We start from the raw sequence: 144,179 nt of genomic DNA, 5'->3' as shown, positions 1-144,179 counted from the left end.
TTGAAACGATCGCTATGTCCACTACGTGTCCAATAAAATGATTACACAGAGCGTCATTTATTGCATGTAATAATAGTGTATCACAGATCAATAGTCAGCACCAAAATGAGTATAAATCACACAAGAATATGAAAAAAATATGTATAAAACACCACTAAGCACTTCCAACTTTGAAAATTATGGGATGTAGTTAGTTCGTCATTTTTTCAGTTTTTTCTTGGGAGTTTCATTCCTTTGCTCCACAGCACTCTCTGATACCGCAGATGGTTGATGTTCGTATTCTGGCAATTTTTGTCCCAGTATCTGGAGAGAGCTTACATGTAATTTATACGTGCTGGTTATAATCTCAGAAGTACCTTCTTCTGGCTGAAACCAACCAAGTATACGGAAACCTCTATGCTGTTGCAGCGAATCTTTCAAGAAACGCGTCATCGAGAAATATTTAAGGTTTTTGGAAAGATACACTGAGGGTAGTTTTTTTTTGAACACATTTAGAGTCAATTCTCTGCTGCTGTACGGTTGCCATTCAGCTTTGATGTTTGGAATGAATAATCTAATTTGGGCCACAAGCATTCGTTCGGCGTCGTAAGACCGTGAGCAATCCATCCCATATCGGCCATCGCAAAATGTGTGGTCACAACTTTCGATAAAAGTAGCACTGAGTACTCGAATATGATCAACTTCGAAACAAAATGATGACATATTGGTTGGCAATTGATCGACTGGCAGATTGTGAAAAACAAGAGGGACTGGGGGTTGTGATGCAGGCAAAACGGGATGTATTGTTTTGAGAACCGGCAAACCTTGCCAATTGTAGTTGTATGAAGGGTCTATCACGACTACGTTTTGGCCTATTTCTAGCATGTCTTCCAATCGGAGTACAATAGGGATCATGTCAGTTTTGACCATAACAACCGCCATCGTCAGGCCAAATCTCAAGTACATCATGCGGGCACAATCGACCAGTATATGGGTACGACCAGTGTTCACGTTTTTAAGCTGAATAGTTGTTGACGATGTCTTATTGGGTTTCTTGAAATGCAGCAGTTGTCCTGTCACTTTGAAGCCTTCCTCCATCGGCTCATCGCTCATCAAAATTTCGTCAATCGATTTTTCGGCATATTCATTTCGAACAAGATTGTCCAAGTGCGTAAAATTATTCTGGTTCAACTCCAATATTAAAACTGACATAGCTAGAGGAGTATTTTAAAAATTTCAAGTTAAATTTCTAAATAGAATTTTTTACAATAAAAATATTAGAAAAAAGTTAAGATGAGTGCGGTGACATATAATAATTGCGTTAAATTATACAGTTATGGACATTGGTTTATACGTATTAATTTATAGATATTTCTGTTTAAAAAATGCAACAAAGTTTTGAGATCTGAATATTCAGCTCGCCTTTTTCAGTAGACGAAAACTGATCATTAAATATTTTCTAGAAACATTGTTTAACCTCATCCTCCTACTAATACCGGTATAAGTAATTATAGCCTCATTTATTCCTCGAATTTGAAAAGCTACCACACAGTAGCATGCGCGCAGGAATTGCTGTTATTGGCGACTTGTACAGTAAAGAGCTTTGAAAAGATCGTTGAAACAAAGCATTACTTTGACATGCCAGAACTCTTCATAGGATATTCCTTAATCTCGCCTCAGCGTAAACATCAGGTATATGTCTTATTTAACGTTAATTAGACCTTTACGCTGCAACTGCCATCGTCATATTGCAGATATCCTTCATTTAATTTATTCGGACCAAAACCGGAAGCCGTCAATTTCCTTTATATTGCAATTAACTCATCTTATGATTATTTTAGCATATGACTATTTAGGCTGGCGTTTAACAGAGGTACTCCCGGTTCTATTCGATTCAAGAGTATTGCTGCACACTAACACTAATGTATCTCTGTAACGTTCTGTTTCATCTGACCCGTGCCAGATTTCTTCAGACCAACATATTTCAAGTACAGTTTGAGAAGATAAGCGATAGCATGCACATATATAAGGGTTATCCATTGTTAAGTTTGTTCCCGATAGAGAGAAAGAGTATTATGGATACTCCAATACAAATAGAGAAGTAAAGTTAATGAATATCCCGCAGTTCAGTGAGGAACAATTAAGAAGTAAATTAACGAAAAGAGGGTTTGATTGAGTTCACATTTGCTGTCATTCATGCCCTATTTGTTGTCATAGTTCAGTAGAAAAACCGGGATGTAATAGTTTAATTTCCTTTTTAATTATTCCCCACTGAACTGCGGGATATTCATTGATTTACATTTTAACTTGACTTCCCTATTGTTCTGTGAGTGTTGACCTCGTTTTAGCTTTCGTTCTTACAATGAATTGGTTTGAATCGTAAAAAAGAATGAATTAAGAAGAATAGGTAATTGGGCTAAGTAGGCAACCGAGCAAACCATCGTAAAATCAACTCGTCTGGGCAAATGTGAAAATGTTTTTAAAAGAATTAGCGTCACGACATATATATATTACGATAGATCAACTGGCAATGAATAACACAATTAAATGAAATAATCAAAATATAGACTGATTTGTTGCAATGTACTTTTATATAGAAAATGCAACCATATCTACGATAGGATATTAACGTAATTTATTATGATCTGCTATAATTGTTGTTGGTAAGATTGTCTAAGTGCGTAAAATTACTCTGGTTCAACTCCAATATTAAAACTGACATTGTTAACAGAGTATTTTAAAAATTTCAAGTGAATTTCTAAAATTATTTATAATGAAAATATAAATAAAAAAAGGTAAGATGAGTGCGGTGACATATACTGTAAAAAAATGCAACAAAGTTTTGAGATCTGAATATTCAGCTTGCCTTTCTCAGTAAACGAAAACTGATCATTAAATATTTCCTAGAAACATTGTTCAACATCCTCCTCCTACTAATACCGGTATAAGTAATTACAGCTTAATTCATTCTTCGAATTTGAAAAGTGACCACACAGGAGCATGCTCGCAAGAATTACTGTTATTGACAATTTGTACAGTAAAGAGCTTTGAAAAGATCGTTGAAACAAAGCATTACTTCGAAATGCCAGGACTCTTCATATAGTGACATGATATTCCTCAATCTCGCCTCAGCGTAAACACCAGGAAATGTCTTATTTAACGTGCTTTTTAGACCTTTACGCTGCAACTGCCATTGTCATTTTGCAGACATCCTTCATTTAATTTATTCGAAACAAAACTTAATTTTTTTTATATTGCATGTAACACATCTTATGATTATTTTAGCGCATATGTCTATTTAGGCTGGCGCTTAAAAGAGGTACTCCCAGTTCTATTCGATTCAAGAGTATTGCTGCACACTAACACTAATGTATCTCTGAAACGTCTGTACTTCTGTTTCATCTGACCGGTGCCAGATTTCTTCAGACCTACATAATCCAAGTACAGTATGACAAGATAAGCGATACAATGCACATATATATATAATGATTATACATTGGTAAATGTTCCCGATAGAGAGAAAGAGTATTATGGACACTCCAATACAAATAGAGAAGTAAAGTCAATTAAATATCCCGCAGTTTAGTGAAGAACAATTGAGAAGTACATTAAACAATTATTAGTCATTTAACAGAACGACAAGGGGTTTGATTGAGTTGACATTTGCTGTCATTCGTGCGCTATTTGTTGTGATAGTTCAGCAGAAAAACCGGGATGAAATTGTTTAATTTCCTTTTTTATTACTCCCAACTGAACTGCGGGATATTCATTGATTTACATTTTAACTCGACTTCCCTATTGTTCTGGGAGCGTTGACCTCATTTTAGGTTTCATCCTTACAATGAATCGGTTTGGATCGTAAAAAAGGATGAATTGAGAAGAAGAAGTTATTGGGCTAAGTAGGCAACCGAGCAAACCATCGTAAAATTGACTCGTGTACGCAAATGTGAGAATGTTGATTGAAACTTTTTAAAAGCATTAGCGTCACGACATATATATATATATCGTCACGCTAATAACCGAATTGCGTAAGTCATTTTCAGCAGTTTTGAGAAAAACGTAAAAAACTTCCTAATGATATTGTTATGCCATTGAGAGTCAATAATTTGCCATGGTTCAATTTTTTGGTCGTAGCCGGATTTAAGTTAATTTGTATGACACAGTTAAGTGACGTCATAATGGCGCACTGTGACTTAGGCAGAAATGTGTCTATGACTTGGGGACATACGCAATTTTGCAACTTTACTATATGCACCAGTCCTGAAAACTAAACATTCCAAAAACGAATGTAATTCTCATTATCTACAATGTCTAATCCCCAAAATAGCTAATCAGTTTCAATTACATTATTTTTTATGTTTAAAAATATATATTTCATCAATATAACACGTTCTGCACACCCATCGAAATAAGACTAAGATTAAATATAAAGAATTAAACAGCAATGCACCCAATATAAAATGCAACCAAGATGAATTGGACTCGGGCAGTGAATATCGCAAGTGCACGCCTTCCTATACTGTAGTATAAATTCAAATTAATACGCGCTAAGCTAGAATCCGAGATGCAAAAATTCGAAAATACTTCGCCGGGGTTATTTTGCCTTTGTGACGTCACAATAGTCCTGCGGTAACAATAATAATTCATTATGACGAAACAATCTCACAAATGTTCATGTCATACTAAATCTCCATTTTTATGGGTTTCGGAATTCTTAAAATAAAATCTGAGTTAACAGACAGGTGCGCAGCATTACATAAATACCTATTTTATAAGAAAATTCGGTTATTAGCGTGACGATATTACGATGGATCGACATGGCAATGAATAACACAATTAAATGAATAAACGAAAATATAAACTGATTTGTTGCAATGTACTTTTATATAGAAAATGCAACCATATCTACTATGGGATATTAATTAACGTCATTTATTATGATCTGCTATAATTGTTGTTGGTACCGCCGGAATGAGCTAATCGAACTCCGTGATGCCTTGTGCTGGCCCTATCTCCCAATTCTCAATCTACACATACAAACACTAAATTATGGCCACGAAAAGAGCTACACTGCACTGCATCTCATGTATAATATCACAACGAACCATGAATTGACATCTGTAATCCAAAATTGTCATTCAGAGTGGAGGTGGGGCGCTACTAATATTGATATACGTACTTGATGTCGCGATTTTATTAAAATGTTTCCTAATTTGTCACAGCTTGCCATTAAAAATTTCCTGCCAGTTCCAGTTACCTGAACGCCCTCGATTCCAAGCCATACTGCTAAAGATTGAGGTCTAGCCTAACAGGCAAACAGATAGAAACCCTTGTGTTTTTGAAGGAAATGGTGACTTAACTATTATGGAAGCGTGTAAAATCTGTATTCGTATTATTCGAGCTTAATTTGGTCACTGTTTTGTCATCAAGCACTAACCTTTGTGTAAAGCTTAACTCGCATCACGAGTATTATACACTGAATTCGACATGTGGTAACGTTGCCATGTTTTAATTTCATTTAGACTTCGAAACACCAATGTTTCGAAAAATCCAGGCCCTACTACTTGTATATATATCACTGACCCTTTCCTTGGCAAATCATTGAACTATTGTAACAAGAAAAATTCTGACACTTATCGCTGGTGAAGCAAGATAGTACTCGAAGGTTCAATAGGTATATATTTTCATTTCGGAGAAAATGATAAATTGATGCAAAACGTGTTCAAAGATACTCAACACAAATTATTAAAAAACAAAGCTAAGCGTTTTCGGCATGATCATCGGAAATGAGCGGTTCTTCATCGCGGGATAACGTAGACCTACGTCGCACGTACAACTTAGCCAATGTTGCTCCCAGAATGACAAGTCCAATAAATATTATTATGTAACCCAGGTAGCAAGCAAAATCGACAACTTTCATAGCATGTAGCAGATTCAGGGCGATGTCATCATTGACCAATTCTTCTGCGGAAATCCAAAAATATGGAAAAAACACAGGTTGAACTTGTCTCAGTTGTTCAAAATAATCCGACTTCGTAACGTGAGCATTGATTTGCAACCTCTCCTGCGAACGCATTACGGCTCCAGTGAGCGGTTCGGTGTGAAAGAAGGAGTCGTGCAATGTCTTGTTTGGTGATAGCCCTACGACTCCATTTTGTAAGTTTTCCGACCCCAAATAAAAATGAGGAAGAGACAGAAATATTGGCGCATCGCCTCTTCCAACGTTCAAAACGCCGGAATCAAAACAATTGCCCTCTGGGACGCAAAATCCAGCGTTGTCTGGCTGTTCGGTAATGTTACCCAATAAGTCGTTCGCAAAATGATATCTATAAGTTCGAACACTTTTGACAGTTGTGTCCTGTTCATATTCCAACTTTGCGGCTCGTTGCATTTGCGGTAAGTATGTATATCTGGTCTGGTTCCGTTTAACATTTGGTCGTAAAAATGAACCGTCTGTTCCATTTATCATGTTTGCATATTTGGTCGTCCAATACGAAAGCAATTTTTTCCCGTTCCATCGGTCAATCACGTTGAAAGTGGAGAAGTTTTTTCTACCTGTACCCACTAAAAATAGTCCGTCGTCAGTGTTGTTAAATTCATGAAAAGGACCGAAAGTAGGGTCGAGATCTTTACCGAACCAGGCTAATATATTACTGGCCAATTTCATCATTGGCTCGTCGTAACCAAAGATGATCTCCTTCACCGTGTGTGCTACTATGAGGTCTTCTTTTCCTACGAGCTTTACGAGTTTGTCAGGAACTTTGAATTGCCTCAAAAGCGGAGATATGGATGATGACTGTACCGACTCGCTTACTTTCACTATTGGAAGATTAATATGGAATAGTACGTCATCTTCGGAGCCATTCGACATGCCGGGTTCAAAATATAACGTATGGTTACTTCGAAAAGACACTGTATCATTCACATAAAATTTTATATCAAAACGAGGCGATACCATGCGGTAGGTGTAAGGGCCATGTTCTTCCAAAATAGGTTTTTCACCGTTCATGAATTCTTTTCCGTTGGTAACATTATAGACGTAGAATTTCATGTAACACGGTACTTCAGGATTCTCCCAGGCATTTACTATTGACGAATTCGGAGAAATGATGAGCTGATCTTGAATCTGCCATCCTGCAAACTTCTGTGGGAAACGAGAAACCAGCAAAGCTATTCCTCCGATAATGAGAATTCCGCTCAGGATAAAGGAAAGAACTGAAACAAATAATACAAGAATTTATATTGTCATGTACCAGCTGTCAAAGGCGCGTGAATTTTCACAGGCCATGTTTCGAAGTCTTGTCCAATTAATGGTATTCTCGTTATGATTAGGATTTACATATTTATCCTGGGGGAGAGGAAAGCCGATATGACGGATTAACCATATGGTGAACCATAGCCTCTCGTCCGGTTACCATTCCATGTCGGGTATGGGATTAACTAGTTATTTGTTTTCGGAAGCATGGACTTGATAAAAAGTATTTGAGCTGGAATAAGTAAAAGAACGATTTCTTTCGGGACATTCATGGATATTATCCCAACCTTGTTACATTTATTATTATTATTAATTGATCTCAATCCACGTGCGATACATAATTTTAATGATCTTGCAATTAGAAAAACAATCCGTATCACTGCTCTTATTCCTAGGTGGATTGCTAGCAAGCCGAAGGTTCTCGAAATATTGTTAATACAAAATACCGTATGTAAAAATGCAGTGTCACAGCACGCTAATGACGTATGCAAACCAAAAACATAACCGTTTAAAAGTTTATTATAAAACTAAATCACGTCTGATTGATCAATTCTGCTTTAGCATGATAATTCGGTTATCAAAGATCATTAATATGTGAGCTTTGCTAATAAGCTTACTATGTTGTTACGCGGCCTATTCTAACAAATGTATGCTTAACATAGCAATTTTTGAATCCTGATGCAATGATTTTGTTGCACCAATTAATGTTGGAAATGATTTTGTTGCGACAGTAATTTTGGACGATATTTCAACAACGTGCGACGCTTACTTTTGTAATAATTATAACGCTTACCTTCGCATTTAGTGACACCTTCTTTTGCCATCTTCACATAAATGAAAATTCAATAGAGAAAAAACCTAAACCAAGTACATAACTAATGAAAACTGAAAAACAAACATCAGTTCAAATTCAGCATACATTTTAGATTCCTTCAACTCCACAAGTAGGCTAAACTAAGCATGCAGGATAGAAAAATCACCTTCAACAGAAGGATAAAAACGCTGTTTTGTTTTGTGAATTCATCAATGACTATAATGGTTGATTAATGGCAACTGAGTATTCCAGATATCAAATTCACATTGAAGCAATATTGCCTACCGGAATCACCTTAAAGATGATGCTTCCATATTCCCCGACGGAAATAAACTGAACATTGACCGCCACATGCTAAAATACATTTGCTCTGTCGTGACAAGCGAGACAACCTGTACAAAAGATCTATCAAATCTTCTATCTTAAGTTCAGGATTGCCTGTTCAAAATTCCACACGTTCTATGGGTGACAGCCCTCATTTTCCTACACCTTTAAAAGGTTTCACGGAAACTCTTGCTTCAGTTTCAGTTCTGATGGCCTACAAAGTGCCACCAATACTAGACTGCTGTTTAGATAAAAACAAATACGTGATTAGTAATGATTGCGATGATTAGTGGAATGCGTCTGAATTTAACATGTAAACCGCACGCATTAGCACAAGCTTCAGTAGGATTTCATGATATTGTGGGATAGACCTCGCGTTACAGTACGGCAGTAGTACCAGTTTCACATTGTCATTGCGCGAAATAAGCGTTGGACCTAACGCTTGTCTTGCTGCTAACACTGATTAGGTTCGATAGACGTTAGACAACTGGACTTCCGATCAAAATACATTTTACTTTCCTACGCGCATTTAATTAATTTTACAAACTCGCGACAAAGATAACGAAAATCTATCACTTGACTCTTTTATGTAGATTGCAGTTCATATTCTCGTTGCTTAATACTTACCACTGCACAAGATATTTATCTGATCGGCTAGTAGTCGTGAGGCAGTCAACCCGGAAGTGATGTAGAAATGTTCATGATATTTTTCAATCTGATTACTCATGTCACGCATCATGTCTTTCTTATTGTTCGGACTTCGAATTCTTTTCACTGCCTGATACCTTCCTCCACAGTTTTAACACCGATGAGATTGACAGTGTTACTTGTTGGCGTGGTTTATCAAAGATTTTAGTAGGATTACTCAATTTGATGTAATATTTGTCATATTCTTTTTTGGAAATAGTAGTCAGCCAAGATGAAAACTTGATTAAAAATGTTTATTTTACATTTTCTAGAATCAAGTGTTTCGATATTTGTTTTCAATTTCTAATGTACTTATGTATTTATTTAATGTATGCAATGGTGCTGTTTTGAACAGCTAAATTAGTTTAAATTGTATTTGATATTTCAGGAATTTGCATGTGAAACCCTTATATATCAGCGCTACGGCCTACACGCCAAATACTCGAATCGAAGATTTTCTATTAGCAGCAGATGAAATTTATAATTGAAAATGATTTTGGCTATAATTTCAATGCCCAGTATTTATTTCCAAGAACTTAGCTAACTTATGTGTAATTTATTATCTCATAGCTGTTGTCGTCATCGTATTGGGTCTCGCGTCAATCTGTATTTACTAACGAGCAATTCTGCCCTGTGATTCATTGTAGTCTGAGCAGCTGTTGACATTTTAGCAGTCGTCCGTAACTTTGCTCTGAGATCAGTCCCAGGCAGAATCATGAGATCAAACATAGAGGCAGAATAATATTTACAAAGCTTTGAAATGCATGCCATTATTGTGAGCGCAAATTAGTTGATGCACTTGGCATCACTCTACATGGAATTCTTTCAAAATTAAGTGTGGCGGTGTTCGTCTATCTATATAACCGTATATGCCGTATGAAGTTACTCATTATTCAAATACAGTTACACGCGTTATCAAGCATGGACGCTACATTAAAGTTGGTATAGGCTTCCGGAAGAATATTTAAAATTGAACCACCTACACGTTGGCGCTGTAATCTGTATCTAGCTGTATATATCCACAAGAGTAAGCTATCCATTGAAGTCTCCATTGTAAAATATATATATTTGACCATTCATTTTTGGTAACGTTTCGTTGCAATCGAATCACGAAGAGCCCGTGATGGGTCAAGATACACCCAGGTGAAATATTTTGTTGTGCGTAGTGACAAATGAATAATGAGTTATCAGTAAAATATTTTTATACCAAAGCATACAATAACAAAATATGATTGCCACCGCTTGGAGTTATAGGCTGAAAAACATTAATCCTTGTTGGTAGGTTTTTATTTTCCTTTTTAGATGTTTGTCTCTATACCCACGCAATGCTAAACAATTTCCATTTCCATTTAATGACTTTGATTCAACGAATAAAAAGTGAATATATATAACAAAATTGACGACAATGTAAATTTATTACATCGAGTTCATGCTAATTATGGGAAAGCATTTATGAAAATAATATTAGTTTTAATTGCATGCTAAAATTTCTAATATTATATGCGCCCATCCTTGCGGACACCCTATTGATTATTCTTATATACTATTATTTACATATAAAATGATGATCAATGTACAATTATTATTTGAATAAAAAACCAGTCACTGGTTTTTCCTGCAAATAATTTTGTTAACTTCATTACTAAGACATTTGTCTTACGAAAAAAGTAAGAACGAGCCCAAAAGACGTAGTAGAAAGTATAAAATACATTGTTTGTTCGTTTTCGGATTCATTTTCGATCTCTCTCAAAGTAGTAAACAAAACATCAAGCGAACCATTGTTTGGTGCAGGTTCCAAACCAAGAAGATGGCACATGAGAGGATATATGTTGACTGATTCAAATCCTTCGACCGTTATTCCTTTCTGTTTAATAAATGTATGGTAAGATTATAATAATGTCAACGGATTTATAAAAACATGTTTTTGCTTGGGTACGTGAAACGAAACAGCTTACAATGAAATGAGATGCTTTACAGTGATTACTTAAGATTGGGCGTTCTGAGTTTTGATTGAGATCAAATCATTTTTTTTGCCAGAAAAATCTTTAATCTTCATCATTTATCCCGGCGGAGTAATGTGCTCCAGTGGTAAATTAAGACTTGTCTTTTGGCTACCTGTTTAGATTGGGTATAATAACAATTGAGCATTTTAATAATACCAGAAGTTTAAAATGGTGGAAGCGGGGAACAAGTGAACCACCATGTGGTGGCAAGCAGTCTGATAATTTTCTGGTACTCCCGAAGTATGTGAACCAAGATGGCGGGCACCGGAACGTAGTCTGTGTACCAGGTTAGGGTAAGGCCTTTATCTTCTTAAAATTTACCTTATCTTAGCTCTATCGCGAGTTCGGGGACTAGCCAAGTGACTCCCGTAGAATTTGTACCTGAAATTATTGCCTAACCCTAACCTGGTATACATACTACGTTCCAGTGTCCGCCATCGTGGTTCACATATTTCGGGAGTACCAATTTTCTCATATGATAATAGTATCCTGTGGAATATGAAGATTCCGAAGATTATTTCTGATTTACTGGTGAGGTAGCAATGTTTAGTGGGAAATACTTGGAATAACATGTACATTCTTTCGTTGCTATCTCGCTACACTCGATTGGAAGGTAATAAATGTTCCAACCAAATGATATCAAAATTGATATTTCTAAACTTTGTAAATGCTACTTCATTTAGGATCATCACTCTGCTTATAGAAAACATATTGCTGCTTACTTTGAACGACGGTCCTATGCTATAGTAGGATGCTCTCATCTTCTCCAGGTCATTATCGTAGCCATGATCTCCTTTATAGGCGTGAGACTCTGGAAATTTCTGGAAAATAGATCATTTTAAGGCCGCCCAGGATATTATTGAGATTTCATTAGTTTGCAACAAATACTTACATCATAAACACGGTGTCCTGGATGGGCTAAAATAAAGATAGAAGGTACACGAGGATTGTTTTTGTAATGAAATCTCTCTGGAATATCTTCTTTATAATAAACGTCCATGTGAGTGTTGGCAGCTGAGAAAAACAAACAGAATTTAGCGTTCTAGTTCTATCACGTAAACCACAGACATGTTGTTATCAGTTTATGTAATCACATTTATAGTGGTCCGAATATTTTCAGCAAAACCAGTAACATATTGATAAACACTTCACCTTTGCTCGTTTTAGTCGAATATTTTCGACTCTAAGTCCTGTTTTTTAGAGATATCTGAATTTCGTTTGACACCGAAGTACAAAAACGTTCGACTTAACAATAAAAAAAATCGAACTTAATATGACCGATAGTTGAAATATTGGCAATACGCGTAAAGATCTCACAATAGTTCCGGTATATCAATAATTAAGATCCGAATCACATGTCATTAATTAATTTCAACGTATAGTCCGGGTTAAATATATGAAGATTGTCTTTCCATACCCTTCAATGCTTCATAAACATTCGTTTTATGTTCTGTTACCGGCTCAACAAGTCCCAAAGGTCCGTAACCAAATTGAAATGTTACCCAACTTGGTTCAATATATTTTGAAATAACAATAACTTCATCATCCGGTATGTCCAGCTTAATATTTGTCATTCCATGATCACTGCAAATGAATTAATTGAATAATGTCTAGCTAGCGCGAATCTAGTTCATTATTTGTCGTTCGACACAAATACCTTGCAATGATCATGTTCAAATTTTCTGTGAGGCCGTAGTTCTGGACTTGCTTGAAAAGATGCTGTAACGTTCTGTCAATAGCAGGTAAGATCATCTTCAGAACTTCATCTGAGTCAGGACCGAATTTGTGACCGAATGCATCAGGCTAAAATAAAGGATAATAAAAATTGACCTTGGTGCTGGAAACCCTTATTTTCATAGTAGGGTATTAGGAATTTTATAACCTGTTCAAAGTATAAAGCGACAAAATCGAAGTCATCTTCAGTGAACCATTTCATGACGTCATCTATCCGTTTTTGCCATATCTTTTCGTCAAATTTCGTAGTCTTTTTCTGAAGAATGGATCTTGTGGCACTTCTCCCGCCAATTGTTGCATTGCTTCCCGGGTACAGGTAACCGCCACTTTTCAATCCCTTGTGGAATAATGAACAAGTAAATATAATATTTATACCCAATCTTTTATTATCTATCTAAGAAATAAAATATGATAAAAACTTCCGTGGTACATATTTTAATTCTAACCTAAAGCCAAAAATTTACAATTTAAAAATGTCACTCCAGTACCAGTACCAACAAAGAATGTAACTTAGTTGAATAAGCTATAAGAAATTTCAAATGTAAGCTCATTTACTTGAGATGAAGCTGTAATCCAAATTGGTTCTTGTCCGTTGTCCCACCAATCGTTAATTGCAAGTCCTCCATGAAAATCAGTTTGGCCAGTTGTATTTTTTTCCAGATCATAGAAACAGTTATGAACGATGCCATGACTTTCGGAGTAGAGTCCTTAGTTGAATATTTAAGTGTTATATGATTTTAAATATTTAAACATGGCATCGTTTGATTCTAATGATTGCGACACCAGTTCATCTTGAATCCATACTCGGGTACACCTGTCAATCCAGGCTAAGTATGCATTAACAAACGAATGTTTATAATGGTGAATTAGATGGTTATCTGACATACACTACGTGCTGTAACCATAAGACCAATTGTTTGGTCTTAGAATGATCCGCTTATATCTAACCTGTAGCCATTGTTGTATGTGTCGGAGATGTATGGGATGGAAACGCTGGCTTCACATACTCTGCTCTTATCCCATTTTCGCGAAGATATTTGAAGCCTGGCATGTCTTTAATGTGGTCGAAATAATCCCACCTATAACACATATATTCTATAATATAATCAAATTCGTTTATACACAGTCGGTATGAAACTGAATAACTTTATTAAAATATATATTTACAACTTGAAATACCGGTATATATTTCACAAAACGGTTCAGCTGTATTGTTAAAATAACACACACATTTGTATTGATGAAAACTTTGGATAACGTGACCTTAGAATATTTTTTAAAAACACTGAAGAATGTAATTGTGGGAAATTATGTTTTAAGTTTTTGTCAATATTGAACTTGAATTTGACAGTTTCTACTTACCAAATTTACTGTATTGCTTGCTAAATTTATCTATACCTTAAAGCGTCGATTGAAAGCAGTAGAAGTTTATGATGATTCTCAACAGTTGGCTCAGCATTCCCAAGTGCTGACAGCGAGATTGTGATGAAAAAAACACACGGCAGTCTTCCCTCCCCAATCATTATCACAATGTATTATAGTATATACCAGTGCTCTGTAAAAAAATTTCTTACGTGTTATTTGATTTATTCGGTCATGGCATTTATAAGTCAATAATGGCCGAACTGTTTACTATTTTTTTCATCCATGGTCGACTTTTAAATGTTTCGTAAGTGGATATAACCCTTCTTCTACTCCATGACCTTGACTACGAGACTAAGAAAATATTTACTCAAATTAGCACATGATTTTTTTGCCTACTTTTTAAAACCTTACTGCATGTTCTCATGTTGTAGCTTTGTCAACACTTTCTGGCGTTTAAGCTAGCAACACCATCCACTATTCATTATTTTTACCCATTGTCCCCAAAGACTATCAGATTGCAGATACTTCAGCCTAATTTATCCTATTGTAAGGTTATTCATTCCGAGAATATATATATCATCTTGCAAGCAGCATACAGGCATTACTTTCTCTGTTATCGAACGAATACCTTTATGCAACGGCCCGCTAGCAGAATATACCAGCATACGTATATCGCCGTACTGTGGGATGTTACAAAAACCTATTGAACCAACCCAAGCCAGCTAGATGTGGATTTTGGTTGCTAATTGTAATATAATAACGTCGTTCCCGCACACCTGATATGACAAGTCACCAGCGTTTCTGAGCGACTCATATTTACAAATGGCTCACTTATTTGCCCATCAAACAAAAATCGTTTAGTATATACGCCTCCGTCCGCTCTTGTCTCTGCAGTATTGTACTCAAATTGCACCGCTCGCGATTAGATACCTCATTCGGACTTCATTGCAATAGATAAGTACTCGAGCAGGTCAACATAAAACCACGATTTAAAACTAGTCAAAAATATAGTTACAACGAAGCATTTTAGTTCCTCAGTATTGAATGATAATTATCAACTTCACACGTGAAGATAGTGGAACGTAACGCTTTATGGTATCTTTCTTATCTGCTCAAAACGGATATGCGACGGATGCTGTCAGTGTTATATATACATAAGATCAATGAAAAATTAGGGTTTGACTGCGTTTCAACTGAGAGAATATGCTAATACCAGTAGCAAATCCATGAGGACCACTTATTTTCTAGACTATACCTCGCCCCTGTAACTATGAACATTCAAATCAGTTGTGATTTTGGAATCAAAAATCATAATGACCCATTCATGGTATGAAAACGCATACTACCAAGTTCTGACGTGACATAAAATGTGAGATCTGATGGATTCTCGTGTTTCTCCAACTGGTACACAAAGAATAGGGGCGACACAAGTTTTCATCCTGTAACCTTATATTATTCATTATACACAGTGTTAAACAGAAATATATATGTCAATCAGTGAGTCCCTCGTGAACAATCTTTCCGTTGCAAACAACATACATAAGAATATGTCCTACTTCTCCAAATTGATAAATTAAATGCTCCCATCTAGAAAAAGTATCAAAAAGAGGTTACGTGAAAGAAAAAAAGCAAATGTATGTTGCAACTTACCTCGGAGCTTTCAAAACAAGCAGGTCCCCTCTTTTACCTACTTCTAATGACCCATGAGAGGACGATTTTCCGAGAGAGGCGGCAGCATTTATGGTTGCAGCATGAAGAGCTTCCGTCATAGACATGCGGAAGTTAACACAGGCTAGGTGCATAACCAGAGGCTGTAAATCGAATATCTGTAAATGTCACTTCAGCCTCACAAATAGGCTGCATAAGCATATAATAATTACAACAAATACCATGTTCATGCAAAAAGCATTTGGATTGAAATCCGATCCAAGAGCGACAGGCACTCCACGATCAATCATCTTTCGTGCCGGTGGCTGAGGGAGTCTGTTGAACATAAAATATAAAAATTTCTCATTTCTGGAGCATACTTGCGTAAGTATATTTGTTGATTTGAATAAAGGTTACTTTACCGTAATATATAAGCAGTAGTTGGTAGCAGAACAGCTACTGACTTTACTAGTGCCATTGCTCGTATTCCTTCGTCTGAAATTTCTTCCAAATGACTAATTGCATGCGCTCCCAGCTCCGCTCCCATCTGATATATGAATTTGAAACGCTTTAATATTGAAACATGTCATCACAAAGCTATTGCTGCAAAGAATTTCGTTCCAATAAGCATGGGTGTTTAATGATACCGCGGCTGCCTATAATCAACCATTGAATGTAAAATTATTCGTAAGCCTCATCGCAGTTACTGTGTATTAGGGATATCGTTCCAGCGGCGAGATTTCCTGCGGCGAATTTTCCCATAACCGATATGAACAACTAGTAAAAAATTAATCATTAAAAATCTCACCTCAGCTGCTTTCACCGGATTGAGTTCATCACCATGGAAATTCACGAGCAATCCTGCTCCGATTCCAGCTTTTAAAATTCGTCGAGATTGGTCGACATCAAAGACTCCTTTCTCACAGAAAACATCAATATTATCAACAGTCAAGTTTCCTTCCAACATTTCTTTCTTTATGGCAGGGATCTGAACGTTTATGACATCGTGTACCGCTTGTTCTGCCGTTGAACCACTTTATAATTTTAAAATATTTTAAATAAAATCTTGACAGAAGCAATATAAACATATATATTTTGAAAGCGCACATTCCTAATATTTCACTAATTAATACGATAGTTCCTGCAATGTCCGTCAATAGCGTTCCACAAACGTAGTTGTGAACTTTGTGCACCAAATTGCTTCAAGGCAGCAAGTCTAAGTGTCCACAAGTTAGACTTGTGAATTGCGATCATTCAATTAAAGCTCTGGGCATTTCAATGATTTCCCCGAGTAAACGGATTCACAATTTTAGAACGGGTTCTCTTATGTATCAAACTCAAAAACAATAGGTAGTAGGTAGTTTGCCCATAATATCGGGTCGCTGATTATCACGATAATTCAAAAATGAATCCCCTGAATCACACCGTTGGACTTTTCCTCATCAACATGGGCGCCTTCGTCATCTATTACTTCGAGAAAAATAATGTATAAAATTCTTGTACATGACAGGATCACAATATTAAAATTTTAAATTAGTTGCTGTTATACCAAATAGGCTCTACCTTGGAATAGAGTGAGCTCCACAATATGTACTTGAAATCTGGATAGGAATATCAGGATCCCTTTGCGCTCTGTCAATAACTCTTAACATTTTCATTTCTGTTTGTAAATTCAAACCATATCCACTCTTGCATTCCACCAATGTAGTTCCAGATTGCAACATTCTGCAAATCAGCAAATAAATATTGTGGCGTTTTTGCGTAGAAGGAACTGAAACCTAGTTTCTCTTAACCATTTCTGGGTATGACCAGCGAATGAATCATATCTCATCTAATTTCGAGATAAATGTTATCATTTAAGTCAACTTATGATTGAGGTTTCGTGCAATTATTACGGGATCAGCTTTATAGATGAACATTTATGAAGTATTTTATCACATTTGTATGGTTTCCCCATGGATAAACCACGCGCCAATAACAATAATCGACTTGAAATTTGTTCATACCGGCAATTTAATAAAGACATCAATCGAATTGATGAGCCAATAACATCGATTCCACAAAATGAAATCCTGATTTTGGGTATGCCAACAACTGACTAACGGAACGAATAAGATTGAAAGTATAAAATGTTTGAAATTAGTTCTTACCTACGCAAACGTTCTTTGAACGAATTGTAAAGTCCGTCTTCTGTCGCATCGCAAGTATGTCGAACTGTAAAATTGATACCTCCGCCAGCCTGTCAAAGATTTACATATTGTATGTGTTTTCTACGCTGCCACGATCGAAATCAGTATTGGGTAAAAGTACTTAAAACCAGTCATTCAGTTGAACGGTTAATCGAATACGCGTCCGAGTCATTTTTATTAGATCCTATGATAAAAGTTGATTCATGCCTCCCAACATTGAACAATGGTGTGTTTTGATCACGTGTTTATTCACGGGATTTGATTTCAGCATTTTAACTTATATTGAAACAATACTCTTGAGAATGAAGTAGTACATATATACCCACCTTATGTACGTCCATATACGTTGCGCCGTCTAATTTCATTGCAAATTCATGAACACGATCCCCGGCCCAAACTGGATGTGTATGACCATCTACTAAACCTGGCAACACACAACAGTCTCTGGCGTCAATTATCTGATCAAAAACATCTTCAGCTCTTGGACCTAATTTATGGCCGAATCCGTACTTCAGTTGAATAGCGGAATCATTGTCGATGTCACTTATAACTCCTTCCCTAAAGACAATGTAAGGTCTCCAAGTTTTCGAGAGGTTAAATCGGCTATAGTCTCATTGTTTAAATATCCATAGGTACATTAAGCACAAAGCCATGGCTATAGTTCACTAAGAAGAAGTACTGGTACGTCAATGTAGTTTTCATATATATCTATATATATCTAAAACTACATCGACATACACATATATATATATACTACCTTATAACAACCACTTACTTGCTAACGACAAGACTCCATCCGTCAGCTACATTTTCGTTTTTGTCTAACGTTGCAACGTTTTTCATGTCCTCACCGATAACCATGCTTTCCTTCGAGCGACATACTTGTACTATTTGTGTTGCACCCCATACAAGAAGGCGGTGCTTCATTTTGAGATGATGAATTTATTTTAATTCTAATACAACACAGAAATGGCAGAAATATTGCGAAGTCATATAAAACTAAATTGTGTTAATTTTTTTCACATTAATTGGGTTTTCGAACTCGTCGTTCCATACCTCCACGGCCCTCAACATAAAAAATAGGGGCTACGATCTACTGAGTGGAATTCTTCTTAACCACAAGGCGCCTTTCTACAAATACAATATAAGTCAAAATTAGTCACAAAACTGAACATTTTGTTGCTTATTAATTTTTCATATTTTGACGCAAATCCAAAAATCTGTTGCCGTCTCGCAGACTTGGACCGCATGCTCTACCTTTTTTGAAACAAATTTACTTGGTCTTCTGGCCTCAATCCCAAAGAAATCAGATATAGGCTAAACAATTCTCCGTTGGCTAAAATCGATATACAAATACGCGACAACAGAATCGCCTACGGCTTACAATTAGGTGCTCAAACATCACATTGTGTTAGCGGATTATCAAGGACTAAAATGACAAATGCTAGGATTGTGCAAACAAACACTCCAATGTCTCATTTTAGTATCGATTTTATGCTATGCCAGAGCAGCTAAAGCCAAACACAAACATCTACTAATTCTTAACTTGAGCCTGCACACTCCTCCAGCATAAAGTCGGTGCTAGTGCCTAATAACACGGAACAGTATTAAAATTTGTTTAGCGTTACTGGAAATGTTACATAGCTTCGACGAACGATATCTGAACAACATAGCGCCACAACAAATGTATATAGACTGCCTTAGTCAAATTTCGTGCACGCACTCATGCGTTGCACCAAGCAATATCGATAGACGGCAGAGCAAAGCGCATTTTAACCTTCCATTTTGCAAAACAAAGTTCGACGCAGTCCAGCAATTCAGAGTTCTACGACCAGTCGATTTTTAGCACTCGGTCGGTAATTCGGGCTTGAAACAATGCTCAAACAAGTACCGGTATAGTTTATTGATATATAATCATACTGTCCATAATCTCCAGTTGGTGATTATCATTCGTATAAGATTTTATTCCCGTGTAAATAATAGGATTCTTTACTTGAAACACACGTTCTTTCACTCAATAATTGGTACCTAAATCCAATGAAGCCTTTGTAGAATTTTTTCAATCGTGTTAGGCACTTTGTACACCATGTTTGTGCCAATAGTGATTTTTATTTACACGTCGTTATTAATTGTGATATTGTACGTTTTTAAATTCTAGTCTTGTCTCGTAGGCATTTGTGTCGCTGCTCGACCTCGAAGATATCCGACTTTACCTCTCAAATACGCGGATCGTAATACTTCTTAGCAGTGGCGGCGCGTGGTCATTTTGACAACCGGGGCAAACTACTGCGGGACCAAGTCACCCCCATCTACGGGGACAGGATGAGCGCTGTAAGTTCTCCCATCATTTTATGAGTATAAAAACCATTCCATCGGTAACAACCAATCGGCAAAAGCGACAATTTTTAACGATAAGAAAGTGTCTTTAAAAACTGGTCCAAGTCAAGGGATTAATAAATATAGACATAGTTTATTTTGAAACCTCTTTCAAAAGAAAAGGCAATATTTACCCAGATAAATACAATGACATATTAACAGAAACTTCGGGAAAGCAGACAAAACCTAAAATAAGGTTTAAAACGTTACTATGAAGAAAGGAAAACTAATGCAAAGATAAGGACATGCGTCGCTCACTCATAGATATATATGCTGCTAGACTTCTACTGCTTGAACATATATGCAACACGCCGCGGTTTCTTGGAAGCAAAATGCTCAATAACGCGCTGATTAAAGTCATGCATCCCATAAATAACGTCTCTGTGAATGAATAAAACAGCCAAGGAATTTAATCTATCTTGCTTCATTGTGTTTCTGAGATACGTTTTAATACGCTTCAGCGTGCTGAATGTTCGCTCTGCGTCGGCGGAAGAAATAGGCGTCGTCAAAATGATGTCCAGAAATTTTGCAGACGCCGCAAAGGTAGTTACTAGAGTGTTATCTATGAGGAACCCATAGAGCGCGCAAGTTGATGTGATGTTCAAAAAAGTTTGATTGGTGTATATACATCGCAATTCATTTTCCAATTTACCCACGTTTATCATGGGGTAAAATTTGGAGACAGTAGCCAACAAATGGATGGGAAATTGACAACAAATGGATGGGATTTTGAAAAATTTTTGGGGTTCATCAAAGAGAACGCGGCAAGGTGTTCAGTGCGCAGACGATCGCCTATTTGATTCACCAGAATGTCACAGCATTCCTTTGCAGACAAAATCAAACGCTGCGTTGTAAAGAAGCGGTACGCCCGCGGCGTAAAGAAGCACTCCATGTGTCGTCGTATTTTATTGTTTCCCGGACACGAGATACAGCATCGCAGAAGTCTGAAATACACGACTGCACAGACGCTCCATCCATTAGCCTTGACTGCAATGCGCCGTATAATACATCCACGTGATAGAATATTGTGGAGAAAAAATGAAAACTCACCATCTTCTAGCAGACGCTTTAGACCTGCCGCCTCCCTCACAGAGCGTTCGTCCCAAACCGGAGTGCTCTGAATGCCATTGAAACACTCAATGAGCTCAGACCTAATTTCGGACACGCCCTGCACCACGCGTGATTGGAAGTTCCAACGTGTTGGTGCACAAGCTGGGAGACGGCGGCTACATATCTGGCGAAGGAGGTCAGAGCGTTTCGGCGAAACGGAAAAAATGAAGAAAACCCCGAAACATTTGCAAAAAATATACGGACGAGAGGGGTATCAAGACACATATTTTTAATAACGAGGTTAAATTGGTGTGCATAACAATGTAAAAAATGCGCATGAGAAAAATCTTCTTTTATATAAACTTGAACACCATGTTTCGACCCACTCATGACTGCCGCGCCGTCATAAGTTTGAGCTATCAATTTTGACTTGTAAGGCTGTAACACTTCTTTCAGTACAGCCGATATCCCGCAAGGTTCCATTACATTTGAACCCACGACGATTGCACCGGCATACTATTGCACCTATGGAAATTTTTGTTGTTTTACGGATATTTGAACCCATACTAACCCTAACCCATGGGTTTAGCACCCGCGAATATACACATGGGTTCAAATGTACGTGGGTTCAAATGTACGGTCACCATCCCGCAAGCCGTGCGATCAACGATTGGTACAAAGCTGTGAAATCTCTCGGTAGGTTTACCATCTTTCACAAACCGAAAAATCACAGCCAGTTGGAAAACGCACGTGATGTCAGTTGTCTCGTCAGATTGAATTGAAAGGAACTGGCAATTCTCAATTTCCAGAGCCAAATGTTGTGAATAAATTTTATACATTGAGTCGAGCAAATCATTTTGGATATCCTTAGATGTCCCTTTCGAAACAGTTGCGGCATCAAGATGATCTCTCAATACTGTATCTAGGGATGCGGTGTATTCCACCATATCCAAAAATACCCCTCTATTAGAAGAGCCAGCCCGTTCATCGTGCCCACGGAGGGACAGCTCGTGACAACCAATGAACTTCAAAACATCTATCAATCGACCGAGAACATGGCGGTTTTTCTCGACGTTTTGGTTGTGCCGACGAATAGAAACCGCGCGTCCTTCATCCAACTGTGCTGCAATATTAACATTTCCGAATGTTCGGTATTTTACTGCATTGTCCAGATGCTCCATAGAAGATTGATGATCCCTGGCACGCTCGGAAAGATGTTTAAGATCTCTAAAACCAAATTTACACCAACGTGAGTCACGGGCGGTAGCAAAAAGTAGGCAATAAAACAAAAAAGTGCATTTTTGTCCTCGCTGTTAACACAACCATTCGTGTTTTTTATACCAAGTTTCTGCGCAGAATGTTCGCCGACGCTTTCCTCCGTCATGGGATTGTTCCAGTGAACAATTTTTTGGTTGATAAGGCCCAAGACGTTGTACCTCTTATTTCTGTTCCAGCGGCAGCTGCGAAAACGGAGTGCGAAGTAGTGCATCAACCTTATTCATTATGAGGTCTAAGGCTAAGAAATGCGAAGCTCAAAAGGAATGTGGAAAATCGAAAGCAAATGGACTAAAGGTCTCTAACTGATTCAAATAGCGAAACAAGCGACGAAAACGAAGGCGAGGAAACTATCAACTCTTCAAGCAACCAACGAACGAGTAGGAATGCGTGAATATGTCAACACGTTGTTGTAAGAAACGTCGGCATTGTGTCGTCATAATTTCGGGGCTAGCCCCGATGATTTAGAAAAAGAACAGAAAACAAACGAGACAAACGCGGCGAGTGGAAGATAAAAGAGAGAATACGATATACAATGAGCAACCGGGGCAAAATCGGCGTCGCCCCGTCGACGTTCGGCGAAGGCTTTGCGAGCGAAAAATGAACCATGTCGGGAGAATATGGCTAGTGTAGACAGTCTGTGCAACCGATATTGAGGTATTTTTCGAATATTTTTTATTATACCGAAAAACAACCGGGGCATTGCCCCGGTTGGCCCTATTGACGCGCCGCCACTGCTTCTTAGTATGTTTGTTTTACTTACACTTGTACTTTGCATTAGTGATTAATTGCCGAGTTTGCTTATATGCACGCCCTCGTTGGTGATGCAAATTAGAAAAATGGGACAATAACCGTTATTACGGAGAAATTTTGTTTCACTGATTTTTTCAGATTCCCGATGAAGTTGAGAAATGGCATTCGTAATATATATTCAATTACCACAAATAAACTTATTGGACCCTGTATCAAGCTGTAGAGTATTAAACACTAGTCGTATTTTGCGAGGTATATTTTCTTCGTAAATAAAATTAAAAAACAAAAGGATCAACAAACAAAAACGAATATTAATAATAGCAAAGTAAACAAAACACATTCAGATTTTATCAATAGCACCTATATCAAAAATAGTAGTGTTATTTTTTGTGAAAAAAATTCAGATTTCAATTCGTGTTGAAGTAACAAAGTGAGTTGTATATCAGGTACATGTAGAAATTGATTTGAATTACAAATGGAGAGTATTTTGGAATTGGCAAAAAGTTTTGGATCAGGATTTTTCAACAGTGTAGGTTGAATTAGAGCTAGTCTGGCAAGATAATAACATGTTGGTGCAAAATCTGATACAAAAATGATGCTGTTATCAGGAAAACACCTGATATTATTAATTTAATGCTATTGAAACAGGTTTTAGCAAAAGCGGATACAAAAAAATACAATGTCAGATAAAAAAAAAGCTCAAGTACATAGGAGGTTCATATTTCACTTATGGCATGTGTTAATTGATAGAATGCACATATGAAATCACATACCCATCTATGTGCACATACCAGCCTATATTATTTCTATGCAGCGTACTAGAATGCTGGAATGATATGGCGGGAGGAACATAGTAATAACAAGTATAACAAATATTCAATTTATCAACAAAGGAAAAATTAGCTTTACATATAAAATAGTAAAAAAATAAATAAAAATTTAAATAAAACGCTGTGTAAAAAGAGTAACACGGACATTCAAGTAACTTGGTTTAAAAACAAAAATAATTTATTATTATTAAATGCCATGGCCAAAGTGTAATATCAGAACTAGGTATATAAAACAAACTAAACTTAAATAAAATAAAATAATGCCATCAGAGGCAAGGAATTTAGCAGACAACACTTTTCTAGTGTTATAAATAGTCCATAACGCCAATGGCTAAAAGCTCAAGTGAGGTTAATATATACCTCGAGTATAATTCAATGAAAAAAAAAGGAATCGCAAATCAAACGAGTATAGAAAGAGTTTGGCAAATGATAATCTGAAGAACATACCTGTGCATGGCTTTTGTTCAACAGAGGCAACTATAACTAAACTACTAATATGAAAATTATCTTGGTACTAAACAAGGATTCCATGACTAAAAATACTGCAGTGGAAATAGGACTTAGTGACACAAAGAATACTGTGTTATTTTTTGAAGGACAATAGCGCAAGCATCATGAAATTTCAAACGTAACTTTCGCAAAATGTCAAAATTTAACTGGCATAAAATGCACACCTTATATTTGTTCTAATAATTCAACAAGTAATGGATAAATTCAAGAAATCACGTCAGTAAAAATGACATATATTCATTAGTTGATTTGTGCCCCGATGTTCCTTGGATATCATCACCGTGATTACGAGATGATCCGTCAGATCTCGGAGTTCCTAAACTACTCCGAGGGGATATGTGTCCATTTGCAAGTGGGGTCGAATGAAACATTGGGGCATCTCCTCGTGTACCTACAAGGTGTTGAGCTATGCTGGCATCAAGTTTGGTCCTCAGCTAAAAATAAAAAGAATTGATGATAAAAGTTGTTTAGTACAGAATGTTGAATTTTTCCCATAGACTAACCCTGGTCCTCGCATAAAATATTGGTAGTTAAGCGTTACAGGCCTACATAACTATGATGACATGGCAATTAATGGAATCTTGGGTTCAAGGGTCAAATCTCATGCCAACCACCTCATCTAGGGTGTAATAAACTGGGTAGGCAATGCTGAACTGCAAACGGCTCTTCCAAAATATTATAGCTCCTTAGCTAACAGTAGCAGATTGTCCAGTGCCTTGTTCAGAGAAATGATGTATACGTCTCATAAAAAACAAACTTATGAATGTGAGAAAGCAGCTATGTAAATAAATACTGTCTTCGATTACTTGTTATTACTTATTAGGGTTATTTATCTTAAAGACTAGTCTCTTACAGGCTCGGCAATGTGGCGCATCGTGCTAAGCGTTAGGAAAACACTCACCAGTCACCACCACACCTCTGATCAAACTTGCTTGGTTTGCAGGTTCAAATCCCATGTAGGGATAATTATGTGCAAAAGGTTTGCTGGACTCCTCGCCATTGGTTGACGTAACCGCTGGTCGGCCATCAACTTTCCTCCCTGTGATAAACATAAATCCTATGACTATTATACTAAAGATCTCAGCACCATCGTCAAAAGTGTTCCCCCTTTTCTCCCATTCGACCCATCAAAAACAGTTTAGTTCACTCCTGGAATGCATACTTATCCTGATGATATTATATTCAACGTGAGTTAAACGGTTAAATTGAATCTTACTTGATTTAAAAGTGGTGCAGATGGATCCTTTTTTGGAGTTGATGAAAATGCTCCCCCCATGGGAGGGGTGGCAGATAGATTTGGCCTGGATTGTGAAAAACCAGGAAACCCATTACTGGTTGAAAACTGGTTTGTATCGACCTGAGACGGTATAATACTTCCTCCCAAAGTGCTGGAAAAAAAGCTTTGAAATTTTTTCCTCTCCTTTATCCAATTTGCTTTGTATTCTTCTGCTTTGTTATTCGCCCTGAAATTCACATAAAGTCCGTTTAATTGGATCAAATTTTTTTTTATTCAGAATACAGTCATTTGAGATTTTGGGATTTTTTTCCTACCCAAAGATGAGTCCCATAATCCACATTGTATCTCTATAATGTTTTTAAATCTGAGCATCAATTATTAAGTTTTTTGATGTCTCAAACTTCATTTCACACTTCGAAACTCGAATTAGCTCTAAGCATGATTGCATGCAACCAGTCACTGATGCATGACTATGGTTCAATCTTTTCATGGTTTCAAAAGTGCCGCGCATATAATAATGTTAGATAAGATCCTGCTGTACACCCTGATAAACTATATTAAAATTTCAACTCATGTTTAAGTTATGCATGTTTTTGTTGTAACAGTGCAAAGTTAGCTAGCATTGACTGCTAGTGCAGAGACTTGTTTGGAGCACAGGCATGTGAATACAGGTTCTCGGAAAAATAGCCCCAAAAGCATTTTGATGTAAAACAAGTATTTATGATAAAAACAGTTGGATTTTTGAGTTACCTTTTAACCTTTTTATTTAAAAAAGATTCCTTATTTAAGAGCATACTCTAACCCTATAAACCTAACTGTTTTTATCACAAATGCTTTTTCTACAGCAAAATGCTACTGCAGCAATTTTTCATGCGGCGAAAATTCCTGCAGCGAGATTTCCTCCGAGGAATTTTCCGGACAGTAAATACACTGTTATAAAAGTTACAAAGTATTAACCTAAATTATAATCTCCCGAACCACCATAAAACACTAATTATATTTACCTTGACAGTTGCTGTTGAAGAACATCGTTTTGTCTTTTTGCGCTATCATATAATTGCGATAATTCAGCTTCCTTTTCATGAATCCTCCTGCTGGTGAAATCATCGCCTTTTCTTTTCAATGAAGCGAGTTCTTCCTCAAGCGAAGTTATTTTCATTGCTGCTTGCATGAAACGATGTTCTTCATTTTTCAGTCTCAAATTGTCAACCATATCTTGTGCCATTTGTCGGTCCTAGAAACGTCACAAAAACAAATTTTCAACCATTTTTTCTTCATTAAGCAAGGGTATAAAAAACCGCAACTGTAGTTCATATAACATTTCAATAATCACACATTTAAAATATTGTTAATGTTGGGTACTTCCGTAGTGTATGTATCAGGTTAGGCCATAATTTTATTCCGATTTTCCTTGTTTTCGTTCTATTATGAATTCGGAGACTGTCTGTGTTAGCCAAGTGAATATACCTCCTGCCCATACGTTTCAGTCCATTTACAGAACTAGATGTAAAATAGGCGAACAAAATTAGTTACTTCCATATTGGTACATACATTTCCGGCGCACTTTGTGACTCAAACAAACAGAACCCCCTCACATTTCTAAATTACTTCTAGAAAAAATGAAGAAAATTTATTTCACACTTGAACTTCTGTTTGTGTATGATTTTACCCAAAAGTTTCAGTAATCTAGCACGCTTTGCACAAAAGTCCTGTTCTTGTTAGAATATGTTGCAAATGACTATGGTTCTGTTTTTGGATCATCCTGTTCCTGTATATATTATTGAGAAATCGAGCTGCAGACTAAATATAAAGCCCATCAAATTGAACAGTGAAGACACAACATGGCCCTCTTATCGACATTATAACAACCTAAACATGTTAGCAATATTGGATAGGATTTACATATTGATCCCAAGGGAGAGGAAAGACATTAAGACGGTTTATTCATATGGCGGCTTAATTATGACCTCGTCCGTTACCAGTCCATGTTGGGTATGGGATTAGTTAGTTATTTGTTTTCGGAAGCATGAACTTGATGGTGGAGGAAGCCGTAACCAACCAGCGGTTACGTGAACCACCCTACGGCAATGAGGAGTCCAGCAATCCTCTGGCACATAACTTTCCCCGCATGGGATTCAAACCTGCAAACCCATGGAAGGTAGTCAGAGGTGCGGTGGCGAGCGTATTCCTGACGCTTAACATAATACACCATACAGCTTCACAGTATTTACCTTGAGATAAGAATTAACTTGATCAAGAGTAGGTGCAAGAGCTGCTTGTGCTTTTATTCTTTCTTCTTGTCTTGCAGCTTCTAATTCTGATTTGTCAACATAACTTGATTCAACATGTGATCGTAATCTTCTCAATTCTTCTTTCAATTTTTCGTTCTCAAATTGAACTCTTTTTGTCTCATCAGATCTGCAGAAAAAAGTATAGTTATGATTTTCACAGACAATTTGTTAGCTCTCACGCGGGCACAATGGCATGTGGTTAAAGCATCAGACTCAATTGTGTTTTTTAGCAGATTACATATGTTGGGTTATATTCCCATACCCACCACCTACCTCACCAGAGGTGTAATAAATTTGATGGGCAATGCTGAATCGAAAATTTTTTTCAGCTGTAGGAGATAGTAAATTACTGAAAATGAATATAGTTGTTTTTAATCAAAATCACACTAAAATGCAACTGACTATTACACAATTTTTTTAATAAGAAAATAGAACATTAGTACATCACCCACTATAAAATTAATTGATATCAGTTAATAATAGACTAAAGGCATTGTGAAAAAATCATCATAACTAAAATGATTTTTTGTTGAAACTAAACATGCAATTGATAATTTAAGAACACTGCTTTATAAAGAAATCTATAATCAAAGTGCTAATCCAATAAGTGAACTTTGACTTCTGTATATCAATATGATAGAAAATAGTACAAAGCCTTGTTCAGAGTGACAGACGTGTAAAACTGCAAAGATTCCAAAAGTATTTATCCAATGATAAATTGAAACAAAAAAACATATCGATCAATTTACAAATACCTAAAACTATTTTATCTATTTCTATTTTCATCATTTACATTCATCTAGTTATGTATTAGAATCGAACACTGTACAAAAAGTGAAAGAAGCACATAAAGAGACAATAACATGAAGAATAAACAGCAATTTCACGATCATAATCGATAGTTATACCATCGATACAATATTACACCTTAATCAGCAGGCAAACGATATAACAGTTATTTTGACATATGCTTGTAGAAACTAATCTATATGATTTGGAAGTAGATTAAATTCAAAAAACAGAATTGGTAAAGATAAAAAAAGAAAACAAAAATAAACACAGCTGTATATATTTTTGTTAAATGTTAATTTTGTTTAATGAAACCAACACCAACAAATAAGTCATGTACTGTGGAATGATATGGATTTGAAACTTCTCTCGAATTCTTAAAATCATTGCTGAACTACACTAAACATCTAAAATCTCTCTACTCAGCGAGAAAACATGCAATAGAGCAAGTCATGTTGAAATAGAAAGTATATCCCACACCGTCTGTGACCTCTACTTTTTGGTCTCAAAAAATACATATAACATATTTCTATTTTTTCATTTTTAAACAGTTTTATTTTTATGAAATGCTGTGATGCTGCAAAACCGTCTAATTCAACATTTTGTATACAATCGAATGGATCGTATTGGAAGGATATTTTGTATGAATTAATAAACTATAAAGATAGACATTAGTAAAGAAATATTGTTTTAATTGATTTATTTATCCAAGTAATCTTAATTTATTTTTGATGAGACTTAAATATTATTTATTCAAAAATAATGAATTGTCAAATGAAAATATCTTAAGATAAAGAATTTACCTACGGCATCTAAAAAAACTAATTTTTAGCATATCAATGAATATTCAATTCATTATGGACGACACACAGAAAACAAGTGAGGTAAATAAAAGTTCACTATTTACGCTACTATAACAATACAATCTCAAATTGGCTGAAACCCACCGATGAGTATTTTCTGTGGGCCCTTCAGGAAAGTAAGGCTTTTTCTTTTCTCTCATTTGCATTGCCAAATCAGCAACCTGTTCCCTGAGTTTAGCAATGGTTGCTTCAAGTTTACTTCTTTCAGAATTGTGTTGTTCATCCATTGATGAGATTTGACTTTCACAATCAGATTCCAAGTCGGAAACTTTTCGACCAGCATCATGCATGGCCGACCTTGAGTAGCATTATTAAAATTCATATTTCAAATATGTAGAAAAATTGAATGGACCATGATTCGTAAACATGAATTAGAGAAAAGAAATAAAATTTACTCTCACATTCACTCAGATTTGAAGACACTGCTTTCTGAGTTCTAAGTCGATGACAAGAAATCTGTCCTACACGTTTCAAATGATTATTCGACGCTCCCGTAGTATGTGCACCAAGATGGTGGACACCAGAACATAGTATGTGCCATAATTTTATCTCAATTTTCCTTATTTTAGTTCCATTACAGGTTTGGGGCCTAGCCAAGTGACGCCTGTAGTATTCATACCTGAAATTATGGCCTAACCCTAACCTGATTCACATACTACGTTCCGGTGTCCGCCATCTTGGTTCACATACTACAGGAGTACTGATTAATCTGTATGTATGTTTGAAAATCTCATTATTTTGTTTTGTTTTTGATAAGTGAAAATAAAATACATCCCCCCAAAATAAGCCCTAGTGTTCTTTTTTGAAAGAAAATTGAAATAAGGCTTCGTCTTATTTTTGGAGAAACACGTCACTTGACCACTGAAGTGGTAAGAGCAACTCAAACTATATAGAATTATGATGACACATTATACATTAATAAATATGCTCAGAAAGCTGGGTCACATGACTTCACATTTTTATTCTGAGCTGACAATCTTTTCCATTTTAATATTCAGGCAAGGTTTACTATTCTAATACAGGTATGCCTCATAATGCTCTTATGGAATAAGAATCGCAGACACCCCAACCAAAATTCCCCAACATCAAGGATGATTCGTTTTTAAAGCATTCCATTTGTGGAATTAAAGAAAGACAAATATTTGCTTATACTCTTCAATAAATAACCTCACAAATTCAACTATAACAATAATAATAAAACACAAATCAATTTGCATTGAGCAATAATATTCCAGCTGAACAGCTATCATACCTATTGACTAGTCATCTGCTTCTATCATGAAGGGATTAAATTCTCCAAATACCTAACGATACTCAATTTACAAAGCAATTTAAATGGGTCAGTTCGTTGTGTAAAAACAATATAGAAATGCCTTTACAATAGCATCAGATATGGTTGACTGCTAATGTGAACAATAAGTGATAAATAATCACAAATTAACTTTGTTTTGCATGTAAACAAGACATCGTTTTTAAGAAATTGATTTGAAATATATGAGTGTGGTGGCCTGATGGTGGAAGTGATAGACTTTAACTATGAGGGTATTGCGGGTTGAAATCTCTGGTTAAAATGCCCAACCCCTTTACCACTAGAGGTATAATAAATTGGCGATTCAAAATTCCAGTCGAAACTGTTTCGAATAACTTACTATTCGATTTGAAATGCCCAGCCCTAACATTGGATATCAGTGGCTGCTTGTGAAGGGCCTTGTCCAGGGCAAAAATGGATAAATAAGTCTTTTATAATAAATTCATAAAAATACATTTTCATCTAACCTGTAAGATTCAGCTCTCCTTTCTGCTTCCACTTTATCTCTTTTCATTTGATCATATTTTGTTTTATATGTTTTTCTATCTTCCAATGCACGAGTAAGTTTATTTTTCAATGTTTCCGATTTCGTTCTCTCGCCATCAACATCTTTATTCGCTTTCGATAATTCAACTTCCAACTTTGACCTTGATTTGACCTCCGCTTCCCACATGCTTCGGTGACCTTCCGCTTCCGATTGTAACATCCTGGAAGGGAGAAAATAGCAAACATAGGAAGTTCAAAAAAAAATTTTTGGAAAAAAAAAAAAGTTGCTTTTTAAGCTGGTTTTCTGATCAAAGTTCGAAGCCATATTAACCGAAGTATTTTAATCAAAAGTTTGAGAAGTTCAAAAATCAGTGTATTCTCATTTCCTCAAAACCCTTTTTCAATTTTCGTCCCTTTCGGGTTGAAGGAAGCTTTCGACATGTATTCAAAAGAGCAAATTGGAATTTGGCAATCCCTATTTTCAAGCTAAATAAGTAGATTTTACTCTCAATTACTTTGCATTAGCTAATTCAGCCGCCATTTTTTCTTCGACGAGAACTTTATCGCACTCCAGTCTGGATAATTTTTCTTCCAACATAACTTTAGCATGGGCTTCTTCCTCTCGTCCTTCTTGTAATCTGTCTTTCCACGAATTCGCTGAATCTAATTCTGATTTCAACCTGTAATATTCATTAAATTGGATTGTAAACTTCCATTCGACGGTGCCTACTCGACTTTATACACTCAAGGTGAGGTGGTAGGCAATGAACTTTAACTTATGGGCAAGATGTCCTAGTGCAGGGTGGTCCAAACCCAGGCCCGCGAGTCACATGTGGCCCGTAGCCTCAATATCTGTGGCCCGCGTCGCACATGCTGAAGGGTAATAAAAAAAACATTTGATGTTGTTTTGTCGTAAAAATAACCAGAAAAATCTTTTGACATATTGTTACATCACTAATGTTACTGAATTCACTAGTGTTATGACTATTGAAGTTGAATGATGTGCTTGGCAAATCTAAATTGTTAACTGATTTTCTATCTTTTTGGTCGGAAAAATGTGCTAACAATAAGGGCATCATCAAGTTTTCCGGTGGTTCTAACTTGTTTTAGCACGATAAATGACAAGTAATGATCATTGTGTAGGTATGCACAATAAAAGTGTTTGTTTTGTATTGTACTGTTAACCTAATATTGGCACTATTGTGGCCCGCGAATAATGCAAAAATAATTTTGTGGCTCGCGAAGTGGACAGCCTTGGACCACCCTGTCCTAGTGATTTAGGCATTAGACTTATCGACTGTGTTGGCACATCTCGGGTTCAAATCCCATGATCATCAATTTACCCAGGATGTAATTAATTGGGTAGGCATTGGGCAATGTTGAACAAAAAAGATTTCGGTTTTTCCAAAAATAGCGTTATATACCGAGCATCGTTCAAAGCAAAAGTCAAGTGTTAGCGACATATATTGAAAAAGCTGCAGCACCAAGATGTCAAATGCTTTCCAACCAGCAGGCTATCAGGTCCACAATAAGACAAAAAATGGCGGTACAAACTAAATTAGCATATTATGTTTTAAATATTGAAAAGCTTCGAGTACACGAAATAAAAAATATGAGCTGCCAACTGCAAACGACATATGTGCTGATATCATATATTTTGTTTATTAACCTTCGTTGGTTATAAATTGTCCATTCGATTCAAAAGGTAACATACTTTGCCATTGAAATATCAATTGAGGTAAAAAATTTTGGTATTAATTAAATTTAATAAAAGGCTGTTAACAATATGGTAATTAATACCTGATGTTTTCCAGCTCAATGTCTTTTAATTGTTGTTCAAGCTTTGCTCGATTCGTTTCGACTAATCTTTGACTTTCACTCAGAGAATCAATCTGTCGGTTTGCATTTGCTGACGTTTGATAAAATTTATCGACATCTTTTTGTAATTCCGATATTGTGGCGCATTTTTCTTCTAATTTTTGCTCAAATAGAGAGACTTGAGACTGAAAAAGAGTACCGGTATTTATGATTAAAAAAAGTATTTGTATCATCCACTCAAACAATTACACAGAAGAAGGTCAAAGAATCAGCCCCTTGAATACGATTGACGAAAAAAAAAAAATTATAATCAATTAACAAATTAATTGACTTAATCTTCAATTGATTTTTTATATACTATATTGATTTTAATAATAATAGTAAGAGAAAACAATAATACCCTAACTATAAACATGATATCATTTTATTAGAACAGGGTGACTCCGGAAAAAAACAGAAACCAGTTCGTTTAAAACATATTCTACACATATAACAGACTTTTTGTGCAAAGCGATTAATGACAGAAAGCACTAATTTATTGAAGAAAACTAACTTGTAGTTTGATATTCTCTTGTTTAAATTTAGTGTTATCTTCCATCAATTGTTTTTGTTCTTTAGAAGCAGATTTTGAGAATGCATCGGCGTATCCCAGCTTTTTATGTACTTCAATTCGATCTTGTTGCGCCTGGGCTAACTCCTCGTCCTTAAAACAAATAAATAATTAAGTTATTGCTCACAAACATATTAAACAACCAGCGACAGCCAGCTATTCAATCTGGATATGAGAACTTATTGATTAACAAATTCAAACTCGAAATTACGATATTAAAAATTGTCATGTTTTGTCTAAGACAGTTGTTCCCAAACTGTGGGTCGCGCCCCCGTCCGGGGTCTTCGATGGTCGCCTGATTTCTGTCAAACATGCGCACACCTGTGACCGGGATTTAAAAGTTGAAAAGTGAAATTGGTTTTGGTAGGAAGGTTCCGTAAAATGCCTAACTTCGGATTTCTCAGCAATAACTCGGCCATTTATTGTCCAAGCGGAGCCAAAATTGCTCGGTAAAAATATCATGTGGTTCTTAACCTTCCTAATATACCGTTTTAGTAAATGTAATTGATTGGCTACAATAATATTTTCCTTTCAATAGTTTTTTTGATAATGTAACATCCGAATGAGTAGTTGACCCGCTGGTACGCAAATCGGATTTTGCCAGGCTGCTAGAAATCATGTTGGTTTGTTAATTTGAACTAGCGTAGCCGCTTGGTTATCGAATAAGTTGCTTTACTTGGCGATTGGCCCTTAACTAGATGTTTGACAACAGGGCATAGCCAGAAATGTCCAAAGGGGGGGTTCTGAAATTTGTATTTGCCAAGTATGATCGAAACAGCTGCAGGTTCAGCCTACAACGAGAAACGTTTGATTTCATGAGTCTTGAGGGTCTAAAAAGCGTTTCAGGTTATGAAAATTGCTATGTATGATACAGAAAGTTGCTTTTATTTTTTACATTTCAAGAGGGGGGGGGGGGGGGGGGGCACCGATCACCAAAACCACCCCCTGGCTGCGCCCCTGATTGACAAGTATGGTATTGTTTGCCAGACAGTGTCTTGGCTGAGTAATTACACTTTAGGTTTCAAACAGCTGCGAAAGCACTTTGTTAATTCGCGCGCGTGTCTAAACTCTACGAGTAGGCTGCGTGTTTTGACCACATCGCCTCCACATAAAAGGGAACATTTTTGTATTACAATATTACATAGTTAGACGTTCTATACATAATTTCGAGCATCAGTCAAACACAAAACCACAACAAGTTTTAGCATAATAAAGGCACTCAAAAGATGTGATTCCGTACACGTTTTTTCCCATTTTACTTTCATGCTCTGATTTACTTTCGAATTAATAATAGAGCAATCTGTAATATGTTAACATTGAACTAAAAATAATAAAGACACTGTTGGAATATACCAATAAGATTTTAAGTTTATGCATATTTAGAAGCGATCTTGCTATTTTCGAAGTATCGTACGCTTCCATTTTCCACATTTTATCAAGTCTCTCTATGTTTCGCCGAAGAACCGTTATAATTCTGAACTAAGGGATTTATACACCGTGGTTTACATACGATGCCATGTGTCTTCAAATCTTCTGACGTTTCCCCGTTTTTCCGGCGCATTGCCGAGACTTGTTCGTTTATTTTTTGGGCCAATGTTCACCGTCAACGTCCACTTTCAGTCAATATACATGTACAATTGAAACTGATATTCGAAGTCGCTGAACGTTTTTAGTTGTGGGGTCCCGAGTATCTGTATGCTTTGATTTTATGACAATCATCCATATATCAGTATAATTATAAAATTATTGTTTATATCACAATTTTCTTTTTGCAAGATCTATTCATTTTATATAAACAGACTCCTTAATAAAGTGACGGTCAGACTTTCATGACCCATGACCCCTCTTCCAAAGACACAATGCTTGTGTGTACTTGCTATTCTATAAAAACACCTAATTTTGCTTTTGAACAGTTTTCATCAGTTATTCTACACAGAATATTTACTGATAAAAAGGCCAAAAAACGAACGAAAAAGAATAAATATATAACAGTCAGACAATTAAAAAAATGACAGTCAATTTATTATGTGGAGACAAGATCCCTATTTGAGAAACCATGTTTTTTAAACTGTTTTTCATACATATTACAAAAATGTTTTGAGATAATTTCGAAGTGTTAATGATAAAGCTCTAATAATTAGAGTAGCCAACGTAAGATTTTTATAAATTAAAAAATATTTGATGAGCATCATTAAATGAGTTTGAAATTTTATGTAATAGTAGTCCATTGTCTCTGACTGTAACAGTATATACCTACCTGTTATACACGCAAAATAAAATTTAATGATATTTAATCTATGGAAATAGCTTTTGTACAGTACAGTAGAATCTCCACTAACGAAAGACCCCGAATACGAAATTTCCAAGTTCAAAACATATCTTCGTGGAATAATTTGCTACGAATAACGAAAATTTGAAAAACATGCTGCTGGATGTTTAAGAGAATAGGCAGCTTGGTTTGAAAGTGGCACGGCTGAGCTTTGAGATTTGAACTTACTGTGTGTGTTTTGAATTTAGTGTGTATGTTCATTTTCGTACATTATGTTCTCTTTCCGCTGTCAACCGTTTGCCGCCTCCTCCCACTCATGTGAATGTAAAAATGTGTGTCTACTTACGAAAGTTACAACTTACGAAATGAACTAATTTCTAGATAAGTTTAGTTTCTACTATATATATTACAGTTCTCTTTACTTCTGGTATTGAGATATCAAATCACAAAAAATACATAATAAATGTCTATTCCACCTTGAAAGCTTTTTCCCTTTCTATTCTGTCGGCTTCCGATTTCCAATGTTCAATTTGTTGAGTTAGTTGAACATTACGAGTCTCAAATGCAACTCTTTCATTTTCATGATCTCTTTGTAACGCTAAAAACATAATAGAAATAATTGATATAGAGATTTGACTTCAATAATCTCTGATAATAATCAATGAGGCCGTAATTATGTATTTTGTTAGTTCAGATAACGCAAGCTCAAAATTCTTGGATTGAAATTTCAAAATACCATAACATGTATATCCTATTATACTTCGTAAGCCGAATTCGAATATAAGCCAATCTCCTAAAAACGGCCCTAACATATGCATGCTCTGATCATGAGAACAAGTTGTAGCTGTTAATTAATCATTTCGTTTGAGTGCGATCAGAATTATGCACGAAAAGCCGACCCTTTAGTGCGATCAGAGTCATGTGCATATAAGTCAAATTTTGAGTGCAATCAGAGTTATGCGCATATAAGCCCTTAGTTTAGCGACTTTTTCTTTTTGAATTTTAAACTTGGTTTATATGCGAGGATATACGATACCTATTAGGATCCTATTACATTTGGAACTCGCTTCAGTAAATACTTTTAATATTTCTGTATAACATCAATTTTTTTATACAGTGCCCATTTAAACAACCACAAATTACGAACACACATTGTGTAGCACAAGAAATCAAATGCAACAAAAATTTGATAATTGCATTAGACACCATGAAAGTCAATAATGCAGTCAATCAACAATGCATCTGAATTTGTCATCAATTTGTGACAAGAGTTTTTTCCAAGGACTTCACCATCTTGTAGCTGTATATCTATTATTACTTGACTTCAATTCTCGTTTCAATTGACATGTACTAGAATAACCATTATTCTAAATAATTATTATTCTAATAACTCTTGGCATTTTAGTGGTCACCTTTAACTTTGCTCAGATTTGAGTTCACTTTACTTACTTCTGAGTATGAGAACATGACCTTGCTTTAAGCAGATTCTCTTGAGAATTTTTTATATTTACATTATATACTAGTGATCAAAGCGTTAAATTTAACCATGACAGCAAAGCGAATATATGGTATCTGATCTGAATTTCTCACAACAAATAAGGTGTTATCGCAATACGATCACGATCACTTTTTTATTTAACTTGAACAATTATAAACTATACAGACAACCAGTTCCACACTGACAAAAATATACATGACAAAATTTCGTTATTGTGAAAAAAATTGTGACAACACTCGTTTAATTTAACTTGCATTTTGTTGTAATACACTTATAAATATACATTGATCAAGCAAGAATCAAACCAATCAGAACAGTGGATCATACGTGATTGTGACGAAACATTGGTGAAATCACTAGATAATATCTCACTCATCTGTTTTTCCAATAATAAATGAACATCTGATGTTGAAGAAAAGAAAATCTCAGGTAATTACTAAGACTCATAGATACAAATTTCACATCGAATTTTCATAATTTTCCCAGAATGAGAAAAGCCAATAAGATGACTCAATCATATGGAATATTGCTGTCTCTTGTCTGGTCAAGTGTCCATGCCGGACATGGGATTACTTAACCACTTATTTGTTTCAGATGCTTGATGGTGGAGAGGAGAAGGCCATAACTAACCAGCGATTATATCAACCCCCCTATGAGAGTGAGTCCCCAACCTTACCCCCAAATGACAGTAACGAGTCCCAACCAACCTAATTATCACCCACAGGTTTCGATCTGCCTAATGTGAATGATAAAGCTATGTTACAGTCGTTACCTAAATCAATGACGTAAACAACCATCCCAAGCTAAATTTTAAAAAATATTTTAAATTCTCATAAACTAGTAGTTTTTGTGTCCGAACTCTAACTAGCTAGAAATAATCTTAATTTTAAATGACACAGAATTTAGAATTTATTCGTTTCTATAACCAACTTTCATTGAGACTTTGCTTAATAAAACTGGTAAAAGCTAAACCTGGAGAGTACAAACTTTGCCCAACGAACAAAATAAATCAGCGTCGAAAATAATTTACCACCTAAGGCTAAAATTTAACAAATGATTCGGGAGCATCTGGAAATATAACACTCATCATCTTGCCACTTATAAAAATATGATATGAATCGAAAAAAGCATCTAATATAACATATAATTTCACTTATAAATATATATTTTTTTATTACGAGAGATGGATAGAAATTTGAGAAGCTACGAGTTGTTTGTGGATATGCTGAGTCCTTTTTTAAACATTAAATCCCATGCCTCGTAGGTTGAAGTACCACAATAATTTTACATAATAAGCCAATATCTTCTTTCAATGCTGTTTGATTTCATCATATAACTAGCAATTATTTTACCTATACCTCATAAGAGTATATATAAAAGAACAGACAATAGAAAGAAGGTATTTTTGTGACGTAACAGAATATACATACCTGCTAATTTAGAATTAAATTTTTCTTGTTGTTCAGTAGTAGTCATTGTGTTTCTACTTCTTAAATCCTCTCTCTCTTGTCTCATTTGCATACATTCGCTTTCTCTCTGATGTAATTCCAACTAGAATTTTTAAAATTTAAACAAGATGACAATTACCTAATCTCATTTTTTTAACCCTTGTATGATTATATTAAAAAGTAACATGAATTACTTTTGTTACATTCGAGTGCTTAAACCAGGGATGGCCGAACCCGTATATTTTAGTACTCCGAATGCTTGGCCCATGAATCATGAAAGTTTGAGAAACCACATTTCTTCATTGAAACTGTATATAACAGCCACATATAACAATACAGTCATATGAACAAGGATAAATCGGCACAAATTTCAGCGACAAATTGACAGGATTTTTCAGTTGTAAACCGCTTTTGTGACAATTGAAAAACATTATGATCGTTCACTGATTGAATCTCCACAAACCATAATACTATACTTTACCTTTAAAGCTTCAATTTTTCCTGATTGTTCTGCATTTTCTCTTTCTAACTTCAATGAATTTTTTTCATTTTCTTTTACTGATTCTCGCAATTTTTCACATTCATTTTCCCATTTTGCTGTATCTTCTACTCGTTGTTTGTTGGAGGATTGCGCAATCTGTAACTCGTTTTCAAGGCGACTTGCTTTGCTTTCAGCGGTAAGAAGACTTGACTGAAAAAATACAGTACCGTATTAATGAGTGAACCAGCTCTGAAATTATCAGAAATAATTACATGTTTCGTAAACAAAAGCGAAAAAGAAATATATTCATAGGTAGAATATTTGAAGTATTAAGTGCCGAGGGATGGACAAAACTGAATATGGACCTACTCATTCTGAAAGCGTTTTAAGATATGAAATTTCAAACAAAAGAATAAAACTTTTCTATAAACGGAATGAAAAGTGCTTGAAGTAATTAATTGAATTCTGTATCAGTATTTGAAAACAAACTTTGTCAAAAATGACGATTTTTTTGAGAAAAAAAGAGCGTCGCTATATCATAAATAACAAGCCACTCATTAGAAAGTGTTTTTGAACAAATTCCAGAAGGTTGGAATGTATATGGTTTGTTCCTATCAATTCCTGAAAAGCAACCTTGTTTTTGAAAGAGTGAAAATTTCTGGTTCAACGTTACCTATCCTTTTTTTTTATACTCCGGATGATTTGGTGGGTGTGGAATATGAACCTTAAAAATCACCTGAAGATTAGCTTCTTTATCTCTTATTTTTTCATTCGAATCTTCAAGTTTTCTCGTTCTTTCTTGTTCTCGTAGTAACAATGATCGTGAATCATTGAGATCTTTTTTCAATTGTTCTTGTTGATTGTTTAAAAGATTCAAATCTTTATAAGCATTTTCTTTTTCCCTTCTCTCTCTAAATTATGCAAAATAGATTTATAATTATTAGAACAAAGTGGTGAATTCATTGCAATAACAAATTTAAAACTATCTTTTTGAAATAACATAATAAATTAAAGATAACACTCTCCGTGCGCCAAATGTAAATTTATATCAGCCTTGCCAGCCTAGCCCTGTACCCGAAGTACACAGAAATTAACATTTCACGACAAAAATGAGTGGTAAGACAAGACATGAAGCAAAATCCCTTTTTGTGCGCAGCGAAGCTAGACGCTATATTTCTAGACTTGTGATTGAACAGCTGGTCAGCGCGAAGCAATCAAAGGCAATATGTTACTGCAGTGTGACAGCCCGGGTGGCTATTCGGTTTTGTTCCATTTTTCTAATTAAAGACTCTGGGCAGTCCTCTGGAAAAACCTTACAACATAAATTTTTTTTTTCCATAAACTGTAACTCACTCTGCAAGTTGCTGAGCACATTTCTCATATTCTTGTTTAAATTGAACAGATTGCAATGCAGTTAATTGCAGAGCTTCCTCACTTTCTCTCAACTCTTCTTCTTTCTCATCCAATCTGCAACAAAAATCATTAAACATCTTCAACACAAAGGACAATCGAAATAAAATTATGGCCTAACCCTGACATGGTACACACACTACGGTAGCACCAGTTTCCATATGTCACTTATGCTTTTCACTCCAAACAAGGCCAAATAAACATCCATGGATATCTAACGATACATAAGAACCCCTGTGAGAAGCTTCTATTCCTGAAAAAAAAATGGAATCGTTGCGCTTCCGCACACCCTAATTACACCCTGGATGGTAGGATTTGAACCGAGGATGTGTAATCTGAGATGCCAACACTATTCAAGTCGTAAGGATTCAACAGCTATCACACCCCATTTTGTTATTGTCGGGGCTTAGTGGGTAAAGTGTTCGAGTTAACCAGGTTGGCGACGTAGGCTACAGATCTAGAATTCATGTCACTTCAAGTTGTTATAAATTAGATGAGTAACAGCAAATAGAAATTATTCCAGTCTTTTGAAACATAATAACTTTCTTGAATTGGTCGATGCGTGCCTACCGTGTTTGGTGTGAAGTAGTCAAAACGCTTCACAGAAAATATGAAACTATATGAACAAGACATACTTTTCATTCAGTTCTTGATTGAACTGAGCCAGATCCCCATGTTGATCTGCTCCCAGTGATCGCAATTTGCCCAATTCCTCTTTATATCTGTAAGGTAAAATGTTTATTTATATTTTTTCTAACTTCAACATTTTGTGATTTTATGCAAGCATATCCTCCTCTTTAAAATGAATTTAAATTTTGAATATTATAAATGTATCTGCTTTTCAGCAAATTCTTTCATGAAGAAGTTAACACATAAATACAAATTCATCTAAATTTTTTTATTAAGCATGAACAAATTAAAAATATTTTATGTGTAATAAATTTGGTAGACTATATGTCGATTTGAAGACACCAAATAATCCAAACGCATGTAGCTACATATCAGTGACTACTTATGTGGAGCCATGTTTAGAGTAATACATCCAAACTCTTATAGCTACCTACATATCAGTAACTGCAGTGTAAAGCCATTTAGAGAGAGTTGCAAACCACCACAAAATTATGAATTTCTGTAATATCATTCTAATATTGATCGAGTAAATTAATTAAATACCTTGCACTGGCATCCTCGTATCTGTCTCGTTCTGCTTTCACTTTAATGAGTTCTTGATTTTTCTCGTGAACAACTTGTTCCAGTGATTCTACTTTCCTATTGGTCAAAACAAATTACAAAATGAGGTAAAAGCTTTCCCCTGTTTAGCTTCTAAGAATTTCAAAATAAAACCACTTTATCAATTGCTTCAATGGTAAATATCAGTAAATATCAAGATGTACATATTTTAGTTTACTTTTGCACACACGGGACAATTTTTTGCAATTTCATATAGAAATTCAAAATTATTTTTTTTTTAAATATTTGGCAGGATAGAATATTTCATTTTTTATAAACTATAACCATTGATATGCTCAGCAATTTCGTTAGTACAGCCCAGGGGTTCACAAGGATAAATTTTAATGCGAGAGTCAATATTATTTATATGTAGCCTATATTGCCACTATTATTACTAATGACAATGATATTTTATTTTGCCAGTATTAGGCTTGCAATAATATATATAAGAGTATTTTAATTTTATTTTATTGGAATAATGATTTTTTTGAATAAGACATAGAAACCAATGTGTTATGCATACTATATGTTATACAAATTTTCTGTGTCATAATGAAATGTTATTAACTAAAATTTTCTTACCAACATGTCATGATTTGTATTCCAGAAAGTAAACGTGCTATGTAAACATTGCTGGTACTTACTTGTCATTCTTTGCTTCATTTTGTAAAGTTGTACTTAGTTTCAAACTATCTTGATTCATTGTTTGTGCAAGTGAACGACTTTCTTTTTCACTCGCTAATTTCTTCTTCAATTCTTCACAATCAAGCTCTGCCTGTGAAGTGAAGTATGATTAGGATATTTTCATATATATCTCAAGGGAGAGGAACGTCAATAAAACAGCTCCGAAACATGGTGAACTATGACCTATTATACAGATACCACAGATACCTGTCTATGCTGGATATAGAAATATTCCAACTAGTTATCAAGTTCAGACGCATGGTGAAAGGAAGACGTTACTAATCAATGGTGGTGAGAACCAACCTAAGATGGCATGGAGTTCGGCAAGATCCACACACATAATCATTCTCTATGGAAATCAAACCTATGAATTAGCAAAAGATAAACAGAGGAACTATGGAATTGTGTTTCTGAAAATTGGAATGATGGAATTATGTAGATTTTGTTTCAATTATTTTAATAATTTTCTCCTTGAAATTCATCCAGTTCTGGTCATATGCTTCTGGCGCTTTCACAGTAGAAATTTGCAATTTTTTTTATAATGAGATCACGGTTTTGCCTAAAATGGATGGCCTAGTGGTAAGAGAATTGGCTTCAACTATGTAGGCATCACTCGGTAGAGCTATTGATTTCAAATCTGATTACCACCTTCTTACTAACGGTAGGCAGAGCAGAAATCGAAAGATTCCAGTGCTTTCCTAATAGTAGTTCATATCAGTGGCTAATTAAGAAGTAATAACCGTTGAATAGGAAAATGTTGCGCAAAATAGATAGTTAGCAGGCATGGCCAATACAGAATAATTCACTATTTCCAATACATTCAAAATTATCATTTTCAAATATAAGATATCGAATATATTCTGAAATTAAATCAAGTAATAGAAACTTTTCTTAGTGTTTGAAGAAATTTGCATAGGATAAACAATGGAATAGGTGTCCAACCTGGCTATTAAAATTTAACAGTTTTTTTTCAAGTTATTCATTTCACCTTGCATACGGCCAAAAGTACTTTGATATTAGAATATTTGAATCGTTTTGGACAACCCTGATACCTGGGAAAGAAAAATAGATAGAGAGATCCCTACAATGTGCCCACCTGTTTAGAGGCAGCTTTAGCAGTTTTCAAATCCGTTCTCAAGTCTCTCACTGTTATTTCCTGTTCTCTTCTTTCCTCTTTTTCAACTTGCAACTGTTCTTCCGTTCTTTTGAATTTTTCGTTTTGTTGCGTCATTTTACAATTTAAAGTTTCAAGATTTTCTTGGAGATTTTTTATTTCAAAACTGAAATGAGATATAAAAATAATTGTTAATTGAATTCGAAAATAAAGAAAATAGTGATCAAATCAAGTTAATGAAGACGCTTTTACACGAAAAATAAATAAAATCATTGATGCATTGACTTGAGAGACAGTGAGAGACCTTCAAAAATGATATTACAGAACAATAAAAAAAAAAATTCATTTTACTTTAATTTTCGATTCTCTGCGTTCATTTCAACTTTTTCCAATTCCCAGTTTTTCTTTTCCTCTGATAACATTCTTTCTTTGGATTTTAATTCTTTATTTTCAAATTTAATTTTTTCCAGTTTATCCTGGGTAGACGCAGCGACATCTTGTTCTCGTGCTAATTGTAAACTCAGATTCTGTTTTTCCTCGGCCAATTTTAATGAATCTAAAAAATAAAACATGAGTAAATGTTGAGTCGTGAGTATCCAAAATCGGCTTTCAAATAGTTAGGGTATAATTTAAAATGATCTCTTATGCAGCAAAATCATGGTATAAATAATAAGCCGTATATGCAAAGAAATGATGAGATTTAAGGGAAAAAAAACAGTGATTTAGCAGTAATCATGAAAACTGTTTTAATATGAGATTCCCAAAAAATGTATAAATAATGGATAGTTTAAAATTGAGGACTTAACTAGAAATAGAAAATTTGTCAAAATTAATCACTGAACACACAAAATTATTTTTTGCTAACTCATTAATGAAACATTTTCAATTAATACATTATATGTTATGTAGAACCAAAGTTTAGACAGACCAAGCTTGGTTTATGTAAGAGCAACATCATATTCCTGGAACGTGAATGTTCTGACCAGGAAATTTGCTTTGAAAACTTCATTTAAAACGTAAATTTTCAGGTACTCCCGTAGTGTGTGTACCAGGTTAGGGTTAGGCCATAGTTTTATTCCGATTTTCCTCATTTCAGTTCTAATATGAGTCTGGGGACTGTATTTGTTAGCCAAGTCAATATACCCCCACCCATATGCTTCGGTCCCTTCACACAACCCGATGAAAAGTAGGCGAACAAAATTAGTTACCTCCATATTGGTACACATACTTCTAGAGCGTTAATTTTCAAGTCCGTTTATACTGAAACAGAAGCCACACAGATACAATATAGCTTTACATTATATAGCTTTTATAGATACATTATATAGCTTTTATAGAAACATTATATAGCTTTTTTAGGTTTCTTTAAGATAGGATTATACGGCATATTCATGTCTTTGCGCTCAAAATAGCTCAGTACAACCAGAACCTCTAAAATTAGGCTTTGCATACCCAATTTATTACACATTGGATTACACATAATGCATGGTGTTTTAACAAGAGAACTTTAACATTGTTGTGTCCTGTGATCTAGGCCTAGCGCAACGATTACAGAATATCTTACAGAAACAGCATTAAAATCATGTTAGAACTAAACTCATGTTAGCTAATAGCTTACTAAAAATCAATTTTACTACCGGAAAGTGGCGAGGTATGCACTATTGGAGGTTGACGATGCTCTGATAAAGATAAATCATCATCAGTTTCAGTTTCTTCTGTTAATGTATCTAAATCTATATGATTGGTTGCTCCAATAATATCTCGTGGTGATATTTGCTGCCGTTGCTTCACTGTACCAGATGATAGTGGAGGAATAGATGAGTTAGTAAGATAATCCATCTAAGAATAGAAAAATAGGTTGATGACGGCGTTACAACATACAGAATTAACAAAATCCGCAGTACTATTTAGTTGAGAATAGTTGAGAATCAAAGTGTTCATTCAAAGACTTACTCAAAAACTAGTTCAACTCATTCAAAATTCAAATTTGGGGACAGGGGATGTATAAAGATATAGCAGTCTAAATATGGTCAAGTCTCGACTTATTCATAAAAAAAAATTCTACATCTTGTAGAAAATTCTACATCTTGCAGCTATGTAAATATTCAAATAAATATTGATTTGAATCAGCCAGTATCATTCCGAAACAGCTCCTATGAACATCCTAATCTGATCAACTATCTAATTCTAAAATCCAACAGTATATAAAATACATACAATAGCGGTTAATAAAAGAGTAGGCCTATCATTACCATTTCAATTTTGTTATGAAGTCAGCTATCGATATATCTTAACCAGGTTTGTTTTATTTAAATAAAATTTTTCAACTTCAATCAATACACCTGTAGGAGCCAACGAACGGTACTGCCGTAGTATGTGTACCAGGTTAGGGTTAGGCCATAATTTTATTCTGATTTTTCTTATTTTAATTCTATTTCGAGTTCGGCGAACGTCTGTGTTGGCCAAGTTAATATGCCCCTGCCCATAGGTTTCAGTCCTGTTACACAAATTAATAATGTAAAGTAATCGAAAAAAATCAGTTACCTCCATATTGGTACAAATACTACTGGAGCGCCCAACAAACTATATATGGTAACGATTTGCAATTTAAAAAAATTGAGACTGTATGAACACCCTGCATATCTGTGGTTTATTTGGAACCCTCATTCAGCCTATCAAGCAAAAAGGCAATAAAAGGAAAGAAAACAATATAGCCGATTCATAACATATTCCAACTGAATCTTATACGACTTTGTACTACTAACTGGTATTAATTAATTGATACATCTAGAAATAGTAGTATTAAACATTATTCAATACACTATATTTATTCAAATACATTGCCTGACTGAATCTGAATATGCCTAAGATTATAAAGCTTCAATAATAAATACTATTTTCAATATGTTTCATAGGTTTTCTAGCGTGAAGAAACAAAAGCTGAATAACACATATATTGACAAATAGCAAAATGTGACTTTGTTCTATATGTAGTAATGAGTACCCACTTGAAGTAAGATTAAATTCTAAATCAGAGCTTAATCAATGTAAAGTAATTAACACAAAATATAGAGCCTCCCGTCTATTCAACAAAAATATTTGCCACTGACCATATCAAGTTAAAATTCCAACTACTTTATTTTCTAGATTAATACACATAAGTTGAATAAATCTGAATGTTTCACGTCAAACTGCTTTCTTTCATCCCTCAGTTTACATGTTTATATATACCACAACATATGTTTCACAAACGTCAACTAGCTGAGATACTGTCCTGTATATTTACAGTAGCCTGAATGGAATGGTAACATCCGTTCCAAACGTACATTTAAACCACTCATACAGGGCAGGAATCTGCTTCAAAAAATCAATATCTAAGTATCATTGGAACACTTGAAATATCTGAGAAGTTCGGATCAAAATATTATTGTGAATTCATTCGTGGCCGAGTACGGGGTAGAAAAAAAATTTTAGTTCTATCATTAGTTGATATTGAAAACACGCAAATCTACAATGATGACAGTGACTTTCTTGAAAAAATATTTTTTGATTTTGCCTGAAACTTTTCATTTTCAGTTTTGATATTTAGACTGAAGGTTATTCATTTTATAATTTTGAATTCAACAAGAATGATAAAATTTAAATGACGTTGATTACAAAATATATAAACACCAAAGATCTTGTACTATGATTTTGTTTATTGTTTATTAGGATGTTTAAGTTACATTGTACTATTATAAATAGCAACCATACCTACATAAAGAGTTTACAGTATGAAATGAGGACCATTACACATACTACAAGAATGACCAAAATCGAATGCTATTCGGAATACATTTTCAAACAATATTTTGGAACGTGGAATGTCAAATATAATTATTCTAAATTGGGCTATGTTTAATAACAATGAAATTCACGCAAATCATCTTAAATTCCTTCAGTGCAAGATGGCTATGTGACAATTTGATTTGACATTTTTTGTATGGCCATCAGATTTTAAATGTCCAAAATGACAATTACTCGACAAATTATTCAAATGTGGCTATCGGATATAAACAATTTCGAAAGTATTTAAATACTTTCCATTTCATTTTGGACAACCACACACATGCAAAATTATATTTCATGGAATGAGATATTATTACAACTTATCACACAAGAACATGCTTTATAAGGCTGAAAATATATCAATCTAAATCAGAGGTGGGCAAATTACGGCTAGCGGAATCAGACCCACCAACGTGTTTCATCCGGCCCATCTGTGTCTGCTGAAATTACGACTATATTTCTTATGGATCTAAATTCACGTTGAAAATATCGATGAAAATAACGTCATAATGACCATCATTGTTACATTGTGCTTCTTGTTATTGTATAAATGTTAGCCTAGCTGTTGTAAATTAACCTGTTTTTTTCTTAGATAGTTTTGATCCTTCAGCCCAGTAACCAAGTCTATTATCTGTAACTAGCCCATGTCAGAAAAGTAATTGCCCATCCCTGATCTAATAAATACATTTACTGGTATGTATGTTACCTTGGCAGGTTGTTTTGCTTTTATTTTCTGATCTTCTTTGTTATAACTTTCAGAATCACCAGATTCACTTGTTACATCTACAGCTCTGTGAAAAACAACAAATCCGAATTTACATTTCGACCCATATAAAACAAAACAAATCACTTTCAAAAAACTCCAAATTCCAAAAAATTAACTCTAAACTTCAGGCAAATATAAACAGCAAAAATTTTAACTCATATTTGCAAGCTATTATTGGAAAAGAAAGTTTGAATATAAAGATTACATTTTATAAGTAAGCAATATCAATAAAATATATTAATCATCAATATAATCACAACTAATCCAGATGATTGAAAGTGAAACATAAGAGTTCGTTAACACTTGCGATTAAATCAAGTGTCAGATATATAGTGATGCAAATAGTATACTGATGCATTCACACAATTTAAAATATTCCAAATGGATTTTGTAGTTTGAATCATATTCAACCAGGGCTGGCCAGCCAGAGCTATGAAGCTGGAGCAGGCGCTACCAGAAAAACTAGTGTCTATTTTCAGGTCATAAATTTTCATAACTTTCAATATATATTTAAAACTCTGATTGAAAATTTGAAACCCTTGTATCATAGTTTTGAGTCAAGATTCCTCAAAACTGCATTTAAGTTGATATTTCATGGTGGTGGTTAACTACATCATTTCTAGCTCTTAATAAAAATTGTAAATAATTTGAATCATTCAACAATCCGACACTGAAATTTTTAGTGCACTGTTGTTGGTACACTGGATGCCAGTTGATTTGGTCCCAATATATTTGGCAAAAGCTTATTTTAAAAATATTATAGTATTCATAAATCTTAATAATGAATCAGACCAATATCCTTATTTCAGGAATTTTATACCCACTATTCAATAATTTAATATGAACCATAGAAAGTACTTTGAATTGTTTGAATTTTATGACATACCTTTCTAATGCGATTCGAAGAGATTCATTCATTTGAGGTGTTGTCGTTTCTAACTTTTTCGCTTCTTCTTTCTTCCATTCCTCTTCGAGTTCAATCTTCTTTTTCAATTCAGCACTTTTTCTCTCCAATTCTTCATTCATTCTGTTTAATTTTTCTAATTCTTCTATATCTCGTTGTTTCTTTTCAGCTTCTTTTCTTCTATTTTCTTCCTGTATCTTCTTTTCTTCAATAATTCTTTTATGTTCTTCCTCTTTTTGTCTTATCATTTCCTCTTGCTTTCTATTTTCATCCAAAATCCGCTTTTCTTCCGCTTCTTTGCGTAACCTTTCCTCTTCATCTCGTTTTCTTTTTTCCTCCATTTTTCTTGCAGCTTCCTCAGCTAAAGTTTTCTTATTTTCTTTTTCTAAGTCTTTTTGATTGTTGAGGGCTCGTGATTTCTTAAGACTGAGTTACAAAATTTTAATTTATACCAAATATATCAATTTTTATAAGGTACAAAAGGAGCTCCTAATATAAATAAAAATTTTATAAAAATGATCAGGCTCAGAAAGTTATATTCAAGCCAAAATAGTGGTTCGCACAAACCCAAACCTACCGATTTTGCTCCTCCCATGAACTTTCCGATTCTTCTTCACTATCGAATGAATTACTGTCATCAGCAGCTCCATAATTAAAACCAGTGCTGGGTTTTCTATTTGGTGAATACTGAAAGGCTGATCTATGCTGAGGTGACACCTGGGTTTTTGTAAAATGAATAATTAGCAACAAAGTTTCAATCTTGGTGGAACTAATATTAGTGTCTCTAGAGCAGGGGTCATCAAACTACGGCCTACGGCGTCATTTTATTAGGCCCGTTATAACACGCAAAAATGGCGAATTTTTTTCCAAGGGAAATTTTCCCCGATTATCGACTTCCTTGTTTATTTCGTAACATTGGCCAATCAGCGAGATGCAAAAAAGTGAAGTAATAATAGGCCTTTTCGCATCCGCTTGGATACTTTTGTGTTGTCACCCTGACAGGTTTTCAGTCATGGTTGTAAACAATACCCCGTTTTTGCGATTTTGAATGCTATTCGTTAGTTTTTGATGTGTTTGGGAAATTTAAGTATGAATCAAATACGTCAATCATCATTTGCCTCCTTAGGAGTTGTAGTTTTAAAAGTAGTAATGAAAAATTAGTCTAGAAATAGCTGTGACAAAATAGGCTAAAATTCTTTACCGGTACGCAACGTTTTCTGCGAAAGATGCACTCGTGGCGCGTGCTTTCGACAAAACTGCTTACGTTTATTGTGCTAAAATGAACGTCGAATGTGCATGTTGCGCTAACAGTACTGTAATCCCTCGCATAGCGAACCACGGCCTCTTGCCCGGTTACCAGTCCAGGTCGGGTATGGAATTAGTTGGCCAGTCATTTATTTTCGAAAGCATGGACTTGATGGCAGAAGAAGTCAAACCTGCAAACCCACAAATGGTAATCAGAGGCGTGCGTATCCCTATCGATTATCATGATGCGCCACACCACCGAGCGGACAACAAAAGAACAGAACCTCATTCCTTATAATACAACTTCGTTATGTCTAGTTTCACAGTAAATTTACCATTTTCTCAGCATCTTGTAATACTGCAGGTGATGATGAAACATAACTATGTTCTTCTGGAGCTTGCTCTGGTCGTTTCACAATATTCTGTCAAAAAATGACATTATTTTTATAAAATACTAGAGCTATAAAAATTGAATAAACTTGATCAACATTCAGCTTTTTCATTGTCGAGCAATTAAATGCTCAAAGGAAAACTCGGTTGGGAATATTGAGCCAGTTTAATATCTACTGTATATCATTGAACTTCAATTATTTTGATGCGATGAAACAGAAAATGAATGGGAAAATTAATATTGGCGATAATAAAATTCAGATAACTTATGATGTGTAATATTTTATCGAATTTTCAGCAGCACATATATATGTAAAACTGAAACACATATTCAAGTATAATATGGGCAATTATATTTAAAACCTGGAATCGGGCGACCCCAAAAAAAAAAAAAACAGAATCCATAAATTTCTCAAGTAGGCTACTTCTAGGAAAATGAAGAAATTTTATTTAATACATATGTTTGTATATGATTGTCCCAGAAGTTTTAGTAATCTATGAAGTTTTGTACAAAAATTAGGTTCGCGGTAGAACAATGTTCTCTAGTTTGTTGCAACCTCTTTTTAGAATTTGTCAAACTCCACCTCAACTAGCTAACAATAAGCTACAAATAACGGATAAAAAAGCGAAAGTATGTTTCATTCAAAAAACACGTTGAAAATATGTGGATGGAACGTAAATACCCAAAATAAAGAAATGTAAATATTCAAAATAAGGCAGGCAAGATCAAATCGAACCAATACTTTTCGTTTTAATCAGCCTCACGCCCGCTCAAAAAATTGTCTGCGCCCGGCTCACCCCACCGTTTGAGAACCACTGCTCTAAAATATGTTCAAAGTGACCTAAGTTGGGGTAACCATTACCACATATTCAATTTTAAGAAATCTTCTCTATATATATATAGGTTAGGTGAAGGGTTAAATTTTGTCTGGGTGGCTCTTTCCACAGGAAAAAATTTGGGGTAAAATTAGATACAGAAATAACTTACGTCTGAGTTCCATGAGGAATCATCATCGTCATCATCAACATTTTCATTATCTTTTGCTAGTTGATTTGATTTGACATTACCTTTATTAACATCTGGTTTCAAAATATCAGAATCAGAATCAGAATCAGTTTCGTCATCAAATTTGAAAGCTGTTGATTTCTTCATAAAATCGAAAGCAGGCACTGTGGAAATAGTAAAAAATATTTTGTATTGATATTAGAAAAAGTGAATTATGATTGTGTCCAAAACATAAGAGATAAATGAAAAAAAAAATTCGTTTTAGTTCTCACACTGTAAAAAAAGGGAATATTACCAGTTATCAAAAATGGGTACTCATGTAGTATGTGTACCAGGTTAGGGTTAGGCAATCATTTTATTCCAATTTCCCTTATTTTAGTTCTTTTACAAATTCGGGGACTGTCTGTGTTAGCCAAGTGCGACTCCTGCCCATATGCTCTCGTCCCTTTACACAACTCAATGTAAAATAGCCAAACAAAATTAGTTACCTCCATATTGGTTACACATACTTCTTGAGCGCTCGAAAATGTTTCTCTCAAACATTCTTAATTATTGAATATTAATTTCCATCATTGCTTTTTCCAAAACAATAGTTCACAATGCATTTAAAATAGTAAATTCTCTCTCACTTTTTATACATCTATATACAGATAAATAGCAACTTTTTTGATATCTTCTTTTTATAATAAATCAAATGATAAGAATTCTAAATTTATGCAGTCTTAAGTGATTTTAAAGTTCAGAAATAGAAATCAGTGCTTCTCAAAGTGGACAGGATCACCCCACAAGGAAAAAAAAAGATACAATGGGGCAAAAAATCAGAGGGATAATGGAGGGTCGATAGCGCACAGTCAGAATTATCGCAAAACTTGTTTTGTTTTTTGATTGTACCTGACCAAAATGTCTCCGAATATTTGGAAAATTCATCAAAGATCATTATCTACCTCATTAGAAAAGCATCATGTAATGTAATTAGCATACTTGTTTAATTGATTTGTAATGAATTTGTTTGTAACTAATATTGGGGCATGACGATGTATATCGCTGTAACAGGGCAATAATACATTAAAAATTAAGAACTGTAAATGTAAATTTGTAAAGTAAATTTAGGCATTAAATTGTTAAAGTCAAATTTCCTCAGACATCCATCTTGATATCTATATTTAACATAAATACTTACATTGTTTGGCAGGCGATGGTTTCTCTTCCGAATTACTGGCATCCCAAGAATCCGAATCTTCATTTACTTTCTGAACTTTAACTTTGTGAGATGGTGACGTTACAGCAGCAACATTAGGTTTTGTTGATTTTGCTGGAGAACCAGTAGCTGCAGATTCAGACCTTGAAATATCTGTGTCTTCATCACTATTATAAATATTTTTTACGTCATTTGCGTCAAAACCGAGATCGTTGAGAAGACCTGCAAACACAATATATATATAATAAAGTAAATATATGATTTGTCAAATAAAAACTCAATCAAAATTCCTTTCTCTACAATTGACTTCAAATCTGAAATTTTAATGCAAACGTACATGATAATGCAGCTGATTTAATTATCCCAATTATCCAAATTAGGGATCAAGGTTTGATACTAAAATGGATAATCATTTGTATTAAAACAAAAACTTAAAAATATTCAACACACCCCAAAATTTGACTCGGTAGACAAAAATGCATAACACAAGGAATGTCTAAAAAGTTCAAATTTAGAAAATGAAAAAGGGAAAAATTTCGTTTAATAAAAACCTGATTTTTATGAATGAAGAATATAATAACAATTTATGTGAACAGTATCACTTTATTATAAAATTATGTTTTTAGACTTTGGTACAATTTTATATCATGAAATTGTTGCACAATAGAAAATCAATTGATTATGAAAAAAACTCCTTCCTCTTAGATATATTCCTTACTTGAATCGGGTTTGACCACCTTCCTTTGATCTGTAATTTTTACTGCGGGAGTTATGTTTCTATGTTCCATTGCATGTTCACTACTGTCTTCATTATCAGAACTATCCCAGGGTGAATCTCCATCACTATCATTCAGTTTCTTTGCATTTGTTATTGGTGCGGCGTCAATTTTATCCAGCGATGTGCTAGACCGAGGTTTCGGTAATGGTGGTTTGTCTGGAGAGACTGGCAATCCTCTGGCTGACTTACTGTCATATCTGTGGAATGAAATGTTCAATCAAGACTTACATAATGATTTATATAGATCGTTGACATATCCCAAAATTGAGTCACATAGTAAGGCCTCACCTCCAATTAAACGAATTTTACCCTATAAATGCCCTACCTTTGGCATTGGCTAATCGAAGACCGCAGTGAGTGGGAGGACGACGGTTGGAGGTAGCGAACAGTTAGCAACTGAGAGAGAACGTAATGTACGAAAATTAACACATACGCGTCAGCGGAGCGGGTCGGGCACGGCACTTTCGAACAACTGCTCATCCGCTTTAACAACTAGCATCGTGTTTTTTTTTAAATTTTGTTTTTCGGCCTTTCGTATTTAGAATCATTTTATGTTAATCGATGCGATGCTTCTATGAAAATATGTTTCGTAACTTGGTATTTTCATATTGGGAGTCTTTCTTAGGTGAAGTTTTAACTGTATTCCTAATGAAATCAGGGAAATAGTTCACGAAGTGGAAACTTATAACCTTTTAAATAGAATTATTATGTTTATGATTATAAACTGCCAAGAGACTATGAGCTATCGAAATAATGGTCAGCTGATTCAGGCGTTCCAGTTCCAGTTAATCCAGTAGTAAGCGAAGTGTTGGACGCGGGTCAATATCTTCCCAGCAGTCAGAGGGTTAATATATCAAGTAATTCACTTATCATAGAATACAGTTGTGATGGACACAAAGAGATAATTCTGACTATGAGCTATCTACCCTTCAACATCTCTCTGTTTTTTTGCCCCCACTGTATCCCTTTTGCCACTTGTGGGGTGATCCTGTCACTTTGAGAATCACTGATTTTATTTCTAAACTTTGAAAACACCTGAAACTGCATAGGTTTTGCTATTACGTTGTTGTTGTTATTATTCTTGTTGGTATTTTTCTTCTGGTTATTATGAAAGAAATCACTTTTCTCATTCACTAATGGACCAATTGCTTAATTTTCAGTGGTTAAAGATTGTATTTCCCATGAATCCTATGAGATCTGATATTTCATCCAAAATTTCGCTATATTTTTATTTTTCACGTAAAAACGGTTTTTAATTCACCAAGTGTGATGGCTGTTTTCAATTTGAGATTCATTGATATCGAAAGATACGGTACAAAAAGTACTTCGTTTTGGACCTAATGGTCATATATTTGAACATCGTTTTCTTTTTTTGTCTAAGGTCCCATTTGCAAGATAGTCAGTGGGGTTAGCCAACAGAAGAAATTGGTGCTCATGGTAGTAGTGTCACAATAAATGCTTACCTTGATCTCATCTCTCGTTCTTCTAAAATATCAGAATCTTGTTTATCTTCTGATTCTTGTTGTTCAAGTTGCTGGCGAGCTGATAAGAAAATGTTTATCAGAAAGATAAATTTAGGCAGCATAGAGCTATGATTACCAAGACTATGGACTTTGAAACAACTTTTATTTACTCAATTTTTTTTTCTCAAATTAGTTCGTTTTGCAGTCAGTGAAATAATGATTTATTTCCAATTTCATGCAAACGAAATTTTTCATTTTTCATATAATGATCTAATGACAAAATCAATTCAATATTCAAAATTACTTTCAACTGAAATATGGAATCCTAAAATATGAAACTATATAAAAAAGGGTAAACAACTCACCACTAGATGTTAAGAATAAATTAGTTGTTGTTTTAGAAGGCGATTGCATTGGTTGATGAGATGGACTGGTGGAAATAGGTGAAGGAGCAGTCGCATCTGCGGATGAAGTTGGAGTCTTCTTTTTCATTTTCATTAGTTGCATTAAATTGATTTTTGGTTTTTCAGGACTTTTCTTTTTCTAATGTAACAAACAATACATTTTTTAATCTATGATGCACAGTATATTAATACACAGAAATATTTGATTTCAGCTGGAGAAATGAAAATCGAAGCAAAAAAATTGTAGGTTTAAAAATTTTTGGAATATTTTTCAGTGACACAAAATATTAGTATCATAATCATTCCAAATTCATATTCCTCTGTATTTAATTTCTGACAATTACAAAGAATAGCAAGCCAATTAAATCATTGTTCATTGTTACTTTTCTGTATTTCCACATCGAAATCTATGATTGATTAAATATGACTAAATTTGAACATAGTTGGCATTCCAAATTTCCAATATTATTAGAATAGTAGTTTCTTTTGGTTTCAGACTCTCCAGAGACAACTTTTAGGGCGACTTGAATTCAAATTTAATATTATTTAACTACATTTGTTCAACTCAAAGTTAGATAAGGCACAGCAGCGACGAATATAGGAATGAAAGGGGAAATCGAATTCATATTGACATGATTACCTTTACTTTTGCATATTTAGGTTCATCATCTTCAGAATTAGAAGAAGCCCAGGAATCTCTATCATTTGTTAATCTGCTTGCAGATTGTGAATCGTCACTTTGTGAATCTGTTGAAAAATTAGACAACAAAACAGTTTTAGAGTTTGTGACCTTACTTTGAGCATAAATTGTAAACAAAAATCTAAATGAAGACATTTGAAGGAATTCAAATGTGGAAACATCTGAAAATGACTGTTTCATATGTACAATTACCTCAACTGGACGATGAAGACAGAAATATATTTTTATTAATACCAATATCCCACACCCACAGTAAAATAAAGCTTGGAAAAGTTCAATATTTCAATATAGGACAACTTTGAAATTACAAATCACAGCGCTCCAGAAGTGTGTGTACCAATATGGAGGTAACTAATTCTGTTCGCCTACTTCATCGCCTACATCAAGTAGTGTAAAGGAACTGAAGCCCACAGACAGTACCCGAACTACACATACCCGGTACACAAACATACCACCTGGGAACGAAGTCTTATCAATATTCAAGTACATAAGTTATATTTCATAATATATGACACAAGAATGTTGCAATACTGATAACAAAGTTTACTGACAAATAAAATGTATGTACCTCCACCATCCAAAGCTGGTCCACCGATATCCATCATAGATTGCTGAGAAGATTGAATACCAAGTTTTTGAGGAGTAGTTTGTGGCGTCCTCGAAATCGTTGACTGTCTTGAGGGTGTTGTTTTTGTTGATGTTTGTCCCTTTTTCATGTTATGTTCAACAATAACATGGGAAATCCTGAAATTATGTGTTTGTTATTAAACATCTATTCAATTCCATTGTTTGCTTTTACATCACTTTAGTATATCGAAACACAAACATCAAAATATTTTATTATTCAGGCGATCGTATATTACTATTATCCACACAGTCAATAAGTAAAATCTTAGGTTATTAGCATTTGTATATACGTATGTAAGCTTTTGTAATCAAGATGACAAATATTTAAAATACACTAATTAATTATCGATCTTAAGATCGGTAAGTATGTTGATAGATATTTGTCTGTTTGTGTGTTTGTCTGTTAGACACTTTCGTATGTTACGATATCTCACGAAAGCGAAGTTGAATCTCCTCTAAATTTTGCATGTGCATTCATAATATCTCGGACCAGAAGCCTATAGATTTTGGATGAATTCTGTCGTATAATTAGTGAGTTATTAATTAATTAGTGATGGAACACACGGTGCCGCTGTGGAGTAAGGGCGGTTGAATCGAAACCGCAGTTTCTGTTTCGGGGGATCCCCTAACTTTCGATCGATAAGTCTTCGTTCTCTGACCGATATTCTCGTTAGGTATTTATGCCCTTAGCCTCCCTTACTAGTTTATGAATCTAAAAATCATCTTTTAACCCTATGTCCTTCAACAATCAGAGCAACTATGGACACCTCCCTTAATGTTTACTATAATAATTGTGATTAATACAAACATGTAGCAAAATATGATCCCTAAATTACTAAATTTTACATTCTATTCATTGAAACTCATTTGGAGCAAATTCCAATTCCACTTTCTATATATTTTTAATTACATCTTTACATTTCAGATAAACAATGAAAAAAAAGCTTACGGATGAAATCCGTCCATGCTGGCGTAGTCATCTGCAGTCCATCCACTTATATCACGAAGTGAAGCATTTGCATTTTTTGACAATAGAAGTTTGACTGTTGTCAGGTGACCTTTATGAGCAGCATGCATAAGTGCTGTTCTGCAAAATATAAATATGAAACAGCTCTGAGTAATCTTAGGAAGCAAAAACTTTTACTTTCTGTAATTACTTCAGGCACATAAATGACCATAACATGACCGAGATTGTGCTAGTGAACAATCTTGCTCACAAACTCTTCACGATTTCTGATGCTTAATCCATATTTTTCACTTAAGTGTTCAGTGCAGTGATTCCCAAAGTTGATTGACCCGGGTCTAAAATTAGAAGCGGAACGATATTCATGGGCCGAAGGGAGGAGCGCCTGCAAGTGTAATCCTAATACCGGTAAATATGATTAAGATACCAGTATAATTTAATTGTTATGAATATACACAGCCCAAACTGTGATGATGATGTAACAATTGGCGGTATCTAAAACACAAACAAACATGAGGTGTTCAAAAGTTTGTCGGGGCATATTAAATTGTTGCGCAGGCCATAATTGGCCCGCCATTTGGGGACCACTGGTTTAGTGCAATTACCAAAATCATTATTGGTGTTGTTAAGCCACAGTTAATAAATAAATGAGTATGTTGATAATGATAACTGATTATTGAGACATTATTTGATAGCCCGAAAATCATGGAAAAATTGCGTCTAATTATTGATTTTTTGCATACCGTTTACAGATGGATAGAGCTGGATATACGCAGGTGCTCAAACAGTTCAATAAATAAGCAGATACATTTGATATTATCCTTTTATCTATTGATTTCTTTATTGAATCTAATTTATTGCTATTAGGCTAGCTCACTTATGAAAAATCACATTGTTGATTAATAGAATATTGCAATAGGCTATTCATTAAAAAAAACATTGGCTACATAGAAATCATAATTTTTTTTTATTACCATCAGTTTTCAAGAAAATTTCATAATATTTTTTTTCAATTATTAATTAAGTTCACAATCATTTGAATAAACAAAATAAGTTCCCTATTGCATATGGGGAAGAAAATTCACAGTGGTGATATAAAATTTAAAAATTACACCCTATATTCTGGTAACTCTGATACTATGTTTTGTAAATCATTCAAAAAACGGGTGAATTTTCACTTCATCGGTGAAATGAATGCAGTCCAATAAAAGTCAAGGATCTTTTGCCATGAAATCACAAAACAATTACTTTCACTACACTTTTAAAAAATTGATAAAATTCAACAATTGCTTGGAATGGCCCATTTGTAGTTAATCCTCATCACTCAATAACATAGCGATTGTGTAGATAAAGATTATTGTTTGCATTGAAGGCGTCGTGGGCTGATTTATGGTCATTTTATACAATAGAACAAATGTTATAGAATCAAAAATGTTTCTAGTTGTGTCAACAATGACAACAATACCTATAAGAACAGTTGTTGAAGATTAAATAACTCATATCAATCAAGAAAATTCAGGCAAATGGCGATTTTGAAAATTTAGAAAATATTTTTACAAAATATATTATGATTGAACCCAGCATTCTTATTCAAGATTTATTTATACAACATATTCATATGCCCGCCACTCTAAACTAGGCTCTGTACAAGCAGACATTGTTAGGTAAAGGACTCCTATAAATAGTACCTTTATAGTAAATAACAGTATTTGATTATCTGTCAGTGTAATTCTGGTAGGGAAGATTTCAGAATTCAATCAAATATAGAAACTTCGTTATAGACAGTAGTAGTTGAATAAAACAATCTCATATTGGAAGTCCTAAATCATGGGATGGGTTGTAATAATTTGGGGGATTCATGCCAAACTGAGAACACCTGGGTTATCAAATATATAATACTTGCAGCCATCAAAGTCAGGACCATTATTTATGGAATAAAAGACAAAATAAAAAGTATCAATTTTTTACTTCCTTGTATAATATTCCGAATTCTAATAAAATAGTTGAAATGTACCTCTGTCGACTTTTTCTTCATTTACATATGCATTTGAAATTGAAGGCGACAATTTCATTACTAAGTCTACCTACTTGATAATTACGTCAAGTGCTATTCAATACATATTTAGCATAATTATACGAATAGTGAAGTGTTTGAGTGAGTTTGGCAAATGGTTCAGATTAGTATAAACACGGAAGTTGGGATATACAACAACTCATGATAACCAAAATCAAACTTGAATGATATATAATAGGAAGAATTTATTTTTCTGGCAAGAAAATTCCACTTGGTGTTACTGATATTCTTGATCGAATTAATATTACTGCATTACACATTTACGTGAACAGTATGATATATTTGAATTGTACAAAAACCAAAGTTATGGTTGCAGGTAACACCTGCAAATCTTTATTTAAGACATAGCGAAGGGAAATCATAACATCATAAACATTATGATCAACAATAAAACCTCCTGAAAACAAAAGACTGAATAACTAACTAAATTAACAAACGAAAAAAGAATCTTATTGTGAAATTAACAAAAGTGAAGCGATATTCTGTAGAAATTAAAAAAAAATCATACTTCTCATTGTCGTCAACATCATTTACGTCGACTCCTAATTCCAACATATGTCGAACTATCTCATCACTACCAAGTCCTGCTGCTATATGAAGAGGGGTAGATCCATCCTGTAAAAGAATTCATAGATTAATTTTGGTTAAAAAGTAACATTACATTGTTTGGACATGAGTGATCATAGATAAAATGATTTGCCAAAATTGAATTATCTACAGTTCATGTTTGATCAATGGTGAATCAATGAAATTATTTAAATAATGAAAAAACGAAACGAAGAATGTCAGTCGAGTGTTTAAACAGCCTTAGACTTACAAGCGATTTAAATTGAGTTCCACTTTAAAATTTTAAGAGTTTATTCCTGTTTGTAATTTTCAATTGACTACTGTTACAAATTGTGAGTGTTGGCGTAATAGGGTATAACAACTTCACCAAACATCTCAATAGAAATTCTTAAAAATATATTTAAAAAATGTCAAAAAAATCTTTTTGACCACAATCAGTCAGTCAGAATTGAGGAATGCTACAATTATGCAATTATGACATTGCCTTGAGCAATATAGATACCAACGGTAAAGTACGACAGTCTTACTTTATTTTTTGCTCTTGGGTCTGCCTTATAATCACACAAAAGATAACAGATGTCACTGTTGGGGATACTTGCTGCAACATGTAGTGCTGTGTTTCCATTGTTGTCACAAAGTGAAACATCAGCCTCTGGAAAAAGAATGGTTTATATTGGTTATTATCTGATTGATATTGATATATAAAAAATCAGAAATATTTTTGCTAATTAACCTAATCCTCTCGGTTTGACGCATGCGCGAAATTTCAGACGTTTTGCAATGCTGTGTGTATACCATGAGGTCTGGAATGTTTGTTATGGTCTTGCTTGAAAGGAAATCTTATTCCCCACACAACGATATGAGAATGAACCTTATATGACATTTAGAAGTGATAAAATTTCGCTTACATATCACGCGTGTACTTCCCGCTGCGATATAAAAACGTCGCACAACAAGAAAATGATTCCATAAACCTTGGCGTTGCGCGCAAACCAATAACAAAAGCTAGTATGATAAGGTCTTATTTTGAAGGTCATTTTATATGCTACATAACATAGGAGAGTGGACATCTCACAACGTCAGGAAGTTATAAAAATATCGAGTCGTTTGATCGCAGCTGCCTCACCGAAAAAAAGTTAGGCGTTTTATCTCGCAAATTCTCCTTGTCTGACGATTATAAGCTTTTATGATTCATAATAAATGTTTTATTATGACTCACAAAAGCTTTCAACGCGATAAAGCACAAACAAACAACCGATCGATCTATCAAGCTTAGCCTGGCCTGATTCGATGTGGTGACTTCTCAAACGGAAAATTTCCAAAACGCTTGAACAACACGCGCTATGGAAAAGCGTTTAGTATGATATGAAAGAGAAAACCAATGTGCAGTCAACTGTATAGTCACATTTCAGCTTTACAATAGCGATAGACGTCCAACAGCTGATAGAATGAGAGAGTGTAAATATTTTTATTATTTTTTGACGTTACGAAAGACCTCTTGAAAGAGGTGTTTTAGTTTACGGTCCTCCAGTGACATCTAGCGTATAGTACTCTAAAATACCTTTCCAATGGTATATAATTATTGTATATTGGGTAAATTTTGGGGGTCGTATGACATTAATAAAAATGTATTCAAAATTGTGCTCGATTGAGCGTCTGAAACAGGTTAAGGGTTAACAGAAATACCTGTTCATTGACCATGAGAAATATTTGTAGACAAATTAAAATATGTACAAATTCTTAAAAGTATCAAAAGTGAAAAATTTTGCGTCACGCTGGAACATATATTTTTCATAATTTTGATTCATGTAATATCAACATGACAACATCCTCTAAGAATCGACTTTTAACTACCGTAATTGTTGATAGATACATTTATCATAATTTCAATCTCTTTTTTTCAAATTTACTCAATACTATTCCTACTACACATCTACTGAATCTCATTAATTTTGTACATCTTCAAACTGGAACTGGAGGTTACTAACAAAAAAACTCCACTAATAAACCATTTTTTCAGGCTTCAAATTTATTTAACTTTTAATAAATGTAGGAGAATATTCTAGCTTAATAACTGCAAAAATCTTGCTTCACACTGGTACACATTATTTTCATAATTTGAAATCTTCATCTTACTTTTACTATATTGACACATGTCTGCCTGACGGGTAGAGAGTAACATGTTGAGAAAACACAAAAAAAAATCCTCACTAGTGTCAATCAGAATCGACAGGTTCTCTTATTTTGTACATTTCATGCATAAACACGGACTAGATGTAAACTGGTCTATCTATACAAGGACACTGCCTTAGTGAAAAACTATATTTGTATTTTATCACAAATACATATGTATTGAAGTATAATACTTTGTCATGATCAGCCTTTAAAATCATCAACATTGCAGGAAGAAGGCAGAATAATAGCAAGGTGTCAGGGCCCACTTATGACTTTTCTTGGAAAATTTGTATTTTCTCTGTTCTGTTAGGGCATATATTATGACACAGCTATATATTACCATAATGTTCACAAGCTCGATTTGAGAGCAGATTATCATGTTTTTATTACCAGGTGAGAATTCCCAAGCAGTACTTTATATGGCATGCCCAAACATCACTTGAAATTTCGGCAACTTTCCTGAATTTCCATCCTGTGTGCTTGTATGTTGTATTGGGATTGGAAGTTTAAAGTGAATTGTCGAAACTCATTCTAGAAATCATATCAAATTAGTCTGCTCGGAAATTGTGCTTTGACATGTTGTCCCCAAAGTATCCATGTTATAACTTCCAAAAAAGTTGCGAATCCTAATTTGTGAATACCGATCTACGTTAATAAATGAGTTTAGAAATTTTACCTTTTTGTAGTAATATATTCAGACAAGTTTGATGTTCACATTGCACACATTTCATTAACGCTGACTGTCGATCATTGTCACATAAATTTAAATTGATATTTTGATGTTCGCATAACATTCGAACAGCTTCAAATTTTCCATTTGCACATGCCAGATGTAGAGGTGTTCTGATGAAAAATAAGTACAATTTGTATACCGAACGAGATAATAAATAGAGTACAACTGCTTAATGGAGTTTAAAGAAGGTATAGAGAAAAAAAATGGGAAGTATTTGTGTAACATGCCAATGGAGAGTATCCAATGTCAATACAACCTACTTTCAAATTTCAAAAGGTTTGCATTTTTGAGAATGTCGAAATGTTTTTTCATTTGCAATAAATAATGACTATGTTCCATAATTTTCACTGGAACAGTTTGAAATGGTTTAAAAGATTCTTATAATGATAGAAAACAAGATCAAAACTATATAAAAAAATGCAACAATAATAATGAGAAGTGCGAGTCTACCGAAACCAGGTCAAAACTTGAATTCTTAACAGAATGGCCCTATTTAAAAAAATGTGAATGAAAAGTGTAAATGGCGATGCGTTTGCGTAGGTCAATTAATTGGCACAAACGGAACGCAATAAACAATTTCGACAGAAAACAAAAAGACTCGTGTTTGAGAAGCCGAAGGGTCAGTTTGTGATGCTAGAACTCGTCAGCAATGTTTATCTGTGGCTGTTTCATTCCACCCCCCCCTCAAACTGTCAGATATAACGGTGAGTTATATTTCGGAGTGCAAAATCGATTCGCTCGCATGCATTTCATGGAGCACTAGCGTACTCGGGCTTGCACCTGCCACAGTGCTGATACAGAAGCCGAGAATGTCCCTTAAAAGAGGGGTTCGCACTCACTGTTATTTTTAATGTCTTTTATTGTGGGGGTTATTTTTCAAATTCTACGTCAAAAAAATAAAACAAATCTTAGTAGCAACTACTAACTATTCAACAATCCCAATTAATAGCATTCAGGCATTCAAACAATAACTAGTTTATGATAAATCCGCTAATACTGATATAGTCTACCTACCTATTTTCTTTATCAAGTTGGTTTACATCTCCGCGTTTGAGCATCGATTTTAATTTAGTCAAATCCCCATCATAGGCTGCTTTGTGTAGCTTTCCTAGGTCTTTCTTTGGAGAAATGTTGTATCCTGAACCCGACAGCCCACTGCCAACACTTCCAGCTTCAGATGCTGATTTCTTTTTTCGTCTGAAAAGTTTCTTCATTTTATTATTCTCAAGAATATTCGACTAATGAGATATAGTGGCTGCCTATATTCAATTGACAGAAACAGGAAGAGATTGTTGGATCCCATACGAAAGCATAGCCACAGCAATTCAAACCCTTAAATCACTGTATGAAAACAGCAGGCACCACTATACAAACACAATCTGGCATTCAAAATTAAATGTCCCCAACAACAAGCTTCACTTTTGCGGCCCTCGAGCGCCCACTAATGGTGAGTTATCAACCGGATAAAGATAAACATAGGTTGTTCATAAATTTATCCCAGGGAAAGAAAAGAGATAACACGGCCCAATCATCTCAATCACATAGTGTACCATGGCCCCTCGTCCGGTTACCAATCCATATCAGGCATGGGATTAGTTAGCCCAGTGCTTCCCTGTCTTCTTTTCTTCTTCATTTGTCGAATTTATATTTTAATTGATTGTCACACGGTGCGCAATTTCTAATTTTGATGAGAACATCACACAGAGTGAAAAATGAATCCATACAGCTCACAGAAATTTTTAATAATAAATACAATTACCCCACTTCTAACGACAACAATAACCAGTAAAAATTTCAAAATTGTCAGGTCGTAAACGAAAAAGAAGAATACCAACATCGATCCATAGTTTCATTTCGTGTCCAAAAATAACAAGAGGAATAGTAACAACAACAACATAATAACAAAAAGTTCCAGAGGTCCATTTCGTGTTCAAAAAGAGAGCGTGTTTTCACCGGAGAGTATTTCCAGTTCAGTGGTTTTAACAGGATAGACGCCATGTTTGTAAGAGTGTACGGCTCGAATTCAATTCTAGGCCTGGTCAAACCAGAGCCTTAAAAATTGGTATCTAATGTTTCTCGTTTTTTAATTTTTATACATCGCTATACATCGCTTATATCGTAAATATATAGGCTACGCTTATATACATTCATTTTTTTCCATCACTGATTAAGAAGAATTTATAGAAAAAAAAAATCCTGCGCAAAATTAATGGCCGAATCGACCATGTATGCGTTTTTGCTACAGATATATATATATATTTATATATATATATTCATTTTAGTGGTTTTACGCTATGGCCCGTTATATCCCAACCAATTACATGTCACTGCTTCATGTCATTGTCCCAATCAACGACTAACATACCCAACTTACGAAAATATTTATTTCTTGTTATTGTGTGTGCCCATATGTTGGTATTAAGTCAACAAATTGCTTAGATTGGGCTTTTATTCCACGTAAGGCGCATCAGGCTATATGACGGAACGATTTTTATAAAAGCAATGCCGGTTTTGGTTTTGGTTGCATGCAATAAAGCACTACCTGATCCCTACATCAGGCGCACGATCGATTTTTGAGGAAAGGGGGGATTTATAGTGCCCATGGTGCATAAAATACGATAATCAGCAGTGTAATGGAAACTACGTTCCGAGCGCTGAGCTGACAGGTCACTTGATATCTCTATTCATAATTCAGCCCGAGCGTTGACGACCCGCTTGTCATAGCTCTCAACGGGTTGTGATTAGGGGTGGGCAAAATCGAATATTTTTTTTCGAATCGAATAATTCGAATATTTTTAACGAATACCGAATAGTCGAATAACAAATATTTTTTTGTCGGTTGATACTCTTTGAAAATCAAATAAAACATTAAAAAATCGTCAACAAAGCGTTTTTGACTGGTTAATTTCGCCCTAATCGCTGATTGTTTTTGTCACCACGATGGTTTTGATGGCGATATCCTGAAGTTGGTGAGCTAAATTCCCGTCCGTTCACTTTTTTTTGCAACGATTTATTAGAGTTGGCGGACGTCGAAGTTTTATATTACGGGCATACCCGTGCATTCACGTCGGCAACATTTGTTATAGGTATTGAGGATTGATATCGAAACCCAAATTAATTTTACACCAATTTTTTGCGTTGGTTTTGGTCTTACTTATTTATCAACTTTTGTAAATTTGCCGTCCGAATTTTAAGCGAGTGGTTATACTATCGATACCAAGATGCAGGTATTTATTATGACGATAATTAACTTCCTTATGCTTTTCTATGGTGTCTGTGTTATTTTCGTATCAGAAAGATAAACCTCACAAAGCGATTGCATCGACCCTGAATGTTGATTTAAAATATGATTAAATAATTCGACAATAAAGAAAATTTCTACGTGGTCATTAGACGAGAAGACGTTAATAAACAGCACTTCTTGAATGATATTTTATTTAGCATATGCGACTTAATGCTAAAAACATTTTGCGCTCGAGTGCTTTTGTGTCGGAAAGTGGGTCAGACACTTATTACAATTAATTTTTTCAAGTTTCAACCTTTTTTTTTAACAAAACAATTTCCCGGCAAGCATTATAACTAAAATAGTTCCGAGTAATTCACAATTTTGCTTACGGAAGTTACAAATTCACCATTTCACTTGACGATTTCGATAATGTCACGTCCTAATTATTAGTGCAAAAATGTTAGAAATATATCGAATGTAATCATTTACGATGATAATAGGCGCAACAATTCGCAAACGAGACAGTATGCGTTGTAACATCGAAATTCACGATTGATTTTACGATCTACTTTCGTTCACGATTTTATCACTCAACCCGCCATGCATGACAGAGTAAAATGTTCACCTTTTCGAAACATTACTTGGTCACAGATGGAAGGGATAACTGAAGAGCTCATAGAAAATACATTAAACGGAGTTTGGCTTGTCATTTCTTTTCTGGTCATAGCTTATAAGCGTCATGTATAGTTTCTCGAAAACGCAATTTCAACTTTTAATTTTCGATAATCACTATGCATGCATAAAACGGCTGATACCTAATTTACGTACCGGCGCGGTCTGTGTTCGTGCAAAGTAGGGAATTGAAACGATTCGTTAGGCGCAAAAAAGAAAGCAAATTCACACCACAACGCAAAGACAACGATTTCTCAAATTTCTCGCCTTTGTCTGCCAGCGAGAGCTGTAGGTGAATTCTCGCGCGATTCACGGTCGATTTCGAGAGGCGCGAGTTCTGTGTCCAAGCAAAGTGTCGCAGGTCACGTGGTACCGGATATTCGAATAGTAAAATGCCATTCGAATAATCTAATATTCGATTCGCTATTCGAATACTCCGCCCAGCCCTAGTTGTGATACTGTGTGAGATAATGAATGGCTTTTCGCGTAACCTTTGGTGGCATGTCATCAATACGCCAGAAAACTGTTCACTTACCCAACATGAGCTAAAAGCTCCTTGAGAGGCTATGGTCTGCCAATTGATTAGGTTTTTACACCGAACCTTTAAACATAGATAGTCACAATTGCTTATCATCTATTCTAGTTTTAGCGGTAAGCATGTTTCAATTCTTCATATCTCCATTTCAGATATCTGCTACCAATAGTAGCAAATACCAATTAAATATACTGTAGTGTGGAAAAAAAGATACCTATTGGAGTTGGGTAGATCGGATATGGGTGTGGGTGTAATATCCACGTCAAAACCATCCATTGACATCATGTCTTCAAATTTTGCCTAAATTCTGCATAAAACAACAAGCATACCAAATCCTAGCTTCAACTTTGAATACATGCTTGGGCTGACAGTCACCCAATAAAGAAAACAGCAGATGTGCGAAATATTCTAACAAAACCATTTTTACAAACAATATATGTTGTATCAAACACACTCATAAAATCACAAACAGGAAGAAGAATGATGCAAAGTAAAAAAATAACAATTGGTCCACAAACAAAAATATTACAGGAGTGAAGTCTCTTCCAGAGGAAGAAATGACACACAGCATGGTGAAACTAATGTAAACCACCCACAACTTTACTAAAAAAGAGATTAATAAAGCAGCCATTTTGTGATAGGGCATTTTGTTGTAGTTAAATATGGTCTTAAAATTTAGGGTATTTAAACAAATTTATTCCAGAAAATCAGATAGGCCATTTATCATACTTTAATAGGGCCCTTCAGTTGTGATAATTTCGAGAATACAATATTCAGAGGTAATAGGAATGAAATTTGGAACCTAAATATAGCACCTTACTGATATGCCATCAGTTTAAATGTATTTAACTAATTTATGGAACTATTCAACAAAAAATGATGTCTTGAATTTCACAGGTACAGGTAATGATGAAAATGAACAAGACCGTGTCACTGGCCTATCATCTACAATCGACCTGTAATGATAGGCAGCAGATTTTATGGATATTGAGAAGTTAAAAATTATATTACATCAATATAAACTTGTCTTCTTCATTATTCGAAGAAATTCGGCCTCATTTATTTCACCATCACCATCTCTGTCTGCCTCATCAATCATTTCCTGTAATTCCTCGTCGGTCAAATTTTCACCAAGTTCCTTTGCAACCCGTTTCAAGTTTTTAAATGAAATTTTACCAGTTTCATCATCATCAAACAAACGGAAAGCCTTTAAAATTTCCTCTTTCGAATCTTTTTCACTCATTTTCTGTGTCATCATTTGCAAAAACTCATTGAAATCAATCATTCCTGTACCATCTTTGTCTACCTCTGAAATCATCTTTTTAATTTCTTCTTTCTTTGGTTCGAACCCAAGAGCTCTCATTGCTACTTTTAATTCTTTGACATCGATATTTCCTGAACCATCAGCATCAAAAAGATCAAATGCTTCTCTTATTTCTTGTTTTTGTTCTTCTGTGAGTTCAGCTCTTGCACCACCTTTACGCTTCTGTCCACCAATGTTCTTTTTGTAACTGCTTGCCATTTTGTTTCTTTACCTAATATTGTGAATAAAAGTGTTTATTCAATTATTTATATAAAGATTGTTTATTGAATTTGGTTAAAAAGCAAGTATATGCTTACACACTCTGACACTAGACAACAACAAGGCTGTTGGCTAATGTACATATTAATTGAATATGATACATAATTAAATTGCTCGACCATTACTGCTTTTGGTGAACCATACAATCTCGTCCAGTAATAAACCAGTTACCAACCAGCGGTGTCATGGGGAGCCCAGTTGGTCTCTCAGACGACCATTAAAAATCTATCCTAGGGTAACAAGTATGGGTAGCAAACCTCTAATTCTTTGCACTAAGCCAGGTTTATTTAATTATTATCAATTCTGTATTGTATTGTCTTAAATCACAGAATTATGGTATGCTGTGTGGCGTTTATCATTCAAAATTGCAATCAATATCTACTGATATCCCGGATACCTCAATAAACAAAGCCGCATCTGTACACTGCTATACTAGTTGGGCAGTATACTGATGCTGTTACACAGTCAGTAAACAACTGGGCCAAACAGTCCTGCAGTCATTGTAAACTAGGATAACAGAAAAACCTTATTATAGGCCTACAAGTGATTACAGGATTGCAAGAAAACATAGCTCTGGTACCATAAGGTATTTATATTTTATTAAAATATAACATAGAGAGTGGTAATTAACATAACAGACAAAACAAATCTATGAAACCAGGGGGTCAACAGACAAGCAGATACCGTAATGTCAGAATGTAGAGATGATGAAAAATACATTACACACTTTGCACAAAAAGTTTTCACATATTAGGTCAGTAATTAAACTTCTAGAAACAAAATAACTCACCAATATTCAATCTGGCTCGACGCCTGACAGCTAAACACAAAGTTGAATATGAAAAACTTCCAGACGTCGATCAACCCACGAAATCAAAACAAACGCAAGAAAACCGTTGGAAACGGATTTTAATTTTGTGACCTTTGAACTTACGATCGATAGCAACGAATTTTCTCAAATTTGTTGGTTTATTAATTTTTTTCACTGAGCATCAACTTTCTCATGTAGTTCCGTGAATACGTAATCGCAGATGATTAAATATTAAACGAGACTAAGCGATCAATTGCCGGAGACAAGCGAAGAAGAAGAATAGGAGGTCTAGTTTTCACTGGCTTATAAGTCAATTTAAACACTAAAATGAGCTCAAGGGTCACAAATAACCATAATTCGACTGATGTCGCTAGGAGGTCATTTTCAAATTACGGTACCTCTCAAAGGACTCGACATTTCGCTGAAAATTAATAACGTTATCTATTATCCTTGACCACATCCGTCATACTTTTACTCCGATCTGTTCAGCATGGCAAACTTGGTGTTGTAATCTCTTACCGCATTCACACCCATATGCGACTTCCTTGGTTATGAATTTGCTGCGACGGCGAGACATGATTCACTATTTGGATTTAAAGTCTTACTTTAGTGTAAGTTTTGTGCATACGTACAGCGTTTCAAAGCAATTTACTGTGCAATTGATTTAAGTTCTTCAAACTGTTGGCATCGATTCTAATGACACGCCATTATTTGAATCCCAAATAATAATTTCGTATGCTCTGTCTGGAATACCTGTTCGTCAAGCTGAAACAATGATCACTGTAAATACTGTTTGCAAACAAGTATTTTATCTTGCCTGTTCCTTACAATCAAGATGATAATTAGTTATTATCGGAATATCGGCTTTCTTGAAACACTGGCGTGTCGATAGGCGATTCAAATTTTTAATTTAAGAAATATTTTTACAAATAGTAATTACAATAGTTCAATGAGGTTCACCTATAAGCCAATTTTCACACTCCGGACAAGTCGTACACGACATTTTCGGGATACCGGGCAATTTACGCACTCACGGGTCACAACTCAGTAGAACGGACAAACCTTCTTTGTTGAATGAGTCAAAAAAAAAATTTTTTTTTCGTGTGGAAAAGTAGACTGTCGGTCATATCATAGTGGGTTCTATCGAAGTCTGCATCAATGAGAAACTTGCCGTCGCATCTTCTCTACACGTCTTATAATCGTTGATTGGTATTGTGTATCTTTGACATGGTTTCGAGCTTAACACATGCAGCACTTATATACGGACTGAGGCGATTTATCGTACTCTACGAAATCCTTGTACGAAAACAGGGATTCGGTTTTATTATCAATTTTTCCATTCCTGCGCTAGAGGTCATTGAGGAATATAAAGTGCTCTTTAGATCCAACAATTTAACACCGTGTACCTCCGGAAGTAAAAGAGCACTGGTCAAGGAGGACAATAAACCTGTCGGGAATTCGTTACAACATAGGTTACCTCCCACTGCCGAACTAATGAGCGCATACGAATTTGGCTATCATCGTAAACAAATCGGTGGTGAAAAGTTTTTGAAGAAACCTATACTGTTTATCGCTCAGCAGTAAACGTGGTTCCAGGTTGTCAATAATCAGTGTTTCAATGAGCTAATGATTGGCAAAGATGATAGGACAATGAGATAAGGATCAGCACAATCGTCGAAGTCTTTAACTGCCTGATGGGCAACGGCATCCAGCAGTACAATAAAGCTGATTTACACCAACACTAAGTAAGTTCAGATAAAATAGTAGTCAATTCCAAATAGAACATAAATTCCACAAGTCCGTCTTGAATAAGACAGACAAAATCGGACTAACTTTGAACATAACTGGAAACGGATAATTTTTAACGCGCCAGTTTCCTCTCACACGGTCTTGCGTTTCCAATTCAGTTGAAACGAAGCGGTACATGAAGTCCAAGGAACCCTGGTATATCAATTCTGATTGAAACTATGGATAACAAGTGTACAATGATATCCGGAAAATTTATTAATAATGCTTTGTACAGAAGATTCGGGCTAATAATATTCATGAGTAAAACATACCTTTTTAACAAAATAATTGCATATTTTGTGATGAACAAAATAAAGATTGCAAATCACAGAATACGATATTATATCATAACAAATGGTTACGTGTAAAACTTGTGAAAAAATTACTAGTATAGGCATTTTATGCGAACTCTAGCAGTTGACCTAAATTGTGACTACGGCTCTCATTCAAAGCTTGTTTTCATTCATATTAACTTCTGGTTGACCTTCTTATCTTTATTACACCAATGGTCAAATATTCTTCAATCTATTTAGCTAAAATAAAATGCGCTACATTGTTAGTCTAGATCAGTGTTTACCAACTTATAGGTCGCGACCCAAAACTGGATCGCCTGGAAATCATCTTGGGTCCCTTATTTTTTCCGCAAGCTTGGAAATTATTGTTTTTTTAGGAAATTGTTTTGTTTATTTTATATTTAGTATTGTGGAGTAGCTCAGTAGTAATTGTAAATGCGAGAAGTATCACATTGTAAAATATTGGCAGCATCTATTTCGTTTAAATAAACCCCCGCGGTCCCACCACGAAGCACTATAAAAGTACTACGCGTCGTTTAGTATGAGAGTATATCCTCGGGTGGCAAGAGTTTACAAATTTTTTTTTTAAAAAATTTGGGTTGCTTGAAAAAAAGGTTGGGAACCACTGGCTTAGATCATCAAAAGAACATGAGATTGGAGAGGTGTAACCATGTTAAAATACAAAATAACATGAATTGAAGATTGAAATTTGCCTGCAAATTAAATGCATTTTACAAAGTGCGAAATTTACAAAAAAAAAATCAAATCGACATAAGAACATAGCCTAGCATAATAGGCAAACAATAAAGTTCAATTAGAAAATAGGTTCCGTTTAATTAGCTACAGATAGATTAAGAGCATTTTCCATTATCCTGTGCCTTTCAAGGGCTACAAGGTGCCATTTTTTGGAGTCGACAAAACATCACTTCAATGCCCTCATAACTAGGACCTAACGCGACTAGAGTAACACAGGAGTGAGCTATAATACAAGTTGTATCCCCCATCAAATTTTTGCACGCTGGATAAGGGGACAGAGTCTTATCCCCCCCAAAGGTATGAAATATAAAAATGGAAATAATGTAAATGATATCCAGAGCAAAGTTTTTGAAATGATCACACCGATACTTAACATGCTAACGTAAGCCGCCAAAATTCTAATGAACTAAAAATTTCCCTTCACACCCATTGAAATATAAAATAAATAGGCCCAATCGAAATTACACAAAAAGATTGAAAATTAATATTTATTAAAAATATATCACTAGAGAAAATCGAGTTTATGCTATTTTTAAGCAAAACGGATTTGTGGTATTGGAATAAGCTCATTTGTAACCAACTTGTATCTATTATATAATTGCCTAACATTTTTTTTGAGCCCAATTTCACAATTCCGTATTGAGAATCAGAATTTGTCGACACTAATACCATGGTGGGAGACAACCACAATTACATCATGGGTCATAAATACCAGAACCAGAAATTTCATTATCGTGATTTGGATAAGAAAAAAGAAAATACATGTTTTTTTACTAGTTTTCTATGTTTTAAATGGAGCCAGTGTTATCCGAGTATAAAGCAGTCGTAAATAGTACTAATTTGGTTCAATATTCCTCGTCATAAGGCGTTGTAGTAAGGCGCAAGTTCTATATTTTAAAATCAAACTACATTTATTTATTTTCAATTGGCTTGAAACTTTCAACTATTGCTTTGCAGTAGAAACATTCCTTGGCGTTCATTAGTTGGTGGCTGATGCAGGACCTGGAATAAAGATGTAATTATAATTATAATTAAACAAACCGGTACAGGCGCCCAGTATGATCTCCGTCAATGCAGGGTAATCAATCCACCAGCAATGTTTTGCACAAAAAATTGTACCAAAAGTGCCAGTTCATTTTGAGTGCTGTGCAACTCGTAGTTATCTTTGCGCGAATGATTGAAACAAGTTCACTAATCTTCCTCAGTTTATGGACTATCGAGACGGAAGACGGCATTTTTCCCGCGGGGGTAGAAAAAAACCTTTACCCGTTTTTCGCATATAAGGCATACATAAGCTCCTATATACATAATTACCTCATATAATTAAATTGTATTGCAATATAACATATACTTACTTGCATGAAGTATGACCACAGGGATTGAAAGAAACTGAAATCTCATTAGCATAACAAATAGTGCAAAGACTTTCCTCGTCCATGGGCTGCAAAAAACAGTTAAAAATCCATTGTAATCGATTCCATCGTAAGGGGAAATTGTTTAACACGAGTCTAATTCTGATAATCAATAGTTTTTGAATAAACGTCCTAATTATAATAAATTCAAACGTTGAGAATGGCACAAACAAGTTCTAAGCCTGCAAATTAATGCAGTCATTGGGAATAGCACCTAGTCAAGTTTGTTGTCTCTTTGGAGGCCGGAAGGTCCAAGCCTCCCACCCACCCTGTTCAAGCCAACATAGAAATCCTCTAAGGCCCAGTGGTTCTCAACCTGGGGGTCGCGGCGGGTTTCTAGGGGGGTCGCGAAGGTCTTGCAAAACAGAAGAAAATAAGACAAAGCTTTAGGTTAAATATTGTCAATTGAATCCGAAGTCTTGAATGGACTCTCGTTTGCCTCCGAGAGATTTCTACTAGCTGTTGTGACTCGTGAGACCCCAGAATCAAGCAAGCGGCGCAAGATGGTTTATGGCATGTTAGCCATTGTGACGTCACACAAACTCGTCTGCATTTCCACGCGCCGAGATAAACACGCGGGCTTCGAAGGAATGCTGTGGAACGCAGGGATTTCGATACCAAGGGAGGCTTGTATTTTATGTCGTTTTATCGTGAAGATTATCATACATCCTGCAGTAACGTTTTAGTTCCTTTATTGGTACTCCTGAAGTATGCGCACCAAGATGTCGCATAACCTGAACCCTAAGCTGGTACACACAACCTGAGTTCAGGTTGTGTGCCATCTTAGGAGGTCCCCTTTATTTTATTTATTATGACGACAATATGCGGAAGACTATTTTAGGTTCGGTTTTACATCCTACGTCATCAGCGGTGGCATTGAGAAGCCGCAGTGTGTCTTGTGCAATGTCGTTCTCAGTGCTGAATCCACGAAACCGTCCAAATTGAAATGTCATGGAGACTAAGCATTCCAAATACACCACGAAGAATTTAGAATTTTTCGACCACATTTACCCGGTCTAGGATGATATGAGATTAGATTTGTCAAAAACTAGACCACGAATTACGCAGCTGGCTACGGGGTTTTAATGCCAGCCGTAACATTGAGTAAAACTGCTGCTTGATGAAAAATTAAATTGCACAATATTCACTTTGCCGCTTATTTTAATGATAAGTAAAGAAAGTGGGGCAGGGGGTCGCGAGGTATGTGTAAACCACCAAAGGGGGTCGCGAGCCAAAAAAGGTTGGGAACCACTGCTCTAAGCATACGTACCTCGTCATGTTCTGCAGATTCAATCCACTTGTGAATTCTTTCCACCATGGTTACAACATTTCCATATTCTTGTTCGGAAACTTCTTCACCTGAAATGGATGATACTTCAATGAGATATGAAATCGGTATACGATGGCATAAAACATTTTCAAAATTTAGCGATATGATTGCTAACTATAGGAAATCCCAATATGCTACGTTGTTACGCACTAACACACGTTATCTCATCCAACACACGATATGGACGAGGCTTGCAGATCATATAAAAGAAGAATACTTACGATGCCGTAATGAAAATCCTTCTGTTGTCATTTTGCGAGGGACCGATACAATATCGGGTGCTGATGACGTCGAAGGTTCGTCCGCCGATCTAGCACGTGACCATGAGAGAGCGAATGGATCATCTTTCATAAGAATATCTATCGAATCTTTACTGAATCCTGGATCTTTCAGTAGAGCCGATGATGCTCGTTTCGTCCTGAACAAAGAGTAGGGACACAATTTAGAATAAAAATGTACACGTACAATCGAATCAAATTTATAGTTAATATCATAATGAAACAATTTGATAATACAACCTTATTACATTTCCATATGATATATTTTAATTTGGGTCAAACAAAACCATATTATAGCCTTAGTATTAGACACAGTAGGTAAGTTATGTCTGTCTACCATTCGAAAGTAAAAACCTTTGACTAAAGCCCAAAAATTCATACCAAAAGTATTTGTATTTAAAACGGTCGCAATTTATGTTTAATGTATCATTTTCACTATAACATAAGAATGAAGGGCCTTCTTGTTTGAATTTTCACGGAGAAAATTTTCTGAATATCCGATACTGCCTTGCCCTTAACTTTTTATCAATCGAATCATTTCAATAATATACTGTTCTGGCATATATAGTTATGAATAATGGTTCGATGTACCTACTTATAAGTCAATTATGTGGTAATCTAACAAAACTTAGCTACATTTGAAAATCAACTTATAGATAAGTTAGGACTATGAACAATATTTGGCTCATTCAGAACCCGGGACATCATACATTGTTTCGCTTGGCCGATAACCCGCGACCATTATGTACAATCGTTCGTCGAAGAAAAGAAAACGATGACAGAAAAAGAAGTCATTTGTCGTATGCCATAACAATAATTTTCAAGTTGTCAATAAGTCTTGGTTTGGGTAGCGGCGCCTTATGCTGGACTAAGTGATATTGGTGATTGGCTTAGGATTTAATTGCAAGCTATTGGTCTGGATATTTTCCGTAATTAAAGGAAAAGTAAGCACCGGTATATGAAATACACATGTGCTATAATTGATTGGTGACGGAAATCATCTCGCTATGTCCATAGCCAGTTTAGTTTGAAAGAAAATTATTGGAGCTGTTGAGAAATTAGTTGATAGTTATAGTTCTGGGACAAATTGATTTCAATAAGTTACAGTCGACCATGTTCGTAAATCGTAATCGATATTAATATCAGCCTCCATCTTTTTTACGAGCTATTTCTTAAATAGGGTCGTCGCCTTATATATAAAAAAAAACAGTCTATAATTGACACCGAAACATTTTATAAATAGTCGGTATTACTGATGTAAGAGCAAAAACTTGTTGCATATATTCTCCATTTTTCTGTGGACTACAGGAAATATAGTATAATTCAACAATTTCAGTATAAACATTATGTCACAATGACCGTTTCACGATTCGAAAGGTTAAACTATATAAGATAATGTCTTTTAAGGAGGAATATTACGAGCAAATGACAATGTATAAACGATAAATAATTGGTATATGCACTGAACCTCAACTTCACAAAATTAGGTCTAGATGAACTCATTAAGAACTTCGCGGAACGGTGAAGCGCATTGATAATAAACAACAACGAACCTCAAACTCTTTGACTCATCTTCTCTTTCAGTACAAACCACAATCGCTCACGACCGTCGCATAACTGGTCTCAAGCGGCCTCACTGCTGACCAGGATTCTATTCTAAGCAATGCAAACTGTAATATCATTTTAAAAAGTTTGTGTCAGTGATTAAAACCACGTATGACTCAAAATTGAGAATGAAATATGGGAATTTCGATGTTGATAGATGCGGATGATAAACTGACGACTCGTCTAAAAGCAAGTATACTTTTCGAGCGTGAAGTGTAAAAAATGTTGAATGCTAGAAAACTCTCTATTTAAAAGCGTTTTTTAAGACTTAATATACGTATACATACAGTTGGTTACTAAAAAACAAGAAGCAAAAGTTTTTATGATTGTGACATGTATAAGCTGCCTATAAACGTGACCTTAAAATAAGCAGACGACTGACATCCCCCAGGGGAAACAATCCGCACAGCTGATCAACATAACTGATAAAAGATGGGAAAATTGATGCGTAGCATTACTGGCATACCAACATGAAAAAAACAATTTGCGTTGGTGAGTTGACACGAAATAAATTACTAAAATATATCGTTGTCACAAGCTGAGAAAGGAACACCGCTAAATTGTCAGAAAATTCCCGGCGCGAGAAATCCCGAGAGGTAACTAATTAGACGTAAATCAGTTTGGAAGTTAAGGCTCGATTCGACGCCTCGCTGGAATAGATTATGAAGATGTAGATTAGTATGTATACAGTAAACAAGAACGTAGACTAAATACCTAGATAATGAACTACCACACTACGTGGGATATGAATCATTATCAATAACAACAATCAAGCACTGGAAACTATAAGTAAGATATTAAAATGCAACTGCAAGGCAGGGAAACAACAAATTATATAAAAGAGACGTTCACATTGACGTTGGAATGAATGAATTATTAATTTGTGTGTGGTAATGTGATGCTTGGATTTAAATTTAACTGTTGAACTTAATACGGAAGTAGCTCGTTTAGGTTAATCCGGATGTAGAGATATGAACATTGAATACATAACAAGTGAAAGGTTAACAAGTGTATAGAAGGTGATGCAGTCGGACACAGTTACTTTTGATACAACTTAAAGGAGAATGCTGAGCTGGAAGTCACGATTTTAGTGTTTAGTGAATATATTGTAATTTATCTCATTGGAGGAAGCAATAGCGACGTTCATGGATAAAATTTTTTGATAGTTGAGTTTGCGGAAGAAAACTAGGCTTGAAAATAGCTGACTGGGCGAAAATGTTATAAAGCGAACAACAAAATTTCAGAACAGGATGGGGTGAGTCGAGGTAATTCAGGATATATACATAGTGGCCAGAATACCGTGAATATAAGAAATATGTGGGTATTACATGGTACCTATACCAACAGCTTTGAATGCAAGGTTGTATTATGCAATATTATATAAATGATTACGAGATATTATTTTTTCTAGCATCTCAGCCAGACAGAGACTAAAAAATGGCGTTCCAGAAGGGAGGTAACTAATTTTGATCGCCTATTTTATATCAAGTTGTGTAAAGGAACTGAAACCTATGGGCAGGGAGTATTTTTCACTTAGCGAACATAGACAGCCCCGAACCGCTAAGCAATTTTCTAAATTACTGAGGCTATTAGGACAATTATATTGATTGAAGTTGGGTTTTGAACACCCTTGTGGAAAAATTGCCAACATTCTCAGCTACCACAAAATTGAAAGATAATAAATAATTCCTCTGAATGGCGCGTTTCATAATAAAATAGGCTGTGGTCACAAAATTGATAGCGATTTTGTTCAAAAACTGCGAATCACACTACAGCTACCGGTTAGGCCGTGAAAGAAAATGATCTTATTATAATCGAACAGCTTTTTTGTGATCGGTATAAATTAATTGAACCATTTTGTACGAACTCTTGGTGTGATGTCAAAACATTGAGTCTTCGAAGGATTGAAGTATTTTTATCAAATGTATAACATGTTCAACCGAAATGCCATTATTCAGATGTTATCTATAACTACCCGATTTTATTTATGTATATATATGGAGTAACTTTCGTACCCATTAGTTGGGGTGAACCTGAGTATTACACAAACAAGATAAGCGTCAGGTATGGGCGACGTAATTCTTATTGAACGTGGTGCTTACGTGTTTACGTTGTGAACAAAGAAAGATCCGAGAGGTGTGACGCCAAATCCACAGGGAGTCTACTAATGCGTAAAAAGCTAGCGAACCTATTACTGATTCTTATTTGGGGTGTCATACTCATGATATGTGAACACTTTGCCAAGTATGGGTCACGTATGTTAGCCAAATAATGAAGAAGTAAACATATATATAATACGCAAGTTCACGAGACTAGATTGGTGTGAGCTACTTAGACCTATGTGTAAAGTTTACACAAAGCGAGCAGCGTGTCAAATTTTGAAGTCTGTGGATCGATAACTACTATGAGTTAATTTCATAAAATAGCTTCCGCGAAATGCCCACTTTATGAGAGACATGACAATAATTTCATCAGAAAGACATTGCCAGCGCACTAATTTGGTCGAGTAGGCCGTGGATGTTACGCCAATATCTAGAATGCTGTATTGTTTTAGTCTAGGATGTTTGAAGGCAGAATGTGAAATACAAGAGCGAAACAGAAATTTGTATGGATTCCCCATATTAGTAAGCCAGAGAAAATAATGATGTAAAAATATGCAAATTCGACGTTCTGAACAGAAATTGACGCGGGAAAACTTCATGGATGTGGAATGGGCTTATATCATAACGTGGTTTTACCGCATTCAATATGATGTGATTGAAATGCATTCTTGAAATTTACCGTTATATATGTACATTTACGTAAATAATCCAAACAAATTACCATGCGTATTGTTTTTTAAAATATTATTTACATTCATGTTTAATATTATCACTTCTTATTTTACTGAAAATTGATAATGAAAACAATAAAAGTCTGTAAGTCTAACGGCATGCTTAGCATTTGCCCATAGGTGGCCGAGCAAAGAATACCAGTAAAAATACGTTTTGCGAAAGAATTTCGATATCCATATAATTTTATGTCTATCTGTTACAAATCAGGGACAGTCATATCGTTAATTTTTATCGATATCACAGCGTTTGGTTAAAAGATCTGACGCAAATTACGCCGACACGTTTTAACGTAAAACTAACCAAGTCATAGGAACGTGTTCTGTTCTGTTATTTATAGCTACGACGTTATGGAATGGAAGCTAATTTATTTTTTATGTAGTCAGGAATATAAGCTGTATCATGAACACATCATTACTACGAGGTAATATATCGATTTGACATTGTTTTGTTGAAGCAAAGCAGTGTAGTACGGTATGGTATACATTGTACTTAGAATAATAGAATAAGAGGTTAAGAATAAGCTTATTAAAGTCCATGAACCAGAAAGCGAGTTTATTTACAGTCAAATATTCAGATTTGGATACTATTGTTCAATATATTATGAAGTAGGACTTTTGTCAGGTTGTCGGCATCATGAGGCTTTCTAGCGTAAAGTACAATTGAAAGGTACGGTAGGAAGATGGCATATCGCTACTACTGGTGCAAATTACAAATTCGTGCGCAGTTTGCGATGTAATTTTTAGAGTCTACACGTTAACAAAAGAACCAGACAAACTGACAAGGCTTAGAATGGTCTTTGTAACTTGCATATTTGGGCCACATTTTACTAGGCACATCAGCTAGATACCTTATAAATATCACGACATTAGCACTGCGCGTAGAAGCGTTTCTGTTATTGTCAGGTACTGAAAATCAATTTTAGTATGCAGAAAAGAGCTAACGGCTGGCGCGCAATTTACAGTTGAGTTTTATACGAGCGCGAAGCTTCAATTAGTTTTGCAACGCACTATAATTAATAGTTTGTAAAAGTAGGAAATGAACAATTTCAAAATGAAACTTCAGTTATTTATATTACGAGCAAGATTAGAGCTTGAAGCCTCAAGTATCAGCAGACAAGTTCGTTGCATTATTTACAGAATATCTAAAATTTTGAGATTGAATTTTTACTTGTTGATTAACTGTATAAGATAAGATATAAGTATCTTTATGCCTGGCGGCCTAGTGGATTTGATATTGTAGACGCTATGGATGGGAATAGCATTATTGTGACGTCTGTTAAAATACAAGAGTACGATCATTCTCATGCATGTTTACGGTACAGTTGAAATTTTAGAACCTCATTGTTAGAGTTATTCAGCGTAGCAAACAAAAAGTGAGGCATGTTTTTACACGATACGCTCTCATTCATCGTTACTGATGCGAGGGGTGCGTTTTTTAGTTCCTACTGACACAGACTACTTATAAAGATGTATTATTTTAATAAAAGAAAACGCGAACTATGCCAGCAGTATAAAAATGTTGCAGGAGTTTTCAAAATAAGGAATATTGAGTACTGCTTAATTCGTAACGATAAAGAGTTATTTGAGCAGCCTGAAAGATGTAGACAAATTTGTTGTCAGGTTTTGCTAATTTTACCGGGTTTCAACCAGTTCCATTTAAAAAAAAACTTAGCAATGGGTCGGCCAATGAGCTCGTATATACAATCGATGTGAATCCATCAAACATGTCAGCATTTACTTTATAAATAATCAGCGATGAATAACCGTATATTAAACCATATTTTTTCAATTTTATTGAACGGTTTTAGAATAATAATACAAATAAGCAAACGCGGTATTGACCACCGAGTCATCGTTGAAATACGATTCTAAACAACTTTACTCCTTTATTTTTAATTGTATTATTACTTTGCAGAAAGTTTAGCTGTACATATTTAGGCTTTAACGAGAAAAAACGTCTAATTCTTACTAGTATAATGACGTAATGTACAAAACTGAAGTAAATGACAACTACAATAATAACAACGAATGTTTCTGAAGGATTCAACGGAACAATGTTAACGCCTGGAAGCACAAAAATTCATGACGACAGTTTTAATATGCGACCAGGTAATATATTATATACAAGAAGAAATTGCCGTGTCTTATATTAACGCATAATGTTCACACAGAGTGACCCCCAAAATACAGAACCCATATATTTCCGTATTCTACAAAATGAAAAAAAAGTTTTCAGCAATCTAGGACGCCTTGCAAAAAAGCTTCGTTCTCTCTAGATTTAGAATATGTTCCAATTGGCCTTGGTTCTGTTTTGGGGGCAACATATATAGAACCAAGGTCTAAGAAAGGTTACAATACTGCATACTAGTGAGGTGTACTGTCTGTATATAAATATAATAAATTCAAATGCAAAGTAATATTAACTAAATTGTGAATTGCTAGCTAATATGGTCATAGCAAATCGCGGATTTAAACGAGATTTCGGTATTATTTAACTTGAACCTAAACAAATATAACCCTAACATACAAATTGAGCAAGAAAAACTGTTTATTCGAAATCTTCAAGTTTACCCCAAAGAACAAATGAGTCTATATGCGCTTCTAACTGGAAAATTGACACATGATTTGGTTTATACAATTTCAAAATTTTTCAGGTATCACAACTCTAATCAGCTTCGCAGTGGCAATCGTTCTTGTCATCGTCTACCTATATTATGAAAACGTTATATCGTGTGTAAAGACTGTATGCTTTCGTAGACATCCTTCAAAAACTGGTGATTCATCTGCAGAAAATATTGAAATGGGCACCAATGGTGACCAAAGCTCAAGTACAGCGTTTACTGGAAGAAAGCTCACTGAAGAGCCAGGCATATTATGCGAGTGCGGACAAATACATTTACTGAAGGATTGTTTGAAAGAAAGTGAATTGTCACCATATAAAGATATTTTTGATAGGATAAGAAATTTAACACCGGATAAACAGCAAACGACTGAAAGTGAAGGTACCACGCCACTAACGACATCTTTATCGCGTGAATCGGTGTCGAAAACACACAATGTGCCTCGGCAGACTTTCAGTCGTAACCAGCAAAGTCCGACCACACCAGTTATTGTGATTTGTGATGAGAAAGGAAACACAAAAAAGTCATCTCCGAAGAGCATAACACCCCCTTTGCAATCAAGGCCATCACGCGCTGTGGGGATATCCACAGTAGTACACGCGCAGACTGGTGCCAGGCCTAAGGAATATAAAATTGAAAACGGGGTGTCGTGAATTGGTGGACACGAAAATGTAAGATTTTATATAGAACGTTCCAAATGCAGTAAAAATAAGGCTGCACTGTATTGAATCCATGAGAATACACTGTGCAGAATCTAGGCGCAATAGAATCTCCGCATGTAATCATGTATGTACGAATGTATTTGAGGAGACCTAACAACACTACAACATACGCAGATTAAAAGATTGGTTGGTGCTAACCGCTTGGTCCATGCAAATGTCATTTTGTTCCTTTATATCTTGACTGTAAATCGCGCAGTTTTCTTTACTTTCTTCCTTTCTTTATTTTATGTATCTTACATTTTAAAAGAACCTTATGATTGTTATAAAAATAAAAACTGCGTTCATACAGAAATTTGATGTCTGGTGTAGATATGAGGGCTTAATGTAAATCGTAAAGTAAGGTTAGAATTATGCTAACATAAGGCAATCCAAATATTCAAGACCTTAATTAAAACAGAATATTTCAACGCTGCTGGAGTATTCGTGATTATATTCATCAATAAATTGACTGCCGATAAATTTTCGCAAACTGTATTCCCGTAATGAACTCTAAAACACGCACCAAGATGAATAAATTTCCGAAAATACAAAAAATTGTAGTACAAAATAAATTATTTTGTAAATCACGCATTGTATACATGTTTGATTCAACATAGGTCATCTTTTTCAGACAGTAGGTAGGTTGAATTTAAAATAGAATAAGCAATTTTCTATTTTCCATAAATTATGTATATTCGTATTCAGCGATTCGAAAACATGTTAAACAAGCTCATCGTGATTTTAATATTTAAACGTGAAACTTATTCATTATTGAGAGATTTTAAGTACAGTATGCAGTTCATTTTCGGTACTCGAGAATATCTAAAAAAGCGGAAAATGTAATGCATTTTCAACGGGTGGGTATCAAGCATATGCCCTACATATAGGACAAACTCAAGTTTTCATGGCGCATTAACTAAGCGCGACCAAGTCAATTCGACTAGCAGTAACAACAATATAACTTGAGAAACGGCTTAAAATATCCATTTCAGGCGATTGTAATTAAATGCAAAACGAAATTTAATTATAATGATGTGTAGATAAGTTTCCAGAAAAAGTTATGTAACTGATATTCTGTCGCTATTATTTCGCAGATATATGATGAAACGAGGCGATTCCTATCCATAATTAAACAGCGGTAAAAGGCCATATTTATTCAATTACAAATTGATATAATGCAAATTGAGTCGTGTCGTGTTGAAACTGTAATTTGACTGCCATATGGATGCTTTATTGAAAATTGGAACCAATAAACCAGAAAAAGTTTATATTTTGCAAATTTCAACGAAGAAAGCATCGGATCGCTGTTCGGGCCGTTTCTGTTTCTTTTATTTCAAAATGGCTATCCAAAGCAGTTATATTAAATTCAATTTCTACAATGTGGTCGTTCTACGTGAATAACCAAACGAAATGAATTTTTCAAAAGATGAAAGCAGAAATTGAACGTAATTGAATCGTGGCGTTCATCTCCGTCAACAAAACCACGATATATATATTTTATTCACGAAATTCAAAGAAATCCAACGACTCAAAATTGTACATTTAATGAAATCTACCCATATCACCTGACACAATATTCTGAATTTTTCATTTGACCAAGAACTAGGTCAGTAGGTAGGGCTGCCATAACGTCCTTATTTCTAAGATTTGTCCTTATTTTGAAGGTCTTCGTCATAGAAAATATTGGTCCTTGTTTTTAAAAAAAACGTCCTTATTTTTGTTTTACCTCAGGGGTAGAGGTTCTCATACCGGGCACTTGCTGGACTGTCAATTCGAATGATTGATTTGCTAAAAATGATATTAGAACCTACGCGCATTTATGACATAATAACAGCAAATTAATTGTCACGATGACAAAACAATATCCTACCGGCAAAGATCAGTTTGTTTAACTTGAATCAAAATTCAACTTAGAAGTGAGATGGAGCAGATAGTTTATACAAATAAAGAACTGCTGGAGCAAATCCTTTCTAGTGTAAAGTATGATTAGACACAGGTCGCACTAGTATGAATACATTTTGTTTATCATGTTTCCCCGATGTCCTTGTTTTTGGGTTCATATCGATGGCAGCCCTGACAGTAGGTCACCAAGAACATGATCATTGATTGAAGATTTTGCTCTGGAATAATTCCATGTAGGAATTCCAAGCCTTAAATCTGATAGTGAAATACTGCAATACGATAAATAAAATATTAATACATGGCAATATGCCATAATGTCCAGTTCAAAACGAAAACTATTTAATTCCGTTTCCAGTCAAATAGACGTACCAGAACATCTAATCTAAAATATTCTGAACATTGAGTTACATAAGGAACAGAACATTCAATACATCATATTGAAATAAATATTGATAAGACTTTAAATACGGAAAACGGTCAGATTCTTGAGATAAAGATGCCAAATTATAGATAAAGAAACATGATCACCCCGGCTAAATAAATAATATATGACACGAACACACGAGTTTTAGTTTCCTAATCTCCACTTTTATCAATCTTACCAATCTACATATTATATAGAATCATGTTGAAAGTGAATATGTATCGATGTCTTTTTTCGATATTTCTTATTTGAAACACCGATATCTTCGAAAAAATGACGCAATACAAACAGGTTCTGTGCATCAATAATTGAATTTAAAAAAATTAAAATGCAAATAAAGATTTATTCCAGCATTTCAGTTTTGAGACTTTCTGAAGCATAGACGATCGAATTCCCAAAACCGATATATCGATGTAAGGAGAATGGCCGAAACCAAAGCCACGCAGTACAGCGAGGTATAGAGTATGGTCGCATTATCCCACAACGATTGACAGCGATAATCGCACGTCAGTGTGCGCCCACTAGTGCGTCAGCTTGCCCACGGAAGTACAGATTACGACCGCGATAGCAAAGCGCAAGTGAGTTTTTCGTCGAAAAATCATCGAAAAGCGTAGCAATTTGGCCAGAATTGCTTATTGTGGTCATGTTGACCGACCGGGCGACTACGAGTACACAAAAAGTCACCAATTTCTTTTACATGATTGTATTATTATATAAAAACAGGCAAAGATAAACACGATAAAAAGAAGAGCATATAACAACTTAACGATTGTAATGTGCCGGCACAACATTGTGATCTAAAAACATATATATAATCGAAAGCGGGCGGGCAAGACAGCGAGTTCGACCTATACACTGAAACAGTATATCTTTTGGATATTATGGTTCACCTGTTATTGACAGACATCTTTGGCGGTGCTAATTAGCAGGCACAGTTCGACTTGTCGCTTTAATAGCGACGAAAAATAAATTTATGTTGAAACAAGAGTTCAAGTATTCCTTATGTTTCGAGATCACAAAGAGAAAAGAGGATTTGTTGTGCCATGAACATGTTGATCAATAATCCTCCAAAAAAAGCAAGACTTCTAGATGGCTGACGAATTTTGCCAATATAAAAAATTGTATGAAGAAAACGAATGGCAGCAAAACTCTGTAAAATAGAACAAACAATGATATATAAAAAGCCTAAATGAGCAAATATATATATATATAGTCTATCTATGACCACTGTCTATGCTACCGATGGGGACAATTTTAATATCATAGCGGAGAAAAGTGTTATTTCTAATGTATACGAAGCAAAAGAAGAGACGTATGTCACAATATGGGGTGAGTGTGAACTTATTTATATCTATAAAAAAGTCGTTGGCAGAATAGTCGTTTGTATCGAGTATCATTGGCTAAGCAGACCCATGAAATTATATTTATATATTGAATTGGCATTTGACTGTAATCTAGAGTGAAAACATATTCACATGCCTATTCTTGTCCCACGAATAAAAAACCCCGTGGTTTCATGGAATTATATTCATATATTGAATCTGCGTTTGACATTTATATCAATTGGAGTAAAAACAAATTGACATACCTATTCTTTGCGCACGAATAATAAACCCTGTTTTCGCGAATACGATTAGAGCAAAACTAGGCCATATTATTACAATTACTGTAAGATTTCATAATCGATTCTTCGAGTTGTTATGCCAAATTGATTGTGCGGATATTCTATTTTAGCCAACCGGTGACGCCACAAAACAAAGAATGGATTATTACCATAATCAATACAATACATACCTTAAAAACAAGGGCCGCTGTGGCGGGATCTGGATTCGTAGCGATATAAAACATTGCCAACAACACAAACGGAACAATGTTTTCTAAATCATTCTGATGGGCTCTGCGTACCTTCATCAAAAATAAAATATCATTCATTGAATACATTTATAGGAAGTTTATTTTTAAACAAATATCAACACGTTCAAATAGTTAAAAATCGAACCTACTCTTTCAACATTTGCATTCTGTGCAACCAAAGCCTTTTTCTTGACTTTTTCTTTGTCTTCAGGATACACAAGTGCATAATCTTCCTCAGATACGTATGAGTTGTATATTACTCTGTATATTGTGGTAACAATGGACATCAATACCATTTTCGCGACTATCAACGTTCCGAACTTCACCAAGGAAACAAACGCAGGGTTTTTGAGCGAATATAAAGCTGGTATCGTTGCACTATCCATGATGATTCCGTAGATTTCTGCGTCAGTTCTACTCAGAAAAATTGAATATCTTCCAACTGTGCAAAGTTTTAAAAACAGGCATATTTATACCGGTTATAATTGCCAGGGCCGCGAGTAACAAACAATTACAGAACGGCACATGATCCGAGAAACGATGCTTCCGGCTATAAAAGCATGATCTAGAAAAAAGCGTGCATCTTTGTGTCATGATTAACACAACGTAATGCGAAGCGTGACGTAATAGCGAACAAATACGTTTTTTGGTTATTTGGCTACTGACAATATATTTACTGTATGTCGTAGCCCATGCATACACCTGGATCAAACGTAAATCCAGCGAGGCCACTAACAATCACTGACTGGTTTATAGTGGTTACTTTGGGTGAAATGTTCTTCGATATGATTGACTAGTATGGACAAGTTAGTTGTTTGTCATTAACACAACTGGGCGGCATAATTTAGGTTTAGTGATCTCTATTTCAGATCTAAACCAGGCCAATTCAACAACTTTTGAAACTTTTGTTACAAATATGGAATTCGCCGTTACTTCCCTTTGAAATTTCAAAAATAGCGTCTGATGAGAAGGTCCGTAAAGAGTAAATTATATAATATAACCCAGGAGTCAACTTTTCATGAAGAACCCTCTCCATGACTACACCACCAGTTAGGCGGATATCAACAGGCTAACGAAACTTTTTCTTAGATATTTCATGACGCTGAATGTGATTTGCTAAAGTTGGCGGATTTGCCACAATCTTCCCGATTTCCTTTATTCTCAACTGTGACATAAATTTGATACATCGTATTCCAAAGGAGTGTACCGTATGTATCACACAAACACCTACTACAACCGTTATGACCTCGATTACGGTCAAGGTAATATTGGCGAAGAAGCAGGGGATATACTAAGCCATCACTAACATATTTTCTTAAAAAAACAACATGTTTAGATTTAAAAGCATCTCAAATGCACTACACGTCCCGTTTCAGTCTATTTCGAAGACACAAAATAGAAAGGTATAACACGAAGAAACTCAATTATATTTGTGTTAATTCAAGCTATACAAATAATTCAAAATCAATGGTATGGTAACGTTTTATAGATAATTTACAACCCATTTGAAATGAACAAAGTTGAACGTTCACACTATTCGCTGTGTTATATTCAAATTTCAAAAGTGCTGAAATAGTGCAAATATCAGAGGAAAATAATCAATATGGATACCAATCATTTTCTACATGCGTCTACTAATCAACACGACTTCATAACGTTGGTACTTCATAAACGATTCTCTTCAAACCAATACTGACCAATAGTACAGAGAGGATGGTTCGACACACACCATTGCAGATGTGTGTGTCAGAGACTTAGAACAAACGCATATATTTCAGTTACACGAGCGATCACATTCGTGCCGTGACCGTAAGGTAGCGATAGAATGCCTATTCTTTCTTGATCGTGCTATACTATCCCCATCCCCAGATATATGGAACATTTTTGACCAACACACATAAACACGATTTCAAGCTTTTATTATGGAGTTTAAAAATCTACTACCAAGCTGACACTAACAGCACTTGAATAGCCATGTAAAAATTTACAAGAAAACCAACAGTAAAGGCAATTCCACGAAGTGGTTGGCGAACTCCGTTCAGGTAGATTACAGTATGAGCAAAACGACTTCCCACGAATATCTGAATTGTAAAAGATAAAGATTGAAGAAAAAAGAAAAAATTAATAAATGATTAGCTGAGTTTGCTTCATGTTTTAAATACATTGGGGCCAATCTGGCTGTAGCTTATTTATATTTCAAGCTGTAGCCTAAATTTATCAAGTCGAGCAAACTTCTGTTCTGTTGAAATAACCAACGGGCTGATAGCAAAGAAATACAAATTAAAATATTAGCAATCACAACATCGTTGATAACAATTCACTCCAATTAGGCGTTGATATTCCTTCCTGAATAGACCATCTTAACTCAATTTTTAAATATAGGAATGTGATTCAATGGCAGATTACGATACTCCCATAGTTTGTGTACCAGATTAGAGTGAGGACATAATTTGATTTCGAACTTCCTTATTTGAGTTCTATTACGAGTTCGGGGACTGTTTGTGTTAGTGGATATACACCCTGCCCATAGGCTTCCATCTAGTGATGAGCTGGGAAAATCGTAACAACCGGAACGCAGCTAATTTGTGAAAATGTAATATATATTTACAACACGGCGAGGACGCTGCCACAAATTTTTGTCTGTCCTAAGATAGAGCAGAAGGACTACAATGAAATATGAAGAAATTAGCTGGTATATGTCTGTTCAAAATTACAAAAATATTTATACCAATTCAATACGAATGTGTTTGTTAGAAAGGTATAGGATGAAATTTCACGGGGTCAAAGGTCGGCGAAACATCCATTACACGATATTGCTGTGCACTAAATATTTGTCTGCTGTTATGTAAAATAAATTATGGCGTAACAAAACGTAAGTTAATAAGTAAGTTTACAAGATGTACTAGAACTAAACTTTCTATGACACAATTTTATTTCAACAACCGGAACGCAAATACAATAATATGTCTAACAACCGGAACGCCGTTCCGGTGCGTTCCGGCTACAGATCATCACTGCTTCCATCCCTTCACACAACTTGATGTAAAATAGGCGAACAAAATTAGTTACCTCCATATTGGTACACATACTTCTGGAGCGCCCAGATTACTACAAAGAACTCGGATACTTTAAAAAATGAATTTCAGCCATGACTTGAATTTGATACAACAGTTTAACACACCTGGAATAATAACTTCGCTGTTTGAGGACTTGGTTCAGAAGCAATATACAGCATTGAAATGATAAAAAACGGCACGATATTTTCCAAGTCGTTCAAATGCGCGAGACGTATCTGTGCAAAAGCAGTAAAAATGTGAAAACTACAATATGTGCAGATAACATTCTCAAGAGGATAAACATGTTTATTTTAATATGTAAATGTAGTCTAATTGTTTTTTTGTGTTAAGTCAACTTCTAACGCAAAGCTCAAATCGAGTTTAGTAAGAGAGCGTTTTGAAAAGACTGTACATAAAAACATAATGATGATAACTAATTTACGTTGTAAGTTAATTCATTTAAAATCACGCTTTTCCCGAGTACCTACCCTTTCTACGTTAGGGTTCTTTACCAATAACTTCCTTTGCATCTCTTTATCTTCACCAGCAACTGCCTTGGCATCCTCTTCCACGGGGAAAGACTGATATACGGCTCTATATGCGGAGGTCAGTATGGACATACAAATCATTTTCAGCAGTAATACGCTCCCATATTTCATCAAATCGCGTAATGCTTCATTTTCTATGCTAATAACTTGCATTTTGATACGCTTTGTCCTATACTTACTCTAAAATGTCTGATGCTGGAACTAGACAAAAATATCGAGATATGGAATTGACCACTCAGTATCGACTGTACAATGAGTTGGTCATACGCTGTTGACCAACAACAATGTGGACCCCTATAAAAGGCGCGAGTATAAATGAGTTCGTCCTCAGTTCATGTCGGCGAACTCGCCCCAGTTCATCTCCGCAACAAAAATGACTAAAATTTTCCCAAGTGCTATCAACTGTAGCATATCGCGAAATACAATTTACACACTTCATTGCAAATACTTTATTTTCAATGTGTCGCCGCAGGGTCATAACTGCTATGAAAAATTATTAATGTTTATAATGACTCGTTCTGATATGTTGGTCAAACACCGATATAGATTACTTTACTACGTTTATGTTATTCAAGTAACAGAATATGTTGAATTTTTGATCCCCATAAAGTTTACAACAACGAACAAAAACACGTATTAAATATCGTCCATATCATATATGAAATTTCACAAGATTACAATTGAAATATATCTTCAGCAATATTGTCAAACATGAACATCTTTTCACAGCAATTTCAGATTAGACAAAAAGTCACAGAATGTTTTCTACAAAACATAAGCCCATCTGAAAATCTGCACAAGCATGTAAACATTGATAAGAAATCCACATAAGAAGGTCAAATATCTGGCAGGTTGACGAACTTTCCCAATGTAGACGAAGGAATGCAGAATCCGGGAACCGGCGAAAACCTAAAGATGACATTATAATCATAAAAGCACGACGCTTCTATGCAACAAGCCGACAAACAACACTACAATACCTTGAACAAAAACTCCGTCAATTTGGGTTCCGGCTTGATTGAGATATATAGAAGTGATATAAGGAAAAAGGGTACGATATTCTCCAGGTCGTTCTGATGAGCAAGGCGCGCCTACAAAAGTCGGGGAAGCAAGACGTCATCACAGCTTATAAATCCGGACACCATTCAATTCAAACAATTCCTTATAGCAAAATTTTTGCATTGAACCTAGCTTTAAATCGACTAGTAAGATATTAGGTTGGTCACAATGTGAATGCCTTTAAAAAAGATGTTACATACTCAATTGAGCCATATTCGACTCAAGTTCATAAGGGCCCTATACATCTATAAAATAATAACGTAAACTGGCGAGCGGCATTTGTTATCCATATTTTACGCTCTAGCGGATAAAAAAATACCAGCGTTTTACCCTTTTCACGTCCGGATGCTCAATCAGTAATTTCTTTTGCTTTTCTTTATTGTTACCGACTGCAAAATACGCGTCTTCTTCTGAAGTTAAAGAACGATGTAATACTCTGTATACCGAGGTAACAGTTGACATCATAACCATTTTGAACAATATCAAGCTTCCATACTTGATAAGAGCGACAAAAGAATCATTTTCCGTAGTGAACACAGACATTTTATACTGACTAACAAAACTAACTAATAATCGTACAAAAGTTTGGTGAACGCCGTTGATGAAACAATCCAACGAATATGCAAACACAGGTAATCCGTTTAAAACACACAAGAGATTATTTGCTTTTCAACCACTAGTAACGACACGCTGTCCATCCATGCGAGTAATCATTGTACTGCAAATCTGTATGAGAGTCAAGAAACTTTTTACGGAATCACCTCCAAATCACGACTCCTTACTTCGCTACAATTGAAGACTAGCAGTAAATGCCAGTAATATTGTTTATCAATTTTATCTTCGTTTAAAAATGTTATTCATATCATTTAATACATTAGTCCCTTACACGATACAGAACGCCAAGCAACACCTGAACCTTCGCAAATGCATCAAACACCAAACTTATGGACTGCAAACAATACACATATACACAATAATAACATGCGCAAGTCGCAACGTTTTCCGGTATCGACTGGGGGGAGCGATCCGACCATACGGTCACCAGCATCAGCTACATTTTAATTAAGTCTACAATGCAATTAAGACTAAGACAATAATAATTCCCACTGATATAGATTCGATATGAAATTCGTTCTTCAAAAAACGTACCATGTTTATTTGCAGAAATCTCAATGTGAAACATACATAACAAAGTCTAGGTGCAAATGTAATTCTCAATATATGCATATAAAAATTTATTTGAAATGATCATAATCTTATAAAACATAAGCATATAAAATAATCTCGTCCTAAAACACTTTTTTCATGATTTGCCAAATCATATAAATATTAACAAATAAACCAGCGATAAAAGCAAGACTTCTCACAGGTTGGCGGATTTTACCAAGATATGCAGTAGTGTGAGCAATTCGGGATGCAGTAAAGACCTGTAATATAGATTCAGTTATTTTCGGTGACCATCGTTGATGGCTGGTGACTGTTAATAATGACACGAAAACAATCAGACGACAGAAAGGTTTATTAGCAAATGTAAATTATATTAGGTAGAATTTGTGATGTATTATATTTAACATATAGATCAAGTTTTACACTGTTGAGAAATTGTGCAATTATTATCAGAGTGTTAGTCTGCAATCTATTGAAATCTAACAAATCTAATACTGACCAAATAGCAAATTTATTTACAAGAAATTGTTCATTCAATTATTATGATAGACAGTAATCACTTAGATAAGTCGTGTACTGCGTCTATATGATTCCTATAAATGCATGTTCCGGTTGGTGTATATTTGTTCGTCTCACAACTTTTAACTTTTTATTTACCTTGAACAAGAATTCCGCCATTGCTGGATCAGGTCTTATCGTAACATACAGTATTGCAATGATAAAGAAAGGTACAATATTTTCAATGTCGTTCATGTGAGCATTTCGAGCCTGTCAAATTTACGAAAACTTCAGTTAAAGCGAATTCTTGAAAAATTCGATACCACATACCGGTTTTATCTACGTTGCAGAAGCAAATTATTAAAACATTCTTTACGTGAGTTAAGCCAACTGTAGCATAGGAGGAAATTTTCCAAAGACAGACATCAATGACTTCTTACCCTTTCCACATTCCAGTTTTTCATCAAAAGACTTTTCCGTTTTTCTTTATCACCTCCTACTCGAAACAAAGCATCTTCCTCGGAAGCTACAGATCGGTAGATTATTCTATATATTACGGTTACTAACGACATAAGAACCATCTTCAGAAGCAATACGCTTCCATATTTCAACAGCGACAGGAACGTCACATTTGTTAGGCTGAATACTGTATTATTTATCATTCTTCTCAGAGTTTTACCACGATAGTAATTAAGCAGAATTTGTAGATCTCTGCGTTGTTTTCAGTAATGCTCCGAATCATAGATAAATCAGTCTCTACTACAAAAATTCCAATTTTGAACCTATATCGTACTGTGGAACTTAAATTCCTCGATAAGGTTCAACTTTTAAAACTGGATACGTGTGACCGACGGATTATACCCTTAGGGCGTTAGATACGGATATGGCGGAAACTTCTAATTTGACACGAATACACTAGGCGGCAGTATAACGGATATTAATTACCGACGCAAGCTGAGATCAAAACCGGACTAGACGACGACCACCCGCCGGATAAGGATAGGAGTTGAGAAATTGTTCGCTGCTGAGAATTGGCCAATGTTAAAGGTCAACACAAGAGGACGGGACTGAGTCACACGCAAAAATAATTCCCAAACACCATTTTGCATGTTTTATTCCTTTTCAAGAGCTTAAATTATAAAACATTTTATTATTCAAAACCATGTTCTATCTGAAGTAGAAACATCAAATTACATAAAACTTGTCGATGATATATTCAAACATCTACAATAATACGACGGTCATAATCTGAAACAGCATGTAACAATTGACGCAGAATCCAGCCATGAAAGCCAGACCGCGTGCTGGTTGACGGACTTTTCCGAGATACACGATGGTGTGGAGAATTCGGGATCCGGCAAATATCTGTAAAATAAAGCGCCTTGAAATTAATACGAAGCCCAACAAAATTAATACGAAACTTACCAACCAAAATATTCAATAAGAAAACGGGTATATCAAAAAGTCAGTATAGTATCTTGTTCAAACAACTTGGCAACAAAAATGTCGAGATTTAAGACTGTGCCTTAAAATATCAAAAACATTTCAAGGTATTTTTGCCAAGTTTCAATCAAAGGTGCGTATTTCAGAAAAGAGTATTGAATTTTGTCACTCAAGGTTAAATAGCGAATATTGTGATAACGCAACCTTGAATGCACACTCGGAAGCAGCAACCATCTAAGTACTTAATGATTAAGAACAAATGACTTAAATGAGGTAGAGTTAAAGGAAAAAATGTTCAGGTGTACAAAAATTACCTTGAAAATGAAGTCAGCTGTTTTCGCATTAGGTGCAATAGTGACGTAAAGCATCGCGATGAGAAAAAAAGGAACAATATTTTCTAAATCGTTGAGGTGAGCTAATCGTGCCTAAATTAAGAAGAAAATTTTATAATGTGTGGTATAAGCTGATATAGCTATTGTAATAATGAGAAGCCCAATTAAATGAATTAACATTGTTGACTGGCATGTAGAATTAGTTGGAATCAGATATAGGCGAATTTGACGCGTAACACTAACTGTTAATTTAACTATAAATTGACACAACAGACTTAGTTAACCGGAATAGTTAATACTTTGTACATACTCTCCAATTTTTATATTCGCTGATTTAGTTCTAAAATAATAAACGACAAAACTTATTAACCGGCCTCACATTATAAAACCAAACTTCTGCAGGCATGTGCATAAAATGTCTAGCTTGTCTACTTACCCTTTCGACTCCGGGATTTTTAGCCATAAGCTTTTTCTGCTTTTCCTTATCATTTGGTTCAGCCAATTTCGCGTCTTCTTCTGATGCAACCGACTTGTAAATGCCCCGATAAACCGACGTTATTGGAGACATAGCTACCAACTTGAGAAGCACAATACTTCCATATTTAAGTAAAGACACAAATGCCTCGTTTTCAAGACTATACACAGACATTTTGAGCACCAATTCAATAAAAATAGTATCTTGTCTGATGGAAATGTTCAAGAATAAAATTTCAAGTATCTGACCAAACTATTTAGGTTCTTTTAAGCCTTAAACGTCACCCTATTATTTAACTCGGAATTCTCGACAACGAGATTATTGCGAACAACCACGGTCATGGCGCATCAGCAAAACTACAAAATTAAAGCTTACACAATGTTTCACTCTAGTGGAATTTAGGTAATGCACGTGTAGAATGACTAGGCCCTAATTCAATTTATCAGCACGACCTGAGATTATTCACAACTTGTGAATAACTAACTGCACATAAATAAGTTACTAATTAACATTAACACCTATAGAATGAACATACTGGTATTGTATTTTATCACACATAAGCGATTGAATGAGGGCTTCCGTACCCAATACACAATTTTCAACTCCGTAATCCCGTCTACCTTACGAGCGGATTGAAAAAACCGTTGGTGCGAGGCTATACATTATCATTAGGAACGCATATTCAAAAAGTACAAGTCAGCATAGACTACATTCTTGTGTCCTACATACCATGACAAACCAAATATTGGATTTAAAATAAACGTTTGCTCAACGACAGCAAAGAACTTCGGTAAACAAGTTAAATAAAGCCACATCAGTGTCGTTTTATAATTCCCGTTCCCAATGCATTTTGCGTACACGGAAGTTGAAAATAAGTTACTCATAAATATAGTCCATTAATTGAAATGAATCAGACATGGTTGCAAACTTTTATATTGATTAAAAAAAATTGTAAGCAAAAATCAAATTTATTAAACAAGGCAGTTGGAACGAAATCAGTAAAATACGTAACAACGGCTGATATCAAAATTTCTCTTTTTCTCAATAACTTTCAAGCAGCAGTTTCACGTAAAAGTATATTTTAGCAGAATGACATAAAATTTAGATTCTCTGAAACCACTCCCTATGACAGTTAGGAATAGGTCCTAATCACCATGTGCCATGAACACTCCAAGGCTGACATATTGACTACCGCTTTGATTTTTGGAGCAACTGCATAGGAAGGATATATACTGCAATCAAGCGCAATCCTTCAAGTATATTATTATTTTTATAATTATCCAAATGCAATATAAAAAACACCGGGCCGAATTTCCACTAAATATGGTCAAACTTCTACAAAAATACAGCATTCATAATCTGAAACAACATATAACAATTGACGGAGATTCCACCCAAGAAACACAACGCGCGTGATGGTTGAGGGACCTTCCCAAGATACACGATTGTGTGAAGGATTCGGGATCCGGCAAATATCTGTAAAATAAGGGATAAAATGACTATTATCGATTAAATTTAAAAAAAACACCACTTTCGTTTCATTCATTTATGTGATTTTAGAAAGATAATCATTATACACAGCACGATAAAAACATTTTTAAAAGAAATCTCAAAGGTCAATTTCTAACAAAACCCAATTTTTTCAAGAACCTAACGTAACGTTTATGAGCAAGTAAAGCAACAACCGACTATGTATTTCATGACTAGGAACAATTCACTTTAACAGTAGGCAGATATAAAACAGGAAACTTCAGCTAATATAAAAACTGCTCAAGTTCAGGATTTACAAAAATTACCTTGAAAAGCAAGTCAGCCGTTGACGCATCCGGTTTGATAGTGATGTAAAGCATCGCAGTGAGAAAAAATGGAACAATATTTTCCAAGTCATTGAGATGAGCTGATCGTGCCTAGAGAAAGAATTTAACACAATAAATAAAGTGTACTAGCCGAAATACTGACCAAAAAATAATTTAAAGTCACACGAAAGACACTGCTCACCTAGCGAGACAAAATTATGGCAAGACATTCAGCAAAATTATAATTGAACCCAAGGAGAAACGAATTGGTAAAACTGGAAGAACGAAAACCGTTGAGAACAATTACCAAATGGGAATATTTGTATAATAACGCAATTTCTTTTGTGATGATTTAGTTAATATCTAAGAATTACAGATACTTAAAAAGTGAAAACTTTGCATAAGTTTCAACAGCTATAAATATCTGGTATATTCACTTACCCTTTCAACTTCGGTATTCTTTGCCATAAGTTTTTTCTGCCTTTCATAATCATTTGGTTGAGCCATTTTTGCATCTTCTTCTGATGCAACTGACTTGTGAATTTTCCGATACATGATTGTTATTGGGGACATGGCGACCAACTTGACAAGCACCACACTTCCATATTTTAGTAAAGACACAAAGGCTGCATTTTCTAGACTAAATACCGACATATTTTACCCCCATACAATAATATATTTCCCTGCCAAACGAAAATGAAAATAATATAAAACCTAATCTAAAAAATGGCTTGAAACCTAATATCTACCTTGCACTTGTTATTCTTGCCAACAGGATCAGAACGAACCGATAATCAGAGAATTTCCTAGGAAAAATCCAAATCACGAACCGTGAAAATATGAGGCACTCCCTTTTAGGAGCATTGACGTAACTTGCGGGTGAAAAACACATCGCGTGTATTACGTACTCGATATATCAGTCAAACCCCAGCCGGTAAACAGCGATACTGGCGTGAATGAATAACAAACTAATGATAAACCAAAATAAATGATTTGATTGATTGAAGTATATTGGCTAACCTGATATTCAATTTCAAAACAAACCATGTTACGAGAGCCAATTATTATAAAGAACGCGTAACGCTCATGCAACAGTCACCCAGTTGTCTGTATTTCGGCCGAATTGCGCTCCTATAAACCTATTGGCACTTTTGGTGATCATGACACAGCGTATTAGCATTTCATCATATAAAAAAATCTCGTTGTAAAACTCATTAAAAATCAACAACTTAATCTCGCGCCTTTTGTTCTGCGATGCGACTGTATCGAGAGCTTCGCGAAAACACAAAACTGGCTAACACTAATAAAATCACAGAAGACTAGAAACAGGATACGCTCCAGCTCAATGTCAGTCTGCTTCAGATAGGGTTGGTCATGTTGATTCCCGCTACAGCATCGTCGAATTAAAGGTATGCGGATACACTAGCGCGAAAGCATAGAGGGATAGGGAGTCAGTCTCGCGTAACCCTGACTCATAGCGGCTTAAAATACGTGGATAAAATTATCATCTTGTACAAATAAACATGGTGTTTGCGTCCTACATTCGATAACAAAAGTATACTTAATATTACAACTCTGTTTTCTCTGCAAAGAACTATAAAGTAAACAGATAAAAATAAATACACTATACTAACGTTTAGATTTATACTAATATTTAATACATAGAAGTGATAGATTGGATACGCACTGACAGATATACCACAGAAATTGCAATGAATTAGACATGATTTCCAAATATTTTATTGAAGCAAATTGAGAGAAACCCACAAAGTCAATGCAAACAAATAACATTGTAATAAGGCAGCAATTAAAATCCAATCTAACAAGCGATAAAAAAACAAATTGAAATAAGCTGCCGGTATCAAATCGCAAGTTAATTTTTTATAAACGTTTACCCAGTACAAAGGGCCAACTTCCTACAATAGAATAGATTTGCTTCAGCCAATACAATTAGAGATATAGGCTAGTCAAACAATTTTCAATTTGCAATCTATTTTTTAATTATTCATAATAGAATTTGAAAATAAAATTAATATCTATTTTTTCAGTGAAACAGTTCAGGTTTGCTTGCCATGATTACTTGCATAGCCATGTACATGTTGACTGCGAATCCCACCAGAAACGCCACAAATCTTGCAGGTTGTGGTACACCCAATATATATATTGGCGTATGAGCGATACGAGCGCCAGCAAAAACCTGAAAATATACTTGAGATGAAATAGTGCAACAAGAAATCGAACTCAAAATAATTGAAACAAGACAAATATTGCATTGAAGACAGATTTTTTTATAATTATATTGGGGCCTGATCATAAGGCAAATGGTATGCCCTTGGTGTCTTACCATTCCATTTCAGAATAGTTGTAAACAGGTAACTAGTTAAAGCCCCCCCCCTGCTTGTGCAGAGCCCTGTTCGAAGCAAGATAATTGACGAACAATTAAAGCCAGGTAAGAGAGGGAGATGTTTACAAATAAAAGAGCGAATCACCATTCTTTATTAACATTTACCTTGAAAACGAATTCAGCAGTAGCAAAATCTGGTTTGATAGCTACATACAACATTCCCAGAATTGTGAATGGAACAATACTTTCAATGTCATTTTGATGTGCTCTCCTCACCTGGAACAATACCACCATCACAAGTTGTTAAGTTGTATCATTAGTTAAAGGCAGTGATAAGAATTACATAAATTCATAGATAATTGGTCAGGAATCATTTCAGGATGTCATATCATAAGACAATAAATATAATTATATCCAAACTCATTGGAAAATCCAAAGTAAAATTATGGAACACAATTAGTACTTTTTCATAATGGACACATGGTCAAACACTAAAAAAATACTGAATTGAACAAATGAATTCATTTCGGGCTGCTGTCATTTATTTGGTTGTTCGCTGACATAACAAACATTGGATCCTATGGCTATGACCTCATAATCTTTTAACAAGGACAATTGTTGACTATGGAAGGTGATATAATATTATCATCAAATTTAGGACAGTAACAAACTGTATCAGTGAACATAACACAAAATCTACTTAAAATCGAATATTCACATACCGGTAATTACTAAAATTAGGGACAAATAAAATTTTGACATTCTTGACTAAATAAGTCTGGCAATAAAAACATGATTATCTTTCAACATTCGTAGATTACAAATTACGGTAACTCACTCGGTTCACTGATTCATTAGGCACCAATGCTCTTTTCTGTTTGTCTGGGTCTCGTGTGCCAAGCACTGGTGCTCTGGTGTCTTCAATATTCATGAAACTATTGGTCAACATTCGATATGTGATGGTGATTGGTGACATAATCAACAGTTTAAGGAGAATCAAAGCACAATAAAAAAGATAAGCAGAAAACACCTTGTTCTCCATAACAAATAGACTGGTTGCAGCCATTTTATAACTCAACTAATTATGAATGATAGTAATAAACTCAAATAGCCAACCTAGAATATGAAAATAATGATAAATTACATTAATATAAAGAACTTATCAGATGAGATTACTTGAGATTCGATACTAACTACCTATTCTTTCTTTATAAGGAATCTATAGTGGCAATAACGAAAACATATTCCATGTGATTTAAAAATCTTGCTGTACATTAATAATAAATGTATTTTTGTAACAATTTGCTGGCCTCTTTTCTATTGACTTCTACATTGATTTTACATGCATTATTATTATGATATGCATGTTATCGCTTTCGTTTTGTCAGTTGAAATAGTTGAAACCTGTGTCTGAATACGCTTGATCTAGGTAATCTACATAAATTATTCCGTTTAACTAATATTTGTATTATTTTACAACTCACTCAATTCTACATGTATTACAAAGTAATGGTAGTTGTACAATAAAATACATTACCGGTATCCAATGAACAATATCAGTTCTCATACCAATGCCTCTTCTGAACCTGCTGTTTTATACGCAAAACTATAATACAAGTCACACATTATTAGAATGCCATAATAAAGTATGTAAACAAAGGCATGGATAATCTGCTTAGATATGTGGTACATTCAATGAGCATACAAGCAGGGCTCAAAATGAACCACACCACACTATATGTTTAAAAGATTTAAATACCTGTTCTAATAATTACTACAGAAAATTAGTGAAGTGCGCATTTATTATAATATATCAATGGCTGGCAATAGTTTGCCAGTAAAATAAATGATTACACTATATCTATACATACCATATAATTCCTTACATAAAAACTTCTTTGTATAATATATCAATGGCTGGCAATAGTTTGCCAGTAAAATAAATGATTACACTATATCTATACATACCATATAATTCCTTACATAAAAACTTCTTTGTAGCTATCATTTTGAGTTTTCCTGAAAACTCGACTTAAATCTAGCAATATAACTGCATTAGATCAACAGAGACATAACCGAAGATCAGGCCGCGAACTTAAACTTAATAAGTAGCCCCTTATATTGTACTTTTACTGCATATTAAAGAAAGGAAGCGTTTCCGGTTTCACATCCTTCATATCCTGTGAAAGCTATATTGTAATGGCGGATATGACGGAACTTTCCAATTGCGAATACTACGCAATAAACCATGAAAGGCATGTTTCACAGAAATAAAACATTGATAGCACGATGACAACAATCACGAAGATTTAATGAACTAGGTTTTCAACTTGTGAGAACAATACTATGACAGAAATATATCACACTATCAATTATACTATTGTTTTGTATACGCTTGGTCTTATTTAACTTTAACTATAGTAAGCTTGATACTTATAGATTTACCATATGGAAGAAGCATTTAAACACAGAAAAACTATATAATATTAAAATATTCAAACAGGTTTAAAGAATCACCACTTTAAATACTATGGTACAACAAAATGATGAACGAGAGGAAATAAGTATTCAGACCAACGCCTTTGCCACAGTTCATATATAGAAATACACAAGATGTAGTAAGGAAAACAGTAATGTTACTTGTAAAAAGTATATTATATATGAGAATTTTAAAATTGAATGATAGCATTGTATAACTATTACATGTACAGCTAATCCACTGAGCAGCAATTTCATAAACAAATGCCAAGGTCGAGCAATGTGTCATATTGAAAATAAGACTCTACTTATTCATCTGACATTCGAAGATAAATAGACTCGAGATAAAACTTACATTACAAACTTTATGAACACTGGCTTTTAATATAACATTGATTGACCGGCGGCTTCATAACAGTTATGCTTTAATTACTATGATACAAATATACCTGAAATCGACTATTCACTACCTCAATTATAGCTGCTAGACTTGTGAGTTAATTTTGTGCATGACCAATATTTATCAGTTTATAATATATAATCAGACTCACCATTCTGGATCTTCTCTTTCTTTCAGAATACTGACGAGAACGCCGGTAAGTGCAATTAGTAAAGGATAGTGAACTACGCTTCTTAAACCTGTAGAAAACAAATATTATGTTCGGTGAGTCATATTGTGAAACATTAATTATGAACAGAATTCTGGGCAGATATATATATATATATATTCTTTGTTCTGCAAGTTTATTGTTTAGTAAGATTTGGCCACAATGGTGAAAAAAGAGGGGCGTTTTTACTGATATCAGCATGGGACACCGAGAGTTTACAGTCAACTCAAACTGAAGGTTTCTTTTGATGAATATTTGTTCCATTGTCAAAGTTGTAAAGAAATTTTGTAATGTTGATTCAACTTCTTCCTAACTTTACAAGATATACGAGAGTATGGTTTTCTCGCACATAAAACTTCAAAGAGTCCAGAAAAGGAATGTCATAGCCTAGTATTCTGGTTAGTTTTACTTTTAGAAAAACCAATTATGAATATGACAAATATTTTAGACTACCTGGATGCTTGCTTGCTACAACTCGATCAAATATATTTTGCTTCTTAGTGACTCTGTTCAATATTTGATTGACAACCTGTAACGTAGCACAAAAGTATGAATAATTTGGAAAAATGGAAAAGTAAATTTGGCAACTTTTTTCATCTAAAATCCATCCTGAGCAACAGCCTTTAATAACAACCAAATCATTTAAAAATGAATATGTGATAATTCATTGCTAAGATAGCCACAAAAAAATGCTAACCCACAAATTGGCTTGTTTTATTATTTTATATTGATCGTTGGTTATCTCAAACTAGAATGATCCGATCCGTCAATAGTTATGCCCAAAAAAAGCTTCTAAACCAAAAACAGTTTTGCTTCCTGTGGGTTCCATCTGCTATTTTATCCACCACATTATGCAACAAGAAAAAGAATTAAACAAATCAGAGTTTAATTTACTTTAAATTAAAATAGTCATTGAGAATGGTACATAGTGAAGCCCTTTGTTCAAGAACCCCATTGTACTGCTCCTTGCCCCCAGAGAGGATGGGGGCCCAGTTTGAGAAGCCCCATATTAGAGCATGTCTCTGAAAGTTACAGCACTGTAAATATAGCCAAGGTTTGATATGCTACCCATTTAATATGAAACGAATGGACAATCTTTGAAATATACAAAAACAGCAGTCATGAACATAAGGAATATAGATAGAAATAACAGAACATACCCGAATCAAGCTATTCAATAGAACTTCTGCTTTATCCCATTCCTCCCAGTCTAAGTAGACTTCTGGTGCGAGTGTAACTGTTAGTTCCAGAACACGAAGCAATGAAACGGATATCTCAAACAACATGTCAACGATTCGTACTTGCCGTAAAGACTGAGCATCGAGAGCAGACAATAATCCACCAGAAGCTGGGGATGCTTTTGATCCTTGGACATGAACCTGTTGCAAGACATTAAATATAACAACATTGTAAATTAGTTTAGAAAAACTTGATAAATTCAATATAAATTTCCTAATCATATGGTCTGTCGCCCGGTTATCAGACTATGCAAATAGTTAAACAGTTATTTGTATCAAGAGCCTGCAATTACGTGAACCCCCCTGTAGCAACAAAGAAAGCCAGTAATTCCAGCACATAATTAGCGCCCACAGGATTGAAACCTGCACAGGGCAATCCTAATGGGCCAACCACCAACACAATTCTTAGTTTTGTAATATAACCCAATGAGAAAACCAATATCAAAATCAGGGATTATATAAAATGCACTCATTTCATCAATACAAAATACTGGAGTTAGAATTGCATGATATACGGTAAGAGGTTTTTGAACGAAATAAAAACTATGTTAAAACTATTTTGAATGAGCTTCCAGTCTTTCCAAACAAGACTTATATAAGTGATTACTTCATTTAGATGAAATAGTAAAAAAGAAGAAAAACAACACCATGACAATAACAATCTTACTTCTTGCATTTGTCCGATAAATTCAGAAAAACACCAGTTGAGATGATTAATAATGCTGTGCACAAAATCGGATGACAATTTTTTATCATCCAACATTACATCACGTAGTTCATTCAGCAATGATGCAGAAGCATATGGATCTGAAAAATATATCAAAATATTAGATAAGACTTTTCAACTGTTATCTAGAACAAGGTTTCCGAAACTGGGGTCCGTCTATAATGTCTGCCCAGGGGGTTCGCAACAATATCAATAGAGTTTGTGTTGTTGTTGTGTTGGAAATGAAACATTGTCCTTACTCGTTGATTAGACACAGAAATTGAGACTGCATAGCATGGGAGTCCGTCAAAACTAAGATTCATAAATAGAAGTCCTCGACCCAAAATGTTTGGGAAACCCTGATCTAGATTATATTATAGTGCATTACATGTAAGCAAATAGCAATTGACACGATGTTTAAGTCAATACAAGCAAAAAAACAGCTATGAAAATCATAATATTCATAAAAATATTTGACTTTCACTATAAATTATAAATACATCAAAAGTTACTCCAGTTGTAAAAGCATCCAGATAATAAACTTCTACCTTTATCTCTGTTGAGCAACCTTTTGACTTTTGCTAAATATGGTGGATGATCATACCTCAATGCAAAACCCATTCCCTGGAAAAATAAAACAAACAAGGCATAAAAATATATAAATATATAAATATGGGGTAGCCTATGATGCCAACAAGGATCAATAAATTTGGAAAATAACGAACTATAGAAATTGTATTTAACGGAAGCAATATGTTAAAATTTTCTAAATGCCAAACTTTATCCAGCATGAGATACCAAGCAATGTGCTTTTTTTTTTCTATCAGGAGTTTCCATACATTCACTCCAAACAAGGCTCTATATAAGCATGTAAAGGTAAGGGGGTCCTTTTTGTGAAAAACAGATTTTACAATTCATAATTTTTCGCCAAATCTTTCACAATCTGAATGAGATGGTGGGCATGGGGTTAAATCACAGAGGTAGAATGCTCTAACAATTACACCACTATGTCCGTAATTTACAGTCTTTATTAATTTCTAGAGAGCAGATATATTTGAAATGATTTTGTGAAATACAATAACTTCCATGCTGTTCAGGTAATGTTATTATAAGGTTAGGGTACAATATTCCATGTGAAAATACCTAAGATTTAAGTAGCAATAATGGCAGGACATGGGACATGTGAAATATACCCAGTGTATAAAGAGGTTGTTAAAAAATGAATGCTTACTCTCCACATTGCAGCTAATATCCTGTGACCCATGCTAATCCATGGTTTATCTTCATCATATGCTGTTAACATACTTCGTAGAAGACTTTTCTTCCTAAAAATAATGGAGTTAAATCTCCAGTTTTGATAAACCCGTTTTATTTGGTCATTTTACAAGATTAGGACAGCCTTTCACCTCAAACAAAATTCAACCATTCACGAATATTTATTGAGTTTATGCATAGTATAGAAGTGGAATGCAGACTTCAATGAAAAAGAGTTACCGTATTACTTATATGACATCCTACAACGCATATTTGGTTCAAATAACTAGGCTCGACTTAATTATAGTGCTTTGGATATATGCTTCTCGGCGGGAGTGGCGTCAAGTGCTAAGCGTAAGGAATACGCTCGCCACCACACCTCAGATTACCTGCGTGGGTTCGCAGGTTTGAATCCCATGTGGTGTGGTGTTAGTTATAAGCAAGAGGATTGCTGGACTCCTCGTCGCCGTAAGGTGGATCACTTCCTTCACTATCAGTCCATGCATCTGAAAGCAAATCACTGCCTAACGTACCCAACATGGACTGGTAAGTGGACGGGAAGCCATGGTTCGCCATATGATTAAACTGTCCTATCACTTTTTTTTCTCTTCCCCGACTCCCAACGGGATAGATATGTTAATCATATCCTAGAAGGTGTAAAAAAACGATATACACCAAATTACAATGTCTTGTTTACACCGGTTATATTCTACATGATCTCAACATGAATATACCTGGTGGCATACCTGGTACACTGTGATTGACACACAAGTCGTAAACAGCTAATACGATATACTTTAAATGCATTATAAGCAGTTTATAATTCTGTTGTTTTGTCTCGAAGGAAGAAGAGTTTCATTTTACAGTCCCATCAAATCACATTTTTATTACTTTTTAAATTCATGAATAGTAACTTAATATAAATTTATCAACACACATGAAAAAATACAATAAACAAACTTACTCATTTACAGGCATCATTTCTATGGCTTTCACTTGTAAAGGATGAGTTACGAAAGATGCAAGCGTGTTAGCTAACAAAGTCTTGATATCTAAAAGACAGAAATCAGATCAACTTGTTATTGCAAATCTTAACCCGAAACTTTGTAGGTGTAAAACAAAATCTGAAATTTCATTGATCAGCAATAAAATGCAGATTGAATAAAATAGGTCCAACAATAGTTTTCTTTTAAAGTTACAAAGTCAGTTATTATTTCCTCATTGTGACGGCTGAAAGTAATAGAAGTTCTTTTCAACATTACCCTAGTGATGGTTCAAGCATGACCTCCATAAATAACAAGCAAACAGAGATGGAAAAGGATTCGAATAAAGGTGAAAAAAATCGGTCAATTTTAATAGATTAATGAATTTATCATTTACAAAAGTTTTCGTTAAAAAGATAGCAACAATTTTGCTCCTGATAATATATTTCTACACAAAAATGTCCATTTCATTTAAAATTTTTAATGAAGCTTCATGATTCAAGATTGGTTTGAATCAAATGTGAATGTGATATTGTTGACGATTTCATACTTACAAAACATTAACAAGCATATTTTAACAGAATTTGCTTAAAACTACGGCCACTGAAATGCTAAGAGCCTCTATAGATATAGATTTGAGGTGGATGCATTACGAGCCAACAAATTGCGATTGATGTGACATTTGAAGGAGTCAAAGATCAGAAAATCAGCTTTGATGTAGTGAATTCCAAATAACAAATAACTTATGGCATGCAAATTTCTTTGTTAAAAAGGGTACTGGCTGACATTATAAGCAAAACCTATCTTACATATATTCCAAGCATAACCACTACAAATGTTTTACTCCCGTAATTACATTAGCAACATACCAGTGTGTATTATCCTTGTATCACAGTGATGATGGCTCAAAAATAAAGCAAATTTAACTAGAACTTGTTTGTGATTCGGCAATAAATCGATTGATTGTGTTGGATGAAAATATTCTCTCAAGCACTTGAATAATCTGCAGAAGAGAGGGAATGTGAAGTTACAAAATACAAGTTGCAAAAATGAATGAAAAAGGGGATATAATCCTTATTTTAGGAATAATTTTGAGTAGGTTTAACTTGAAAAAATATCAATTCGAGTAATTGGAGTCCGAGTAGAACTGAATAACCAAAAAATGCCTTCTTTTAATTTTCTGAAAGCTGAATAAATATCCAATCAAATCGTTGTTTATCTTGACTTTGCCGTGTTTTCAAATTCAAACTTATTGAATAAACATCGACTTTTATTTATATTGTGTTGACACAATTTAGAACAGGGGTGTACAACAGTTTCTGGCAATGGACCAAAACGTAAAATTATTGTAATACTGAGGGTCGAACCATCAAACAACTCAGATTTTAGCAAATCATCTACAAGCTGATTTATGCATTTTTATGAACTGATTACAGCAGAACGTTATGCCAAAAGAGAGATAATTTTTATGCATGATTTTCTAGATTTTTGTAATGTCCATACACATATAAAGTCCCTCATGGGCACTCAAATAGGTTTCGCGGGCTGGACAGTGGCCCGTTTGTAGTGGGACATATTTTGCACCTCCCTGATTTACCATATAGGGTGACCCAAAAATAATCACAAACGTAACCTTTGTGCTAAGCGTCCTAGATATCTGAATCGTTGGAGGAAAACTTGTTGGGGTTCAGTTGTAAAATAAATTTTCTTCATTTTTATAAATGTATTGATAATAAAAAGTTTTTGGGTTCTGTTTTTTGGGTCACCCTGTATAGTGTATATATTTAATATTCCATATTCAAAAATCTAATTGACAGTTAACACCATTGAATAGATAATAACGGTTTAGCTAGCAGATAATTTAAAAAAAGACCAACCAAGGTACAGGAAATATTACTCTATCGCAGAAGTACAGAGCACTTTTTTTAAGATTTGATTTTAGCAAGAGTATCAAACAAGACAAATCATACCTTGTAGCTCCTGTGATATAGAATTCAGGTATAAATGAGAAAAGTGCTCCTTTAGTTGTCATTTTTTCCACAGTTTTCAAACATACTTGATGTAACCACCATAGATTATGCTGAGATTCCTGAAACAGAAAAGATTCGTTAGCCATTTTAAGAAAATATTCCGATTTTGAGATGTCAAATCAAATTAGATATGGTAGGATATCAGTTTTATCCCCAGAGAGAGGAAGGAAAAAGACTGCTCATCCATATTATGGCATACCATGACTTTTTATTTGAGTTTTCCAAATTGCAGGTCAAATATAAAAAGTGGGAGAAAAGAACCATATTTCCAAATTGATATTGTTATTAATAATAAACCATTTACTCAGAGCATAAATGCAAGGATATTCTCGACAACAAAAATCTACTTACTGGTGCATAAGTTGTGGCTTTCAACCAATCCATACTTCTCTGAATTTCAGTGACATGTTTTTGAAGTAGAACCTTAGATTGCTCCAAACTTTTCTTGATTTCTTCAAACTAGAAAATTAACAAAGATAAGGAAAGATTAAACATGACTGAACTTGACTTGACTTTGTCACATTAAAATAAGTTATATAACTGGCACAAACCTAACACAAATCAAATATTCATCATCGATAAATTATTTTTATTCAAATCCAAGATTGTAAAGTAGTCCAGATCAGTGGCAAAAAAGTTTTCAAACTTAGACTGGGCGACCAATGCAAGTATAACATTGATAATCCCTCCATAAGGTAATGAAGGTATAAAATGTGTGCTTGTGTATTTTTGAGTACCGTACCAATTAGAAGATTTAATTAGAGGGCGTGGTTAACTTTCGATTACTGAACCATAACAATTAACATAAAAGTGTGAACTCACAAGGATTAGGGATATACAATAGAAGTAGTGAATAAAGAATTGATTAAATGCAAAAATTTAAGGCAACACCAGTAGCCCGATTGAAAAACAAAATGATTTGAACCCTTCAGGAGTAGTTTGCCCTACTCTAGATCTACAAGAGTTTAACATAGAGAATATTGAAAATGATCCTAGCAGGATTTAACCAGCAAAGAAGAAAACAAGCTAAAATCTTCTACATTCCATTACATTAGTTTTTACCTCCAACGTCTAAACTGCATTTCTCATTCAATAAATATAAGATTCAAGTTATGAATATTGTACCTGCGGGTCGTTACATTTCTTCAGTTTAACATCAGTTTCTTTTAAACTTTTGTTAAAATCAGCGTATTTTGTTCTTGTTGAAACAATCTAAAGAAAAAAGCATCATGAAAGTATGTTTTATGAATCAAAATTCATCTGTACCATTCAGCGTGGACTGTGGCCTAGAAGTTAAAGCGTCAGACTCGTATGAAGACATTACTGAGTAATTTCTTGGGTTCGAATACCATGCCTACTACTTCACTCAGAGTGTAAAGTGTAATAAATTATTTGTAATGAACAATTCAGGTCCATAAAACATAGTAGCTCCTTATATAGCAGTAGCTGGTTGTGCTTAGTTTCATTGGAGCAAAAAGTGTATAAATATGTCACATAAAGGAAAATAAACACAGAAAGAAAAAGAAAAATTGATTGGTTGGCAAATCTCATTAGACTAGAAAGTTTCGATGTATCACGGTAAGAAAATTTATTAATTTTTTCGTTCCGAACATAGAAAAAATCATAACATCACCCAGAGTCACCAATGAGTTAGGTAAAACCAACTATTATCCTAATTACCTTATCCATTTGCTGATGTATTGACTGAGCATAAAGCATCACACATCCATCTGTGATTTCAAGTAGATACTGGCAAGTTGGTAACCATTGATCTTCATCACCGACACCTTTCTTTCTTGACACAGAAGGACTACCAGAAGATGAACCAAGTTTTGAACTTTGTTGTAAAAGTGCACGAGCCAATCTCATTACTGGATTATAAGATTCCATTTCTGAGTCTGAAGTAATATTTAGAACGTTAGTTGACGTAAATAATTTGTTTATGTTGGTGATCTCATTTGAATCGACAAAAAAAATACTTTCCAAATAGTTTTGAAATCAATGATAGTTACAAACCGTCAAAAGTTGACAAAGATGTGCCAGGACTACTATCAAGTAATTGTAGAAAAGCTCTGTGATCTTCTCTCCACGAATCAGAATGTGCACTTCTACTTCCCATTGTCACACTTACGCCTTCTTTTTCCAGCAATTCTGTGTCAAAATAATCAGTTCATAGAAGTTTTTATTCAGTAAAATACAAACAATAAATGGTCAATTTCAAAAGGTTTATGAGTTGTAAATATCATTTTATTCAAACATTCTGAAGGAAAACTTCGGTCTTGTTGATGACATTAACGGATAGTAATAATGGTCTTTGACACAGAGACATTCATAATTTAAACAAGAGAGCGATGCTCAAATATATGGACACAAAATCCAAAACGCTGTAGTACGGGTTTGCAATCTGTCACAATAGACTATCTGTACCCCAGTCTTCACGACTTCGCCTGACCAACAGACATCAACTTACGTGAAAGGGTACTCCTGTAGTATATGTACCAGGTTAGTTTATAATTTTATTCCGAGTATATTACGAGTTAGGGGATTGTCTGTGTTAGCCAAATGAATATAGTAGTTCATAGAATTCAGTCCCTTTACACAACTTGATGTAAGGTAGGCGAACAAAATTAGTTACCTCCATAAGTCCATATTGAAACATATACTTCTGGAGCGCCCGTGAAAGTGGAATTACCATTCAGTTTTTAATTTTGACTAGCCTTCTGTAATTGTCTCAATTTTGACATTGACGACTATCATTAAAATCACACTCTGGGAAAATTCAAATCTCGACTCAGAGCCCTGCTATTCAGTACGTCTAGTATTCAAAGCAATAAGTTTTATTCAATTAAACCTCTATGTTCTTGAACAAGGTGTGATGCAAGTCCTCCAGCTCGTTGTGTATCAGAGTAGTTCACCATTCCAGTATAAAATAACTCCGATGGTAGATATCCCTCTGAAAATAGAAATTGTAACAATATTAAACTTATAAAAAGAAAGACTAGATAAAGAGCAAATTGCCCACCAAAGTGGATCTATTTCAGCGTATCTCAAAGTGTGTGCCGCAAGAGATTCTCAGGTGTGCCGCGGATCTTTTTGGAATTTTGGAAAATAGGCATGCATGCAAGTGAGACTCAAGTATCTAGTATTCGACTGATAATACTATCGCATTTGCCTTATCGTTGTAGTAAGGGTGATGGTCTCATCACAGATGATACTTACCACTAGCAGGTATATAATTTGCTCTTGTCACAGTTGAATTATCCCATTGTTGTCGAACAACATCGATTAATCTTTGAATAAATGAATGAATGACGATTGCTGGGCATAAAGCACTTTGCTCCTGTGCAAAAAAAATATCAATAAAAATAATAATATGAACCACATTTTTTAAAGGCTAATTTTTTATCATAGTTTATTAAGTGAGTCAAATTCAAATATAGATCCATCAGATCTCGCTCAGCACTGCAAGATTTGATAATTTTTCTGAGGAAACCTGTTCAAAGCCAAGGCACAGTCACTCAGAAATGAATGTGACTCATCCCTGAGCAAAGTTATTGGCGACGGTCTGAATGCAAGATTTTCTGAAGGAATTTCCTCAAAGCAAGGCCATGCTCGGCAATGAAGGGAACTCATTCACTTATGGGATTTTAAAAATCAAAACTATATAATTTCTTCATTTTTGAAAAACAGCTTACTAAATCTTTGCCATTTTGGGTTAAAACTATCGAATTAATAAAATGATAAGCTAGCTTACCCTTGTGGTTGATACAAAACTTTGAGCCATCTTGCGGAATTTCTCAGCAAACAATTTGCAGCAGTTGTACTGAAAAGGAAGAATATATATATAATAATATATTGTGAACCACAACCTCTCAACCGATTACCAGTCCATGTCAGGTATAGGATTAGTTAGCCAGTTATTTGTTTCAGATGGAATGTTTATTATTTGTTTCATGGAACTCATGGTGGAGGAAGCCGTAGCAGAACAGTCGTTACGTGAACCACCCTACGGCAGGGGGAGTCCAGCAATCCTCCTGCACAAAATTATCCTCACAGGATTCAAACCCACACGAGATAATCAGAGGTGCTGAGGCGTGCGTATTCTCAACAATGTGCCACGCCGCCGAGCCTATATATGATATTTTGTAAAACGATTCTTTCCCTATTTATAATGATAAAACTAGGATAGAAATGTACAATATAAAAAATGAACAAATTTTCATTTTCAAATTAATAGAATACTTTTTTTTATCCTGTCCTAGAATTTGTTTGTCACAGAGCCGATTGCAAAAATGTTATATCTCATATTTTTATGATGTGCGGAATACAAGTGAATACGCGAGTTTTAAAAATTGCACTTGACTTTATTTACCATAAAGGAGATCTAAAATTTATTCTCACATTATCTTTATCTTCAACTTCTAAAAATGCTTTCAAAATGTCTCGCTGAATATCTTCAACAGCTGAAAAAAGCAACAAAATAAATGTATTCATGAATGTAAAATGAGAAAGATTCAAAATGAAGACTACATATTGATAAGAAAGGGAAAATTTCAGAAAGTTAAAAAAATTAAGAAAGTTCAAACTAATTCAGAGACTTCCAAGAAACAATAATATTCGTGTATTGATTAATGGTAAATTAATTTGTAAGCCCGATATCTATATGTTTACCTGTGATTCTTTCTTTCAAAGTTCTATTTGTCAAATTATCCATTGCATTTGAACTAGATGGAGGTTGTTTGATGTGGAATAAATATGGTATTTCATCTGATCTTTCAGAAGTAATCATTAATTAAGAAATATAATACTGAAGATAAAGAAATGAAGCAGAAAGCAAGGGTATATAAACAGGAAGATCACAAAATGATTAGGGTCGATAAAAAGTTGGTTACATACATTCCACATTCCGAATTCTACTTTAAGAATAACAGATTATTTCGACTTGATATGAAAACACCCCATATCCGAAAATTATTCCTTTAGAACATATTAGAAACAGCAGATTTTTAGGGTTTTGCCATCACCGTAAGTAAGTAAATAAAATGTATGGACATGGGAGTCAAATGACTAATATGGCCACCACCACTAATATTATGTCTACAAAGTTACGGACAAATAGAAAAAATTTATAAAGAATTTCATGTGTACAAAATTAGGGGTAAAATTATAGAGAGAAATTTGATAAAAAAGTATCCCTATGTATCACAACTACGTGAGTGATTTTGCAATTCAGACAATCATAGTAAATAACGTCACCTGTTGTCGGTTTGGTGAGGCTTAGAATTAAAAATTTAGGAGAATTGGAATTGCATAATTAGAAAAGATATGATCTGACCACTCAACCCCACGCCTTCTTACATGCTTAATTTTGATTGGTCCATTATCTACCAATAACAAGTTCAACAACATTTTATCAAAATAATTCGTAGGTACACTAACAATAACTGCAAAATGGATTTTAGAATAGCACACTATTCAGATAATGATGTCGCTATATTTCATTAACGCAAAATTTTAATGAATATACAAAAGGATATAATGAATACTCCAGCAGATGAGTTTTTGTCCTTGTATGTTTTGCCATTCCAAATAAAAAGTTGAGATATTTTTTCTGAAGCAAGAAATCTGGACGAATGTGAGCAGTTTTGAAATGTCTAATCACAGATGCAAGAAGATAATCAACACATTGTTTCGCAGAATTTTCCTAAAATTACAAAATAGGAAACATGAATATCGAGGACTGCGTGCTTGTTGTAGCGCTATGGCCTTGTGCAATAATTGACAAACAGGGTCCATGAGCATAATAGAAAATTAAAATGAGCGAAATATTTCCAAATATTTACAAATTGCCGAAGATCAATAATCTCATCTATTTTGTTGAAAAACACCATGTTTGTACTATTAGTCCATTAGTATAATTTATAGTAATAAACTTTTCTTGGTAAATTTACATATTTTTGTATAGCTATGAGATGATGGGAGATGTACAGAGTGGTCAGAGGTACAATAACATCTGAGAACCACTGGTCTAGTTCAAGTTGTTTATGTAAAACAAGCTATGGGGTAACACAAGATCTTGCGTATAATGGTTTTATTCACTTTCAGAAAAATGATTCAATAGAGCTCTTGATGCTGTCCGCACCTGGTTATCTTATTTATGCTGAAAGTTTTAAACTGTACATATAGAACTTCTTATATCATTTTCGTAAGGCAGTTCCTGTGTACAGATTTAGTAAAAAATCTTTACTTTATACAAAAGAAATTGCTAGTTACAGTTTTGACTGGATTCATCAAAAGGGTAACCAACTTTCAGTCAAATCATGAGCAAGGTCCATAACGATGAGAAGGTTTGTAAGCGCTACTCTAGTGGCTCATCACACCTCAAGGTCGAAAATTTCATGCCTAAAGCCTAACCCGTGGTGTAATGCCAAACTAAAACAATTCCTGACATTTCGAAAATAGTAGCAAATACATAAGGGTGACTGCTTTTACAGGGCCTTGTTCAGAGGGAAATGTGTTGACTGTCAATATAAAAATAGTTGAATAAGGTTTGGTCAAAAGTTGCATATTGCACCAGAAAGGTTCTGCAAAACATTGTTGATTCTTACATATTAATGAATGCTTGTTTATGTTTTATGAGATGAAAAAGAAATTTAAAGAAAATTAGGAGAGAAAAACAGGTAAATATGCAAAATACCTCCATGAAGTTCCAAATCCAATCTAAAATTTGTGTTAATAGGCCAGGACTGCTCGACAGTTCATACAAAAACGGAATCATTGACATTTCAACATTATAGCTTTCTTGCTGTAAAATTGAAGAAAAACAAAATAAACATAGCGATAATAAAAAAATACAATCAATAAAGAGATATCAATGAGATAAAAATTTAAAATATTCCGTCATACCAATATAGGAGAAAGTCTTTTGAAGATATGAGCTCCTATTATACATTCTGTGACTGGATCCAGGGCACTTGATAGAACCTGAAATACATTGGAAGTCTTATGGAATTAATAAATGATTGACAATCTGCCAATTTGTACATTTACATCCCTCAAACTGAACAAGAATTTTTAAAACATTGAAACTTATCCTCTTGTATTTACAACTATTTTATTACTACCAACACCCTCGGTTTCCGAAGGAGGGCCGGTAAATGCGATTTGCTAAGTGAGCCCCGAAAATTACCAGAATTATGTTAAACAAAACTAATATATGATTGAATATTTAGAATATTGTATTTATTATAGATGTTTTGTTTCTTATTTTAAAGGCTGTGTATGTGAATGGATCAATTTATTCTACCTTTCTACGTCGCTTGATTTCTGTTACAGAGTTTCTGCTTCTATTGTTACATAACTGTTACGTAACAACAGAGATAGACACTATTTGCTACAATTTCGTGAGCTGCAGTTTATTTATCTGATGAACAGAGTTTATTGAACATGAATGATTTTTTTAGTATTTCGAGGAAAACTCAGGCAGAGATGAGGAAGAAGAGTTGACATTGCCTTTATTTTTGGGCCTACATGTTTACAAAACTTTAAAAAGCGTTTACAAACTTTAAAAAGCATAAAGTAAACATTAACAATCACAAAATTGAGTTTTTATTTAAAAACATCAATTTTTTTTGTGTAAGTGCGCCGTGAGTTTTTTCACTGATAATAAAGTGAGTCTGGGACTCACTGACCTACACTGTAAAAAAGAGAATATTTATCAAATCCATGTATAACAAACACCCTCTTGAAACTCTGAATATGAAATTCTGATTTGAATATAAAAAATAAAACTTACGCTTTTTTCAGTCTTTACATTAATTAATGTCGATAAGCTTCTAACAAGAGTAGACGCATTCCCAAGAGAATCTGGTGGACTCTGAAAATATATTTTTTGCTAATAAATAATGATAATAAAAACTGATATCTAGTGGCTTTTCATGTAGAGCCTTTTATAGTCTATAAAATGCATGGTGGTGATTGTTGATATTGCATTATTTCGTTTTGTTCATTTCTGGCAACTGCCTGCCTGTTCACTTCAATTTATTATTTCACGCTCCACTGATTTTGTATCTGCTTGCTCTTGCTTCTGGTGATTGCAGAATGGTTGATGTGCAAATATATCTTTTCTGATTGTATAATATTTGGTTGTAATACCGGTAAGTAATATTGGAAAGTTTATTAACAGTGACTGAGAGATGGCACAGCAGGATTGGAGTAGGATTTACATATTTATCCAGGGGGTAAGGACAGCCGCTAAGACGGCTTAATCATATGACGTACCACAGCCTGTCGTCCGGTTACCAGTCCATGTCGGGTATGGAATTAGTTTGCCAGTTACTTGTTTTCAGATTCGTGGACTTGAGTACTAAATTCAAATAGTGGACTACTGTATAAATAGTTAGAAAATAATGATAAACTGAAAGGATCCTGATTTTCCATAGTTGGTAGAACATCAGTACAATTGAGCAGATAAATGTGTGGAGCTTTGTCCAGTGGAAATATAGAAAAGAAGTGACAAATTCGGACTCATGTAAAAAAATACTAAGAGGTTCTGGCAGCATTCATGGTGAAATTCTGAGAAAAGATATCTGAACAGACATGAACCTCGGATAATTTAATATAAGAATAAATAAGAAAAGAAACCTTATTCATTCTCTGTTACACAAATGCTCAAAACTGATACAAAAATGCTTAATTGACAAGAGATCATCCCAATGGGATTCAAACTGTCAAACTGCCAAACAAAATCGATATATAAATATATATATCCACATATATTTAATGCTTGTTGTTACGGTAAGAATAAAGAAAGTTGTAGTAAATAATCAAACATGCAACCATTTCAGATTAGGAATAAAATTTTACGCATTCACATATATTTATTTTGGGGAAAAGGAAAGTCGATAAGACAGCTTAATTACATGGCAAACCACAGCCTCTAGTTGGGTTACGAGTCCATGACGGGTAGGGGATTTGTAAGTTCAACCCACAATTTGTGAAACCGTAAACCCCCAGCTGTTGCGAGAACCACCCTTCAATGACGAGGAGTCCAGCAATCCCCTCGCACATAATTATCCCCCGCAGGATTCGAACCTGTGAACCCACGCACGGTAATCAGAGGTGCAGTAGCGAGAGTATCCCTAACGCTTAGCACGATTACCACACCGTCTAGCATAAATTTAACAGCTTGGCATTATTATTATTAGTAGTAATATTTAATAAATATTTTATTACTTGGATAGGAAGATATCCGGGTGTGTGATGTTTCATAACATGAGCCCCAAAATTAATTTGAAGAACTTCTTTGTATGCGACACTGAATGCAGGAAAATACGCAATCCCAGGTCCGATGGGTATGTCTCTGAAAGCCACACCTAAATTTTTTCCGTTTCTGAAATAATTGATTGTTATATGTAAGTTAAGTACAATAGTTTGGTAGTTGTAAACCTGTTTCACTTGTAAATATGATTTCTCGAGCCTAAATACATTCCAAAATAGTATTTCCGAATATAGATTTTCGAACATATTCAAAATTGAGTCACGTTCAATAAATAAATTAGCACAAATCATTGTAAATTGATATAAATGAAATTTGGTAATGCAAAATAGTTGAGATGAACATAATTTTCACTCATTTTCTGTTAAAATTAGGAAAAGTCTATTATAGGCCTATGTATGAAAATCAGAAGTGCAATCTATTAAATGCCCTAGTTAGAACCATTTGAAAATAGTTATATTTCATTATAATTCTTCTTTATTAAAGAATAAATTTGTCTACATAAATACAAATTGATAGAGTATATTTTGTTAATAATGTATTCTCAATGGTAAATTATTTAGTTTTTTCATCATCCCTGATTTTATATTGGTATACAAATTAACACCTACAAACTAATAGAGATTTAGTACTCTGATATCTACATCTCGATAATATGGGATAGTTGAAAGAACATTTTTATACAAGTATTATTCAGTTTATGATTAGCTAGATAATTTAGATGATGCCCAACTCCAAATAGTTATTATAGAATTCTGATTTTGTATTGAACCAAGTTTAGAATATAATTTGTAATTTAATTAACTACGCTAAATGTTACGTGTACTTTATTCACATAAATACAATCTATTACCTTGTTATAAAATACAAAAGTCAAAAGTATAAGGGTGTCTATTTATAACTGATGAGCACTATTGTAATCATATCACCCATCTGTTCGTTCTAACCTATGCTTAGAAGTTAGTATTCAAATATATCAAACTGGATGACGACAAGACTTCGCAAAGGAATGTCCCTAGGGTTTTGCAAAATGATTTTTATTCTTTTTATTAAACTTGAATCAGAGTGATATTGAGATTTAATAAGGAACAATTAAACCAGTGGTTCTCAAAGGTGGGGGACCTCACAAGGGGGATGTAAACATTTTTTTGAGGGCATGAAGTTATTAAATATTAAAATATTCATCAAATTTGATCTTGCTCGCCAGATTTAGGATATATGGGCCATTCCAAGCAAAAGTTGAATTCCATCAATTTTTTAAAAAGTGTAGTGAAAGTAATTTTTTTTTATTTTTGATATCAAAAGACATTGGAATTTTATTGGACTGCATTCATTTCATCGAAAAATTTAAAATTTCACCCAGGTTTTTGATGGTTTATAAAAAATGGCCTGGAATGTCGAAATTTTGGTATAATTGACATATTCTGTGATGATTCCTGACACAAAGTGTTTGATTGTGTCTTGTGTGGTACAGTTATTTCATATGGAATTGACGCACTGGATTTAAATTAATAAAGTTTAAATGTTTGCAGTGCTGTAGGACATTTTTTCACCCATTTAACGGTTTATTACCAGAATTTTAGGAGATGATAGAGGCCGCTATTCCGAAGTGGAAAAATGTCCTGTAGTGTCACATACAATATGCACATTATTGGCATGGATTTACAGTGTTACATTAAGTAACTTGAGCAACACATAGAGGGGTAGTTCAGCTACTGCACCAGAAAATATTATGGTCTCCTACTGTACCATCGCAAAAATTTACAGCACAACACAACGTACTGTTAGTGCATGGTGGATTTGCCGTCCTGTAGTGTCACGCTATATTTTTCTATATTTTTTTTATCTACTAAGTAAGGTTGGGTGTAACTTTTGTGCAATTTTTTACATATTCAATAAAGCAACTGATTGGACAATGAAACAAAACATGTAGCTGAAAATGTGAAAATATATTGAATTTAACAACATGCAAAATTTCTGGAATTGTCCTGTAGTGTCACTTGGAATAGCCCATATACATTTCTTTATTTTGGATATTTACGTTCCATCCACATTTTTCCAACATGTTTTTTTTGACATGTTTTTCATCAGTGGAGATAGGATTTATAGTAGGAGTCATAATCTGGCTTACCTAAATAATTTGGCAATAAATATATAACAATGTAAAAATATAAGCTGCAGTACTTTGAGAAGACTTCATCAAATAGGCTATATATCCTAATAACTGAAAGAAACAAGAAATTTATAAATCTAAGTCTATATATTTCTATTAAGGTTTGATAGTTTTACATCATTACTGACTTGTGAACTATGATTAAAAAAATACATAAAAATTTTGTCCATAATCAATATACTTACAAACAAAATGAAGCGGTTCTATTGTCCAAATCTAACAAGCATGTCACAACATCGTTAGCAGACCATGTCTGAAATAATATTCAAAGGTTAAGCTGTAGCAATGGCTCAGTACACAAATATACTTCACTGAAAAACTTCAAATATAAACTACGGCAAATCCAATTTATGCACAAAACTTTAATTTACAAAAGAAATTGAAATTAGTACACATAATGCAATAACCATTAACCAATTTAAAAAAGGTAAAATATACGAAAAATTTGAAAGAACAAATTGTTAAGAAAAGCCCTTTTAAAAATATAGATTGAGCATTGTACACAAAGTCTTACTGGATAAGCTACCATTCCAAATCCAGGATTTACAAAACCCTAAAAATACTTGTTAGACTCAAAACTCACTTAACCATATTGTAAATAATGGCGACTTAGTTACAGCTACCACTTGAACGTTATAAAAAATTTCACAACAATAAAAAATATTTTTAAATTCCCCATACTTTTCCTATATTACCTGGCTTTTCGAAATTTATGTTTTCCAGAAAAGGCACAATTTATATCATAAGGTATGGTAAGAAAATATTCACTCACTTCCCCATATTTTGCACTGTCACGACTATTCCACTTGGTTTCTCTGTATCCATCAAATGCATATGAATCAATTGTGTCGCCCACACCTTCCTCACGAGTAAATTTACATGTAGCTGTACACCAACCTATCTGCATTAAACCTGATGTACCCAGGACTGCTTCATACATCCATTTGCCTATAGAAATAATAAATTAAATTCTGATGATAACTGATGAACAATTTTTTGGGGAATTCTCTCAAAGCAAAGTCAACCCCACTTGCTTTAAAAGTAAAGAAAACAAATTTGTGAGCAAAGTTACATAAGATCAATAAAATGTCAATAGCAACACAAACTTTGTAGAGTGAGAAAATAATGTTGAAAGTTGTCCTAGATTACTCTCAAAGTACAGGTGTTAATAAATTTTCTTCATTTTCATAGTAGTTATTAATGAATTTATGAATTCGGTTTTTCTTTTTTCTTTTTTTTTTTTGAGGGGGGGGGGGCATCATGTGAATAAGCGCTTAATAATAAGGAATAAATTAATTATGAACTTCATATTATACCTTTGAATACACAGCAAGTTGCCTTGACAGATTGAAAATTCATATTTCCAATGACGCTGAATGAATCTCCAGGTGCAGTTTCCAGGGGATGATTTTGAAAAGTAACGTGACGAGGTCCTAATCTCCCATCTCTGTGTTCAACTAAACAGAAAATTATCATATGGAATTTCAGAAACGTTAATAGAAAAATGTATGATCCATGATATAAATTGTTGAATCCCATACTATTCCAACTCTCAACGGTGGTAAAGCACAAGACAAAATTCTGCAACTGCTATATTTTTAATATGCGAAGTATTAAAAGCAAGCCAATGGGGTAAGGGGAGATTAACCAACCGAGTCTGGCTCCAAAGCACGACCCTTGCAAAAAACGACACTAGCTCAGACTCGCTTGCAGTTAATTTTCAGTCCGACTCTAGCTCTAAACCAATTCTGAAAAAGAAAAATTTTGGCAACGAAAGCTTCGGCGCATGCAATCTCACTTTGATTATTCGATTGGCACCGTTAATCAATTAAGTCTGAAATTCTGACTCTCTCTTAGAACTCTTGAATTTACGCTGTTACGCTCCTATCATGAGAACTTAGCATCTTTCGAGTTGTAGCTGTTAGAATTACGTAAGCATAATGCCATTTTGTTTGAGTGCGATCAGAGTTAGGCACATAGTGAGTCAACTCCTTAGTTTGGCAACTTTTGTTTGAGTTTCAAACTTAGCTAATATAGGATAGGATTTACATATTTATCCCGGAGGAGAGGAAAGCTGTTAAGACGACTTAACCATATGGCGAACCACGGCCTCTCGTCCGGTTACCACTCCATGTTGGGTATGGGATTAGTTAGTTTCTTGTTTTCGGATAAACTTGACGATGGAGGAAGTCGTAACCGACCAGCGGTTACGTGAACCACCCTACGGCGACGAGGAGTTCAGCAATCCTCTCGCACATAACCATTCCTCTGGTGGGATTCGAAACTGTGAACCGACGCAGAGTAATCAGAGGTGCGGTGGCTAGCGTATTCCTAACGCTTAGCACAATGAGCCACACCTCCACGCCAAAGGATATGCAGGGATATACAGGTATAATCTCCCACCCAAAAGTTAATTTAACCAAGTGACAGAGATTCAGAGAATCAAAATTCATAGAAGTGTTATTCATATACTGGTATAGCATAATATATAATTTTAATTAAGGTCTAGTTTGAATACATCATAATTTTGTTATACAAATTGTCCAGTCATTATTGAAAACAAAATCCTACAATCCTACAAAATATATGCCCCTAGGAGTTTTAGAATATTATCATAAATAAATAACAATAGGGCACACTGTCTTTGCTATTTATTAATGGAAACCAGGAAAATTGAAAATTCAAACAAAAATGTGTATTGTTCATATTATTGAGCCTGTGATATAGATATAATGAAAATTTCAATGAACTTTTCAAATTTTTTCGAAGTTGGAAAGTGAAGTTAAATAGTGAACAATACAGATTTCCACATTTGAATTATATTAATTCGATCTTCTACAATGTTTCTTTGTCAATAATTTCAATTTTGAAGATATAAAAAAACGATTGAATCGTAAAACATTTTTTGCAAATATTATTATTTTGAGTTTTGTTCCAAATTGTTTTGACATGAATAAAACTCATTTAACCTTCGAAAGATTTTTTTGTTTGTTACAAGAAATATCATGTCAAAGTGTATAATTGGATTTAGGACACCCCAAGGCATGTGGAACAAAATAAAAATTTGAATTTATAGAAAACGAGCATGACAAAAATTTATAGAAAACAAGGACTTTGAGCTACTTAAGTTAGTAAGATTTCAATAAGTCACTGAGGCCACTATAATAATAATTTATGTTGAAACCTAAATTCCCAATACAAATTCGTATTTATTTCTCAGATTGATATTTCATAATGAAATATGCTAAACCAGTGGTTCTCAAACAAGGGGGCGTGTGGGGGGTGTAGACAATTTTTTGAGGGGGTGTGAAGCTAATTAACAATAAAAATATGTGTTAGATTCAATCTTGCTCGCCTTATGATTTACATTTTAAAATTTTTCATTTATTTCATTATTTATGTCCCTTCCGCATGTTTTTTGAATAAAACAATTCAATAAAATTAAAAAACAATTGAAGAGGATATCTTTCATTTAATTATAAATAAAAAAACAAATAACAGAAAAACATATCTTTGTTTTGTAATTTGCAAAATCAATATTTCTAAATAATTTAAATGTATATTACACCTATATGTAGACTAAGAATTGAAAACAAAACGTAATAACAAGACTAGACTATTTTAATCCAATTAGCAGTGAGAATGAAAAAGGGAATTTTGGGAAAAATCAATAACATGTAGCATCATGCACAGGAACAAGTAAAAACCAGACAATGGTGAACTATCAGCACACAAATAAACGAAATTTTAGGTAATTTAGCATTAACAGAATTTGAAGTAGAAACACGTTTTAGTAATTCAGAAATTGTTAATTCTATTGAAACATGGTGTATAATCGATTTAACTTGGTGTAATCAAAATAAATCATATATCTGGATATATAAACAACAAAATACTCCATTACATTCATGTAAAGAACAAAAAATCTATAATAATGATAACCAAGGAATTTAAAGTATAAGTGACAACAGTTAATATAAGAACTTTGTAAGAGTCAATAACAAAGAGTCACAACAACTTTTTGAGGAAATTTGACAAAATAAATTGTTGGAACGGTTTAGGGATTATACAAACAATCATTCAATTTAGCTGTTTTAATTCTTGCTACAGTATTCTTACGGTCAGTGGAGTGCATATGATTCCACATTGACCAAGACAGAGACAAAGGAGCAGTTACTAGGAACAAGCGACTCTAATCAATCGTATAATCCATTTACATATGTTTCAATTAGTCTGTTAAATGCAACTTTTAAAGCTAAAGTAAGTCTTCAAGAAAAGTATTTAATCGAATGATGGGGGAAAAAAACTTGATTATGGTAACCCAAAACGGCGAAAGCTGTTTTAAAAATAAGAAAAGCTATTGGCCGTTTCAAAAATAGGAAAAACTATTTTTTTTTTCAGACTTTTGTAAATTTTTACTGAAATATTAAAGTTAATAATCCTTCAAACTATTATTAAAAACAGCTTTAAATAAGAGGCAGCAATTCCTTTACGACATTTTTGAATAAAACTTTTTCAACATTCCAACATTCACCCTTTTGGTCTTGAAACTCTTGTTATATATCAAATAAAAAAGTTCTAAATCCGTAAAATGTAATAAAAAAATAACTTGAAAAAGTTAGTCAAAATTACGAATTTTGAAGATCTAAAATAAGCTAGCGTGGAAGACGACAATACAGGTCACAATTTTATTTGAAACAAACTCTACCACATTATAAATTATTTATTCTTTAAAAAATGTACAAACTATGCCATCGAAGATCCTGTATAGCTAATGAAAATGACAGCAATATACGATCTCCCACACAAATAATGTAACCCACAAATTTCACTCGTATGAAAGCTGAAATATCCAATTCAACATTCAAGCACCAGTCGAGTATTTTTCAATTACAGATATTAGCTAAGCCTACAAGTTAATAAATGCAGCTAGCTGGTTTGAGGTGATAATTGAATGATATAATAAGTCTATTGACAATCATCAATGATTTAGTCTTACACATAAATAAATAATAATTCTGGGATTGTTCCCAGAATTAAGTTTTAATAATAGGCTATTTGAATTATTGCTTTTTGAAAAAGGTCAATTTAATAATAAATTGTTATCTTTTCATTGTTTCAAAAAATTTAAGATTTACATGATTTTACCAAAACAAAAAAAAGGTACTTGCGAAGTATGTGAACCACTATGGCGGATACCGGAGCGTAGTATGTGTACCAGGTTAGGCTGGATCATAATTATATTTAAATTTTCCTTATTTACGAGTTACGAATAGATATTACGAGTTCGAAGACTAGCCAAGTGACTCCCGTAGTATTTGTACCTGAAATTATACCTGGTACTGGTACACATACTACGTCCGAGTATCCGCCTTCTTGGTTCACATCCTTCGAGAGTATCAAAAAAAATATTCCCGTAAGATACTTGAAATCGAAATAGATAATACACAAATAGGGAAGCACTAACTTTCAAAGTCAGGTCCTTTATCTTTTTCAGAATCTTTTGGATCCACTTTCTTTTCACCAAAAATACCTTTCAAATAACTCCTAGTCTTCGTACCAGCGCTACCAGAACTCGATCCAGCTTTACTTTCTAAATAAAATATTTACAATTGCTTGAATCGATGCATAGTAGATGAAAATGCCCAGGGTATTTCCTATTTGTGAATTGATGAAGTTTAAGTAACAAGACTTGCTTCATTTGATCGAATATTTGATTGAACACTTAAGAGCTTTAAAAATAGAACTCAAGTTTAAAAAAATAGTCAAGACGGATATTTACTGGTAAAAAAGTAATATTTGTAGTGTAGTATAATGAAATTAGTATTTATTAGCAAAATTAACCATTGTTGTAGAATAGTGCTTTTCAAGGATTCTGGTGTAGCGGAACGCCAAAGAAACATACCGGGGCTCTATTTATTATAATAAAAATCGCCAATCCAAAAAAATGTGAACAAACAAATTGGAGCAGAACCCCTGAAGGTCTTTAACGAAACTCTCATTAAAATCATTTATTATATGTTTATATTATACCTCTGTATTCAATACAATAACAATATGCACATAATAATATAAACTTTCGAATTTGAATATACACCTACACCCTCGCGGACTGAGCTCGCAGAACTCTGGGTGAAGTGAACCAGTGTTGTAAAGAAATTGTGACTCGAGTCGAAATTTAAATTTTTTTTTATTTTTGATAGATTTTTAGGGAATTGATGAATAACAACGAAGAGTAAGAAATAGTCAATTATTCGGTAAATGAGATCTCTGGCTCTAACTAACTACTGGTGCAAATTTGAATTATGCAAAATTGGAAGGAAACAAAGGGAAAGAACATATAACAAAAATCTTGCTAAGATAGGATCATATATGGTCATGTTTATGTCAAGTTGTGAATGTCATATTCTTCAACACTAAAATATTAAAATTCCCTGGAGATTATGGAAGAAAAAATCCGTCAAATGAAATTCAAGTCTGCCTAAGAATACGCTTATTTTATAAGAGAACAATTCAATTCTTGTGCATAGGTTATCATTAGCATGAAAAGAATTTTGAATATATGATAACACTTTGAATAATCTTCGATCGAACATGGCAGTTGTTTGAATATTTGAATACAATCCACAAATAATTTAATCATATTACATAAGATACATTGCAAACCATGATTTTGCTGCAATTTGCATATTGTCATATAGTATACATAACATAATACATATAGCGTACTTTTTAAGATGAGATTTATATTGCGCTATTTGGAAAATACTCTGTTTGGAAAGTTCCCTTACCTGAAGAAGATATCATCTCTGGTTTAGCTTCCTCTGCGTTTAGCAAGGTACTTGTGATGTGCTTTTCCAGGTTGTGAAATCCCAACATATCATTACTATAATAAGTGAAAAGAAATTTATATGTTGAAATTGTCATAACACAATTATCATATATATTTTTGGGTAATATTAATCAGCTATCCGAATTCCAATAATGCTCAATTCTTGTAGATTAAAAAAGTAAAACATAGTTGAATATTTTTATGATTTTATTTGTATATCAACTCAATTCTGTATTATTTATACAAAAAGTGTTTTCACTGTTGTACACAACTAAACCGCTGAACTGAATATGAATAGAATGACTTCTTCAGAAGAAACAGTATAATTGCAATTAACAATATTTGTTCCAGTCACTGATTCTTGACATGAGAACAAAAATTGTAAATGTGACTATAACGCAGTCATTTTCCAAATATTGCAGATTCAAAGTTTAATTTTGATATACGGGAGTTTGCGGGTGCAGTGACCAAGTGGTTAAATTAAAGCGTTAATATTTTTCTATGATGGTACCAAGTATATCTCTGGATCAAATCCTGTGCCCACCACCACACCCAGGGTGAAATAAATGGGGTAGGTATTAAAGTAGCCACTTATCAAGCAGTAGCTGCTTGCGCAGAGACTTGTACAGGGCAAATAATGCGTAAATTTGTCATATAAAGAAAATACACCATATCTGGTAGACAGCGAGCAACACGTGGTATATTGTCAAATAATGCGTAAATTTGTCATATAAAGAAAATACACCATATCTGGTAGACAGCGAGCAACACGTGGTATATTGTCAAATAATGCGTAAATTTGTCATATAAAGAAAATACACCATATCTGGTAGACAGCGAGCAACCCGTGGTATATTGTCAAATAATGCGTAAATTCGTCATATAAAGAAAATACACCATATCTGGTAGACAGCGAGCACCACATGGTATATATTAGTATACAGGGTTACGGGTCGCGACTTTCGCTGTTTCGAGGTTACGATTGTGATTTACTCACAACTCAAACGTGAATCTTCTCCGTCTATGAAGGATTGTTTCATAAAGTAAATGGATGTTACTACCGCCAATACCAATGAACAAGAAAGAAACAATGAAATAATAATATATGGCAATTAATTACCTTTTTAATCCAGATGGCTTGGTGGTGAACTTCTTCGGAAAAACTTTGGTTAGAATAGCATTTAACTTGTCGGGTGGACCTGTCATAACAGTGAAGGACACAAAAAATATATTATAGACCATATGATTAATATTAGGAACATTATTCCTAGACTAAAGTGGATTATGAGTCACAGCATGTAAAATAACTAATCCCATAACCGACATGGACTGGTAACCGGACGAGTGACCTTGGTTCGGCATATGATTTATTCATCTAATCGGCTTCACTCTTCCCCAGATGAATATATAAATCCTATATATCCTATATCCAATGATAAAAAAGTCAACGAAGGAAAGAAAAAGAATAAATACTTTACAGTCAAATAATGAAACAAATCACAATCAATTTACTTACTAGCCATCCCAAATGATATCTAGTGGAAGCATTCGCTCATGGCCCCCAGACAACCGCTCTGTGGCCCCATAGAAGGGTTGAGGGCCCAGTTTCAGATAATCCGATATACACATATATGTACAGTTATCGATCACAAAAAATACTTACACATTTTTGCTTCCCTGAGCTTCCCAAATGATGTCCCAGAAAAAGAACTGCAAGTCGCCATTATTCTACCCTTCAGCAGTCAAGACTCAGATGGAATAAAGATTGTGGTTATAAACCAAAATGAAAAGCAGGCTGAATAATATATTAACCCATCTGTTCACATGTAAATAAAATAGTTTAGTTCAATATGAATTCTAAACTGAAAATTTGGTGATCCATGTGTAGAATTAGTGTGGCTCACCCACTTTACAATCATGACGAAATTCACTTGTATTTATCACATAAAACGTGCGGGCAACCAAATAAATGACAAATAATACAATTGTTAATTCACATCTTTCTTTCAAGAAGTTGTTAAAACATTTAAAATTGTGTCTAGTAACTTCATTATGACTGTATTGAAGTTGTATTGAATCTAATAATGACATATCATTGATGACATTTCCCTTCGCCTCTGCATATTATGATGTCATTTTAGGTAGTCTTGATAAACCGGATAGAATATTGGAAACCAGAAATGCTGGACAGAAAATATGCTGTTCAATCAGTAAATCACAAATAATTCTGTACCTGTTTGAGTAGGTATGTAACCCTCGGACATAAAAAATTCATTATAAGTGCAACATGTAAGGAAAATTGTAAACTATCTTCAGCAATACTTGAAGACAGTCAGACAGTGTCAAAAGTGGAAGATCAGAATTGCTATATCGAATTCTATAACCTTGAAAACTATATTTACGATAATTTCACATCTTGGGTTAACAACTCTAACACAGAGACAGAGCACTATTTATTGCAGCAAAAACCAAAATCAACACTCTGGCACTATTCAGCTATTTGAAACACATACCAATACGCAATAAACAAAATACAGGAATACTGTTACAGTAATCTGGTAATTGATAAGTATGAGTTCATTTCGACTCCATAATCAGCAATAGACAATAAAATAATTGATAAAAACAAAATAAATAAAACTAATTATAGAATCGGGAAAGCAAAAGAAACATCAAGTACCGTAAGGTTTAAAGCGTACAGGTTTAAAGCGTGATCCTTGGCGTGTGTGGTAGTGGGTCAGTGGCGGTCATGCCGTGGTTCGCAATATGATTTAGCCGTCTTATTGCCTTTCCTCTCACCCGGGTACAGGGGTATGTAAATCCTTCTCCGGCAGTCCGGGTATGTAATCCTCCTTTCTGCAATCTAAAGACTAAACCCTCCTATGTAAATCATATCTTCTAAACCCTGTCGGTAAGCGAGGTGTCCATGTCTAAATGTGGGCGAGTTGTGTGCCTCACTTACTTCCAGACTTCCTTACTGGCTGACTGGTAATGCTGCATACGAGCTACCGGTACCGGCAGGTACCGTATCCCTGTATCATCATGCAGTCCTGGCTGCCTGGAGGAATTCTGGAATTGGGGCATAGCCTAAAATAATTACCGGTACTGCGGTACTGAAATAAATGTAAATATCTGAATATTGAATTCTTAATAACTCTTGACACTTTAGCAGAATCTGCATGAATTATGTCGACCGGAATGCCGGATATGCAACTTGAATGTCAAAGGCATAATTGGTTTCTTTCGAATGAGATTGACTACCGGTATTGTTCGTATGCTGGTACCGGTATGCCTATCTTAATTTTTTACAATGTATTTTATTCAAACATCATTTTTTCATAATATCTACAGATCTATCCAGTCTGAAGTTCGATGTATCAAAAGTCACGTCAACACTGAGCGAAAACGGTAAAATGGTTCTGTAATTTCAGAATTTGTTTGCTCCGCACCAACCGTATCTGTCTGTCGCAAACTTCGCAGTGTCGCTGTAGCACAATAGTTATACAGTAGGCCTACCGTCTTATACATAGTTAAGACACGGTTGTCTGCACCAAATTGTCTATAAAAGTGTACAAAGTGTCTGTACAACCGACAAAGAATCAGCTAACAAGGACACTAGAGAGTAGAAACGGCGTAAATAATAGTTTAATAATGTGGAATCGAAATATGGTAATGAAACAATAAAAGCGGTCTGCATCAAAGCGTTATACCCCCCACTCGAAAAAAACGCTTCCAAATAAGCATCAAAGGCGCTCGTATGTAGGCCTATTGGAACATTTTTCTGGGGGCGGCGGTGTGAAAATTGTGGTATGTTTCCATCACTGCCAGCCTGGTACTGTTGTGGGCATTTTGATATACGGTGATAGTTTTGAAAAAGTAAAGTTGTTGTTGGGACAAAACGCACTTGATTAGATAGATAGATAGTTTATTTCGAAAACTTCATAACAAACATAAATTAAAAATGGATAATTCTGGAGGGCAAACAAAACCTATAGAAAAGTTTAAAACATGAAGTATCTCATGTGCCTGCCCACCAGCATGCACACAAAAAATACAAGCCCAATTAAATGAGGATTCGGCCAAACTTAACGAACAACATACACGATAGTATTAAATTTTCGGGCTGTTGTACCTTCAACAATTACGTTAATCATCACCAATACCTGGGCTTCGTCATAAAGCTCTATATACGATAGACATTTCTCATAAAAATCGCAAACATTCTTTTTAAATACTGTTACGACGATTTCGCCAGAGATTTCAGAAGTACAAGTGCTTGCGATGGAATAAACAAACTTTTCATTTTTCCTGCAAATTAAGGTTCACCTCTGACAAATAGGAATTTTCTAGAAATTAGTTAAAAATCTTCTATAAGCAGGGCTTGAATTGTGACTTGTCATCGCTGTTAGAAAAAATCATATATACTATCTGCTATAAATTTCCAGAATGTACAACTTAATTTAATATTTACGCTTGAATGCTGTCGATTTGGGATTATTTTGAAATTTGCGCCTTACAGAAAATTTTGACAATGCTTTTAAGCTTTTATTCTCATTTTCGATCTATGTTGAACACATAAAAAATCTTTATTTAAAAAAGGAGCGCAAAGTTCAAAATAACTGCACCCACGTACATTTGCACCCGCGTACCTTTGCATCCGTGGAGATCTGTACCCATACATTTGGTAACCACGTACAGATTGCATGTACATGAACATTTGCACCATTGAACGTTTGCACCCGTGCATATATGCACCCACAGAAAATTGCAATCAATACATTTGCACCCGTTGACTTTTTCACCCGCGCACATATTGCACGAGTAGGTCTTCATTAGCACCCACGAAGATATTCACCTGCAGTATGTATACAGGATAGGATTTAGCTTTTTAACCCGGAGAGAGGAAAGTGAATAATACGGCTTAATCGAAAGGCAAACCACGGCCTTTCGTCCGGTTCGTGTTCATGTTCCAGTTCATGTAGAATATGGGATTAGTTAGCCAGGTATTTGCATGGACATGATAGTGGATAAAGCCTTAGACGACCAACAGTTACGTGAACCACCCCAAGGCGGAGACGAGGCTAGCAATTTTCTTGCATAGGCAATCGTCCCCACGGGATTCGAACCCACGCAGGGTATTCAGAGGAGCTGTGGCGGGGGTATTCCAAATAGCCTTAGCACGATGCGCCACACCGCCGAGCCCGCATTTGTACCCACAAACATTTGACCGATGAATATTTGTACCCGTGAACTTTTACATTCACAAACACCAGTTTTTGAAGTAAACGCGTTTTTTTGCCATTCTCCGCCGAGAGGTGGATTCGAAATTCGCACGCGTTTAATTTGGATTTTCATTCACTAACTCAGATCAAGCAAAATCTCGAAACAGGTAAGGAAACAACAGTAGGCCTAGTTATCTTCATGAATCAACAATACAATAAGGACAAGTGTTGCAAACGTGCACAACTTTGACATTGATCTCGCTTTCGCAAAGTCGAGGTCTTTATTCACTCTCAATTTTGGATCTCATTTGATTATTTTTGTTTTCACCAAGTCAAGTTTATTTTTTTTCAACGGGTAAAAAAAATCAATCGAACACAAATTACGAAAAAAAGATAATTATCGAAGCACGCTTCTCTTGTGCAATGGGTTGGTTAACTGTGACGTGTTGTTCATTTGTGGATAGTTTTCATACGGTATAATTGCCAGTGTATACTAGCTGGACACCAACGTGAATTTGATTACGCTGAAAATATACCGCAAATATGGGATTATAACCTGCAATGACTGTAAAACGTAGGGGCCAAATACTATTTTTGGCCGAAACACAAATATTCGCGAGGGTAATTGACTCTGAATGCAAATATACGCAAGAGGTCCATCTGTGCAAATGTCCATGAATAAATATGTAGCCTACCTTGGGTGAAAATGTCCGTACGGGTTGGGAATGTACCGGCTTTTAATATATACTGGCCGTTGCATTGAATCGTTTGTTTTTGGACTAATGCTTCAGAACTGTTCTCGCGGTTAAGTTAAGAAGCACGTTTCCCATTGACCTTAATTTCTTAATTAGCCTGAATCGTAATAGACGCTCTTGGCGCGGCGGTGTGGCTCACACGCTCGCCACCGCACCTCTGATTACTCTGCGTGGGTTCACAGGTTCGAATCCCATGCAGCGATGGTTATGTGCGAGAGGATCGCTCGTCGCTGTAAGGTGGTTCACGTAACCGCTGGTCGGTTACGGCTTCCTCCACCATCAAGTCCATGCTTCCGAAAATAACTAACTAATCCCATGCCCGACGTGGAATGGTAACAGGACGAGAGACCGCGGTTCGCCATATGGTGGAGTCGTCTTATCGACTTTCCCCTCTCCCGAGATAATTATGTAAATCCTATCCTATCCTTGCAGGTAAAGGCGATGTTCGACCCGAGTTGCAATGAAATATAACTTAAAATTGTGTCGAACAATGAAACATTGTTTCTCGGTAAATAACTGACGGGGATTAATATGTGCAACTGTACTTATTGCATGCAATACGACTTCACTATCGTACTTACTTTTGGTTTCAATTTTATGGAAGTCCTGCCTATTACGTGTTGTTTTCAAATTTGCCTGTACTATTTGCGCCTACTATTTTCTACGTTTGATTAATTTTTTTAAGTTTAATTAATTTGGGAAGATTGCGCAACCAAATGGATTTCATCAATATATGTATGGAGTATTGCTCTTTGTAATATTTCAATTTGATAAAGGTTGTCCATGTGCCTTGAATTCGACAGCTGATTATTATGCGATTCACTTTATATTTTGATTGTTTCCATCACTTATTTGTCTATACGTATATTGAACACGACATGGACCTGCGGATCAATCTACAGATAAGCCAATTAATTTCAAATGTTTCCATTTCAAGACGAAAGGAGTCGCTAGAAAGCTATTGCATTCCATTCTCAAATTTTCTCTGAGTAGGCTACTATGTGAAGCAATATTTCACTCAGAATATTGCTGTTTTATTCATTTGACACGTCAGTGTACATAACGATCGTTTCAATATTATGTTGTTGTTCTTGTTAGTATTATTCTTCTCCCTCGTCATGATGAAATCGCTTTTCTCTTCGAATACTGGATCAATTGCTTTGAGATTTTCAGTGGTTGAAGATTGATTTTTTTGCCAGAAGGCTATTACTTTTACTCATTTCAAAAATTTATGTGGACATCAAGAGATTCGTTTTTCATGTGTCAGAATAAAAAATAGCGAGACTTTGTGACATGTCCATATATTTGAGCACAGCTCTCTTGTTTCACAGTGACGCTTTTCTATTCAGTCACTTTATTCGACCGAATATTTTTGCAACTCGGTGCTTCGGATGTTTGCTAACTTCGGTTGGAATATTTAAACCGCATTGCCTGACAGAGATTCAACATGTTTTACTTCTTTCCATTTCCATAATAAGCACACAACTAAAAACACCAACAGAATTGTGTCACGGGGTGAATTTGTCATGGAACAAAGCAATTATTTTGGCGTTGCATGAACCGAGTGGAGTTGTATTTACAAACCTCCGGAGTTGAAAATTCTAAACTTTTCGTGAGTCGTAATTTAGAATTTCAAAGTTGGCAAATGAAAACTTCCTACAAAAAGCATTAAATTCATTTAAACGTTCCTAACTTTCTAAGGCTTGCTTACGCTAGAGTTTTTGCCAATAAAATTTAATTTTTTTTCTAAGTTGAGTTCAGTGTCGAACTATTTTGCTATAGGAATTCCGAGCCGAAGAAGAGAATTGCATTTTTTTAGACTGATTTCTGTTGTAATTGGCAAGATGTTTGGATAAAATGCCAGAAGTTGGGAGGAAATTGATAACAGTTCAGTAAAGTGGAAGAAAGCTTGTATAAGGTGGGACAATTAGAAAGGGAGCTCAGCGCAATCGCCCAAGAAACTTTCACCTTTAAAGGTAGATATATATAACAGGTACTAATGACGAAAATTGGTATGATTTTAAATTGTCAGAGATATAGAGATATATATTTATATATATAGTAGAGGTGCCAGCTTCGTTAAAGGTAGGTCCTTCATTTTTATGCAAAGGAGAACTGCCGTACTATAGGCCGACACATTTAATTTCATCTACCTTTTTGGTCATCTTTTACTGATGTCTACCATTAGTATCGCTCACATATACATACCTTTGGCGATCTAGCACTGATTTCTATCTTTTATTCATCACGTAATTTTTTGATCCATCTAACAATTTTTGATACTCTCGTAGTGTGTGTACCAGGTTAGGGTTATGCCATAATTTTATTCCAATTCTCCTTATTTTATTGCTCTATGACGAGTTCTGGGACTGTCTGTGTTAGCTAAGTGAATATACCCCCCGCCAATAGGTTTCAGTCCCTTTACGCAACTTGATGTAAAGTAGGCGAACAAAATAAGTTACCTTTTGATGATTGGTACACACACTTCTAGAGCAGTATTTTAATAGCAGTATGTATCACGTAACTAGATTGACTATAGTTATCGAGATATAGGCCTATTATAACAAATAATCAATCGAATGTCTCATTTTCTCTTCACGCATCATCACAATGAATTTAATACATAAGTCACACATGGACGAGAAATGAACAGTGTTTTATTATTAAAAGTATCATTATAACATAATAATAATAAATGAAATGGGTGACATGAAACATGTGATAAAATGAGCAGAACTGATGCGACATGACGAAATAAGAACCCAATTTGGTATTTTTATTCTCATTTGGCTAAAGCAAAAGTTAATCGCTCAAAAACCTTATTATATCTTAATTTCACAGGTATGGTAGATGAGTGACTTAATGGAGAGTCAAGGCTTTCATTACTTTATGATAATATTATGGTATGCTTAGATAGCGTTCCATAGCACACAGCAGAGTGACGTAAAACATAAGTAATTGAAAATAACGTATTGATTTAAAAAATAATATCTAATAAATTACTAACTTATCTCGATTTCTTGAAAAACAAAAAAAATGAAATAGGAATTCAAGAATCGATGATTCGCTATTCTGAAGATCGCGCCATTTTTCCACCAATATAGAGTGGAAGAATCTGTTTTTTTAAGGCCGTGAGTAATTTTTGTCTGCAACCATTTTTTTTTCTTATTTCATAAAGAAACTATTACATGTGTTTCTTATGAATTTATTGGATTGAATATGACATAATTACTGCGAATAATTTCTATAATTTTCTGAATCAATTTTTGCAATAAAGTAAAAAGATGGAACTGCCGCAAATCGATTGCTTAGTTACATTAAAGCAAGAATTCAACAAAGCATACAGTGAACTTCGGTGTGTGTGAAAATAGTTTTGAGATTGCGCCTGAGACTTTTAAGGTTCTTGCATGTGATTCAACCTTCCTTAGTTTGTCATTTTTTCGACCTTTCTTCAGCGTCATCGAATCATTTGGTGACAAATTACCGTGCACTCGTGTAGTGACTGCACCATAGTGCGTTTGAGGCGTGAGGTAAGTTATGCCGTAAATCAGTGACGTCAACGAGACTTGATATATGGAGGTGGCGGCCTGCCTGACATGATAGGGGTCGGCGGTGTCATGGGATGCTGTGAAACAGGAGAAGTGAATTGCGTTTCTTCGTGTACTATCTGATCATCATCGACGATTGCCGGAGACCTGTTTTCCCCGTTTCCACGGTGATTATGTGCTATGAGAGGCGTGGATGGTGATGCGTTTGCGTTGCCGTTCGGTTCCATCGCTATCTCATCCTGAAATATAATCGGAACGCCCTTTTTGATTCGGGGCGTGTCCAACAGCTCAGGATTTCCCGCAGCAATTGCTGCCTCTTCCCTGTCGTGTTTCTCTTTTATTTCCTGCTTTTTCGCTGTAGCTTTTTTTCCCATTCGACATTTTAAAACCAATATGATTATTAATAAAACTAAGCAGACGACAACAACTGCGATAATAATTATTGTTGTTGATTTTCCCTGATTTCCTGCCACCGCCACATTAACAGCTGTTGTCCTGTCTTTTGGCGTTGTATTCGGAGTGAGTTCGCACCAAGAAGGTCTGCTGAGGTTAACATTCTGTACTGTGAAGTTGTTATCCTTAAATCTGTAAGGAGAAATTTAAAATATGACGGACAAAAGTACAAAAATTCCAACTAAAAAACACGTGTAGAAAATTTCATATGGATGTGTATGTATCATGATACATATGCCTTTTGTTAATAGGCTAAGCCGTCTTGGACAAAAGATACAAAATCTTCTTTTTTGTTTTGGTCGGTATCTTACTTTTCAGACTAACTGCCTCCATCAAATAAAATGATGTATGAAACGAAAATATAATTACCTTTCTTTAACTTTGGGTTCGAAAGTATTTCCAGCAAAAAGTTTGCTACCTATTGCAGCTATCTTCTTGAACGGACAGGGATCAATGTATGCAAGAGTAGTATTGTGCCACGAGAAAAGCAAAGATCCTTTACGTAATGGCCAAACATAAATTGAGCTGGCGTCTTCGTCTCCAAATATGTCGCAAATAAGTTCAATTAGACGAATTCGATCAATAGAAGTAAAGTTCTGCAAAATAGATAAAAACATTGATAACTTTCTGCAGATAAATACTGTGTATTTGCCATGATTTAAAAATAAAAGCAGCTCTTCACCATACGAATGAAAAAACATTAGTTTAAATTAAATTAAGAGAGTGAAAAGTGCATCTAAATCATCAAATAAAGTTGAATGAATATATATTAATATATGGTTAAATATTAAATGAATTGATATTTAAACATGGGTCAAAATACAGGAGTGTGATCACAACCAAATTCTCTTAAATCTACCTGGGCTTAATATGATTATGGAAACCTACTGTTGGTTCATAATTCTTTATATTGAGCTGAAATTTGTGATTCGCCTTCATATCTTTATCACTCGTTCCCTCCTGAACATATATCTCTAGTGGTAACGCCTCAGAGTCAACTCCTTCTTTATTACGAGCGATTATTCCTCCTTTCCACATATGATGAGTGCTGTTATGAAGATCCATGGAAGCGAAATCATCTGCAGTTGGCATGATATACAACGTCCTTGTCCGTGCTTCCAAACCTAACCATACAGGCGTGCCGCCGTCCAAACGGAGTTCTAACTCGTCGGAATTGACTGTGGCAAACGACTCAGGCGGAATAATAAACTTCACTATTTTCCCAACTTCGGTTTGCAGTTTTGGCAAGGATTTTTCAATACGTGGACCCATTTTTGAAGTTGTCATATCTGGTTTCATGGTTGACGTTTGGGTTGTAGTGGATTTAGTGGTGGTAACGGTAGTTGTGGGAAAGCTCAACGTGGCCGGTATTGTTACTGTTGGCTCGACAATAGCATCATCCGTTGATGCAATTGAGGTTGTCGTAGTGGGTATCATCGTCGTTGTTGTCGTGATCGTAGTGGTGGTGTGTCCCTCACATGGACCAAGAAGTTCAATTTTAATCGATTTTAACCTATATTCAGGTTTGAACTTCATGGCGAACTCTTTTGCTGGTTTGTTTTTGCCCGTGGATGCATCCTTTCCAATCATTAAATTAGCTTCTCGTTTAATTCCAATTCCAGCAGAATGACAGGATAGTTTGTCATTGAATTCTCGATCGAACCATGTAATAAATCTTTCACCGTTCTTTGTTTTCCCTGATTTGATTATCGATAACACTCCGGGCATATTTTCGCTTTTGGCAAGAGCGACAGAAAGTTTTTTGCCGAATGAACTGTAGAGTGAATGCATTTCGTTCTCGCCAAATTCAGGAGAATCAGAAAATACAAATGTATATTTATGACTCTCTGGTTTTTTCTGAACATTGTGGTTGACAAAAATCGAGAAATTTATCGAGCCAGACTTTCCTTGACTGTCTTTAGCTGCAAGCATATATTCTCTATCGGCCCTGTTTTAAATACAAATATCAATATGTTGAACGTTGTCAAACTTTAGTTTAATAACTTTAAATTTTATGATGCCAACTGAATGAGTCCGATTTCAGAAAGAACAAGAACTACTAATTTTTGCGAGATTCCTTTTCATATTCAAATAGCTTGATGTACGAAAGATCCAAAATTTAACGTTCATGCCAAATAAACAAATTGCTTAAAATACTTACGGAGCATTTTCATCCGGAACACCGTATATTAGTTGAGCTCCTTGGTCAAACAATGGAAAATCTCCATCATTTTGTATAAATTTGTTGGTTACTAAATCCATTACCTAGATCAAAAAATGAGCATTGGTATATGAAAAAGTGATGATACGTGAATATCTGTATAGTGTAGTATTTCTTCAATTCGCGGAAAGAAAATTATTATATCACTTGATCGTGCAATGTTTATTAATCTTGAGATTAATAGTTAAGCGTGTTAATGGACAAATACAATTTAAATAGAATCTACATTTGTATATTAGCTTGAAGATATGCAAATACACTCTGATTCAGGATTAATATAAGCGAAAATTCAATACAAAAAGTCCGTAGTACTGAATAGTTACTTTGAAATTCATTTCGTTACAGCGATGTATGTAAGATTATTTTTCAATGATCTATCTATATGATTTTTTGCTTTAATTTCATAGACAGACAAAAAGAACTCATAGATGAGGAAGACAGCTTCTGAAGACTCCTTTATAATAATTATTTTTTGAATCTTTCCAATTTAGCTACGACCTTTTTGTATAGGACTCGCTATGCTTTGAACAGTTGCGCAGAAAGATTAGATTTGAAAGATGAGCGAATTTTTTTTCAGTTTTTAAAAAATGTTAAATTACACCCTCCACATTGGAAAAATTTTGGACCAATTTGAAATAGTATTTTGTTAACAGAATGATGAAAACATTTTTCAGAAAAAATTGAAAGTTGACGACCAAATGTTTTGAACGTTGAAAATCCATAATAATTCATTTCAAAATAAGATCACGTTTGTCAATTTTAATTTATTGAAATACTTTAAAAGTTAGTTAGTATGTGGATTTACACAAAAGACCTAAAACGGAGTTTTGTAGTTAAAAAAAGATTGATTACAGTATTTTTTAAATTTACGTGAAGATTTATATATATAATCAGTAATAACCTGCAATTCAAGATTTCTTGTCATTCCTTCTTCTTGATCGATGAACGTATCCTGAGGAATTCTGAATTCCATGTACGTTCCTTCTATTGCTTTAACATTTTCCATACCGAACAACATCATGGGTGCCTCGTTAGTCGGTACTTGAGGTGGTGCACGCGTCTTGGATCGCGAAGGCTTGGTTATATATGGAGTATGGGGTGGTACGACTTTCTGTGTTCTGGCCAACGGCGGTGTTACCATTTTGGAAGCCATGATAGGTATTCCAACAACTGCGCTGGGGCGGATCATGTTGACCGCGACCCTTGACCTCGCTCCGCTGGGGTTGATCAATTCGGTTTCTTCTGTTTCTCCTTGGTTAGATCTTCTTGGATATGGACTGTCAGCATTTCCGACTTGCCTAAAAATATTACAAGTGCAAAGTTGAAACTACAAAGGCTGTTTTATAATATGTAACTGAAAACAACATGTAATACAGCAGATACGCGAATGAGATCAAATGTAAACAAGGTAAAAAAAAAACAGGCGAGAGCTAGAAAATCCAAAATGCTCACTAACCGTTTCGTTCTGTGTACTCGATTTACTTGGTGTATTTTATTCACAATTTGCCATTCTACAACGCCGTATCCAATAGCTTGCGCCAGAGAACCGTCTATTGCTGTCGTTTCTAGCTTGTCCAGTCCGGGAATGTCACCGATGATGTCAGAACTGCAACCCAACGGCCACGACAACGTCATCAAATCGCTGACGTCACGATCTCCTCTATGTGTTCGGAATTTTGGTACATTACCAGGTCCAGACAGGAAAGGGCTCTCTTTCTTTATTGAGTTTTCCGGTGAAAGCAACGTCACGTCTTTACAAGGGACGCCAAGAAAACTAGAAAGACTTAAAAGACACCGTAACCTCTCGGTGAACGACAAGGCACTTGGATCTACTTCCATAACAACTGTGGCCATAGCTACTGGTTCATGATGTGGACAAATGTAAAGGGTGTCGATTTTAAGCCTCGGAAGATGAGACAATTCCTGCCGCAATCCGAGAGCCGCTTTTTCGGTCACTACTTCAATTGTGCAAGGGAGGGTTAGACTGGATTTTGTAGGAGTATTGACATGAGTGATGGTAACGTATATATTGTTAACACCTTCGTGTCTGGGTAGTGGAACGCCCTGTAACAATCCAGAGTCTTCACGAAATACCATCCATTCATAGTCAGGTAACTGAGAAGTCGGGAAGTGAACCTGAAATGAATAAAGTAATGTTTAGATAGTTGTTGCTTTTTTGAAATATAAATATATGTTATCTATTATACAAGTAGTTTTCAATATTAAACAATTTTATTCTGTAAGAATTCGTCTGACCAAAGTCAGATTTTTATAGTTTTGAACTACTCGATTTGACGTTTGATTACTGCTACAGTTTCCCGCAGTCGGTGCATACTTCTACCAACACATAGGCACCAACTAGAAAGGAGCAGAAGAAAGAAACACACTAAACTATATACAACTATTAGATATAAATATGAATTTTTTTAAAAGCACTACATTATATCGGAACTCACATATGAGTATCTATATATATGTTAATATACAAAAATTCTGAATTACCATACGTTAAACTTGAGATGGATTTTCAATTTATTGGATAATTACATTTTACAACTTGGTCAAAAAATTGAATTATTTTATGTGGGTAGTTTTTAAATTGGTAACTATATACAATTAACCTGATTGGCTAATTTGACGGTACACCCGTAGAGTGTGTACCAGAACAGGGTTAGTCCATAATTTTATTCCGATTCTCCTTTTTGGTTCTATTACGAGTTCGGGGACTGTTTGTGTTAGTGAATATACCATACCCTCTGCCCATAGGCTTCTAGCCCCTTTACATAACTTGATGTAAAGTAGGCGAACAAAATTAGTTACCTCCATGTTGGTACACACACTTCTGAAGCGCCGATTTGACTAAAATATATCAATGTCGTATTTAACATATTGAGAGGCAAAATATCAATT

The 144,179-nt window shown here is 34.7% G+C and overlaps 12 protein-coding genes across 17 annotated transcripts in view; 1 reads left to right on the top strand and 11 right to left on the bottom strand.

Moving 5' to 3' along the window:
* Window positions 1-5,641: 5,641 nt before the first annotated feature.
* On the bottom strand, window positions 5,642-8,127 carry LOC120336791 (lysosome membrane protein 2-like). Its single transcript, XM_039404555.2, has 2 exons — window positions 8,028-8,127; window positions 5,642-7,194 (listed from the first exon to the last, which is right to left on the bottom strand). Exons 1-2 carry the CDS (start codon window positions 8,056-8,058, stop codon window positions 5,738-5,740), a joined length of 1,488 nt encoding a protein of 495 aa, XP_039260489.2. The 5' UTR covers window positions 8,059-8,127; the 3' UTR covers window positions 5,642-5,737.
* A 2,261-nt stretch (window positions 8,128-10,388) lies between these two features.
* On the bottom strand, window positions 10,389-15,493 carry LOC120336799 (ectonucleotide pyrophosphatase/phosphodiesterase family member 7-like). Its single transcript, XM_039404563.2, has 9 exons — window positions 14,195-15,493; window positions 13,745-13,875; window positions 13,352-13,503; window positions 12,945-13,133; window positions 12,720-12,865; window positions 12,480-12,646; window positions 11,955-12,076; window positions 11,785-11,883; window positions 10,389-10,923 (listed from the first exon to the last, which is right to left on the bottom strand). Exons 1-9 carry the CDS (start codon window positions 14,317-14,319, stop codon window positions 10,702-10,704), a joined length of 1,353 nt encoding a protein of 450 aa, XP_039260497.2. The 5' UTR covers window positions 14,320-15,493; the 3' UTR covers window positions 10,389-10,701.
* A 101-nt stretch (window positions 15,494-15,594) lies between these two features.
* LOC120336800 (putative imidazolonepropionase) lies at window positions 15,595-18,945 on the bottom strand. Its single transcript, XM_039404565.2, has 9 exons — window positions 18,773-18,945; window positions 18,324-18,555; window positions 17,959-18,047; window positions 17,372-17,533; window positions 16,617-16,842; window positions 16,231-16,355; window positions 16,051-16,144; window positions 15,812-15,972; window positions 15,595-15,748 (listed from the first exon to the last, which is right to left on the bottom strand). The coding sequence occupies exons 1-9, from the start codon at window positions 18,922-18,924 to the stop codon at window positions 15,652-15,654; spliced, it is 1,338 nt and encodes a 445-aa protein (XP_039260499.2). The 5' UTR covers window positions 18,925-18,945; the 3' UTR covers window positions 15,595-15,651.
* Window positions 18,946-23,692: 4,747 nt separating this feature from the next.
* Window positions 23,693-65,572, bottom strand: LOC120336758 (uncharacterized). Of its 4 annotated transcripts, none has more exons than XM_078109908.1 (37): window positions 65,165-65,572; window positions 64,094-64,260; window positions 61,770-61,894; window positions 61,184-61,290; window positions 58,587-58,724; window positions 57,579-57,754; window positions 56,951-57,057; window positions 56,272-56,449; window positions 55,907-55,985; window positions 54,384-54,640; window positions 53,648-53,887; window positions 52,450-52,631; window positions 51,407-51,493; window positions 50,404-50,543; window positions 49,809-50,252; window positions 48,863-48,947; window positions 45,966-46,167; window positions 44,680-44,884; window positions 44,311-44,494; window positions 43,175-43,305; window positions 42,474-42,569; window positions 41,936-42,022; window positions 41,244-41,357; window positions 40,627-40,801; window positions 39,891-40,100; window positions 39,392-39,512; window positions 38,289-38,363; window positions 36,940-37,061; window positions 34,138-34,287; window positions 33,567-33,769; window positions 32,282-32,446; window positions 31,748-31,987; window positions 30,056-30,268; window positions 28,260-28,446; window positions 27,033-27,262; window positions 26,008-26,254; window positions 23,693-25,225 (listed from the first exon to the last, which is right to left on the bottom strand). In XM_078109908.1, the coding sequence occupies exons 1-37, from the start codon at window positions 65,362-65,364 to the stop codon at window positions 25,004-25,006; spliced, it is 6,291 nt and encodes a 2,096-aa protein (XP_077966034.1). In that variant the 5' UTR covers window positions 65,365-65,572; the 3' UTR covers window positions 23,693-25,003. The 4 variants fall into 4 exon arrangements, with proteins under 4 accessions (XP_077966034.1, XP_077966035.1, XP_077966036.1 ...); XM_078109909.1 differs by having other exon boundaries at window positions 38,334-38,363; XM_078109910.1 differs by lacking the exon at window positions 38,289-38,363.
* A 3,339-nt stretch (window positions 65,573-68,911) lies between these two features.
* On the bottom strand, window positions 68,912-71,380 carry LOC120336830 (uncharacterized). Its single transcript, XM_039404604.2, has 2 exons — window positions 70,956-71,380; window positions 68,912-70,118 (listed from the first exon to the last, which is right to left on the bottom strand). The coding sequence occupies exon 2, from the start codon at window positions 70,103-70,105 to the stop codon at window positions 69,596-69,598; it is 510 nt and encodes a 169-aa protein (XP_039260538.1). The 5' UTR covers window positions 70,106-70,118; window positions 70,956-71,380; the 3' UTR covers window positions 68,912-69,595.
* A 1,577-nt stretch (window positions 71,381-72,957) lies between these two features.
* Window positions 72,958-130,902, bottom strand: LOC120336763 (E3 ubiquitin-protein ligase RNF123-like). The gene is made up of 34 exons (XM_039404520.2): window positions 130,734-130,902; window positions 130,191-130,269; window positions 129,030-129,124; window positions 127,706-127,831; window positions 123,555-123,695; window positions 123,011-123,186; window positions 122,424-122,491; window positions 120,023-120,179; window positions 118,584-118,664; window positions 117,695-117,772; window positions 117,486-117,593; window positions 116,326-116,492; window positions 115,460-115,569; window positions 115,190-115,251; window positions 114,543-114,611; window positions 114,008-114,128; window positions 113,640-113,741; window positions 112,805-112,939; window positions 112,469-112,686; window positions 111,914-112,000; window positions 111,140-111,247; window positions 110,729-110,847; window positions 109,628-109,761; window positions 108,740-108,827; window positions 107,753-107,846; window positions 107,070-107,145; window positions 106,483-106,622; window positions 105,738-105,956; window positions 105,031-105,106; window positions 104,521-104,608; window positions 76,777-76,973; window positions 76,496-76,584; window positions 75,169-75,254; window positions 72,958-74,815 (listed from the first exon to the last, which is right to left on the bottom strand). The coding sequence occupies exons 1-34, from the start codon at window positions 130,792-130,794 to the stop codon at window positions 74,725-74,727; spliced, it is 3,846 nt and encodes a 1,281-aa protein (XP_039260454.2). The 5' UTR covers window positions 130,795-130,902; the 3' UTR covers window positions 72,958-74,724.
* LOC120336820 (uncharacterized) lies at window positions 83,191-84,900 on the top strand. Its single transcript, XM_039404595.2, has 2 exons — window positions 83,191-83,380; window positions 83,926-84,900. Exons 1-2 carry the CDS (start codon window positions 83,275-83,277, stop codon window positions 84,543-84,545), a joined length of 726 nt encoding a protein of 241 aa, XP_039260529.2. The 5' UTR covers window positions 83,191-83,274; the 3' UTR covers window positions 84,546-84,900.
* Window positions 87,607-89,308, bottom strand: LOC120336831 (microsomal glutathione S-transferase 1-like). Its single transcript, XM_039404605.2, has 3 exons — window positions 88,923-89,308; window positions 88,714-88,824; window positions 87,607-88,069 (listed from the first exon to the last, which is right to left on the bottom strand). The coding sequence occupies exons 1-3, from the start codon at window positions 89,157-89,159 to the stop codon at window positions 87,920-87,922; spliced, it is 498 nt and encodes a 165-aa protein (XP_039260539.2). The 5' UTR covers window positions 89,160-89,308; the 3' UTR covers window positions 87,607-87,919.
* On the bottom strand, window positions 90,676-92,773 carry LOC120336835 (microsomal glutathione S-transferase 1-like). Its single transcript, XM_039404609.2, has 3 exons — window positions 92,318-92,773; window positions 91,955-92,065; window positions 90,676-90,854 (listed from the first exon to the last, which is right to left on the bottom strand). Exons 1-3 carry the CDS (start codon window positions 92,528-92,530, stop codon window positions 90,714-90,716), a joined length of 465 nt encoding a protein of 154 aa, XP_039260543.2. The 5' UTR covers window positions 92,531-92,773; the 3' UTR covers window positions 90,676-90,713.
* On the bottom strand, window positions 92,974-97,582 carry LOC120336834 (microsomal glutathione S-transferase 1-like). 3 transcript variants are annotated; one of them, XM_078109907.1, is made up of 5 exons: window positions 95,542-96,065; window positions 95,261-95,371; window positions 93,767-94,863; window positions 93,358-93,468; window positions 92,974-93,286 (listed from the first exon to the last, which is right to left on the bottom strand). In XM_078109907.1, exons 3-5 carry the CDS (start codon window positions 93,977-93,979, stop codon window positions 93,143-93,145), a joined length of 468 nt encoding a protein of 155 aa, XP_077966033.1. In that variant the 5' UTR covers window positions 93,980-94,863; window positions 95,261-95,371; window positions 95,542-96,065; the 3' UTR covers window positions 92,974-93,142. The 3 variants fall into 3 exon arrangements, with proteins under 3 accessions (XP_077966033.1, XP_039260542.1, XP_039260541.2); XM_039404608.2 differs by lacking the exons at window positions 92,974-93,286; window positions 93,358-93,468 and adding exons at window positions 96,859-96,969; window positions 97,313-97,582 and having other exon boundaries at window positions 94,560-94,863; window positions 95,542-96,466; XM_039404607.2 differs by lacking the exons at window positions 92,974-93,286; window positions 93,358-93,468 and having other exon boundaries at window positions 94,560-94,863; window positions 95,542-96,292.
* On the bottom strand, window positions 98,267-102,633 carry LOC120336837 (uncharacterized). The gene is made up of 6 exons (XM_039404612.2): window positions 102,330-102,633; window positions 101,657-101,767; window positions 101,201-101,344; window positions 99,589-99,804; window positions 99,148-99,258; window positions 98,267-98,827 (listed from the first exon to the last, which is right to left on the bottom strand). The coding sequence occupies exons 1-6, from the start codon at window positions 102,555-102,557 to the stop codon at window positions 98,687-98,689; spliced, it is 951 nt and encodes a 316-aa protein (XP_039260546.2). The 5' UTR covers window positions 102,558-102,633; the 3' UTR covers window positions 98,267-98,686.
* A 6,782-nt stretch (window positions 130,903-137,684) lies between the features above and the next one.
* The window catches only part of LOC120336768 (uncharacterized), a 16,491-nt gene continuing 9,996 nt past the window's right edge, over window positions 137,685-144,179 (bottom strand). The window contains exons 2-7 of the mRNA XM_039404527.2: window positions 142,726-143,405; window positions 142,171-142,567; window positions 141,210-141,313; window positions 139,937-140,996; window positions 139,418-139,644; window positions 137,685-139,180 (exon numbers count right to left, since the gene is read on the bottom strand). Coding sequence (XP_039260461.2) covers window positions 138,604-139,180; window positions 139,418-139,644; window positions 139,937-140,996; window positions 141,210-141,313; window positions 142,171-142,567; window positions 142,726-143,405 — 3,045 coding nt within the window. The 3' untranslated portion in view covers window positions 137,685-138,603. The remainder of the gene's footprint in view (window positions 139,181-139,417; window positions 139,645-139,936; window positions 140,997-141,209; window positions 141,314-142,170; window positions 142,568-142,725; window positions 143,406-144,179) is intronic.

Source organism: Styela clava, chromosome 2 (genome assembly GCF_964204865.1).
Source record: "Styela clava chromosome 2, kaStyClav1.hap1.2, whole genome shotgun sequence".
Taxonomy (NCBI): Eukaryota; Metazoa; Chordata; class Ascidiacea; order Stolidobranchia; family Styelidae; genus Styela; species Styela clava.
This window is presented reverse-complemented; position numbering and strand designations above follow the sequence as displayed.

Coding starts and splice junctions, on each gene's coding strand:
- LOC120336799 (XM_039404563.2), bottom strand. CDS start 14,319: ATGATTGGGGAGGGAAGACTGCCGTGTGTTTTTTTCATCACAATCTCG. Junction 12,647..12,719: donor TTGAACATGATCATTGCAAG/GTATTTGTGTCG, acceptor ATTCATTTGCAG/TGATCATGGAATGACAAATA. Junction 12,077..12,479: donor TGTTTATGAAGCATTGAAGG/GTATGGAAAGAC, acceptor TGTTTTTCTCAG/CTGCCAACACTCACATGGAC.
- LOC120336831 (XM_039404605.2), bottom strand. CDS start 89,159: ATGGATAGTGCAACGATACCAGCTTTATATTCGCTCAAAAACCCTGCG. Junction 88,825..88,922: donor AGAATGCAAATGTTGAAAGA/GTAGGTTCGATT, acceptor TTTTTGATGAAG/GTACGCAGAGCCCATCAGAA. Junction 88,070..88,713: donor CAGCGGCCCTTGTTTTTAAG/GTATGTATTGTA, acceptor TCTATTTTACAG/AGTTTTGCTGCCATTCGTTT.
- LOC120336820 (XM_039404595.2), top strand. CDS start 83,275: ATGACAACTACAATAATAACAACGAATGTTTCTGAAGGATTCAACGGA. Junction 83,381..83,925: donor CAGTTTTAATATGCGACCAG/GTAATATATTAT, acceptor AAAATTTTTCAG/GTATCACAACTCTAATCAGC.
- LOC120336800 (XM_039404565.2), bottom strand. CDS start 18,924: ATGAAGCACCGCCTTCTTGTATGGGGTGCAACACAAATAGTACAAGTA. Junction 18,048..18,323: donor CGTATATGGACGTACATAAG/GTGGGTATATAT, acceptor AATCTTTGACAG/GCTGGCGGAGGTATCAATTT. Junction 16,145..16,230: donor ACTACTGCTTATATATTACG/GTAAAGTAACCT, acceptor TATGTTCAACAG/ACTCCCTCAGCCACCGGCAC.
- LOC120336837 (XM_039404612.2), bottom strand. CDS start 102,557: ATGGCTGCAACCAGTCTATTTGTTATGGAGAACAAGGTGTTTTCTGCT. Junction 101,768..102,329: donor CTAATGAATCAGTGAACCGA/GTGAGTTACCGT, acceptor GTATTGTTCCAG/GTGAGGAGAGCACATCAAAA. Junction 99,259..99,588: donor AGAATACCGAAGTTGAAAGG/GTAAGTGAATAT, acceptor TTCTTTCTCTAG/GCACGATCAGCTCATCTCAA.
- LOC120336758 (XM_078109908.1), bottom strand. CDS start 65,364: ATGAAGAAACTTTTCAGACGAAAAAAGAAATCAGCATCTGAAGCTGGA. Junction 37,062..38,288: donor CAATGTTTCGTCACAATCAC/GTATGATCCACT, acceptor TTATGTTTTTAG/CGTTACAAAGAGATCATGAA. Junction 25,226..26,007: donor CTGCACCACTTTTAAATCAA/GTAAGATTCAAT, acceptor TTTTATTTTTAG/CTGAGGACCAAACTTGATGC.
- LOC120336835 (XM_039404609.2), bottom strand. CDS start 92,530: ATGCAAGTTATTAGCATAGAAAATGAAGCATTACGCGATTTGATGAAA. Junction 92,066..92,317: donor AGAACCCTAACGTAGAAAGG/GTAGGTACTCGG, acceptor GCTTTTGCACAG/ATACGTCTCGCGCATTTGAA. Junction 90,855..91,954: donor CAGCGAAGTTATTATTCCAG/GTGTGTTAAACT, acceptor TTTACAATTCAG/ATATTCGTGGGAAGTCGTTT.
- LOC120336830 (XM_039404604.2), bottom strand. CDS start 70,105: ATGGCAAGCAGTTACAAAAAGAACATTGGTGGACAGAAGCGTAAAGGT.
- LOC120336834 (XM_039404607.2), bottom strand. CDS start 95,763: ATGATAAATAATACAGTATTCAGCCTAACAAATGTGACGTTCCTGTCG. Junction 95,372..95,541: donor AAAACTGGAATGTGGAAAGG/GTAAGAAGTCAT, acceptor TAAATTTGACAG/GCTCGAAATGCTCACATGAA. Junction 94,864..95,260: donor TGGCGGAATTCTTGTTCAAG/GTAAATAAAAAG, acceptor TCTATATTACAG/GTCTTTACTGCATCCCGAAT.
- LOC120336791 (XM_039404555.2), bottom strand. CDS start 8,058: ATGGCAAAAGAAGGTGTCACTAAATGCGAAG. Junction 7,195..8,027: donor AGGTGTCACTAAATGCGAAG/GTAAGCGTTATA, acceptor TATTTGTTTCAG/TTCTTTCCTTTATCCTGAGC.
- LOC120336763 (XM_039404520.2), bottom strand. CDS start 130,794: ATGGCGACTTGCAGTTCTTTTTCTGGGACATCATTTGGGAAGCTCAGG. Junction 112,940..113,639: donor CCTTGTTCAAGAACATAGAG/GTTTAATTGAAT, acceptor ATTTTGACACAG/AATTGCTGGAAAAAGAAGGC. Junction 105,107..105,737: donor TATTGAATAGCTTGATTCGG/GTATGTTCTGTT, acceptor GCTACGTTACAG/GTTGTCAATCAAATATTGAA.